Below are 144,179 nucleotides of genomic sequence, written 5' to 3' on the forward strand. Positions count from 1 at the left end.
GTAATGCCCAAAAAGTAATGCTAAGATATTTTTCCATATAATGAGCATGGAAGACAATTAGGTTTCATGTAAGGAGAGAAATTATAATGGATACAAGACAAAATCAACAGTAATGATACAGCAAAACATAAAATCACATTTATTTGTGCGAAGGGATCAATTATTTAACCTAAAATAAACTGTATTCTCAGACTTTCATAGGAAGCATCATTCTATTTTATTGGTACCATTAGCAGCACAGGAAAAAAACAAACAAACAAAAAAATCACATCCCACTGAAATAAACAGGAGATAAACAGATGGGGGCCACATAGGTGATGTGATCCCAGGATGGCCAGCAGTGAGAAGGAGGCAATTGCCAATGTGGCTCCCACCTACAAGAAGGGTTATAAGGAGGATCTGAGGAACTACAGGCCTGTGGGCCTGACCTCAGTGCCAGGGAAGTTTATGGAACAGATCGTCTTGAGTGAGATCATATGGCATGTGTCGGACAGCAGGGGGATCAGGCTCAGCCAGCACGGCTTTATGAAAGGCAGGTCCTGCTTGACCAACCTCACCTCCTTATGTGTCTGGATGACCAGACTGATGGTTGAGGGAAAGGCTATTGATACAATTTATCCAGACTTTAGCAAAGCATTTGATGCTGTCTCCCACTGTATTCTCCTAGAGAAGCTGGCGGTCTGTGGCCTTGGCAAGTGCAGTCTTTGTTGTACAAAAGACTGGCTAAAGGGCAGAGCACAGGGAGCAAAGTCATTCTCTAAAACTGATAAAGAGATACTTTCATCAGTGTTATCATGTTTTAATATACTTTGGTATATTCATTGATCAGTAAGCTAAGAGAGGGCTGAGGTCTACTTGGTTGCTTTACCTCTCTTACAAGAAAATGTCTCTCTGCCTACTGTGGCCTTTACACAGTTTCATAAACAGGAATTTTAAGACCCATTGCCTCTCAGAAAGCTTAGAAATACCTTTACTGATACAGACAGATGTTCAATAGTGCATTCACTTCTTCAGGGAACGTTGTCAATTTTCATTACCACAGTGTTGAAAGACAACTCTCAACAGGTTTTTCCATTTCTGTCTAGAAACTTTCACATGGTAAACAATTATGAAAAATGTAAAAAGCAGAAGAACATAATAGAAGCAGCCAACAGAGAAAACACTTTGCTAAGTAGTTTGGCTTTGGGATCTTCTGAGCACAATGTCCAGGATCATTGGAAAACATTGTGAACCCTATGATTACTACTACTATTTCCAGGGACAGAAGTTTACCGTCCAATATAATTAGAAGAATAGGCATACATTGCTATAATATACTTCTAATACTTCTATGGTAATCCAAAAGGAAAGCTATCATCTTGAGAACCTGGCCTATGAATAAATAAATAAATTAATAAATGCTGCTTAGTTGTTGGAAACACAAATTGGACATTTCAGGGTTTTTTTCAGGCATCTGGTTTTGCTTCAAAAATTATGAAATCTGCAGGTGAAATCTTTAAAATGTAGGAATCTGCATTTTTCTAGATATGAGGAAATAGCAAGTCTGCCTGTTTCTGCAAATGGTGTTATTTTAAGACAGTGTGTCTCTGTTGCTACAGGAACACCAGAGAAAACAGAATGGGAACCTTTTCACTGCAGCATGACTTCTAAAAGAATGAAGCACATTGTTTCTATGACCAGAATGAACAGGAAGAACTTTCTTCTGGTGCTTCTCTTACTTTTCATCGTGGTTGACATTTATGAGATTTATTGTAAATCCTGGACTGCCTTTGCAATGAGTGGCAGAAGATTAGACTTTACTGTTTTGTATCATGTAGACCTAAAATGATGAAAATGCATGAGAAACTGGAATGACGTAGCAGTAGTTTGAAAGCTTAGAGAGTGTTCCAGGGAATTCTTTCAAACAAAACACATGCTCTTTGTATGTATTTCAGAAATTCTTTATATGGTGAAATAAATTGTGTATCTTTTTTCTTATTTTGCTGTTTTGCAATTTCTAATGCTGGAGTGGGAATAGGATGCAATCTGTGGTTGACGTTTCCAGCATGTTTACTGATACAGCTGGATGTTCCCAGCATGTTTAATGGCACAGCTGTTCCCAAGAGTCCATTTGTCCAGGATTCCAAATAAGTTTTTGCCAGGCAGCCAGTTTAGAGTCAGTGCCATCACTTTAACAGCTTGCCCTGAATGAAAGTGGGAGAAAAAATTGGCTGCAGGATGGTGTGTCACATGTTAAAACTGTCACATGGTAAAGATAAAATACACAGTCTGTAATTCTGTTCTTGTTTTAAAATAGCCATAGACATATAAATTGCTTAGTGTCTGATAAGGGCATGTCAGACTACTTATTTCACTCATTAACTGAGTTACAATAATTATTACATCCTTCCTAAATATATATTAAATTTAATCTGGATCTAATTAATTCATTTTGATTGTAACTACACAAAGTGGCAACATTTGGTCAGGATATAGGAAGCTGGAGCTTATTTTGGGATTGTCAGTGTTTGAGGATACATTTATCAGAGACTATCAACAGTAAGGAACTGTTACCATAAGATACCTGTCAGAACTTGTCTCTAGTCTGTTAAACCTCATTTAGGCATGCATAGAACTTGCATTTCATTTTTGGTATGCAGGACTGAGTTACTAACAGCCTCTGACTTAGGCAGTTTTTCTAAAGAAGGCGAAGAAAAAGTTTTGCCACCAGCCTACCCTTTGTATTTGGAAGACAACAGAGGCAGATGTGTTTCCAGGGATTTTTTTAATCTGACCATTTGTGCCAGTTTTCTATTTGCCTGGTGTCACTAGAGCAACTAAAAGCAGTTGGATGGATTACCAGGATCTGAAGCCTCTGAGTAACGAATCCTTCTTGCTCTATGAGAGCCAATTTCCTTGGACAGTTTCCTCCGCTATTATTTCTTTCTTTTCAGTTTGTTTCAAGAGTGCCAAAGTTATGATCTCAATATAATATAAACCCTTCAGACAACAGTTTCAGGATTATGAAGAGTAGCTGAATGACTAGCAGTGGAGCCAAGTGTCTTGTCTGATGCTAAATCAACATTTCAAGAATATTTTTCCCCCCTGATGTTATGATTCAAGCATTTCACATATGGCAGAATCTCCTTAAATCCTCCCTTCTGTTTAGTCAGCCTTCATACAGACCACTACTCCTACACTATCAATCAGACAGGAAAGAATTTTTTTTAAATCTACTGTCTTGGTTCCCTTCATGGTGATTCTATAGCTTCTTTCCAGTGCTGCAGTTGTCACTTAAATAAAGGAACTCGTTCTTTACAGTAACATAAATAAGCAACAGGTTTGTTGGCTTTAGCTGAAGTTCTCAATCTTGTAAGTTGGTGGAAAGAAAACCACAATCAAGTTACAGCACTCTAATAAAGGTACATCAGGGTCTTCACAGAGATCAGGACACACAGACATTCAGTAAAAGGACAAACAGGAAAAATTATCCATATGCTACACCTTTTGCTGTGGAGGATTTGGAAGTGCATGAACTCATTGTGAAAGCCACGCTGGAAGGACGCTATTTAGAAATTATAAGCAAAAGACAGAGCCTGTTGTCTATCACAGGAGCTAGCAAATTGAATGAAAGAACAATATATGACAGAGACTAGGTCAATATGTGACAGTGACCAGGTCATCCCAAAAATAAAACCTCCCATTTATTTCCATGGAAACTACAGATACAAAGAGCACAATAACCAGCAAATAGATAGAGGGAATTCTCAACTACAGAACACCATTTTTCAACACAGTGACCATCATTAGGCATGCACTTCTGCCAGCAATTAACAAGAGCTGCGTTCATAACATTCTGTGCCGGTGAAGGTGACGCATTGCTCACATCCACTGTTTGGTCTCCATCAGCTTTCAGAAAGTGTCAATAAATGCCAATGGGTGCCATATTTTCTTCATGAAGGAATTCAGTGACACACCTTTGCCTTATATGCAATTCCACGCCAAACACCATTTTGTCTACCAACATCTGCCTCTGACAATGCTGGCCAACATAATAAAAAAGATGGAACTACCAAAAAACAGGTGAAAAAATTTACATCAAGATATACTTGCTCTACATAGAGACAAATGATCAAATTACATTCTTGACACTGAGCAGGCATGCATATGCATATGAGTAGCTGAATGTATCAAAGCTACATGCTTTGATGTAACATTAATAGAAAATACTTTCAGATGTGTTTAAGGTAAAGATAATTGAATAGAAATCACAATATGCTTGATGTGTGCTGAAGAAACAACTTTCTATTTTAGAAAACCTTCACATTACTCCCCATCTCCAAGGCTTTTCTTCATGTATTACAAACTAGGATCATTCTTTGGTGAAATACATGATGTAAAGTCATGATCCATATATTTTCTGTAATTCTTATATGTAAGTCTTACTAGGGGGAGACTGCCAAGTTCTTCAGTTGAGCTCCTTTGTCACTGCTGGATGGGAAGGGACAGAAATATGCGGGGAAAGGACACCCGTGTGCCTCCTTAATTTCTACAGCTACTAACAGAATCCTTGAATACAGCACCTCTAAGGAGGTTCCTCCATTTTTTCATTAGAAGGGTAGAATAAAAATTCAAATGGTAGACAAATAATGCATTAGATTACCTGTCTTACGGAGGTAGTGATAGGTTTTAAAAGAGATCTATATGTGACTTGATTCTCAGATCTCCCGGAATCCCACTGAAAAATCCAAAAGTTTGGAAATCTTAGTCCACGTGTCATGTCAGAATCTGAAAGGCAGCTTCAATATACAGACCCACAAAAATGAGATTTTCAGGCTTGTACAACAGCTGCCTGTTGGCCTACCCACATGCTGCAGTCTGGTGAAAGCAGCTACCAAACTGGGGAGCTCATGAGTCAGCTGGCCCAGGGAGCTGGGCACCCAGAAATGTCTCTGGCCTGGATTAAGACATATGGTGGTCATAATCTGTGCGTCTCTCTCCATTTTATTTAGTGACAAACATCTCTGAACCTAACAAAAGTTAAATTGATTTCATTTGATAGCTGTTGGAGTCCCAGACAGTACATGTTGTCCATCTGCTGTTCTTTATATCAGTCATGTTTTTTTTCTTTTTCATCCTAGTTTGTCTACCCCCACACTGGATCTTTTTCCAAAACGTACTTTGTCTTTAGAATCTGTCGCCTGTTATATCACACCATTTGTGTGTTGGTGTTCAGTTTTATTTCTGTTTTCTTAACACTTCAGCAAAAGCAAAATACTGTATCATTTTACTAGATACTTTTCCTCCTACAATAGTGTTCTGGTAACTTATAGATCAGCAAAAAAGCAACCCCCAGGACATTTTATGGAGCTGATCTCCAGCTGATGCAGTGTGACTTAGCTCTGTGTACTTCAGTGAAGAAATATCAATTTACATCAAGTAAGGGTCTGGCCTTGCTGTAGCTATTCCATCTTTGAAATACTGTAGCAAGAACCAGAGTGCTCACAGCCAAATCTGCAGCACCAAAATCCATGGGAGACTGCAACTGTGCTGAAGAAAGTCTGAAAGGATTTCCTGATGTGGGGCTTTCCATGCTACATTCTGCAAGTGGGGCTGATACAAAGCTGAAAAAAGATGAGTCAATTACATCTGTTTTAGTTTTAGCATGAGCCCAGTATGGCTGATATCAACAACTGACTCTAAAAGCTCTGTTAGTTCATAATAGAAGTGCTGTGTAATGACTCTAGGCCTTTTATGCTACACAATAGAATGGATATTATTCTAAGATTTAATGTCTGTATTTCCCTTACCTAACATAATGCTTGAATCTCACAGGCCATGTTGACAAGGGAGATGTACACTTTTCATGTCCGCTGAAATATCAACAACCAAGACGTGTATTACCCTCCTTTACTTCTTTGACTTTTCAAATTAGCTAGCAATCTGAAAGCCTGATATGCTCTACTGTTGTACTGGTGTGCTGCTCAGTGAGTGCAGCAGTGGTGACTGTCCTTTGAGTATTACAATTAATAGGCCTACCAGTTCATTGATTCATTAATTCAAAACGAGCACATTCTTTCATTCTGTTTCTTTTTTTTTTTTTTTTTTTTTTCTTTTTGGTTGCACATGGTTCATTTCAGACATATTCCCCCCTGTTTTCAGCAATGTAAGCAAATTAACACCAGAGAGATTCAGAATCTATGAAAATGCATCCTCTGAGCATCTGTTAAGTAGACTTTTGTTATGCCATATAAATGAGGATCAGACCTAGGTCAGGTCAAGCACTGTGAAGGACATGCTAAACATATCAATTTGCAGCAATCACTAATCTCTGTTGTCTACAATTTTAAGACACAATAAAATAACATATTCGTTGACCCAAGATGCAGAATTATTGATAGAATTAACATCTATAATGGCAAAAGGAGTCTGTCTCTGGATTTTTATGTTTTTTAAATTTATTTCTCTCATTTGAAAATCCGTAGAGATTTTGCTATTTGTAATTTTTGACAGAATAGAACTGTGTTAGCAACATTTGGAAAATACAGCAGGAGTATTCTAAGCACATCCATTTGAAGACACAAGCCTGGAAATCTTTCAAAAAAACAGAAGTTCCTGTTTATCTACATTAGCCTTTGCTTTCTTGTCTCAGCAGGGATGAAGGGGATCAGAATAGATTAGTATGGTTAGATAGACTGACCAATCAACCAACCAACCAAACTATCTCTGGTCCCCTTCTGTTTAACAGTTGGCAGTCTGTTGTTTTCAGAAGTCTACTTCATGTACAGCAGTGAGCTGATACACACAATGTGTTACAAAGACAATGCCCGTAACATCAGAGGAGAATGCAGAAATCTTGGCTTCACTGGCAGTATTACTCTCACAGCATATCCAGACAACCATTTTTAACCGTTACTTCTACTATGGAGTCAAATGGCAATGATAAATATGAACCAACTAAATTTGTTACTTCATTTCAGGAATAACTGTCTGATCGTTTTGTGCCACAGACAACCATCCCCTGGGATCCTGGGCAACAGAAACAAATATGTTTTTTCTTCCTTCTAATGTTGGGGGGAATTTCCAATAAGGGGCAAAAATGAAGGGCTGTAACAATGTGCATTGCAAGTAAAAAACAGGTAACAGAGTTGAGTCTTTCAAAGACCGGTCTTCAATCTGATTTCATTTACTGCTTCATTAGTGTTCTAAGATAAAAGACAATGGTAACTGAATGCCTTGATGACAAGTGGAAAAAAAAATAAAAAATAAAAAAAAATAAATCTAAACAGTATCCTAAGTGTAAGGTAGAATACCAGATAGAAGTTGCATAATCTTATGAAATCAATTAATGAAAGAACAGTAAGTGACAAAAATCTTCTATTGTAACTTCAGATTTAACTACAGGGAAGCACATGGTGTGAGAGAATTATGGCTGTGTAGGCAGTCACAAGCCAAGTGAGAAAGGGAAAGAATGTCATCTGTCAGTAGTAAGGCCCTCTGTAGAAAGAACTCCCAAAGCTTCATGCTGTGCATAACCTGGATGGCCAGTGTTGTGCAAGACTACTTCGGTGAACAAACAGAAGAGAAAACGTGACACGAAATGGAGTTTTTTGTAAATCTACAATGGAGAATGTACAGACCTATTATGCATAAACACATAAAAGATGCAAAAATAGATACTTAAGGCTAGTACAGGAACAAAGAATTAGGTATTCTCAGAACTTCATAAAACAGTGGGAATATTACGATACATGAACTTAGTTCAGTATTGTGGCCTTTAAAGTTACTGAGAACATTCAGGATTACAACCATTAACTACAGTTGCCTGCTTGAAAAATTAAGACATTCCAACTTAACTGTTGCGAAAATAGTTCTATTAATTAAAATCTATGTATTTATCAATATATGTATTCTACCCACAAGTAAAAGTTTGAAAACTATGTAAAATAAGTTTGAATTTAAAATACAGAAAGTCATTTATTCCCCCTTACGTTGAGGAAGAATTATATTTTAATCAGTACTCCAGATTTCCCAACATTAATATAGCTTTCCTGTGTTTTTTGAAATAAACAGTCTAGAGAATCGTAGATGGCTCACAATTCAAATAGATAGCAGGGCACTGTATAGTGAAACAGGAAAACAGAAGTGAGCTTTATTTAACTGAAATCAATGGACACATCCAGAAATAAGTATATTTATTGATGTCTTTACTCAGACATCCTTAGTGACACAAACTTTGGGTTAGAACCTAAGACTGCAATTGGATTCAGTGTTTATATGAAAGTACTGCCTTAGACTCAACTGTTTGTTAAGGACAGCCTCATTATAGAAAGGATGTTTTTTGTAATTAGTTATTTCATTTTATTTTTCAAAAGAAATTTTATAAATGTTATTTGGGCAATAGCACTTAATGATACATCTTGGTTCCATTTTACTTGAATTACAAAACCACAGGGGCCAGTTTTTCATTTCAGAACTGAAGTAAGTTCCTTCTGAATTACTCAATTCAGCTTTTTGCAAGGCATTATCTTCAATTACCAGAATTGGTTTTTGCTTCAATTACCAGAATTGTTTTTTGACAGGATATTTTTTCTAAGGAGACATACAGCTTTAAATACTTCACCTGACACTGCAGAGTCCAGCCAAATGAACAGCATCTTTACAAAAAGCAAATATCTATTACAATGAAAAGAATATATAGATCTGCAAGTAATTTCCGCAGCTAGAAAAAGAAGCTGTCCGAAGGTGCTGTGACTAATAAGTCACCAAATCAGCACTTCTTTTATGACAGCTTTGGAGAGAGACCCAAATAAATCAGATTTGTCATAAGTCTAAATACCATTTGAAATGTCAGCTGGGATTTTGAACTCAGTGTACCACAGCAATGCGTTTGTAAGCCTTGACTGCACTTCACAAGAAGCTTGTTGTTTTCAGAGATCAAGAAGCCATTTTCCACAGAATAATTTTTTCTGTGTTTTTTTTTTTTTTTCATCATCTTTCTTCTATCTGCTTACATCAGATAAAGATGCTCAGTCTGTTCAATCTGAATGTAATTTCTTCTTAACAAACATGCTGCTGACTATGTTAAAGTTGTTCTGTCAGAAGCTGTTTTAAACAATGTTGACTTTTTTTTTCCATTCTGTTTTCAAAAAGCATGGCTAACAGCACAGGGCACTCAAACTGTACTAACAGGCAGCTCATTTACCTTCGGTGTTTAAAAAATGCCCCTTTGCCTTTTTATTCTTCAAAAGCTATCTGGTTCCAAAATGTAAACAATTATTCATTTAAAGGAAAGGAATAAAGAGATAAGGAATCTCACACCAGCTTCACAATGACATTTTGTTTTTCAACTATGAAAAAACAATTCCTTAATCCAAATGAGAGTAAGTCTCAGTAGAAGAACCATCAGCAGAAATTCAGAGTACAGAAACTCATTGCACTGGATTGGTCCAGAGCACTGCAGCTGTGTGTTACCAGATCTACCTGTACCATTATTCCTCTGTAATCAGTCACACACAAGGCAACCTATAAGTACCATCATCTAATCCCTATCCAATCCACATGCAATCCTTAGATTTGTGGGGAAGATTCACTAAGTTTCAGATAAAGTTCAGGAATTAGTGTTGATTAAGGTGAAAACTACATTGACTGTACATAATTTTCTGTCCATTATATGAAGATGGGATAGGAGGAAGAGCAAAGAAAGTTTTGGCATAGTTTTCTGGTGGGAAGATTCTCCTCATTGTTTGTCCTTATGCTAGATTTAGATTTTCTTTATATCACTTCCTCAGCAGGAAGAAACCACAGTTCAATGCAATCTTAAAGTGGAGCACTAACATAACTGCACTTTATCTCTGTTCTGATGATCAGAAGAGTTTAGAACATTACATTGACCCAAACTAACTTTTTGCTAGCATAGAAAAACTGCAAACTGGAACAGGAACTCAATTTTCAATGTTTCTCTTTTTTCTTTCTTTCTTTCTTTCTTTTTTCTTTTTTTTTTTTTTTAATCCTTTAGAATACTGTTTATAAAGCCTTAGAAACAATCAAGTCTATACAAGAGAGAAGCCCACTACATACAGTAATGAATTCATCTTCACAAAATCCCAGATTATTCCCAAAGAAGCAAAGGTGGGCATCACTGGAATTTAATTAATTAATTAATTAATTTTATTTATTTATTTATTTATTTATTTCCCATGAAAAAAATTAATGCTGCACAGGAATAACTGTTGCAACTTACTAGCCATCCACTTGAGTAATCATTTTTAAATTACATTCTCAGATACAGTTTCATAATAATACAAACTTAGGGATTATTTTTTTAAATGACAGCTTTACCTTTAGCAGAAAAATAAAGCAAAGAGAATTCTCACCCCCTTTTCTCTGTCTATAATTATTGGTGGAGTTTATTCTCTGATACTCTTTAAATAAAAAGGTATTATTCATTAACCAGTTTGATATATATTTTTACAGAAGAAATTATTCCTTGTCCAAGCAGTCTCTGTTCTGGACTAGAACTCCACTGTGTACTGTGCAAACACGGTGTAAGGACAATGTGAGATCCATGTGGTGGAAAAGGGACACAGCAGGGCAGACATACTGTCAAAAGGCTCTGCACTGTTGAACCAGAGCCCATATAATTACAGGACACATAATGGGTAATTCAAGATTATTTAAATCTATCTGAATCTGCAGCCATTTAATAGAAAAGAGTAAGAATTCCTGCAGGAAGAAAGGAAGCATATAATAGTAGGAACTGAAAAGAATCATTTATAAAGCACAGTCTTCCTCACAGTGTTTTGTTTCATGTTCCTCTTATCTATTAGTAAATATTCTCTTTTTATCAGTTATATCTATATTATATCTATATTATATATTATTATTATTATTATAGATATATCTAACAGAATACAACAGATTGTACATGTACAGGTACATGCCAAGAATAAAATACCCACATTTCATTGCTAACAGTGCAACATTCAACAATGAAAGAGAGACCAAATCATCACTTACAGACCTGAAAATGCAGAAGTTCTTTGGAAGTTATGACTAAATTTTAGGAAGATAATTCTCATCTCTTAACTGCAGCTTTGTGGGGGCAAAGGGTCTTGCAGCTTCAATACTCATATGATGATAAATCATAGAATCATAGAATCATAGAATTACCCAGGTTGGAAAAGACCTTGAAGATCATCAAGTCCAACCGCAGCCTAACCAGCACCCTACCTCTAAAAAACCTCTGCTAAGTCATATCCCTGAGTACCACATCCAAATGGCTCTTAAACACATCCAGGGATTGCAATTCAACCACCTCCCTGGGGAGCCTATTCCAGTACCTAACCACCCTTTCTGTAAAGAAGTTCTTTCTAATATCCAACCTAAACTTGCCCTGGCGCAACTTGAGGCCATTTCCCCTCATCCTGTCACTTGTCACTAGTGAGAAGAGACCTGCCCCACTCTCACTATAAGAACCTTTCAGGTACTAGAAGAGAGCGATAAGGTCTCCCCTCAGCCTCCTTTTCCCCAGACTAAACAGCCCCAGCTTCCTTAGCCTCTCCTCGTAGGGCTGATTCTCCAAGCCCTTCACGAGCCTCGTTGCCCTTCTCTGGACCTGCTCCAGTACCTCCATATCTTTCTTGTGCTGAGGTGCCCAAAACTGGACACAGTACTCGAGGTGAGGCCTCACCAATGCCGAGTATAGGGGCAGGATGACTTCTTTAGTCCTGCTCACCACACCATTCTTGATACAAACCAGGATGCCACTGGCCCTCTTGGCCACCGGGGCACACTGCCAGCTCATGTTCAGCCGTGCATCAATCAGTACCCCCAGGTCCATTTCCTTCATGTTTTCTTCAAAGCCTCTAGGAATCTAGGCTTGGTTTTCAAAAGATCAACTAAGTAACTATGGCCTTATTTTCCCATGCCAGGATTAGCCCACTAACTACTGAGGCTTAACTTTTAGTGGAAATAGGAGAACTGAAGAAATTGAAGCAGATTAGGCCAAGATTAGCTTTCATCATAAATCAAGTTCTTCTTATCATTCATTTGGAACTAGCATAGCTCTAATGATATCTAGGGGGGTACATCTAACTTATGTTTGGGTAAAGGCCAGAGTTAAGTCAGTGGAATCTTAGGAACATCTTTCACAGACTTGGTATCAGGCTTTAGGAATAAAAGCATCTTTTTTATATATATAAATAACATCATATATTGATTTTACTTTTTTTAATAGTGAATCAGTAGGACAGGAAAAACATTTTTTTTTTTTTCATTGATTCTTTGGTGTTAACTAGTTAACAGCTTGATTTTATTACAGCATTTCTATTGAGAGTATAAATCACCTGGATTCATGAGCAATATTTCAAAGGCTGTTTTTCATCCTGGAATATCAGGTTACTCTTTATTTCCACTAAGTTGCATTCTCCTCAATCTATACAAATTTTATTTCCCCTTCTCTTTAATTTCAAAAAGGGTTTCTTAAAAAACAAAAAAGGACACAATTATGTTACACTTTGAACCTTAACTATCTCTGAAAATGTCCTAAGAACCTGAGTAGGAATTCACTTATGCAGATATACTCCACTGTTTTCTAAAAACGATGAAAATGTTGAGGTTTCCTGAGAAACATCATAACCTTTCCTGTATCCACAAAAGCAGCATTTCATAGCAACGAGACAAAATGCTCTCTGCTCCATATTCAAACACAGACAGTTATTCTTTTAAGATAGCTAACTGAATGGTATGAAAGCTTACTCAGTACTCTTTGACAATAAGTACATTCTCTCATAAGGTTTTTTAAAGCTTTACAAGAGAACATAGTAAACAATCACTGTGAAGTATCTTTTGCATCATTAAGTCCCCTTCTCAGCAGCTGCTGGGGAAACAAGTAAGATATTAAAACCATAACAATACTTTTTCAGTGCCATTTTAATTATGCTTTTGCATCTATCTTCTGTTGGAAAGTTGACAGAATATCACTGCTCTTCCCCTCCCCTAAACCCAGTGAGCAGCCAGTTCATGTCCACCTGAACTTGTGTTACCTGATGAGATTATGAAGAGCCAGAATAGCTTTCATTTAGTTTTCAGCCTCTCTACTAAATGTCCTACAACATTCACATACTTTCAGCTCTTTCCGAGAAAACACAGCGCTCTTAGTCAGATTCAGTAATACACTATTTATTTATTTGGAAGCTTTACTCTTTCATCTCACAACTATCAGGTGGGGTTTTTTTATTCTTTCAGTTCCTTTTCTCACTGACACAGAATTTTTTGCCATACTCTTATTTTCATGTTTTTCCTTCTCCTGTATATTGAAAAGATTTATCTCAACCATCTCTTTCCATTTATGTCTGTGTACCGTTTGCTAGGATTGAAACAGATATATCTGCTTCTAATTCCTAAGATATATTTTCCAATCTGCTACTTGAGTAGAAACTACTGTGTTACATGACTGTCCAAGTGTGCTTAACATTTCATTGATAAATCTTCGTGTATATGTGTGTGTGTGTATATAAAACTCCTGGTATCAAGAAAAGAAATCGTTGTTAAATACATAAGTGCAAGTGCAGACATGGAGAATGCAAGGAACAGATGCAAAGGGGGATGAAATGGAGCTACTGACTGAGCAGTGAAGGAGCTGGAGGCTGTGCTGCACATTAGATCTTATATAACGTCAGATAAAAATCAAGAAAACTCTTGAGTTATGAACCTATAATTCCACCTTACCAGGGTTCTGTTGGCATATAAAACATTGTGATAGTTTTTGTCCCCTGACCCTGTAGTGAGATTACAGATCCATAATTCAGAGTTACCTGTTGTTTCCCATTATCAGAACTTCAGAAATAAAATTGTCGGCTAATGTTGATTTTAGTTAACTTGTATTTTGGAAAAAAAGTTTTCATTTCACTCATTAATATGGGCAGTAACATGGTCTTCATATGATTATTCTCATTCAATGTAAAATATACTGCTCATAGGAAAAGATAGACAAAATAGATCTATATGGAAAGGATGGGGAGTATGCCGTATTGCTTCAGTGTCTTTATTATTTAGGGATATAACATTAAACTGCAGATTCTCCTGTAACTTAAGCAGAATCTTGATCTATTCATTATTAGAAGTACAGAAAGACAAAATTAATGTTTTCTTGCTTTGAAACAATACATGAAGGACACCAAAATAGCATAAGGAACAGTACTGAATAAGCACTTTGGAACACTGTAGCATACAAATAGCACAACCAGAGACAGTGCATGAACATTTTTTCCAACAGTTGAGCCTCATACTACAGCTAAGCTTTTGTACCACAGCTATGCTTTGATATATAGACATGTAAAAGTATGTAAATAACATACAACTGCAATGGGCTAAAGAGAAATGTAGTATAAGTACAAAAAAGTGTATGGTAAAATGTGGAAGCAGTGAAGTCTGCAAAGTAAGACTAAGATATAGAAAAAGCAGAAAAGATTTGTGGAGGAGACAGAACACAACTTGCTTCTTTTGTCATTCGAGGAGAGAGTGAGGAGCACAGAATTCCAAAAATCATCAAGTGATAACAGTGAAAAACAAGGTCAGCCATGTCAGCTTCCGCTTCTGTCATCTGAGAGGACTGGAGCCTCACTCCACAGCCCCAGCAACTGAGAACTGTGAGGACCACTGCCTCCAGCACTAATGACACTGCACCCACTCAGTGCAGCTCTATGCCACAGCTAATGTGGGATATGATCGTTAAGGACCATCTGTTTGAATACGTAGTGATAGTGATTGATAACGAGTCAGAGCAAACCATTAGCATAAAGTGTATCACTAATGAATGTCAGCCCAGCACACTGGTGCTCTGAAGTTTGAAATACATCTGCATTATCTGTCTTCTGCACGTTCTCCCTGCAGCCATCTCCAGTTCTCTGGTACTGAGATAGATGCACAGAAGCAGTCACAGTGCCCTTCTGACAGTCTTAGATGAATTACTGTGTCCAAACTTTTACACCAGAAGTCTCCCACCACTCACTCATTCTGAGGTTTCATGTCTTTACATTACTTTACTGTGAGAGAGACACATACACATCAGCCAGCTATCGTCAGTTTCTGTTACATTTCTCACACTCATCTTCGGGATGTCACTCAAAAACACTCACTATTTTCATTCATTTGTTTTGTGCTTAGTTTAGTTAAATATACAAATTGATATCTTTTATATCTTCCAATAGCACACTAGTAGAAAAGTGTTGAAGTCAACTGGTGTAGGAGGGAATGTATTAGTAGTTAACTGCAATAACAATTTTCATGGTTGTTGTTTGTTTTTTTTTGACAGTCTCTCGCTCAATGGTAACATCATAGTGAAAAAGTGAAGGAGCAGACTCTCCAGTAAAGCCTGGTTCCAGAGATATCTAAACATATATGCCAAATTCCTAAGGCATTACCAGTGTACATCTACTAAAAACGTTAATCCACAGTTTAAAATCCTCCCTCTTGCCCATTAGATCATAAGAAAAACACATTACAAATAGAGATGATATCTTCCCAGAGCACTATAAAAACTGTTTATAAGAATTTATAGACAGAGCTAGCGAATAAAAAAATAAAAACAAAATCCAAACCCAGATACGTAGTTTATTGAAAGGATGTTACCTGAAGCTTTAAACGGTATTATGACAGTCGTGTAAAAGGATTGATGCAAAATCACCACTTTCAGAAACTTTCCAAGGGGGTCTGTTTTCCTGCACAGTCCCAGTGAGGTTCAGGAGCTTACTTTGCTTATTAATATAACTACCAACAATTCTTTTTTTCTAAGTATGTGTAGTTGCATGGCTGAAGCAAAGAAGTTTCAGCAGGGTTGTTTCTTTATTGCTGTTGCTTGTTTGTTCATTTTTTAAACCAGTTCCCTCACGTACTGATCTTATTATTGAGTGGATGGAGAGTTCACTTCAAAGAGCATCAGCAGATTGGTAATTATGTGTGAACAAAAACAATCACAGAAACAAACCATACAAGGTACTCCAGTGTTTCTCAACTGACAAAGATGGCAGAGGATTTATTTGCTGATTTTCTGTTTGTAATCGCCAACAGAAAACCACCCTGTGTTGAAGGGCAGTGTTTAATTTTTATCTGAGTATTTACCCTTGAAGGAGAGCCAGCCCTTTGTGGAAACTTATGACTAATCTCTGAAGACAAAATTGTAGTCTTCAAAGACATGTAGTAGTGGAAAAGAAACAGTTCAGACAACTTTTTGTATTTTATAAGGGTGTCTCTCAGAAAGCCTTTCTGAAGGGGAAGGTGAAGTGACAAGAATGTATTAAGGGCCAAGCTCCAGCAGTCTTCTTGCCTTCTAAGGCTTTCTTAGAATTGCAACAGGCTTTTTTACTTTTCAAAAACAAACATTTATGTGACATGTGCGAAGCTCAGGTTAGCTTACTGTGTGTTTTTCCAGCAGCTTTACTAGAAAGTATTCTCATGTGTGAAAAGAAAAAACCATGATTTAAGGAGATTAACAGGTTTAAAGAGCTTATTAAATACACAAAATGAGTATTCACTAGATGTGAATTTACTCTCATGTGAAAACCACACGTAAATGAGGAACTTTATTTTTTTTATTTATTTTTTAATTCTGCATTCACATAATTTATAAGTCATAATTTATGATGATTGCTTAAGGCAGCTCTTAACGTAATCCTGATGAAGGCAAAATTCCCATTGATTTCACTGGATTTGTTTGAGCAAAGCCATTAATACATAAATTTTGTGGTAGAACATATGAGACAATAGGTAAAACAGTGGCAATACATCTTCTGGAAAAGTCATATAGCATAAAATTTGTATGCACCTAGTAGGAAATAAAAAAAAGTATTAAGCATTTGATAATATATATTGCACACAGGCTGTAAAGCTGAAATACTTGGTCGATCTATATTTTTAATTCTATGTGTGAGTTGTTTATCACCCCATTGTTTTAAAATCCTTGTAAATTCCTTCTGCATGCCTATTTTTTCTCTATGTGAAATTAGCTACTATGTAAACTAATTAGCAGTTTACATATCTGTTCTGTCATATAATTCACAAGACTTTTTTCTTACCTATTGTATAAATTCCCTTCATGTTTTTGGTTCAGTCAATCAGAACATATACCAGTGCCTTCACAGGACTTAAACAAGTATCTATCACTTTGATGAATTTGAAGTAGATTATGATTCCTGATGGTATTATCTAATATTTTTTTTCAATTTCAGTGCTCTCAGTAACTTTAAATGCATAGGAGAATATACTTGAAATCAGCTACTACTTCTCAATTAAGCATAAGCTTAAGAATCTTGTTCAATTAAATTATATATACCTTAAGCAATACTGACATGCCTACAATTTCACTAGCAGAAGCTTTGTGATTTTCTGGTTATAATTTTTTAATTTTTAGGGCTCTTAGCTGATAGAGACAAAATTGCTGAGTTAGCAAAAATTGAAGCACTGATTATACTGCCTTTTTTCCTGTATATTTTTCACATTCATTATGCTTTACTTGAATAAACTGTGCAGTTAACATTGCACTCTGATTATTTCCATGAGTTGGCGTCAACAGTAATATGGCTTCTTTTCACCTTGTATCAGCTATCTGCTCACTGGTGACAAAAGCAGGGAAGGAAAGACTAAAATTAAGAAAGTGAACCAGTTTCACTTGAAGCAAGGAAGGCTGCCAATTTAAGTAAGTAATGAGAAGGGGCATCTGATTTGAGATGGCACTTCTAAGGAAGATGATGCAAAATTGTTTATCCCTGAACTAAGATGGTCAGAAATCGGTGATAAACAGGAAGTGAAAAACAGTGACACTTAAGAACCAGGCCAAGTATCAATGCAGAGGTAAGCACACACCTTACAAATGCCAGAAAGCTAAATATAAAATGCATTAAAAATAAAATGCTAAAAATAAACTGTGATTACTTCATTAATCCCTATGCACTCATGGCAAATGCTACACATACATACATTGTAGGGGAAACTGAGCAGAGGTAAAAATTTTATAGGTCAAACTGAGCAGAGGTAAAGATCTTGGAGCTCAATGACTGCCCAACGAAACATCTACCCTTCTTTTAGTACATCTTGAACAAACCTCCATTTGAGAATGTATGAAGTGGAATTTTTTGGTGCACAATAACTGGAAGATGTCAAACAAAACTCCAGTCCTGAAATAGGATTTATGGGAAGTGTGGAAGAACATAAGGAGAGCAGACCTGTAAGGCTGCCAAGCAGATGCGGCAAATATGTGGAGGGTATATTATATAAATCCATAAAACTGCCCCGCTCTTACTTTTTCCCTGGCAACTGTTCATGGTTACTATTAGAGACTGTTTATTGGGATTAACTGGCCATTGGCTTGTACCAGTGCAGCTGTTCCTATGTAGAAAAAAATTACTAGGCTGCATGGGTGTGGCAACATCGTGCAGCCAATGCTGCCATGGAGTTCCTGCCCTCTTCCTACAGGAAGGAAGAGCAGGGCTGGAAAAGAGCAGAAAGAAAAAGGATTTGTTTGGACAGAGCAATAAAATGATGCCCCTCATTGAGGTTATATGACAAAACTCCTCATTAATCCTTGTGTATTCTTCATTAGACAAACAAAAATTCCTTTAGTTCTAATGAGTAGGAGCAGCTTTTGAAAACAATTTTTTATTTATAAATTGCTGTTAATAATGTTTGTTGGTTTTTAACATAGCAACCAGTTCTTCCATAATAGATGTTGTTCTTTCACAAGTCAAAATAGTTACTGTCCCTACACTGAACAGAGGAAACATAATCAAATCTTTTCCCTCATGCAAATACAAAGAAATGTCAGAGAAATTAGAAAATAATAAACATTTTAAACAGTGATAAGGTATTTTTTTCTCAAAGGTATTTTAATTAATCATCAACTGCATTTATGCTATGTTCACTGCATTGAAAACTAAGTATCCCAAACATTTATTTTTATTTTTATTTTTTTCAGTATGTGAAATTCACTTCAACTGTGATTTATGGTATACCCTTACAGTTCAGCATCTCTCTACTAACCCTCTTCCATCAGAGGGGCTGATTAATTCCGTGTCCAAATGAGTGCAAAATATTATTTATTATCAGTATTATAATTCTAGCAAGTTTAAATTGGTAAACACTTTGATTTTAACCAAAAATCCATAAATATCTTCTTGCCTTCTTTTTTACATTTTGTTTTCTGTATCACCAGACTGAAGTTGTAACAGCAGACTGGGCTTATACACTTGGCTGCTTCCTTTCTCCCCAAGCTCAGCAGCAGCTGATTTACTCAGTTGTTTAAACAGACTGGCAGGCTCAGCTACCGCTGGTGTTCAGCAGTCAGCCTCACCTGTTCAACCTTTTGCTGCCAAATTCAGAGATTTTTTTCTCATCTTCTTTTTAAGTAACACAATGGTGGAATATTGAGCTTGTATGTAGCACCACATTAAGCAACTACATATATGCTGGAGAACAGGAGCTGCATTGCTGACAAACTAGACAAATTAATGTTGAAAACAAAGACTTTAGTTCAACCAGGATCACTTAAAGATATCACTGGGCAGGAATTCTCATCTGACGGGGACAAGCAGTGAGGCAGCAGTATAGTGACACACAAGTTGAAGAGAAATGGCAGGCTATGGCATGAGACATGCACCACAGCTGGCTGCATGAATGTAAACAGTTGCAAGAATCTTCAAATAATGCATAGTAGCAAATAGAACTAGCAAAGACTTCATTTAAACACTGTGTCTTGTCTTTGAATGAGTACAAGAGATATGTAAGTGAACTAAAGAAGGTCTAGAGAAAAGTAAACAAAGTATGCAAAGAACTGGAGAATGTGAACCTGAAAGGAAGAGCTCAGTGTACTGGCGTTTAGTCCAGATAAGTTCAGGAGAAAGTCTGTGAAGGAATAGTGCAAGGGAAAAAGAAAAAAAACGGAAAAGATTTCCTTTGATATTTGTGTCAGAATGAGGTGCGAAGATAACTTAATTTGCAGAAAGAAGGTACAAGTACATCTTCAAGAAAGCTTTCTACTGAAAAAGACAGTCAACCAATACAGTACCTGATTTCAGAAAGATTCAAAACCTCCATAGTCTTGTATTTTAAATAAACTGTTGGGTAAACACCTTCCAGGTGTGAGCTTGATCTTCTGATTATCAATGATAATCAGCCTTAAACTGCATATTCCATTTTGCAAGAGTCATCAGTTGCTTGCATTAGCCAGAATTACAGTCTCTCTGCATAGCTCAGGTAGTGGGACAAGTGCTTAGATAAACCTCTATATGCTTACGTATTTACATCATCTTATCTCCTTAGCTGTTTCACATTGCTGGGGGGGCATCCCACTGACATGGAAAGAGCTCTGAGCAGAGAAGTCAAATGACAATGAAACTACAGTTTAGTGTATGCTATAGGAAAGAAGAAGAAAAGTAACAATGGCATAGAGAAGTAAAAGCAAAGCTGGATTGTTGACATCCACAGTGCAGGGGCACTCATTTGAAAGATATCATTCAGAAGAATTACTTACCTCTAAATGGATTCATTGAATATATTGCTCCCTGAACCATGATTATGCACAGTGCAAATATATCCCATTTGACTTCTCCTAAATCACTAATGCATAAGAGTAGGAAAGCAAACCACATTTTCTAAATGTCAGAAAAGTTTAATAAAGCCTGAAGAAGGATATGAAAGTGTCTCTCTTTTACTTGGAGCCATAATTTGTAGTTATCAATGATGATATTCATTACTGAAACAGTGCAGTGATTGAAGTACCTAAGTCAAACTGTGCGCATTAAGTACAAAAAATAAATGCAATCATAATTCCATAGGCAGTCTCACTATGCTAGGCCCTTAATAAATGTAAATTATCAGCTGAGGATCTGGTCCAGCCTTGCTGGATTTTTCTCACATTTTAAAAGAAAATGCCATTAGTCATACATTAGAGATACCAAAGCTTCTTTTTTTAATTAAGCACAGCATGACTTTTACATTTTTATGGCACTGCCTGAAAGGATCAACCTAGTCAAAGATTCCAGACCTCTCATAGAGGACCTAAAGATGGAAAGAGTCATTACGAGTACAAGATTGGTACTAACCATGATGCCAGTGACTACAGACATTCACAAAAAGAAATTGAACCCTGTCTGTTGCACGAACGAAAAGTAAAAGAGATGCTTGGCAAATATAAACGCTAATGAAAAGCTTACATCTAAATAATGCCTGATGAGTTCACAAATTCAAAATCTTTCTCATAATCTTGTAGTAACTATCATTTAGTAACTTGTTTGGCACCAAGCTACATAGAAGTCAAAACCTGTTCTCCCTATTCCAGAGAGCTCAAGGTTAAGTAATGTCCAGTTCTGATGTCTGGCCACCTGATATACTCTAAATAATCACGTGGTGAAGCAGTAGTCTACTTGCACTATGAAGCTGCATATTTCCTACTTCACTGACCTGTTTATTTATCCAGACTGAGAGTTCCTGCAAATGTAACTTGTCAGAAGAGTAACCAGGCTCACAGTCCCATCAATCAATCAACTGAAATGGAGAGTGATGCTTACTCTGAAGTTTGGCATAGAAGATTTTGTGAAGAAGCTGTAGGTCCCTGAAATACTTAGGGATGCAAATAAATTCATTGTGATGTTGCTATGAATAAGTTAAAGGGACACTGTCAAGGTTGTTTGGCTAAGAAAAATTGTCAGGCACAAAACTTAAAATAAATAAAACCCACACATGACTTACAGTGCAACCCAATTAAAACAAACCTGATCCAGCTATTGTTTGGTGCCTGCTACCCCTTTTTTGTTTGTTAGCTTGTTTTTCTTTCTTTTTTTTCTTTTTACTGGTTGCTTTCCTGTAATTAATATTGTGGGTTTTTTTCTTTTTCATTTATATTTTGGTTTGTTTTTAAATCTATGCCCTTGAGAGAAGTTGGCTTTCCAAATTAATATATTACTGCAATCAGGAAGTCAAGTTATATGCGAGGAATTTTTCATTAGGGCATTTTTTTTGTATATTTAATAGTTAAATAGTAGATGCTTGTTGGAAACTATTAAAAAAAAAAAAAAAAAAAAAAAAGCAGAGTTCAATCAGTAGATGTACTGGGTATAAACTGATTCAATCTGTGAGCTTAAGATCTGCTAATCATTCTCTTAAAGCTGTTTTACTTCTGCACTGAATCAAGGGGTTAAAATTTATGCAACATTTCAGTACTGAGAGGCATAATAAATTAAAGAGGACATTTTTAACCTTTCACAGATACCAAAAATAGTGTAGAAAACTATCTCAGTGAGTGTATGTATTTTTCTAGCAAAAGGCAAATATGGGTGTCATGGTTTTGCAAACGTGTTTTTGTTTACATATGCAGAAATAGATCTTGCTTTTTAAGAAAGTGCAAGAGTAATATTAAGCAGCAGAAACTAAAATGTTATATCTGTATTTATTTTGACAAAGCTACAACAGACCTATTCCATTTTTTTTTTGTGTTGTTGTTGTTCTTTTCAGAGAAGAAGTAATCCATGAAATGTACACCAATCTCTTCTCTTTTTCTGGCATTTTTAAAATAATTTTTTTTCATCACAAGCAAAACTTATGAAAAATCAGTTGCCTCCCCTTTAATACATACTGCTTTGTTTTTTTATTTGGCTGGATTTATTTTGATTTTGCCCACTGGGGCTTTCAATCTTAAGTTAGTATTCTGTGTTAACATTTTCATCATCACTATGTGAAAATGTTTGGGTTTTTCCCTCTCTCTCTCTCTCTCTTTTTTTTTTTTTAAATACTTACTACAAAATATTTTTTATTCTATTATCTAAAAATGCAACAGCAACATACAGTATTTAGAAAATGTGTATAACCCATGTTTACCCCATGATCACATCTCACATTGAATTTACTAGCCATTATCTGTCTTGGTATACTTTAAATGTCCAGAACGGCTGGCACAGTTTAGTGGAAATTCCTCATTGTTGAAGCAAGGTAGCTTGTTCATAGATTGAAATATGCATGAATGATCCTACATCTAATACTTAAAACCTACTCGTTCTACAAGTATTAATGGTCCTACCCTCAGAAACACTTTAGAAAAATAATTCCCCAAACGTTATATTAGTTCAGCAACAAATGTCATGCAGGTTGCTCTGAAAATATTGCCTACAATTTATTTTCATGAAAACTACCACAGATACAAAGAGCACAATAACACCATTGATAGAGCAAATTCTCAGATAGAAGATACTGTTTTTCAACATAATGTTCAGTGTTTTTCACGACTATGCACACTATGCATTTTTACCAACAATTAATAAGAACCTCCATGCCATGTCTGTAAATAACTGTGCCAGCAGATGTGACCCACTGTTGTTGCTACTGTGTTTACACCAGTGAATGTCAGTGGGTGCCATATTTTCTACATGGAGGAACCCAGTGGCACACCTTTTCTTCATATACATTTCCATGCCAAACATCACACTAACAGTTTGTCCCCCTGTGGTCATCTCTTGCATGGCAATCAAATATAACAGGATATTGTCAGGAAGGTTTGGGCTCATATGCCTCTGATGTCATAGGCCAACATAATATAATAGAAGTCATTACTTTTGGAGCAGTCCTCATAAAAAGATGGAGAAAGGGAAAGAAGTGTATAATTGAAACATGGAGCAATGTTTAACTTCTCAAAGTAGTTAGGAAAGATTAGACGGCAGGGAGGGGGGAGAGGGGAGGAGAGAAAGCATCAGAAAACAAAACAGGAACTGTCCAAAGGCTTCAACAGGAAAGAAAACAATGAACAAATATATTCATAATCAAGAGAGCCAGGTCACTGGAGTACAGACTGAATTTTTTGCACTACAACAAAAAGTAATATTTAAACTCTACACACTGTACTTCAACCTGTGTTGGCCTCAGAGGCATGTCCTTCCTCTAACAGTACTGAAAGTGGGCAGTGTACCTGGGGCGACTGCAGAGATGTGCTCTTTACTGATCCCATGCCCAGAGTCTTGGAGAAGGAAAGTTTTGACAAGAATGAAGATGACTTACACATTCTACTCCAACAGTCTCAGTATGTTGTATAAGAAGAGTAAGGGTAGGTGGTAGCTGCAACTTGGAAGACACATATGCATTTCATTTCATATTCTGAAAAATGTCATACTGCACCTGTGTGGAGCATAATCACCCAGTTCTGAGGAGTAGATCCAAGTCAGAATTAAACTTAAGAAACTTAACTTCCCATAGCTTCTACTAAAAATCAGTATAGAATGGCAAAATATGGAGACAGAAAAAGAAATAAAAGCAGGCATACAACTGTTTGTTTCAGCAGCTCAAACTTGTGAGTTTAATATCTGTTTGTGGTTTTTTTCTTGCAGAAGTTAGCAGTTTTAGGGTCCTGCTAGTGGTAAATTAATCTGGCTGAAAAGTGGAGAGATGAATTTTTATTTACAGAACTCCAATGCTTCTCACAAGACCTAGTCAAGAAATTCAGAATGGATGCACACACAGCCAGTTCCCATTTCTACCCATTCCCAAAACAGAGAAAAAGATACTGATCTACTGATCTGAAGTATTCTACTGGAATATCTTCCAAATATTGAACATTTGCAAAACAATTAACCATATCTATTTAGCTCTTTTGTGCGTGTGCGTGGTGTTTTTTTTTTTGTTTGTTTGAGTGTTTTATTTTTAATAAAAATGACTTAAAAAGGTGTCAGCCTGATTTCAACCAAGACCCATCCCCCTTTTTCTTTCATTTTTTGCAGTAAAATAATTTCAGAGCAGGTTTTCCTTCTTTTCCCCTTAATTTTCACTTTCACCACTAAAAAGTAAAAATGAAAAAGAAAAAAAAAAGAAGAAAAAAAAAAGAAGAAAAAAAAAAAAAGAAGAAGAAGAAATCAAAAAGACCTAGACCTAGTTCTTCACTTAAATAAGTAATCACTATTTTCTTAGCCTGTGTGTTCTTCATCCTCTTCTCAGTTTATTTCCTCCACATCAACATTATATAAAAAGATAACTTCATGCTTTTCTTCAGTATTTTTTGGAAAAGCAATCAACTTTAAAAGTTCACTTGTCTTCTTTGGTGAGATTTTTCTGTTTAGCAGCTAGGACTTTAAAAATAGTTATGACAAGTTACCTCTGAAACACTTTAGGTGGTGATTTTTTTTCCAAAATATACCAGCAACCTTGTAACACATCCTTGTTGAGGTTTAGGGGAGGGGACAGGGTATGCTTGTCAAAGGAGGTTTGTTTGGTTTGCTTTTTCTGTGGTTTTCTTGGCAGACAGCTTGGAGCATTTCAAAGCAGTCTGCAAAATTCTTACTCAGAATAAAACAGATCATTAAACTCTGGCTCCCACTGTGTTCACATTTAAGTATGCGTATGACTTCACTCACGTGAGTAATCTTCTTGACCTTTGGGCCCAGGGATCAAAAGAAGTGTATTCAGGTTTGCCTGTCTCTGGGACGGATAATATACATTAATACTTTGGTTCTGAATTAAAAATCTACTGCAAAGCTTTTGATAAACATACTCCTGTTTTTATATGGAAAAATTAATAGAGTTCTGTTTTGTCAAGATTTTCTTCTGATTTAGCATCAGATCTGAGAAGCCTGAAATCCTTCCAAGTGAGAACACTTTTTTGACAGCCCATTAATTTATCCCTGCTCTCTGCATCACTTTGCTTGCCTTTTTGCTCGCTTCTGAATCACCGTGAAAAATAAATTTTAGTTATGCGGGAAGATTTTCAGGGCCATCGTACTAGAAGAATGATTACAAAAGTGGTAAGAGGAGTAGTTGCATTGTTGGGCTTACAGTAAAGTTAAATTCACTTATCAATTCCCAGTCTATCATCTTTCATTAGTCAGTTCAGTGCAGGATCTGAACACCGCATGGGCCACTTGTCACAGGGACCAAAAGTGAGATAAGAAATGATGTAAAACTGTTTCCCTTGACAGTACAGACACAGATGGAGACTTCATTCTGACCATATTGTCTGCTTTAGTGCCATCCCTAAAGCTATTAACTATCATAATGATGGGGCTCAAGTTATTTATTTCTTCACAATTTCCTGATGTTTTTGCAGCATTACTGAGCATACTGAGTCCTACTAGAAGCCTTTGTGTTTGTCCTTGAAGGCGTATGCCACATGCAAAATGCTTGATCTAAGGTATTCACTTATCAGCAGAAATACAAACATGAGATAAAATACGAGTTTTCTGCTGTGACTGATCTAACACAGAACAGAAGCGTATTCTGCTTATTTGCCAAATATCTTGCTTTCTTGTACTGGGGCTTGAGGATTTTCTAACCTTTTTGACATTCTTGTGATGATTAAAAACAGCATATAACAGCTACTATTACCAAAATTTGTTACAATCTGATTCACTTCAGCTGCCTTTGTGAAAATTTTCATACTTCCCAACTTCTAGGAAAAAATAGAAAACCAAAGTTTTCCAAATCACAATTTAATTAAAAAATGAATATGTAGTAATGTAGACCAACAAAATTAAGAAATATCCCTTCCATGTTTTTCCTTTCAACACTTTCTCAGCCAGCACAGAGTTCCCTAATTGTAAAGTTGCAACAAGCAGTTCCACAATTCTGGAAAAAAATGATATTTATCATTTGAGACTACAGTGAATCAAGAAACATAGAGGGGAGTGAGCCAGGAATGGGTCACAAATACAGTCATAGTATCAAAGAGAACTCTAGAGAGTAGTTCAACATGCCTGCTAAAGCAGATTCCCTGCAGTAGGAAGCTTGTGTGGGTCTTGAATGAAGGAGGCTACACAGCCTCTTTGTGCAGCAGCTCCAGTGCTCCATTACTCTCACAGTAAATAGTTCTTCCCTGTGTCTGTATGGAACTCCCTGTGTTCCAGACTACCCCACACAAGAAGTTAGAGTTGTTTAGAGAGGTTGAAAAGTCTGAACATTAGCAGAAATGCTATTTCTAAAAAAGATTTTTCAAGTTTGTTCATAAGAACCAGATAATATCTGGGGGGAAAAAAAAAAAAAAAAAAAAAAAAAAGCCAGTAAAAATGGCCTGGTATGGACTGCAGCTCCTCTGGACAATGAGAGATGTTAATACTCTCAGTCATGCAATCCAACTTGGATAACACAATAACCTCTGCATTTTCTTCATATTTTACTCCAAAGACCAGCCAAGCTGAGATGCTGAGATAATAACTGCTGTACACATATTAGCTGAAAGTCACTGCAGTAATTTACAATGCATAAAGTATTGTGAAAGCTAGACAACAACAAAAACAAAAATCTTCATAAAGCACTCTAAATAACTTATTTATGAGAACAACATTATTTCTCCCCCAAGTACCAAGGTTTTTCCTTCTTCAGCAGGTACCCCGATAGTTGGGAAGCAGAGAAAGGAAGACAGGAAGACTCCTGACACTTTTATCGCAGGTGTGGTTATGGCAGGGTTTATAGTTAGCAGGTGTTTCCATACATGCAGAAAATTATGAAAGAGAAGCATCCCAAAATTTTTGTTAGATCCACCCTACTATCTAATTTTATTTACTGTGGAAACTACTTTAAATAATCAGTTCCTTCATGCCTACATATGAACTGGTGAGAATCCCCTTCTGCTGTGTCCTTTCTCCCCATCAAGAGCAGGTATTCATATCCTTGCTATTCATACAGCTCCTTGTAAATACAGCATAGCAATTCAATTTTAATTTAATTGGAATGGCAGCATCAATGCTTAGAGCTACTGCTCTGCAGAAATTAATACCGAGATGTTTGGTCCCAGTAATCATAGTGGTGTTTACAATTTGCTGCAAAATAATTCTTCTAATGGGATCTTAACTAGAACAAGGTTCATGGTGAACAAATGTGAGAATTTGCTGTTCTAAGAGTCACTTGTAGGTGATAAAACTGGTTGCTGGATAAAGCGCCATGTAATTTAACAGGATAATTTGCCAAAGTTGTTAATAGTTCTATTAATAAATAAATAAATAAATAAAAGTAGAGACATTTAAATATCAAAGACCTAATCAAAAGACCTCAGTCAATAAGATACTTCATCATTTAAATTTCAAATTGCAGATACATTGTGTAGTAACAGGACATATTTGTGACAGGCCAACTAACAGTGTGCGTATGTGCAAGTATGCCTATGAGCATCTGTACAGTTGTACATGCATATGTACATACACACTGTATCTCTTCCCCCTCTCCAAATGAGCCCTAGGATAGAGGCAATGCAGGATGTAAAAACAAATTAAAATAACTACCCCAAAATGCCAAATACTAGATGAAGTACTAGATCAGATCATCCAACCTGATCTTAAACAACTCCAGGGATGGGACATACACAGCCTCTCTGGGAAGCCTCTTCCAGCACCTCACCACTCAGTAAAAACCTTCTCCCTAACATCTAGTCTAAACCTCCTGTCCTTTAGTTTAAAACCATTCCCCCTTCTCACTATCTATCCTTGTAAAAAGTTGATTCCCCTCATATTTATAAACTCCCGTTACTGGAAGGCCATAATGAGGTCTCCCTTCAGCCTTCTCTTTTCCAGCCTGAACAAGCCCAGTTCCTTCACAGGAGATGTGCTCCGGACCTTGGATCATCACTGTGGACCCCCTCTGGACCCTCTCTAAAAGCTTTACATCTTTCCTGGGTTGGGGAACCCAGACTTGGACACACTACTCCAGGTAGGGCCTCCCGAGGGCAGGACAGAGGGGAACAGTGACCTCCCTTGCCCTGTTGGCCACCCCCCTTCTGATTAAAGCCATGATATCATTGGCTTCCGGGGCTGCGAGCGCACACTGTTGTCTTATGTTAAGTTTTTCATCAACCAGAATCCCTAAGTCCTTCTCAGCAGGGCTACTCTGAAGGAATTCTTCAGCTATCTTCTATTCCTACATATTTGAAAAAATCTGTGAAATTTTATCAGTAATCATATCTCTCAGACATACCAAATAAAGAATATAATCCTCTCTTTGTATTTATTTTATGACCATATTTATCATTTTGAACTCTGGCATCTACAGTCATTTTAGGGTTTGAAACTGTGCTAAAATAAAGGCTCTCAACTTCACTAGTCCTCAAACGGCCACACATGCCAACATTAAATACAAAAATGAGATGCATTATCTACTTCAACCTGCTTCATGCAAAGAATAATACAATAATCAGTTCAAATCACAATAATTACAATCGCAAATATGCATTTCTTTAAGAGGATAGTTTGGCAAATTGAAGTCCCACTGATTTATGTAGGGACAGTGTATTTCATATACTCTGTGGAGCATCTCTGTGAATCAGACTCTAGTTCATCTGTGCTACTTTTCATATACTTTCATCTAGTTCAGGAAGAGTTCAAGCAAGTTCCTTTCAAAACCAATAAAGACCATACATTTCCAGTCTATATAACATACCTAAAAAAACATGCTTATTGGCTAGCCTCAGACATTGTGCCTGTGTTAAATCCCAGCCAGAAGCCTACTAGTAATGTGATACTTCATTTGCATAGTTGCTGAAATGGCCACTTCAACATTATCTTTTACATTACATTACACTTTTACATTATCTTTCATTGGAGTAAACTGAGTGACAGACCGATTTGCTGGAGAAGAGTAGCATTTGATTTCATGTAACATGGAAGTCCTCCAGTGCCAGAGTCTGGCACTGACAGCAACACAGAATGCGTTTAGTGCTTGGACTTCTTTTCTCCCTATCCTTAGAGTATAAAGCAAAATACAACTTTTTGCCTGATAAGAGAAACTGTGATCTTGTAGCACAGAGGCTATGGAAGGTTCATACATTTCCTGTCACTAGTTTTACCCCTCAGCAGTGAGGTATGGAATAGACTTTTCTAAAGATTAGAATATAAGTGGGTGTACACCTGTATGGCCAAGTCTATTATTGACAGCTTTCATTTCTGCTCCACCGGTGCATAAAAATGTGTGGCTTGAAAACAGCAGTGCAATTTAGCTGACAGGCAACAGCTATATGCCTTTTCAAAGTAGAGGTTTAGAAAGGAAATCCGTGCTGAATGAAAAGCTCCTACCTTCTCAATCTCTGTTCAATTAAATGACTGCTTTCACTGCAAATTTTATTTCAAAATTTCTGTCAACCGTACAATGATTTCTATGCATTTTTACAACCTTGTATGTGCATGTGCCCCTGGTGCTACATGAAGGATCATTTTCCATTTCACTGCTAGAAAGAAGACAAAAATTTTCAAACACATACTGAACTCCGAGCATGGCAATCTTTTCTTATGTCCAGGCCATTTTGTGCTTGCCTCCTTGCCTCTGCCCTTCCCCTCAGAGCTGTGTCTTTTTTCACTGATTTCTATCCTCTCAAGAAGATATCAGGAAGAAGGAATCACCCAGCCTTCACTTACATTTACTCTTTTCCTAGCTTTATTCTTATCTCACCTTTGTAGGCATTGCAAAGTAGGTTTCCTCACATCTCATCAGTCTTCACCATGCCATTTGAACCCCTTCTACCTGAAAAACCAGCATTAATATTCCTGGCAGATTTCAGACAATTGCTAGCACTTCTTAAAAGGATCATAGTTTAGGGGCTGGCATAGCCATGTCAGCTGCAGGCACACATACCTCTCATCTGTTATCTCATTTCTTTGTTGTAATCACTAATTTTTGGGTAAATATGGCATTCATATCTTATTAAACACATGCAACTGGTACTTGTGCATTCTAGTCCATACATCCATTAGAATTTATTGAAACTAAGTATTCTGGCTTGAGTAACTACCCAGAAATGCATAGCTCTGAAATCTGTGTGCATATAAACCAATTGTGTTAGGAAAAACTATATAACAAATAAGGGCAAATTTCTTTTCAATGATATTCTAGCAACTAGGTAGTTAGTGTAAAAATGCACTCTAACAACTTTTAAAGTGCTGCATGGAAAAATTCATATATTGTTTAGACATTCTATAAGCAACAAATTTTTATTTCTTTGAGTAGCACAGTTAAAATTTGCACTGGAAGCTGAGCATTTCAAAATGTTTCAGATTCTTCCAACCTTCAGAGTTTTTCTGGTCCTTATTTTTGAAAAGCTGAAATCTACATTCAGTAGCCACTGAGCTGAAACTACAAAAAAAATAATTTGTAATGAACATCTTCTTTATTTTCAGTACTTGGAGAAAAAAAAGTTAATGTAAAAAAAATGGAAGCTGTCCACACAACTTTTAGCTGTGTCACTGAAAGAAATAAAAATGTGCTGCTTACTTTAAAGGTCATCTAATCCAGCCCTCCTGCAATGAACAGGGACATTCACAGCTAGATAAGTTTGCCCAGCACCTGATCCACCTTCATCCTGAATGTCTCCAAGGGACAGGGTATCAAACACATCTCTGGGCAACTTGCTCCTATGTATTACCGCTCTCACTGTGAAAGACATTTTCCTTATATCCTTAATAAATCTACCCTCTTTAAGCTTGAAGCCATTTCCCCTTGCTCTATAGCAACAGACCCTACTAAAGAGTTTGTCCCCTTCTTTCCTGTTGCTCCTTTTTAGATCCTGAAAGACTGCTATCAGGACATCTTGGAGCATTCTCTTCTCTAGGCTGTACAGCCCAATTTCTTTCAGCCTGTCCTCATAGAAGAGGTGTTCCACCCCTTGAGTCATTTTTGTGGCCCTACAGGTCACTCCTGTACTGAGGACTCAGGAGAGAAGGGTGTGTGAGGTAATGTGCCAATGGTCTTATTGAAGTCTAGATAGATTAAATCAGTGGATCTTCCCTTGTTCATTGATGCATTGGCACCATCATAAAAGGCCACTAAGTTTGTCAAAAAGAATTTTCCCTTCATGAAGCCATGCTGGTTCTCCCAGATCAACCTCCCTGACTTCCAAGAGCCCTGCAGAGCTTCCAGGAGGATCTGCTCCATGATCTTTTCTGGCAGAGAGGCAAGACTGATAGATAGGTAGTTTCCAGGGTAATCCTTTTTACTCTTCTTAAAAATGGATGTGATATTGCCTTTTTTTCCAGCCACCAAGGACTTCATCTGATTGCAATAACTTCAGAAATCTTTGCGTGACTTGGCTATTGCATCACCTTATTTCCTGGGGACTCTGGGATGCATCTCACCAGGACCCACAGACCTGTGGATGTTCAGATTCCTCAGGTGGTCACGAGCCTGATCTTTGCTTACAGTGGGAGGGACATTGCTTCCCCAGTACCCTCCTATTAAACCAAACATTTGAGGGTTGTGTAGCAAGCAGTTATCAGAGAAGACTAAGGCAAGAATTCATTAAGATGTAGAGCTTACCTTCCTCTTTCTCCTCAGTAATGGGCACTGATTAAAATCCCACTAAGAGATGGGGTTTTGGTTAAATCCGTTACTTAAAATCCCATTCAGGCCAACTTCTAGACTGTTTCCTAGATACAGTTTGTCCAATCTACTAAAAAACAGAGCTTGATCTTTCTGTTTTCTCACATATTATTGTTAAAACTGTTAAATGTAGAGAATTGTTCCAAAAATATAGATTATGTTACTCAAAAGGAAATAAAACAGATAGGAAATGTGCTGTTTTATCACAGAGGTATGCTATTTTCCTGGTACAATCTAAGGCAACAAGGAGAAGATACACCCATTTGGGGAAATCATTCAGAAAAGCTGTTCCCAAAGCAGAAAGGCAGACATCTCTACCGAGACACAAAATTAGCTATCTGTGTTGACCTGTTCAACTTACACAAAGTGAAAGGAGACATTATTTTATATCCTTGTTGTAGTTCTTAAGTTGTAGAGAAAGTATGCTTGTTACTGGCCTTGTCTTCTGGAGGAAAAGACGAACAAAAAAAAAAAAAAAAAGATTTTATAATGAGTGATTCTGAAACCAACAAAAAAAAGAAACCTGGCAAATTTTTCTGTTTCCACATAGAGCCTTGGGAGTTTCGCTTTTCAGTTTCCAAACAGAAATCCAAATTGTGTTTTTTACACTTCTTCTTCTATTATTGTCCTGACTTCACTGATGTGAATAGTACCACTGAATTAAGTGTTCTCAGTGCAACACAGGGGAAATGCAAAATATAACTGCTGGAATATGTTACTACTCACTTGTGTTTACATATTTCTTAAAAGAAAGATTTGTGTCTTTGTGTCTTAAAAAAAAAAAGAAGAAAGATGCATGATTCCCAGAAGAATTTTGAAGCATGCCTAATAAGCTGATTTAGTAGCAAACATCTTTGAAAAAATTGTCATTTAAATGCTCTAAAACAGTTTTTGCTCTCAAAGACTATTAGTATCTGGGGACTCTTTATCATGTTTCTGCCTCCAGATGTAGCTCATCCCAATTGCTGAAAATGAGAATCACTAAATGTGCATAAATCAGTGCTTCCACTTAAATGAACTTTGTGAATTAAATTACTGGACTGATTCCAATAAAATTAAATTAAATAAAATAAAGCCAAAACCCAATAACAACAAATACTCTACCTTTTTTTTTAAATATTTTTCAAGGGTTTGTGAACCTCAGTAAGTGTAAATGGAATAAGTTAGATGCTGCCACACAGAATATGTGAAGAGCAAACCCTCCCTGTTTTTTGACACTTGAATAATTTCATATCCACTCTGCTTTCCTGCTTACCCACAGACACCACCTGCATGGCTTCACTTGCGTATCCACACACTCACAAAGTGGTAGAGTGGACAATCACATTTTCTTTGAAGATATCTTCCCATCAAGTTAGCATATGGTGACAACATGCTGTGTGACAACTGGGAGAGTGGTTACTGGGATAAACTCAAGCTTGCAGCTTTGAGAATAGCGAAGTAAAAAGTTCTTAAGGAAGTGATACCCCTGTCTTTCAGAAGACAGTTGGTATGCTGCTCTTGCCTGAGGAGACAATACACTGTAAATAGATGAACGTGAAATAAGGAGCGGGAAAACAAGAGTGAAGGGGAAGAAAATAAAAATCTTTATTTCTCTTGATTGTAGGTTATGCAGGAAAATGAAATGATTGTTCTGTCAGCACCACTTTAAGAAAGGGCATATCAAGTCTAAGACTGCCTCATGAGACTGAATGTGTACAAGTCTAGGGGCTGAATGGCAAACATCCCAAGGTTCTGAAGGAGCTGGTTGAGGTGGCTGCTGAGCCACTCTCCATCATATTTGAAAGGTCATGGCTGTCAGGTCAGGTCCCAGCTGACTGGAGGAAGGGTTGTGTCACTCCCATTTCTAAGAAAGTTCTTCCTGAGGAACTACAGGCTGGTGAGTCTCATCTCTGTACCCGGGAAGATCATGGAATAGATCCTCCTGGACGACATTCTTGATAACACGAGAAATGAGCTTGTGATCCAAGACAGCCAGCATGCTTCACCAGGGGAAGGTCATGCCTAACCAATCTGGTGGGCTTCTATAATGGAGTGACAGCAATGGTAGACAAAGGGAAGGCAAACAATGTCACTGACCTGGATTTGAGCAAGGCCTTTGAGCTGGTCCCCCACCACATCCTTATCTCCAAATTGAGGGACGTAGATTTGATGGGTGGACCACCTGATGGATAAGGAATTGATTGAAAGGCCAGAGGGTGGTGATTAATGGTTCTATGTCCAGGTGGAGGATGTAACGAGTGGTGTCCCTCAGGGGACTGTCTTGGGACCTGTGCTCTTAATCATCATCTTTTTCAGTGACATCAATGATGGAATTGAGTGCACCCTCAGCAAGTTTGCTGATGACACCAAGCTGAGTGGAAGGAAGGGATGACATTCAGAAGGACCTCAGCAGACTTGAAAGGTGGGCCTGGGTGAACATAATGAGGTTCAACAGAGCAAGTGCAAGGTTTCATTCTTGGACCGGAGAAATCCCAGGCATATATACAGACTAGAAGGAGCAGTCCTTGAGAGTAGCCCAGGTTATTCTGTGACTCTGTGATTCGGAAATGTTCTGCCCTTGATCAGAGTACTAAGCTCTGCTATGTCTTTTTCTCCTCATATACATATTGTCTTGAAGATTGGAAAATCTGTGACACTGGACAAGGAAAAATGACCGGGGTAACCTTCATATTAAAAAAAAAAAAAAGGGGGGGGGGGGGGGGGGGGGAGTGAGGGGTGAAAAGAACAAAACTTTCCCCGTCTTACAAACTTTGTTATTTGCTTCCTCTCCTCCTCCTGTCAGTTCCCTTCCCTTCACCTTCTTCTTTCTTTCATTGCAATTCCTGTCTTTGTGGTTTTCCTTTAGTCCTACCTCTAATGCCCTTCTGATGAGTCTTTATTTCCTTGTTATTTCATCTTTTAAATAAATATAATTTATAAAAAACCAACATTGCTTAGCTGGGGAATCAGATGATAATGGGCCATTCTGGATAAAGCACAGAAGATATCTTACAAGCAGGCTCGTTGACATGCACAGTTCTATTTCTCAGGAATCCTTCAGTGCTATGCAGCCAAACCAAATATAATATGCTGATAATAACATAACTACTCTCTCCACTCCTGTTGGTGACATCAGAGGAGGACATTCTTGGAAAGTATAATATTGTCATCTTTCAGAGGTAATGATATTTCATTTTTAGTTTTTTTTAAGAAATGCTCTATTTGCCTCTTATAATAGTTTGTGACTCAAAAAGCACAAGGTAGTAGCATAAATTAAATCATGTTTTGAGAATACATTCCTTCCTACTTACATATTCTCCTAAACCTATTTTTCTTCTTGCAACAAAGTATGGAGTTAAAAGCATTATTTTAGCATCTCAGTCTTCAAAATACTGAAGTAGCATGAGACAGCTAGCTAACACTCTCCAGAAAAGGAAGAATCTACACTGAAAATTAACTGCATGCTTTAATGTACAGAACAAGCCAGTTCCACTCCCTAAAACAAATGTCAGTAAACGCAATTGAATCAAATTGCATGTATCTCCAAGACAGACAGTAAATGTAATTCTATTATATGTAACCTCCTATATAATTCTATTATACATAGCTTCACTTTAGAAAGAATATTACATACAGCAGGTAGAAGAAATGGATGGGAACAAAAGATCTGAATTTGGCCTCTGAATAGTTAAGAAGTGTTGTTTTCATTTCAGAGAGTTATAACATTTCATTTGTCTTTGTTTTTAAAACATCTCTTTGATATGATGGGAACAGTGAAAATCTAATGTCAGTTGTTGGAAGCCCTCTTTCTTTTCATTCATACACAACACTGGCTTAGTATTGACTTTTCTTCTGCCTCCACAAATCCCCTGACTATTTGTATTTAAGGCTATTGTTTAATAAATGCAAATACATACATCAGTGGCAAGTATGCCCATGAGCTCCAGAACAGCTCCAATGCTTCATATGAATCTTCCATAATTTTGGCAGGTGACCTTTCTTTATGTGTGAGCAAAGGACACAAATTCCAAGTGGCACAGAGGTGTTTTTACTGCTGCAGTCTGCAGCACAGTTCAAAGAGCACAATGAAAAAAAAAAAAAAGCAAAAAACAAAACCAATTATTAACAATTTTTCAGCACAAGGTATTTAATATATGCTTAACTTTCTACCTAAGAAGAAAGGTCTTCAGTTAAGTATCTAGTACCAGATATATAGAGAGCAAATTGTTTAATCATTAGAACAGATGCTTCTGAAAACCAAACCAGGAATGCACTGTTAGCCTTCTCATTAGCATAAAATGATAGCTCTGATTGGCTAATCACTTAATTAGGAAAAGATCCTTAATACTGAACTGTTTTGGAATAGTTTCTATAACTGCAGCATTTTCTTAGACAGATCCTGCTAAGAATTTAGACTACTTGTTGTGCAACTTCTATTTTGTTTTCAAAAATCTGGAAATATATTACACAGTGTAATGGTTTTCTTCTTATTTTAGAAACATACTAAATGAGAAGAATAAATAAAAGATTGATTTTTTGCTCAGTTTTTCGCTGATTTCCTTAAATTATCTAATGTTCTTCCCCCACACAATCAGAGCACGTATACAAACTTAAGTTTCAGTGTCAGCTCCTTTGCTGCCCTTAAAGTCATAAGCTAACACTTCTCTTGAATCACACAAAGAAGTGAAGTTCTTCTGTGCAAAGTAAAAGACCCTACATTGCGACATACAAAAATTAAGTCATTATCTACATTCTTTACAGGGGTTGCCCTGAGAGTGATATGAAAGGTGGAGCTGAGTACTCTAGTTAGAAATAATAGATATGATATGTTATTCTGAAAAGGTATTAATAAGATATAAGGAAATTCTTTCAAAGGCCAGCCCAACACTTCTCCAAAAGTATCCCATGGGGTCTGTTGCTTTCCCTCTCTGATGAGCCCGATTAACTGACTTACTCAGTGGCATCACAAAGTAACTAGCTTAAAACAGCATTTCAAGAGCTTTTTAAAAGCAAGAATTAAGTGAGTCTGTCTCGTTTAATTTCATTTAACGTAAGTGAGCCTCTGAACTGCATTCCTTTGCTCTAACACTGAGCTTGAAGCCATGCTGGCTGATTAATGCTGAGCTGTTTGAAGTATACTCCTTTCTTATCTAGCACTGTGCAGGCCTCACTACAGCCTGGGGAGACCCGCTGGTAAGTCAGAGCTTGGGGAGATTTTTGTCTGCTCTTCACAGAGGGGGATGGAGACCAGATAAGCCTCATGCTATAAAAAAGAAAACAAAATGAAAACCTGTTGCCAATCCAGAAAAGCTTGTTTATAGGGAAAACAAAGGGAACACATCGCAAAACACTGACTTGCTCTGTTTGCCTACTTAACTTTGACTTTTCTTGTGTTGATGCACTGATGAATGTTCTCAAATATAAAAATAACTAGATACCATTGCAAAAAACTTTATATTTCTCTGAAGATGTTGCTTCTTAATTCTAATTTTGCTTCTAACATGATGTGAATTTACTCAAAAATTATTAACAAGAAGCCAGAAAAGATTTAGTCAATCTCTGAAAGGGTACCAATTAAGACTTGTCATCCCACCCTTGAGCCAGTTACCTTCGCACTGTGTACACAGTGAACTTCACACTTTTTCTCAAATAATTTGAAATCTACCGATATTACAGATCTCAAATCTGCTAAAAAAAAAAAAAAACAAAAAAAAAAAACAGGAAACAACTTAAAAAAGTACACATTGGTACATTCATGATTTTTTCTGACACCACTCAATTAAGGAGGAATAAGAAAACTGCTCATGTTGGTAGTATATTTTGGAGTTCTATTGTATTACTTTCTTCTTTGCCAAAAAGTCATGTAAATATCTGAGTTTGAGAACACTAATGACATTTCATTTTAGTAAGATGTTCAAATCTGATTGGTGTTGAAGCCAAAGACATGAAAAGAATACATAAACAGATGATAGTTTTCTGACTTACTATGACAGTTTCCTGCAGTCACAAACTGAGAACAACTCCCTAATCAACAACATCCTTAGGGATCAAGAGATGAAAATAAGAAAACTGAAGGTGTTTCCTAGGGGTTTTCAGTTGAACTTAAAGGCTGAGATTAGGTGAAAGAGGTCAAAAACAACATATTCTAAGAGTTGGCTGAAGTGTATTTGTCACTGTTGTCATGGAATGGAATGGATTGTAAAGCATTAATGGACACAAGAGGAAAAAGAAACAGACTCTAACATAAGAAACTAAGGAAAACAATGTCTTCTTTTTCAACTACACCTCATTAAGAAAGTTTGCACCTGACAAATACTTATGACAGACAAAAGAAATGAACTTCCAGATTTTCTTATAGTCAGCCTCAACTGTATCTCAGGAAAGCCAAATATTATTTTGCTGATTGGATGAATATGACCTCAATTGTCTTGTAGCCAGAATGTTCTAAGAGTATAGAAGATAATGGTTTGGTGAAAAAGAGACTGTTGTTTAAGAAATGAGCTGCTAGAGCTAGAAAATGATTTAGGGGAAAAGGATGCAGAGTCTATGAACAGCTTGGGCCCAGTATGCAGAGCAAATTCTGGGCTCATATTTTGTACACTAGAACTTTTATTTTCCTCTCTTCTCTCTTCCTCTTCTTAGTAATTCATCTGGGTTTATACAAAATGTCACTCATTACAAACTGCATGACTTTACTGCAGAACACCTTCTAACTACCAGGTTTGAGAATTAGGCACATTGGAGGAAAAGTCTGATTAAACACCCAGTTATATTGAGAGGATTGAATATGTCAATTTGGAAAATGCACACCTTCACAGTAGGTTGTAGCTAATTACATACAGTGAGTATTTAAATATAGAAATGATCTGACTCCATAAAGCATGTAAAATTATCAGAAAACATTTTGAGATGTAAACAGCCTATTTAGCATCAGTAATATAATTACTTAATGTAAATTCAGGAGTGTATCTAAAAGACCTTATGAAAATTGACATTGAAGATCTATAGCCGTTTTTCTGTCTATTTTTCTCTTTTCCTATTAGTCTGATCTGCATTAAGTAATGTCTAGGTCACCGTCTATGTCTCTTTGAAAGGCATCCCACCCCTCTGGTGTGTCAGTCTCACTCCACAGCTTGGTGCCACTCTTGCTGAGGGTGCACTTGACCCCACAGTCTCTGTCATTGATGAAGATATTAAAGAGTATCAGTCCCAGCACTGACCTCTGGGGGACACCATTTGTCACTGATCTCCATCCAGACATGGAGCCATTGAACACCACCTGGTGGATTTGATCCTGCAGCTAGTTCTTCGTCTGTTGAGCAGTCCATCCATTAAATCCACATCTTTCCAATTTGGAGAGAAAGGCCTTACTGAAGTCCATATGGTGTGATATTGCTGCTTCTGCTCCTCACATTCTCCTATTTTTCTCTTGACAATACAACATATACTGCATTTTCTTGTACATTACAGCTTGACTGTAAACACTGAAATTTATTAGGCTATGATTATGCGTGAAAATTATTTTTTAACCAAGAAGGATATTGTCTGAAATGGATTTGCTGTCTTTGAATCAAGCAGACATACTTCTTTACTGCACTTTTAAGGGGAACATAAAGGAATGAATTGCACCCCATCATTATTCACTGTCAGCCTTCCAAAGTGAAATTGGTCAGGATAAACAAGAATATAGCTCTATTTTTAATACACACATATATATATTAGTAACACAAATTCTTCAATGGTATCTTACTAGGATTTATATTTTTAATAATTCTTAAAAGACCCAAGAAAGTTTAGCTGATAACTAGGAACTCTCTGCAAGACCAGTGTGTGGAACCAGTTTTCACGCACATGCAATTTTGTTCTCTCAATATGCTATTCTATGGCTGGCAAAAATTACTAGGTATCTTTTAAAAAAAAAAGAAGAAGAAGAAGAAGAAAAAAAAGAAGAAGATGAGAGATCTTGTTACTCTTAAAAAGCCTAGCTTTTAGGGCTGTTGAGTGATCTTCCAGATATAATTTCAACAGTATAAATGACAATGGCAATCTGTACATGAAATCTAATCCAACAGCTCATTATCTTTGATTGACCTTTGTTGAAGACCATTTTTTAAATATCAGATTTCTTTTGGAGTCTTACAGGAAAATGATCATTTTTTGAAAGGTTTTGAGCTCAGTAATATTATTAATTGAGTGTTAATCCGCTGTATATTAAAAGAAATATCATAAATATGCAATATTAATTATGCAACAAGCATAAGAAAGTATAGCTTGCATTTGAAGGTTTTTTTCAGCCTCAGGTGTAAACTGTTCTTTTGTTAAAGCAAGGAAGGGAAGATTTGGAGAGAGATGAAGTATCTTTTATTAGACTAATAGGCCTGGAGAATAACAATTTAAAAAAAAATATGAAGTAGCACTAGGAACCAATAATTAGGTTTGTTTTATGAAAAATACTCAGCAGAAGCTTTTTATACCATAAGGTCTTCCTTACATTTTACTTTGGATATTATATTTGCATACAAAAATGACATGCTTTTATATTGTTAAAGATGATGCACTGCTTTGTTTGTGCAGTGATTAAAGCATTAGAAATATTTTCCATACCTATTATAAACCTGGTATAAACCTAGCTTTGTATAAATAACAACTGATATGCTGGTGGCTAACTATCATATTTTCTGTTTTATGGCTGTTTCAGATGCTGGAACCTATGTTCCCCATAACACATTTAGACTTCATGTATCCAGCCTGCACAGGTCAAGTGGGCAATTGCCTGAACAATGAGAAATGCTTAAAGAACAGAGGATCAAGTAACATGTCATCTCCTGGCATGCTAAAGAATTCTTAAGATTCCTTAAGCCACCCTTTCATATTCTCCAGCACCTTCCAAAACACATGTATTCCTTTAAATACTTAAAAGTTTAAAAAACAACAACTATTCTTGAGACAAATCTGTCTAAAACCTGATGTCCTACAAACAGTGTGACAGTGTACCAGTTTCCTCCTTTGAGCGGGCCATTATGCCCAAGGCCTTACTTAGAACAGATATGGATAACTCTGCCTTGCTAAATACTACTGGTATGATTCAATCATTTTACCCCATAAATACTGACCAGCCCAGGAATCCCTTGAGCTATAATCCTCATAAGATGAATGCATGTGACCTCCCTAGTTCTTCCTAAATATTCTGAAGCTTGAGTGACTATAGTCTCAGGGTGGGTTATTTGGAATGATTATCACAGGTAACTTACTGAGATGTCCACATCTTAAGAGAAGATACAGCACTGAAGAAACCTCCAGAGTGGAATGCGCTGAATATGCAAGGAGCCTGTTCCATAATAGTTCCCTAAGCAACATAAAGCTTGTAGATCTTAAATATTAGGAAAACCAGGGGAGCACAGTATGCTTACTCTAAAAGACTCAGCACAGAGAGTGGAACGGACTATAAACACCACAGCCAGATTCTGTAATAATGTCTCAGGGATGAGAACTTGACTGTACTATGGAACTGATAAACTTCATAGTTCTCGCTTTCACTTTTTCTGTTGCATCAGTTTCAACAAAGGTAGGTATGGTTAGAGTAACTCAAACTCTAACTGTACCTAGTATAAAAATGCCTTAAGAGAGAAGGAATTTGGAGAAGATACCACTGCAAAGTCAGGAGGATATTGTTAACTTCTGGGCCCAGTTAGCAGACTGAGCCTCCCTTTTCCCCCAGTGGACACCTACTGGATACAATTTACACTCTACTGTATGTAGTACTGAGTGTTTGTGGCAGGAAACTTAGAAATCTCTTTTTAATTACTCCATAATGTAATGTGCTTATTGTGGGCTGTAATAGTCATACTCTTGGTACTGACAAGTGCTCTGCAGCCAGTATATTTGTCACAGGCAATCCAAAAGAATCTTTTGCTTCAGTGAGGAGCACTATTTACTAAGCTAGCCATGAGTGTTTTCATTGGGCACAATCAGTCTCCTTCAGGGGAGCTGTGTGAGCTCATTCAAATATTATGGTAATTACAGCACCAAAATGGATGTTTATCCTTTAACGCAACAGAGAGGGAAACTGGGCAGTATTGTGAAGTCCTCTGGTCAGAACTCTCGGATGGGAACCGGGCTGTCATGTAGATCTGTTTCTGTATTTCATCAAATTACATTTCTTGCAGGCTACAAAAGACTGAAGATCTGTTTCAGCTGAGAGTCTTCAAGAGAGGCAGATTGCAAAAGCATGTAAGCCTGAGTGCCACACAGAAGTGGTACAGCTCTTTATGGCTGGTAACAAAGAGACTCCTCAATATCCACAGTGAGGATTCTAAAAGCAAATCTAACAAATTTATAAACATGTTACGGTGTTTCCAGATATCATTTGTGAGGAAGGTGGTTTGTCATATTTATTTTATACAAAATTTAGGGCAGTTTTCACTTCAAAATTAGGGATTTCCTCTTAACAGGCTGCAGCCCTTCCATGATCCTCCATGTTGAAGACACTCTGACATTTAAAACATTGCTATCTATATTGTGTGACATGGACTGTGTATGGAGAAGTCTCCTATTTCCCTTCTACCTGCACCAGCAGTTTTTTTCCCTGTGACTCTACAAGACTCTATGCTTTAAACTGAATTAGATTAAGGCAAAGAACAGGTCTTCTACTAAGACAGTACCTTTTCTATTTTTTCTGTTAGATCAGACTAAGAAATTTTTCACTCTTTTAACTAAAAAGGTATTCCCTGTGATTGTTTGATCTACAAATATAATCTCTCTTGCCTCTGGTTATGCATTGGCTTTTAGGGGGAAAAAAACAACACAAAAACAAACAAACAAACAAAAAACCTTGTGTTCAGAAACTGAGGGACTTGAAGAAAAGTATGATACAGCTAATCACTATGGAGAATGAAATTGCTATTGCAATACTCTGGAACATTCATTTAAAATCTTAATTACTGCTGATTATTGGCTTGTTGAAAATTTCAAAAGACAGCAAGGTCCGATTAAATTCATTCTCTGCATTTGTGCCTTCTGCTTCCATATGCCAGTCATTAGTTCCATTTCACTTCTAGTCAGGATGGGGCAATGCAAAATAATCTATGTCATCGTATGATGAGCTCAAAAATGACAGCTCTCTTCAATGAGGAACGATCAAAATTGCAATCACGAAGAAGGGAGTGAGGGGAGGGACTCTTAAAGCCAATGGATTTCTCAGAACTTTGGCATGGTGCCCACTGATAGCAAAACAGGCACCAATAAGCACAAGAAACAGCTGACAACAATAGCTAAACCAGACTTAGGCTCCCCAGGAATCAGTCACTGAAAGACATGGCGACTTACAGGAGCCTCTGGTGGGAATTTTTAGACAAAGGATCCAAACAGCTTGCAATGTTCTCATTATCTGCAAAACAAAGTGTGTTAATAACTATGCCAAAATGCTCCCTGCTTATGAAGTCTGTATGCTGCAGACCTCTCTTCTTTTCATCACTGAAAGTTGGAAAAACATTATCTTTAACAGGCAAGAAAGCTGGGTTGGGCACAGGGGTGGTTTAATATATAGAGCACATCAGCCAAACTACTTTACGTTCTTTATTTCTCATTAGGAATTTCTTCTATAAACCCACCACCCTATCCTTATTATCATATATGGAACATTCGTTGAACTGCTTATTTCACTAAAGTGAAAAATAAATAATGTTCATGATTTTTTAATGAAAAATAAATAATGTTCATGATTTGTTATTATGGAGTTTAGATATCAATAATTTCTTGTTACTAAGAGAAATGTTATAACAGAAATAGGGCAAGTGAAAATAAATAAGTATGACCTGTATGTGTACTCCCCAAATAATCTCAGTGGGAGAAGTGATTAACAGTGAAGAAAATTAGGAGTAATTAAAACATAAGCCTCAATTACTTTTAGGCTTGATCCAAAGATCATATCTGCCATGGTAGATCTTGTTGATTTTTGCTGATGTAAATAGTTCATATTCTAGGTAGGGATTTTAACATTTTTGCTTCAATGAGAAATTAGTTCTCCAAAAATAATGTACAAAAATGTTCTGTTCTGTGTTATCGCTATTGAAAGTATCATCACCAGTGAGTAGGGGATATATTACAATAAGCACAATAACCAAATGTGAGTTACGAATTTAGTTTTAAAAATAATTCTGTGTTCCTTAACTAGTCCATGTGATAGGAAAAATAGATGAAAACAGGGCACTTTCTTCCTGTTCTCTTACATGTAAAAATGACGAGCTGGATATGAGCTCCCTAAAACCATTAAAAGTTGAAGGTTGTGCCATTTATCAGTGGAAAGGCAATTTCACTAACATATGGAATCATGTCTAATGATCTGACATATGGCTTAACATCAAAATAATTTGAGCATATTAATGTAGTATTTCTTTTCCTTGCAGACTAGCATAATCACTAATAATGCCCAAATGATACCACCCTCCCTTACCCATCAGACGAAAAAAAAGCTGGAAAAAAGATATTTTTTCTAGTACTTTTCTAAAAATGGAAATTTCTAAAACTGTAAATGTTTGGCATATTTCTCCTTTTGTCTCTTCCTTTGAAGGGATACAAGGTTCAGGAGATGCTGTAGAGCTGAGAAGAAATAAATACCATGTAATGCTGCATACCTTGCTAACTATCCTGGTACTCACAGACATTGAACGTGTGCTTGCTGGGTTAAGGCAAGAAGTGAATGTTTCAAACGATGTTCGGTGTATTTTACACAGCTCAAAAAAACACAGGTTCTCTTAATATTTTGTCAGCATGTAACATCTGTCCCAAAGCACTCTGAACAGGAATCTTTATAAGAATAGTAGTGGATAAATCCTCAGCACTGGGTAGTCTGTAAAGAGTAAAGATTAAAACAGAAGAGAGGAGGAGAGTGTTGAACAGAAAGAGAGCATATCATGAAGGTAGGGTGAAAACAAGGAAACCGAGTGGAAAAGGATGACCATAATCATGGAACTGGACCTCCCACGAACTGCTCCGACTTTGAGAGCATGGTACTTCAGAGTTGTAGCTAGACTCATGTACAGCTCACTCAATACAAGAACAGCAGCAGTTTGTTTCTTTATATCTGTGTTGTTGTCTAGGAAATATAATGTCTTAGCATCTCTGGAGTTTCTTAGCTGTAGGTAGCTTCTGTAGGCTCATTTTTTCACACACTGAATATCCTTTGTAACTATTCCTGATAAGAGAATGGAAAGAAAGTGCCCTCAAATAGGTCAATATGTTGAGGAATTGTCCTAATGGGATTTAATTGTTGCTACATACAAATACAAAGCAAAATAGATAAATCAATAAATAAATAATCATAAGGCTTCTTTGACTTGTAGAGCGTCTCTTTTCTCTTAAGTCACAGGGCAGAGACTTTTTATTTAGGCACAAAAACACATCTTGAGAGCTGGAGCCTATAGAGGGAGAGAGAGTACTAAAAAGTGAACTAAATAAACAGCAGTATCTTGACTTGGGCTCAAGGTTATGCAGTATCTGCACATTGCCAACTATCTGTATATCAAAAACTCTTTGTTTTAAAGACATGCATTCAGAATTTTGAAAAAGATATCACAGTCTGGCTGAAAGGTAGCCTCAGTTGATAATAGTGTAGTCAAAATTTCTTGATAACAAGGAAGCTATGAATCCATGAAATGTGTGTTATTTGTGTACATGTATATGTAATACACATACCTTTTTATTTTAAATAAATGGTACAAACTGAAAAATCATTATATCCTTTTCATTCTCAGCTAAAAACCTAAACTTTTAAGAAATACACCCACACAGAGTCAGAACACCAAGGAATTTTTATGTGCAGTTCATTTTCTGGACATTTCTATTATGGGAGTTTAAAGTAATTTAGTAGTAAATTTCATGCTGAAAAAGCTTTCTGAATATAGAGAAGCCACCTGATGTCATTGCAAGGTCACTCTCAATAATATTTGAAGGAACCTGGTGACTGGGAAAGTTGCATGAGGACTCAAGGAAAACAAATGTCACTATCTTCTCAAAGAGCAAGAAGGACCCAGGGAAATACCATCTGGACCAATTCAACTTGATCCCTGGGAAGGTGATGGAACCAATGTTTTCCATTTTGGAAACCACTGCCAGAAACATGAAGAAGTTCATCAGGGGAAGTCAGATTAAATTTCCAAGGGAAAATCATATTTAAGCAATATGACAACATTCTATGATGAAATGTTTGCTTTGGAAGGTGACGGGAAAACAATGGGTATTGTTCTTTACTTCAAGAAAGCTTTCAATACTGTTTCCCATAAGATCCTCCCAGATAAGGTGTTGAAATATGGGCTGGATGAGCAAACAGCTAGTTGAACAGCTGAGCCCAGAGGGTGGTGAACAGTGGTACAAGTTATAGTTGGAGGTCAGTAACTAGCATCTGTACCACAGAGATCAACACTGGCTCCAGTTATGTTTAAAATTTTCTTTAATGATCTAGATAATGGGGCATAGTGCATTCTCTGCAAGTTTCCTCATCATAAAAAATGGGAAGGAATGGCTGCTATATCAGAGGGTCAATGCTGCCATCCAGATGGACTTCAGCATCCTGAAGAAAGGTACTGACAGGAACCTCATGAAGTTCAGCAAGGAGAAGTGGGAAGTCCTGCCACTGAGGAGGATCAGCCATTTGTACAAGTAGGTGCTGGAAAGCAGTTTTGGAGAAAAGAACCTGGGGGTTCTGGTGGACACTGAATTGAACATATGCCAACAGTGTGTCCTTGCAGCAAAGAAGGTTAGATTTTTTACTGGGCAGGTGACTAAGCACTGGACCAGGCAGCCTAAGAATCTGTGGAATTTCCCACTTCGGACATCTTCACAAACTGGACATGGTCCTTGGAAGTCAGTTCCAGATGACTGCTTGATTGGTGAAGTTGGGCCAAATTTTCCCCAACCTTGTGAAAATTAGATAGCTGTATGAAAGTGTCAGTAAAAGAAACCATGGCAAGTAGTAATTCTTTCCCAACAGGACAAAGACGTAATATCAAACAGTTTTTCTTTTTCTTTTTTTTTTTTTTTTTTTTTTTTTTCACAAAAATATTCTTCATGTATAAACCAAAAATCACTATAACCCAGGGTAAATATGTCTTAAAATGAGTAGTGATGTTTCACACTTAACCTGGTAATAATAATTTAAATACAACCAGATACTCAAGGCAATGTATGGGGCAGGATGTCTTTAAAACATTCTGTATCAAAAGAAGGAAAACATTAGGCATCAAAAAGAACAATACGAGTTTAAAGCACATGGCCGTATAGGACACTGTGATGTCATGTCATTTTAGAAATGCACAGAATCCAATTTTTCACTTACCAGACATGATTTAACTTTGGATAATTCTATTCTAGATTTCAATATATTTTACACTATGGAATATTTTTATTATTTTCACACTGTGAGAGGTAGGTAGTGTTTTTGCAGTAGAAATTTCCATTATTTCTGTATGCAGCTTGGGATAAGTTGTTTTTCACAGACAGCTGCTGAACAGAGTAAAGTTGAGACTGAGACATTCCGAACTGGGTAGAATTGGCACAGGCACCAGGTAAGGTAATTATGTAGGGCAAGGGAGAGTCTGGTACAGAACAGAATGAGTATGGTAACTTTTGAAAATATTGTCCTCCTGTCACCATAAAAAGTACAGAACATACCCAAAAACAATGGGTTGGTAACAGATACTGTATGGAAATGTAATGTTACAACAGCATTGGGATGAGCCCGAGATGCTCATCCAGTGAGTGCAATTAGAGGCATTACCTGAGTTGTACCCAGGGTACATAATGGAATGGATTTCACTGATTAGGTGCACAATTTCCCCTTTGTCAGTAAAGGGTGTCTGCCCATTATTGCAGTAATGAATAAACTGCTCTTCACAGAGATCTTTGCCTGATTAGAAATTTTTTATCTTGAGCATGTTTCTCACATCGCTTAGTTCTTAATAGTATTTGCATTTAATTAGACTAAACTTTCTTAATCACAAAATATAACTTTCCTAGAAGGGGCATTTTGAAAATGCTCCTAAATTCATTTTCCTTGGTCAAAACCATAGTCATACTCTTCAGTGCAGCTGTGCAACCCCTAATAAACAGGTTTAACCTTATCAAAAATATAATTCCAGTGCAGAATGCCTACACGCTACTGGAACACAAATTGACAGGACAAACCAAAAATTACAGATCTTTGTTGTTCAGAGCTATTATCAAAATTTGATTCATTATTATATAAAGATCTGTTCTTGCTCAGTCTCCATCCTGTTAAGACTGTGAAATGTCATCCTAGAAACAATTATTAATGAGACAACAGCCTAGCAATCAAATAAGTGATATTTTGCTTCTAACAGAAATTCATCTTTTATCTTTCCTCACTGGGGAAAGCCCAAAGTGTCTTTTATTTTGTACATTCTTATAACAATGTAATCTTAGTTTCAATTAGTTCCATTAATATCTGAATTGTTTGCAGAGCTAATGCTCCTGAAGTTGAGAATCAGAAATCCAGAGATGCTCATGGGAAAGTGATTGTTTCACGTGATATGATCTGCTCATACTTCCACATGTGCTTAATTTTACACACAGAAGGATAACCCTATTAACAAACATACATCAACAGACCAATCAACATATGATCACATGTAGAAGCATTTTAAGTGTAATTAATCGGCTTTTGGCAATTTTAAATGGCATTAAATGGTACTATCTGCCTAAAAACAAACAAACAAACAAAAAAACAAAAAACAAACAAACAAAAAAACTGTCAGATTCATATTTAAATCCACTTGGTCTTTTACTTGGCAATAGAAAACTACAAAAAGATTATTATGCTGAAACTTGCCTATCTTAAAAGAAAAGTAAAAAATAAAATTAAAAAAAAATCACTATCGACAATGATAGGGTATAAAACGCTCAAAAGGAAAGCATTGAGAAACATCATCATATTAACCACTAATTTCAAGTGCTGATCAAGAAATAACATAATTTAATTTGTCTCTTAGTGATAAAATGCCTCATTAGAGGTCACATCAACATCATACTTGATACTGTATAAAATATGTGTACAAGCTAATAGATAGTGCCTGTACTGAGGAATTTACAGTCTTATCAAGAAATGTAAAGAATGGGAGTGAATCAGAGTGAAAATTTATTTGCTCTTTCTCACACACTTCACCTCTGAACAGTTTCCTGATTCCAGATCACTGTTCCATAGAGATGAAAGCACAAAGTTAGTTATTGTAAGATAATTCTCCTTTTGACTGCTGATTAACTTAGATAAACAATTTGTGGAAATGGATGAATGAAAAGCCTAGAGCAACTGTAATGGGAATCACTGCTTTCTGCAATCTCACTAAAATGGTAACTAAGAGCTTAACATTCATTTGATTGCTGAAGTAAGAATCGTCTTTTGTTTTTTCCCTGCAATGCATATCAAGAGAGCAATATTACTTTTCTTATGCTTCGTAAGTATGTACTGTAAGCAGTTTGCATGAGATCAATCTGTTTTGTGGTATCAATGATTTATAAAAGGTCCCTAAAGAAAACACTGTGGCAAATAGTTGACCATTTTGCCTTTGCAAAATAATAATAATAATAAAATAATAATAATAAATAAATAATAAAATTAGTAATTAGAGTTGCAGTAGAAATCATTAACTGAACCAGGCACTTTTTCTGCATGAACAGGACATCACACATTGAAATATCCCGAAATATTTGAGAAACACATTCCATTTACTCATCATTTCTAGGTCAGAATGGAGACTAATACATCTCATTGCCTATGCTGCACACCAGTGAAATGACTAGTCACTTTATTCTGCTGTCATTGCCAGCGTACAAGAGATAGGCTTGGGGCAAATTCTAACCCCTGTCAGAAATTACTAGCTACTCTGGAGATTACTCCAGATGATGGAAAGATAATCTTATGTCACCCTGCATCTGCATATCCATCTGCACAGCCTCTCAAGATCAGACACATTACTGACAAATGTCACAATAATTCTTTTTTCCTTACCCTTTATCGCATTTTCACGCCTGATGAACTGCCTATGACTGGTAGGAAGATTATTTCTATATAAGCAACCAGGCATAGCTGACTTATTTCATGGGCATTTGTAATTTTTCATCAGAACCACCAGAATGTCCATTAATCTTAGAAACATAAAAACAGCTATTTTTGAATATGTCATTGAGAAATACAGATTACCAATGGAATCAACAATCAGAGGCTACTTTAATCATTAATAAAAGTCAACATTAATATAAAAGGCCAACAAATTTTCTAGCATTATCATTTGTTTAGCCATCACTGGATGGCTAAGCAGCCATCTCAGTCAACTGGAACTGACATTAATCTGAAGAAGAAGACTGCTATTGAAATGTGCATTTATAAGAACATTTTACAAATCCTTTCGGGATTCTTCAGTGAGAAAAAATATAGTATACAATTCAGAATCAATATTCTCTACATTTATCCACATAGTAAACACTGCTAAATATTGTTTGGTCTCTTAAGTCAATTTTATACATATTAAATCACTTTAACATTAATAAATGAGTTCTAAGTGTCCTGAATATTTGGCTGCGAATTATTAACACATATTAAAAAATTCTTACATTTGTGTGTCCATTATTAACTACTGCTGATATTTTCATTGCAACTAGATGCATTTTTATTCATTCTGTAGACCTCAACCTACATGCATTCATCTAATAAGCTAAGTTTCAAAACTCTCATTGTGTTCCCCAAAATAAAAAGCATACTATTTTGTGGTATATTAAGTATACTGACTTAACTGTGTCAGATTTTATCCACCACCACGTAAAATTAGCTTTCCAGTGGAGATCGTTATATCATCATCTGTATGAATAATATAATCCTTTGTCACACTGTAAGTTTTTGGGAGATATCATACCTAAAATGAACCACAGAAATGGTTTCTAGTCAGATAAATCAAGGCACTAGAGACCATACAGTCTACTTGCCTGAGCTGAGCAAACTGAGCAGATTCAATAGTTCCTAACCAAAGAAGAAAAAACAATCTGTGTGATAATAAGAATAATCTATAATAAATATCAGTCATAGATGGCTTTTTCTTCCCTTGATTCCCTGACAAAAAATTAAAAAAAAAAAAAAAAATCCCAGGAGGTTATGTTTGAAGTCATGCAAAATCAGTAACAGTAACATAGTATCACAAAATGTAGAATTATTATTATTGTGGAGACAGATTGACCTTTAGAATATTTGGTGGCAAGGAACGTGCTTTAAAATGATAAAGGTAGAGCTTACCAAAATAGATTTCAACACCTTCTGAATAAAAGGCATGAGACTAGCTGTAATACAAACAGATACACACATTTTTGTGTGTTTATCAGTGGCGCACGGTGGAAGAACTGCCTCTTGCAACACCGGAGGCCCGGGTTTGAATCCCCCCTGTGGCGCAAGTGGTAGAAGTGCCACGCTGCTATACAGAGGGCTCGAATCCCAGGAGTTGGACTCGATGATCTCTAAGGTCCCTTCCAACTCGCACGATACTATGATGATACTATGATTTTTCCATCTCATATTTAATTATCCTAAATAAAAGGTAAACTTTTAATTCCATTTGATGTATCAAAACAAACAATATCCTTTAAAATCTTGATTAAATTAATGCAGGAATACATAAGCAGAAATCTGCAGAGACCTTTTCAAGATATGTCTGAGATCTCAGCTGCTCTATTTCAATGGCTGATGAATCAGATGACCAATAGGTATTTCCATTATAATGTAAGGGAGGAGATAAAATATCCTATTATGAAGTTCAACAGCAGTTCTCCTCAAGGCATAAAGCACTAAGGAAAGTAAAATTTTTAAAAATCAGAGGCTACAAAAGATACTTTCATGGCAACCTCATACTCCAGCACCTGAATGTCTTATGATCTACACTTAGAATGCCTTTATAAGAGAGAAAAATTGTATGAATCCTATTGAATTTAGATCACCTAAAAGTAAACACAAATCCTTTCACCATGTGCTTACCTTTTACTTGCTGGCTTTAAGCTAAGTGGCAAAGCAGTGGGAAGTTGTAACAGTATTATTCGCAACAGAATAACAGAATCAAATTATTACTATAAATCCTCTTTTCCACCTTTTTTTTTTATCCTATTAAATACTGATATTTGTTATCTAGTAGTCCATCTTGTGGGAATAACGTATGCCAATAAACAATCAGAAAAAAACAAACAAACAAACAAACAAAAAAAACTCTCACAAAAGGTCCTGACATGGCTCACAATCTACAATCTAATACTGAATTTTAAATTTGTCATTTGCTTTTTCCTATTAAACATACATACATATATTTTGTCCTTAAGATGGCATAAAACAAAACTTGTTTGCTGAGTTATAATAAAGTATGTGGTTAAAAAATTTGAAGGCAGCAACAATATGTAGTACCTTTGGTGATCTACTGTAACAACTCACCATAGCAATGAAAGATAATTTCAAAGGTGCTCTTAATTAAATTTCATCCTGAAAAGAAAGGCAGGATGCATTTCTATGGCTGAAATTTTGACATGGGAGCACTGTAGCAGCAGCTTAGATTACAACAATCAATTTCACAAGAAAAGCACTGCATTCTCATCACCTACAGAAAACAGATGTTTAGATAAGAATTTAGATACTACATTTCAAGTTAGAAGTTTAAATGAAAGGTAATGTTGTACCAGCGATTTTGAATGTTACACCCCCTTATTCTGTTTGTTTCAGAGATTGATTAACACCAGTGGTTTATATACATACACTGTGATCTTTTTCTTCTGACAGCTAATAACTGGCAGAGCTGTACTATGCACTGGTTTACAATGTTTATAAAGTCAAATTAAAGCGAACAAAATGGCAGAACAAACTTCCTACAACTGAGAAACTAATGAAGAAACATCTGTTCAGAGGAATGCTTCCTACAAGCAGAGGAATCATTCAACTCTTCAAACCTTCTGCTCACCATTGACCAAATTCTCCTTACACGGCCAACCTGACTCCATTTGCATAGAATCAAAAATTGCTATAAAACATAAATAGCTTTCACAAAGGTCCCAAAGAAATGGCTTGTGTAAAACAACTAGATTCAGTAACTGAATGGATCTGGTATAAATGACCAGAAAGCTGTACTGAAAACAATAGAATTTTAAGTTACAAGGAAAATGGCTCTTTTGTAACTGTAAAAACAGTTTCTTCTGGGGCTTTGTTTAATAATTCTTCACTTAGACTCCGAACAGTAGTCTCCCTTGTATGAAGACTGAAATTTTACGGTTTTTTTTCTTTTTTTTCCTCTTTTTTTTTTTTTTTCTTCTTTCCTCTCTCTCTTGTTTTTTGTTTGTTTGCTTGTTTGCTTGTTTCTCTCTTTTTCTTTGGGAATGCCAAATTCCCAGATCTAGAAAGTCAATCCTAAGTCAACCAAGACATTCTACCATGATGCTTTCCACTTGATAAATGTAAAAATGCATATCTCTCTAGTCATTGGGAAAAAAAAAAAAAAAAAAAAAAAAAAAAAAAAAAAAAAAAAAAAAAAGTTTGATACATGCAACAGTTTTCAAAATGCATCTATTAAGATATATATTAAGTTGACAGTAATGTTATGACTCAGCTAGTATCTAACTAATGTTCATTACTAAAGACATTCAAAATGTATGCTATGTAATATAGTTGAAATAATGCAAGACTGACATTCTGGAGCTTAAAATTCTGAAAGATTTTTGGTTTGTTTGTTTGTTTTCTTCCCTTTTTTTATCAGGCAGACTTAAATACCTCAATAACGTATGGTTGTTGGAATCCTAATTAAATACAATAAAACATAAACTGTAGCTCTGACATTTAACAAAATTTCATAGCCCTAGGGACCTAGACCTTATCAAGCATTAGAAATATGAATGAATTTGCAATTCCAGCAATGCTTTAACTGAGCTCAAGGTTAAAAATAAGATTTTGAGGGCAGACAACTGAAAAATACCAGAAGGTTAAATAAAATACTAACAGGTAGAAGCACAACAGAAATCTGTTTGAAAAGCTGAATAATATAGAACTTTATTATCATACAAAGAATGTGCTAATAAAAATGAATTACAGTGTCAAATATTAGGATGAAAAATAGACATGTAAACTGGATGTTTAAAAGTGTGGGAAATAGATGTAGGAACAAAACAGTGATAAGTACTTTTGTTTTCTCCTATTCATGTTTCTAGCAACCAAAGTTCTTGGAATAATGTATTCTAACCACTTTGGGATAGTAAAATGATATTTTAAAAAATTGAAATTAAGAATATTGGACTTGCAATATAAAGACAATTTTTACCACCTCACAGTGAACTAAAAGCAGTAGACAAGAATCCCTTACCATACCCTGAGATGAGGTAAATCAAACTTCGATAAGGATTTTTGTAGGTTATTTTTTTTTTCCATCAAAATTATGACATAGGAAATTGAGGCTGAAAAATTTCTTCTTACGTATTTTATGGATGACGTAAACACTTCAAAGTGCATCCAAGAAGTTATTACCTCAAAAGCATCTTTGAATAGAACAAAGGCATTCAAATGGCTACCATCTCCCGGAAAATTCAGAAAAAATTCAAACATGTGCTGCTGAGAAGGACTTAAGAATTCTGGTTGATAACATCAGACAACAGTGTGCGCTTGCAGCCCCGGAAGCCAATGATATCATGGCTTCAGTCAGAAGAGGGTAGGCCAGCAGGGCAAGGGAGGTGACTGTCCCCCTCTGTCCTGCCCTCGGGAGACCCCACCTCATGATGTTTACCCAGAAGTTTTCAAATGTTTTTTTCTCAATGTGTTTGAAGAGAACCAATTTCCTCAAACAACTTAGAGAAAAAAAAAACATAAGAGAAAAAAATTAAAATAATTTATTGTTTATAATAGAGAGAGAACTATGTGGAACACAAGCTATCTATTTTTAAATCTTCCCAAGGCTAGAATAAATAACAATAACTGGAAGACAAAAGACAAATCATGACACACAGAGATGCCCATCTGATCTGAACTCCTTTTCTGAAAATTGTTAGGACTGATTCTGTAAGAAATCCAACAGAAAATATCTGAAAGGCTTTTGTGATAGACATCAATACAGTCACCACAAATGACTTCAATAATGAGAAGTGAGAGATTTTTCTTTGAGTATTATTCATCTTCCTTAATGGAACACTTTTGCACAATACATTTATCACACTATTATATTTAAGGACCAGAGAAAAAAATGAATAAAAGTACCTTATTCTACCAAAAGTTTTCCTTCTTTATATTCCAGGAGTTCACTGTGATTACATTATTAGCCTATTTCAGTTGGTGACAGCTTAAAGAGCAGAGCACTATTCTGACCCGTAGACAATTTAAAAAAACAACAAATCATTTAAGTGTTAGTGGGGCAGTTCCATATAGGAAACAGAGATAAAGAATTTCCATCTGCAAAACAGTGGGTAAAAATGAAAGATACTTGGGGAATATTATTTGTTATGTTTACAGTTTTCTTCCTTTACCCAAAGTAACTGACATAGATTCAAGTTTCAAAACACATTTGCTTATTATAAATAAAGGATTTCTGTATGTCAAGCCATAAAGAATTGTCCAGGACTCTGAACTGGTATATCTGAAAAGCACAGCAGCACACACACACCTACTTCTTTGGGTCTGTAAACAACGTAGTTGTATCCCACTCCAGTTAGCCCACAGTTTCTTTGTAGACAGTCTCAGTTACTAAACTTAGGAGCCTAACACTTATAGATTAGTTTACTTCACTATGAAAGCTTCTGCCTAGTTGATGAATTCTGTGTTTAAGAAGGGAGAATTAACATGTCCACTATTACACATGAGGAACCAAACGTAAAAATGTCAGAATATCCAATGAAATTTATGTTTCCCTTACAAAGAACTGGACTGCTTAAAACCACAATGAAAACCTTTTCCTAGCAATGAAATTGTAAAATTAAAAATGAAATAAAATAAATTTTAAGAATGCCTATTACTTCCCAACAACTTGATTTCACCACACAGATGATTAGCTCACCAGATTTAGAATTCCACTTGGCATTACAGGAGTGGTATATTTGTCATAGAGTTATCTAGATCAATCTATGTCCATGACAGAAAGGCAGTAGGCCCATGGGCCCCCTGATCCCCCAGAAATGGGATGGGAAAAGGGGAAGGGGTAGGGAGATGGGAGCTGGGATCAAGGAAACAAACATAGCAGCAGCAACAGTCTAAGGAGGAAAATTTACTTTACTATGATATCAGAACGCAAGATAACAAACTATAATATATCTAATTGAAATTGAGGCTAACAAATCAAGTAAAATAAGAGAGAGAGAAAATTTTCCAGAGACTGAGAAGCCTACTTTGAAATTGAAGGTGCACGGCTTGGAAGCAGACCCACACCTGCTTCCAGGCAGTGAGAGAGAGCATCACTTCCGTAATGTATTTTCCTCCCTGACCATGAGGTCCTCTGGGACATGTAGTTCTTCTCTGTGCTCCACGTGATGTTATGATATGGAATATCAATAGCAAAAATTACAAAACCATGTGACAATGTTAAATGACAGACTGTTCCTTCAAAGTACTGAAAATCTAATATTTATCTTCAAGAAATAAAAAATAGCTGTTAGGTTTTAGAGAGCTTCCATTTGAGTCACTTACTATTTACTTAAAAGATCAATACCACAAACCAGTGGGATCTAATAAAGCTGAAAGAAGTTCAGACAAGCCCGTTAAGAAATGAAATTAAATACCCCAAAATAGCAGGTACAATATGGTAAGTGTTTAGGAAAAAGCAGAACCATGTGAATTTATGTACGTTCTTACAGCCTTTTCATTCTTTCTACATCCAAAAAGCACTCCTACTGGTAAGAGGAACTTTCTGTGTTCTTAATTACTAAAGGCACTACATAAAAGCAAAACTTGCATGATCTAGACTTATATTATTTATTTACATTAGTTTACCTAACGTATTTGAAAAACAAGGCAAAATTCCAAGAATCCCTTAATTTTGAGCAATCCAGAATCATTATTCAAGGAATCTTTAAGAGCTTGCTTTTCCACTTGTATACCACGTTGCAAAACTAATGAGAGAAACACGCACAAAGTTAGTGCTTGTGCAAGCTGAACCAAAGGAAGTTCATAGATAGTGTGATCTGCCACAACTTCTGCTTTTCACAGCAGAGAAATCAGAACATGAATGATTATAGTTATATTCACGCATCAACAGTTGACTTATTTCATATTACATTGTTTGAAAACAGTGTCTTCTAGTCCCAGGCTTGATATTGCCATTAAAATAGAAGCACTAATGAAAAATGTACTATAAATCTTCTACATTTCCCTGTAGAAATTCTGAAGTAGGCTCAAGAGAAATACCACTTCAGTCCAGTTAGAACTGTGCTGCGCTGAATATATGTATATAGAAATTACAAGACCTTGCAAAGCAACTAGTTTCTGTACAGGTTAGGTAACTCACTGCTTATTTCAAGTGACTGTACTAAAGTATCGAGCAGAAACACCCTTGGAAAAGAGTATTAACTGCAGTTATATGCATAAAAAAGAATGCAAAAATACCATTTTACATAGAATTAGTTATATCAGCTTACAAAAGAAGACAGTTCATCTATCAAAGATAACATGCAGCATCAGGAATGTAGATGATCAGTTGTACCAAAGTCAAATTTTAACTTGGGTTGCAATATAGATTTCTGGGGTGTATCGAATTCTGACATGAGTGCTAAAATCACAAATGCAGAACAGAAGCATTTCTTTCTGCCCAAGCTGGGCCTGAATTCTGCTTAGAAGCATTAGTTTTATAGCACAGGAGATTTATTTCAATCTTACCTACCTGTTCTTAAAAATAAAAGCAAAAGAAATCCATGCTTGTTTTCCTAATATTTTCCCTTGCAGCTGAAAAGAAATGATGCTCACTTTGAGTCTTTTAGGTGCCCATAAAATATGAGAGCATTTCCCATATTTTGGAACTAATTATGATTTAATTTTCAGTTTAATTGAGTAGAGCATCTTGCATGAACCACTGACAGTAAACCACATGAAAAATTATGTGATTCATCTCTTAACTTTCAAGGTCAAAACTCTGAGTCAGAACTGAACAATGCTGGTATTTCTAAGGTGCATTGGAGAAGCTATATTATACAGTGGCAAAAATCACTTTTTAAGATAAGTTAAGGCACAAGTAGCTCTCTGTGCAAGGTCTGAGCTATGTGGAAGCCTTTATTCTTGCTGGGTAATAGGATATTGATGCCAAAATTGCCACTGGATGGATGAATGAGTGGGTAGGAGCAAGCTGGAAGCTGGAAGCAAGCTCCATTTCTCTGAGATGTACTGCCATGTTGGACTCTCAGAGGCAAATTATGTTACTTCATCCTCCAAAAACTAAGATGGCTCTTACGAAAGACTTATTTTGGTAACATTTCACAGCTGGAAAACAATGACATGTTTTGTATCTATGGAATCTTAGATACCTAAACACTTCTTGATCCTTCTACAAGCTTAGTCAAATTTCAGCCAAGTGAACACTGGAAACTGACAGCCATACAGCACCTTCCTCTTCTCTCAGATGTTCACTATCTAATTAACTGTGATGATTTCTGAATGTCTCATAGAGTATAGTGGGAGATGAAAGGAACACTTACCTAACTTCTCTCTCTTCAGCCACAAAAGAAACCTAGAATCACTCACTGAATTTTGGTAATAGTTCTTAGTTTGCTTGGATAGTGCAGATTTCTGGTCTGAGTTATTAAAAGACAATTTTATTTCTAAATACTCCACTGTGTAGGCCAAGCAATGCAGAGACTAATTTCCTTTCTTCTTCTAGAGTCTTTCAGGATTTACAGAACCCAGATAACATTCAGATTTTGTGAACACAAAAAATAAATCCCAGGCTTTTTCTGTCTCCTATTTGTAACAGCCTTAAAGATAAACAATGCATGTGGAAAATACAAGAATTTAATTCTAAGCCTCACAGAATTACTGCTCTCATACTTTCTTCTTCTATCCTGCTTTCTCACTCACTTTCTCTTGTTGGAAATGACCGCGGGAGACGTGCCTCATATATCATGGTCAGCAGGTCTCAGTTTATTAGGTGTAACAGCATCTTGTTTATACAGTCAGTAATAAGCTCATACATATTGCAAAAGTAAAGCTCAAGATTGGTGGGTTATACATTACTTCATTTGACCTTTATAGTTAGTCTTATGGTTACTTTTCTTCATAGCTATGCCTACACATTGCTACACATCTTGTTTTTCCCTTTAGACCGTCCTTGTTTCTCGCTACATATTTTGTCCTTAGCTACATATCCGGTCTTTCACATCCTGATATCTCCTCATTGTTGCCACTAGCCACATACCTTCTCTTACAATTTAACTAATGGAATCTCATCATGTCCTTTCTCACAAAGCCACTCTGCACAAACACTCTCCACACTTACACAGACCCTCTCCACATTCTCTTTAAAGCTTTTTTTGTTGTTGTTGTTGCTGTTGTTTTTTATAAACACAGCAGTAGGAAAGAAGACTTGCGGTGATAAAAAGACACTGCTGTTGAAACTATTATTAAAACACCACAAGAAACACTGAACCAACTGTGGCATCTGAGTGGATCTGTCTCTGTTCACATAAAGGCTAAATTGTTACAAAAAGGCATAACAAATCAGCAAAACCAAGACAGGGATATCTTAGTTCTTGGTGGGCTGGATTATGTTTGTTTAGAATGAGGGAGAGAAAAAAAAAAATCATAGAAAATAATTTTAATTAACAAAGCTTGTTGCATTCAGATCTGAACAAATAAAGCAGAAAATAAATCTAAATTAAATGTGTCTTTTGGAATAAGTTCACTTTTCATTAGATAACAATATCATCTATAAATTTTCAGACTAGAACTGAAGATAGTATGGAAATACAAAATCACAGATTTGGTAATATCAATATAATACAACACAACAATATCAACAATACTATATCATCAGGTTTGGACTTCTCAGTAGGGTAGGGTGCTTCCTCAATGTGAGTTCTATTTCACAATGAACAACCCTATAACGTTAAAAACACTAAATTAAGTAAAGCAAGTGCAGATCCTTTGTTATTTTGCCATCCAAGAAGAATATTTGATGTCTGAAATTGTTTCTCCCTACTCTTCCTACTGATTCTGGGTTCAGTGTCCCAAGGGTCTTGCTTAAAATCTCCTACTTCATTCTTTCACAATAGATTGTTACATGCAAATTGGAATGTTAAAAAGAATAATAACAAAGGGACAACAGGACTTCAATGCATTTGAATCAACGCTTCTTAAAATTGTATAAAAAAAAAAAAAAAAAAAAAAAAAAAAAAAAAAAAAGAACAGGTATTACAGAAAAACAAAAACAACAAACAACAAACCAATATCTTGAAGAGAAAAACTTCAAGTGCTTTGAGGCTAATGACAACATCAGCAATGGAAGGTTTAAAAGACAGAGGAGTACTCTATTTAAAAGAAAGTGAAAGCTTGGAAATACAGTCTGAAAGAAGGCTAGATGACAATTTAAAAAAGAAGCTTGCTAGAGTTAATTTTAAAAGATTCTATAAATATTCGTTGGTATCATGAAATTGTTAATAACAAACGTAATGCATCTGCTCTTTGTGCAGTTACCTAGACTACATCTCTTGACACTACTGTTCAATAATAACCTCCATCTGCTCTGCTGTGTCTGTCATTTCTTTTGCTATAACATATTGTGACAGAGGCTTCATTTACCTAAACTTATCTTGGCAACTTGTACTTCATTAAAGAGAATCCTGCAAGCATCAGTTAAAGCTTTCTTATCTGGCCATGCATAGCTAAGCTTCATAAATCATTCTTTCACTTTCCATTTTGCAGCTTCTGGAAAGGTAATGTTATTGAATTCAGATCACTGGAATAGAGCAGTACTAAAATGTTTATTGACCGGCTTTTAGGCACTGAGATCTGCTTTGAATGCAGACAGTAATATTAGCTAAAGCTTTTGAATTTAAAAGGGATGTCACTAATATGCTTTATACATCACTATAAATACTGTTTGATGGCAGGCCACTTTAGCAAGCTGCTACTAATCTAGCAGAAACAAAATATTATTAGCATATATTTCCTCCTTCCTTGTCATCTTTTTTTTAAGTCAAAGCATCTGCAAATAAAATATTATATATTCATAGACCCAAGACCTCAATCACAGCTCAGTAGCACAGACTGTATCTGACAAAAGAGGAGACAGTGTGCAAAGGGACTTTAAACAAACCATCAGATGAGTCTGGCATTACACCAGGACAGTGCTTGATGCAAGTTACAACAGCTGTGAAAGTGCCAGCCCCTGGTGCAGTTGTTTCTGATCTGTAATGCAAGAGAATTAGGTGGGATTTCTGCCTCTGCTCAGACTCCTATGTAAGAGTCATATAGCAACCAGCAGTATTTATACTGCGGCCAATATTACCTCTTGATAGGGATCATTTTTTATTAGAATGAAAATAACGATGAGCCCATTTGCAGATGGACAGAGCTATTCATACACAGAAGAGACTCATGCTGTGATGGCTGATGAGCCAAATTACAAGAGCCAAACTATCTAATAGAGTAGGAGGAAAGGAAGAGGAAACAATTTATTTGCTAGACAAAATAGCCTTCATCAGCACAGAATGGCATAAATTCAGATCAAATTCAACTGATTGTTTTGAATGGATAGTTTCTATATGAAATCATACCTAAACTGTTCATTTTGGCAGTGTCAAAATATATTGGCTTAACAGTCAAAACTAAACATATGTAATAATTTACAACCATCTGGTAGCCTCAGAGATAAGTAGGATACTGGTGACCTTTATTCAGAACTCCGATCCACAGCAACAATTTGAACCAACACTTCACACCTGTGCACAAACCACTGGACTCCAGGAAGCCTGAGGATAGGATTCTCCTGGATCAACGTACTCTAATTTATCAAAACTAAGCATTTTGTAGCCAAGAGAGACGAGAAAGAACATTAAGGTAATTAAAAATACATACTTATATGTTTAAAATAAATAAATAAATAAATAAATTGTTTTAAGTCAATGTGAAGCAACTTTGACATAATTTTCCAACTTCACCAAATATAGTAAATCTTGATTATTCATGTAGAACTGCAAACAACCCCTAGACAAGGAAAGTTGGTGAGATAGTTCTGAAAAAGGTATAATCAGTTTTCAGACACCGTACAAACAACACGCAGCTTCCTAGTACATAATTTCCCACTTTTATGAAGCTTTGTAAAGTAAGTCCAGTACCTAAAAGAAACTCTATTTAAATGTTCTAAACTCTAAAATTTGGTTGGCTTTCATTCCCGTAACAGCTTAGCAGATTCTGTTGCCTGTGGATGAAGAACTGCCACTTTGGTATTCACATTAAATATATATACACACAAAAGTTATCATGTGTCTGTGCATATACATTTGATTATGAACGGCTGAAATTCTTTCTATAGGAAAGCCACAAAAAGCTCACTTCAACTGGATGCTTTCCATTCAGAGCCAATTTCTGAACCCAAGCATACCCATGGTTGACTACTACCTAGACTGAAGGGGTTTATAAAAAGTTTTCCAACATTTAAAGAATGTAAGATTCCTTGCAACTGAGAAATCTATTATCAGATTAGATAGCAATTTTATCATCAAATGAAGCTTTGTTTAAATGAATTATAATACAAACAATTCCATTTTAACGTAAGGTGTATTTTGCTTCTAAAGGGCTTACTCTGCATCTACTGCAGTTAGGTCCAGTCTGCAAGGTAGGCAAAATGAAGCTATTATTTTTTATTATCAAGCAAATAATTTTCCTTTGGGGATTTAAAAACTTTTTTTTTTTTTTTTTTTTTTTTAGCTGCTTAATTATGATCCTTACAGTGATAAAGGGGAAAACAAACAAACAAAAAAACCCTGTGCATTTACTGCCTTACAGGAGGGAAAAACAAGAATGTTAGAATAAAAATGCAAATCTTTAATGATAATCCAAGGAACAAAGAGGCAACAGACAATTGTATTCAGCAAATAAAAATATACTTTTCTCAAATTCAGACCTTTTATATCATTAAAGTAATGTTACCTCATTTCATTAGTAGATTCCAAGCTTTTCATAAACTGCAGTAAACATTCAAATAAGGAGAATGCTAAAATTCCCAGTTGATTTTGGGAGACTGTCCTGTCTTCCATGAACTTGACAGAAGAAAACAGAATACAACATATTCACTCACAGTGAGGCAGTAATAATGTCAATTAATGCTTATTAATTACAAGTTTAGAAATGCTAAATTTAGTAGTTTAGTATTAGTGAGTTAGAAAGGTATCTTGCCTCTTTGAGTATGAATTCAGAATGCTAGCAGCACACTGGGTTTGAAGTAAAAACTGATTAAATGTGAATAATTCTCTACAAGACTAAAGAGAGTGAAATCTACTGAATATTACAGGGACCTATCTAAACATGGGGATAATGATCAGACACACTAGATCTTGCCTACGAATGAAAAATTCTAGTCTCTGTGTAGCTGAAATGCTGCTCAATTTACACACTTTCCTTATTCCTCCAGACTGCAAGCAGTCCCCTATCAAAACATGCCTTCTCTCACACTTTGTCTGGACAACTAGGGCACAATATTTTTGAAAATGAGGAAAGAAGTTATAAGTTAATGAGCAGAGATGGACTCACTTGGAACATTTACTCCTACAGCTCAATATACAAAGAATTCAAATCATTACACGAAGCTCATGGGAACTACTTTATTTTCAGCTCCTGCAAACCAAATAATAGGATTCAATATAGAAGTCTTTCCATACAGTGATAACTGTTGAAGCTTATATAACATTTGCAAAACACTTTTTGATCTCTGAGTAAGAAGATTACAGAAAGGCAAAATATTGTTGTCTTTCACTATAGAAGAGTTAATATTGCGCTGTTGTACTGTTTTAAAAGAACTAACCTAAAACTTGATCATTTTTTATAATTATACCAGTCTAAAAATGCCTGGTACATAAATAGTTCCCTAATAGGAAACAAACAAATATGCTGAAATTAATACTTAACTCAGTTGCTAAGCAGTTCAGAGCCACACAAACATTTTTTGTTTTAAAGCAGTTAATAGAGTAACTTTAAAGATGCTGATAGTTTTAAAATTTTCAAGTGTATATATTGCAAGCAAATTGATCATTTTCCCTGTTATAAAAGTTGCCCCATTTCTCAGTTCCAACTGCTTATAGCGTTGCCAAATTAAACTACAATATTTAATATAAAAATCTGTTCTGAATTTTTGTTTCATTTATTTTAAATCTTCAGCCAGAATATTCAAGACATTTTTTAAGAGAATGCAACCATTTTTTCACATTCAGCATTTTATTGACCTTTTGTTTTATGGGTGAATATATTAAAATAGGAGTCATTAATTTTGGAGATGACCTCATACAAGCAAAAGACATCTCTAAAAGACTAATGAAAAGCTCTTGAAAGCATCAAGTACCTTCATGGAAGGAGGACTAAGTAAAACAAAAGCTAGAAAGACATTATCAGACAGGCAAGCCATTGCATTTAACAGGGATTCCTATATTGTTAATGGCATTTGTATTTCTGACAGCAGTGACTGCCTTTTGAATGGTAAAAGTCCTGCGCCACTATAAAATCTTTCTAAGCTATTACTGAGTTTTATAAAGAAACTAATTATCCATAATGTGGCTCTTCATTCATTTGTTGGCCACAAGCAGTTAGTTACATTGTTTTTACTACAAAGAACATGATTTAATCAAGATTTGCAGCCAGATCACTGTGCAGCACATGAACAGACTGATTGAAAAGAAATAGGAAAAAAGAACTCTGCTACTTCACTGTCCAGTTCCCATCCCACAGAATAGTAGAAGTTGCTACCTGCTAAAATTCTGTTCAAGGAGACCCAAACTGTGAGCTATTATAGCAAGCACCTCAGGGAATTAGAGAGAAATTATGGGATATAGGTCTGGCAAGAAGGAATATAACATTGTTTTGTGATAGGTGGTAGTCTTGTACATAATTAAGCAAGCATCCACTGTCTTGAAAGGAGTATGATAGATTTCACATCAGATCAATCTGGTTGATTGGTTAAAAATGCAGCAAAGAAGACTGCTCTGCTCTCTTGTTGCTCTTTGATGACCATGAACCAGAAGCTCTTTTGCACTTAAAAAAATTTCCCCAAAAGTATTCAGTCTCAATTAAAAAAAAAAAAAAAAAAAAAAAAAAAAAAAAAGGCTCCAACCAAACAAGATTACTAGCTTCTTCCTAAAACCAAGTAATGCTTTTAAATGCAGGTAATGTATCTGCTGTTTGGGGAATAAGTATCGTATAGATAAACTTCAAGGCTGAAGAACTCCACATACCTCTACAATACCGTCCATTTCCAGGGAGACAAGAAGAATCTTTTCTACTGTTAGTTAATCACTTTACAGACTTCAATGCACTAGTGAGAAGGGGGAGTTAAGATCTTATTTGTACTAATTTCATGAAGTAGCACCCACTTTCAGTCATAGCAAGAAGATATAGATAAACATCAATATTATTTACCAAAAAACAAACAACAAAAAAACCCACCACTCTGTTTCAGTAGAGTATTTCTATAATAACTGAATTTACCATGAGTAAAGTCTTCTTTGCTGACCTTTGATTTTTTCTTTATTATACCACTTCTTCCCCCTCTTGATGTTTTATCACCTGCTTTAAATGTATGTGCCTTTTACACTTATGTAGAAGATACCAGCTTCTCCTGATGCAGTCTTTACTGACACCTCAACACATTGTGCTTCATGTCTTTGTAAAAATCTCCAGTACAGTAAAATGAACAAAAAAGTCTTTATGAAAAGCATCACTGATGCAATCCCATGTGGTTGGGCAAATGGCAATTGCATGAAATTAATACGTTCATTGAAGTTGTTCATACTTGAGAGCTACCTTCACTCTGTGGAAAAGGGTTAAAAGCATTTAATGACCTGGGTTAATAATAGTCAAGTTACTGAGTCAATCAGCTGATGAATTGAGAAAATCATTAATGCTGGATAGAGCGCTTGACCTGCTCTCTCAAAGGCAAAAACTAAAAATGTCTTCCCTTTAAAACACCAAGCAACATTGAGAGCTTGAATATTTGATTGACACATGCGGTGAGACAGTATGTTAAGTAAGATATTGGCTATTCTCCAATGTGCAAAAAAATATATATATATATATTTTCTCAGAATACCAGTAGCCTAAGCCAGAATTTTTAGGAAATGTCATTAATTTATTCTCAAGAAAATTTAGCAACCTGCCTCCAATAGCACTATTATTTCTTAATCCCATCGCTGTATGGTAAATTTTTATCAGCCTTTATACTTCAATACATATTTTTAAGTGAGAAATCTAAATTATCTAAACTGATGTCACAAAAAAACAGTTAAGGGAAAATTCCATTGACAAACAATTGCAGATAGAGTTTTGCACCAAGCACATGTTTGCACTTAAACAGAGGTTGTATTGTGAGAAGGAGAGAAAAGAAGAGACTAGAAAATGCAAGTGTGACCTATGGTATGTTATGAAGGAGGAGGGTTTTGCTGTGTGGATAGCTTCAGCATGAAGCCATGTCTTGAAAAAGCAGCAGGATGATTGCTCTGGCTAGAAACTAAGTGCTGCTATTTCGCTAGAACTCAAGGCAGTTACCTCTCAAATTTACTTATAAACTACCCACAGTTTAAGCTTTTTGAATATTCCCATTAAGAAAGTATAAATTTGTTTCCCCAAAAAGACTATATCTTCCTCAGGAAAGGTTTCCATCTATTAAAAAAAAAAAAAAAAAAAGGCAGCTCATTATGGTGCTCAAAGCTTCATCATATGGTGAAAAACTGACATACTAAATAGGCATGTGTAAAAAGGCTTGTGTAAAAAAGAACGTCTCACTCTGTGCCAAAACATGAAATACACTAAATGATATGCTTTCTAGATTTAATCTAGGAAAACTCTTGAACAGAAGCAGAAATTTAAACTCAACACCATGAATGGTGCAAATGTTAAAGAACCTCGGTGTTCACTTAAACATATTCTAGTGACTTCATGAGTTTGGAACCTTGATCTAGTATTAAGTACAAATCTCTAGGGCTAAATTTTCATGGTTCTTATTTTGCATCTGATGTCTCCTAACTTTGTGGTTTTAGCCTACCTATTTACACAAGCCTCACTTCTGTGTACATTAAGAAAAAAGTTTTCAGCTAAACCACCAGAAATGTATTACCTGAAACTGTTTACATGCTTTGAAGATGAAAGAAATGCAGATTTGCTTAACGTTGCTGAATGTAGTTATTACTGAATCTAATCTAAATGGTACACTTGAGACAGAAAGCCAAATATTCTCTATTTATAAACTAAAGTTAGACATGACTTGATTTAGTCTATCATTTAACTTTCTATTCTATGTATGTCTTATATCTTATATCTTCAGTCACTGGAGTACTGGACAGCAACAACAGCAAAAAAGAGTTGTTGCTTCATCCATAACCACCACTGATATTATGGTGAGAGTCCAAAAATAGAAAAGTCCCATGACTGAAAACAGCAAGTGCTAATGTTCTGAACAACAGAAATATTGTGCACCTTTAAGGAATACAGGTGTTATCTATTTCCTAATTTCATATTTATTTTTCTTATATTTTTGCTCCCCAAGGACAGCTTTTAATTCTTATATTTTGCTCTGCATGCTGAATTTTGTTCTGTTAAATTGCTGAGAACACCAAGCGCAAAACAGCAGCAAATATCAACAATGAGATAGTTACTGGTAGGTAGCATTTGAAATGCAATAATTACATAAATCTACCTTTCATTCAACCTGCAATTGCAGGGTAGAATGGAGGACAGGTGGGTATTTCGAGCTCTGTTAAGCACTAACATTTTTAAGTGTCTCTCTGGATATGGAGTTCGATTGATGGCTGATGTGTCATCACTTGCTTAGAAATCTTGTAAAATAATGCAAACAAAACAGCCAATCTTCTACAAAGCTTCGTCTTTGTATTTTTCTTTATCTATTAACACAGAGTTGTTTCTAATTAAACTACAAGTACAGGGAAATTAAAAAAAAAAAAAAAAAAAAGACAAAGCAAAACAAATTGAAGGCAGCAGTGATCTAGATGACTGGATAAACAACAACCTTGCAAGAAAAGATGCAAAACACAGCAAAGAGAAGCTAAAGAATGCATGTGTTATTGCTAGAAAAGATATAATTATCAAACCACAAGCAGTCCTTATCTTGCATTAAGTCATCTGTAATTCTAACACTGGTCAGCAAATGGGATTATCTATAATGAAAATAATCTCATCTGGTCTAATAATATCGGGATCATTTTAGCTTGGACTTGCCCAATTTTTACAGTATATTCAGGAAGAGCTTAGAGCAAAATTATAAAACTTCACTAACTGAGGGGCCTTGCTTATTTGACAATGTTGTGCATTGTTACTTATGCACTGACCTTGAAATCTAGGACATGATCTTTAATTATTCCAGCAGATTCCACACCAAAGAGCAAGAAAATCCTCTATAGAAAGTAACTCTTGGAATAATCCCTAACATGAGGGACATAAAGGATCATAATATGCTTAATAAAGAATATAAATACAATAATTAAATTTTGGTCATGAAGCTTAATAACCTCAATTCCAAAAACAAGCAAGATTTTTCCAGAGAAGAAATCTTAACAGAGCTTGTCAAGTGTTATTTAAAACCACTGCTCAGCTTCCTGCTCATTGCAATACAAATCACCCAATTTATAGTGATTTGTAAGTGCAGTTTATTCAAGCAAGGACCAAGCATGAAGTGGGGAATGGCACACACAAGTACAATGTTAAAAATTCTGATCTGTTTTGTGGCAGTAGTGAGCAGTGCCTGGTGCACTCACACAGTGCCTACAGGTATTGTTTAACACATGCAGTGGAATAAAAAGTGAGGGGAGTCCAATATGAATGATCTTTCCTATGTTTGAATCAAATTAAGCAATATAGGCAAGAGCAACTTTAAGCTCCAGTACTGTCTGAAACAACTGCAAGCTAAGAAAGAGGGTCTGAAAAACTGTACAAGACCTTTTCTTGCTCATAACAACTAGAACTTGGGACAGACAATGGATATTCTCAACTTATCCACACACCAGCTGGAGAGCTTTCTCCCTACAGTTCTCCTGGCAAAAACACTCAAGTGATAGCTCCTTATCTATTTCAGGCCAGATGGCCCAGCCTGAAGTAGGTTAAGAAAAACTATGAATTCTTCATAGGCAGACTACAGGAATGGCAACCTCTATAGAGAGAGGGGATAAACTTAGGAACATTTTCCAGCCACCAGTTATTTGCAAAGGCAATCATAAATTCATAGCCTCAGTCAACTAAGGAGATTAAATTTGCCTCTTGCTGTTTATATCCTTTTCCACATAAAGTTCCAACCATACTTGAAACAATTAATTACAGAAACATCATAAGGCAATCCTCCAAGTTGCAAATTCAATTCAGACAGTACAGATGCACACAAAAAGACTGCTGACTATATAGAATGAGCCTCCACCTCTGGGAACAGTGACAACTTGTGACTGTATACAGAGTGGAAGTTGGCATCTTCTCAAACAGTGTTCAAGTTAGCAGCATCACCACTTTCTTACTCCCTCAGTCAGGATCATCATCAGCCCAAATTATTTAACAAACAATATTGTTAGTAAAGGAGTACTGAAAACAGAGATTCTAATAATAGTATCTTGGAGGTCTCAGATGCTAGAGAATGCACAGCATGTTCTCAGTAGGTCAGTGTAACCATATGGACAGGCTTATTGGGGAAGTGCTTCATCTCTGCTTTTGTCCTCAAAAACATCAGGGATTAATATGTGATGCTTCCATATGCTCACCATAATTGAAGAACTCAGTCTTCTAAAGAAATGAGTAGCAAATTAGGTAACCTCTTGAATTTAATCCTCAAGCTGAGCTGTTTTAGTTAACCTGTAGTTCTAAGTAAGATTCTCCTTCCATCCTTTTGTTTGTTTTCAGTACTTCATTAATCTTGTTCAGCAACGTGCTATTTGCTGTTAAAATTTGCTGATCTCTACAGAGTGCTTAAGCATTCTGTGATAGCAAGTACTACTAATACCCATGAAAAGATAACAAAACATGCATTGAAAAACATGTCTTCCAGTTTAGATTGAAGTAAAAGGACTTGATGCTGAAACAAGCACAACAGGATTTAACAATAACCCTAACCAGAGGGAAAGAAAACAACAGCAAGCAACAGAAAACTAAAATAATTCCACAATAGAAAAACAGGAAACGCCTTTCTAGTATATTCAAATAAAACAGGTTCAGAATGGTGCACAATGGAAAAAAAAAGAATAAATCAGAAGCGGTCAGACCACTGTAATGGAAGGTGTTCGGATAGAACTGTATATCTTTCTCTATTTTGAATGCCAGTGAAGCACATGATTGAATTTCAGCAGTTAACTTCATTACTGGAAAAAAACAGAATGATTGGTGAGTTACAGCTTATCCTCAGTCCAGTTCACTGCTGAAGTATTAAGGAAAGACATCTGCAACTGAAATGGAAACATTTAGAATATAGAAGAGTTTTAAAAGTCTTGTACTATGTGATAGAGAAATAAAAGACATATAAGCCCAACACAAAGATATACAAAATAGTTTAAGAACTGAATAAAAATTAGATATTACTATTTACCACAATTTATAGCACAAAACCAAACCACTGATGTTGAACACAAGCAATTATCGAAGGAGATAAATATTTCTACACAGTACATAATTAACCTGTGACAGTTTTCCTGAAGGTATTATTAAGAAGAAAAGTTTAGCAAGGTTCAAAAAGGATTTAGATATTTATATGCATAATGAGGATATCTATTATTATTAGATGAGATTAAAACAAACAAACAAACAAACAAGAGATTTCAACCCTGATTCTTCAGTAAATAAGTCAACTTCTCTCCGGTAGGCATTAGAAATAATCTTTCCCAATAGGAGAAGTGCTCCAGAACTAGGCATTATGGTGCTTCCTTCACTTACACTTCAAGAAACTGATGCTGAGCGCTCAGATTGCTAAAAAAAATATTTACTTTGTCTATATCTACCTTGCAAGTACAAAATTAGGTATTATTCCACAATTCAATTCATTATGTGTGATAATGAGCTCATAGAATTTGAAAATTAGAATAAATTTTGATCATCATTTCCTTTTATTATCTAGATGTAAGTCACTGTAGAATGAGAGCTCTGACTTTACAGAAAATCTGTTTGTGCGCAACTTTCCTTAAAACTGTCGCTTTTCAAACTACATCCTAGTCTCCAGTCCAGTGCTTCTGTGAAACACAGATAATTTCATGTGCTGTGAACTTTCCAGTCAAGAGGATGTAATTGAAATACTGCTTTCCTGTATCTTACTGCTCACTAAAATGTGACAACAGTTCCCATGACATCTGTAGTGGGTAAGGCGACATCCTTTCAGTAGCACCATTAAAATTTAGCAATCTTTTATAGCTTTACTAGGATCCCCAGTAGCCTGCTCTCCTTCCTTGCAATACACGAATGTACTCTTGTGTTACATAATTTTCCCACCCATGCCAAATCTTAATAAATACAGAGTCTTCCAGGTTGTTCTCAAAGTCAATAATCTCTTGCCTACAACTAATCCAGATTGTGAGAATAGCTTCAAAACTCAATCCAGATTCTCAAAAACTGCCTGAATATGGGACACTTAGATGTTCTATTCAGTAACTTAGTTAGCCAAAACTTTTGTACTCAACCTCAATATATACTGCGCACATGAAAGGAGCAACATGTGGAACTAGGTAGTTCACATCCTAAATCCTGAAACAAATGATGAGAAAGGGTTTATACATGAAAATAGGCAGCACTCCCAATTTGAAGGACTGTTTCTGAACTATGTTCTTTGACCAGTTAGTGTAAGACACAAGCCCAGTTCTCAGTGCAAGGACCAAATTTACCTGTGTAGATTAGTAAAATAGATTAAAAGTACTAACTTAAATATTAAGCTGACAAAAAAATAAGATTCTCTCAGTCTGAACTAATGCATTGTATAAGCTGCTTTGTTGTTCAAACAGGGAATACAAAAGCCTAATCTTAACTCTTTCCTCTTATTCTAGCTCAGAGAGCCAATGATGAGCATTCTTTCAGGAGATACATGTGTTTCAAAACCCTACTGCAAGTAGAACCGGATTTCCTCACAGTCAAGGCAAATGCTGCTAAGACTACCTGTGTTAAATAAAAGCCATTATCCCTACCTGCCTCTTTCTGGCAACACTTTTTTATAGCATAGAAAACATCATTCAGCCACACATTTGTCTTATTTGCAGCACACCCATGAGACTAGATTCCTCAGAAAACACCAGCAGTAGAAGGATTTAACCATAGAGATGGAATCTTTCAGCACAGATGAGACACTACGAAGTTGCCCAGAGCTGAAAATATTTACCAAGTCCAAGACAAACAAAAAGAAATTCCAGATGCTCAGAGAGCTTAACAAGAAGCAATGTACTTAATGGGCTAGGTGAAGGATTGAGAAGCACATTTTCCAACTTGCTTGACTAATTCCCAATTATATTTTCTAGATATAAATAAACAGATACTTAGCAATAAATAGCAGAGTGAGAACTGCACTTTCAGAGGTCATGCCACACCACTACTAAAAGACAACATCTTTTGTCTGCTACTTTTATAGAAAAGTCAAAGCTTAAACATCACTGAATTTGAATATAAATACACAAAATACCCAACTGGATTCTCTAAGAACACGTGTTTGTTTTTTTACCATATGTCAGAGATTTCTAATTTGAATTAGAAGGAATCTGGCATGCATACAAAATGTGAAATACCATATTTTTATAGATGACATTGTAAATCAATGTAAATAACTGTGCTGAAAATGACTTGCATTTTTCAAGTGTATAGAGAGAACTACTTGACTATAGATATCCATAAATGATATAAAAAACTTAAATGGCAGATTGTGTACATGACCATGTTGTCTGAATTTCACTTACGCTATGCTCAAGCTATTTTAACATCAGGCAAGTTTTTTTATTGTTTCTGTTATTAGTTGTTCTTTGTTTTTTGATTGTTTTCTTTTTCCCTGAAGAAAATAGCAATATAACAGCAAAGGAAACATCTTCATTTATAGCTCAAGGTCATCCCTAGAGACTGCTCATTCTAAATAAGTCTGTGTATAGTTAGGTGGAAGTACCCTAATTACAGGTGCCAACTCAATGAAACTAATTGGTGCAGACCATCAGCTCAGAGGAAGGTAGTGGTTTTAAATAAATAAATTATTGATTTTACTTTTACCTTAATTAAAGAATCTAAGATTTCTCGCATCATCTCTAATCCCATTAGATTAACATCTGATTAGACAAGAATTATTTTTTGTTTGGTCAAACTTGAATAACCACATGTGACTTTCAGTAACTTCCTATGGATTTGTCTATATTTCACTGTGAGCATAAAAGACATTTTCCTATATCAGCAGTTAGGTGGTTCCATTAACCTGAGGTTGTAAAATATACATAGCATATACAGTACTCAATACAGTCAGATGGGCTACACTGATGGGCTTTTGTAGCAGATGTCTTTTTTATTCCTCTGAAATCATGTAGCTGCTGCTATAGCTAAAATCCGTAATAAAAAATGTAGCATACATCCTAGAGAGATTATCTGCTAACCACTACAGCTCAAAAAGCCTGGGATGCTGGATGCTCAGAGTCCCTACCTGAATCTAGATTCAAAATTTACAGCAAGCTTCCATATTTATAATTGATGACAATATTAATTACAGACATACAGGAACACACACTATCTTAATATCCCTTTGAGGTGTTAAATATGGATATATAGCCACAGGTTGTTGCTTGAGCAAGTATCCCTAACATACTCTTTTTAATGCAGGGGGCATAAAATTCTCATTAACAATAATTGGAGTTAGAAGCAGGAATCCCAGGAAAGATGTGTTGTCTCATTAGATATTAACTAGAAATACTGTAAAATATTCTGTTTATGCATTGTTAGAATTCTGAAATCTTTTTCATCTTTCAAATTAATGCCTCTATGAATAAATCATTCAGAGGCAAATGAAAGCTCCTGCAGTTCCAGAAACCATGAGTATACTTGTAGCTCCCCTAAGGATACAGCCTTCCCACTATACCATAGAGTTATAAGAAAACAGTTTTACAGAACCTGTATTTTGTACTGCACAGGTAATTAATCTCCACCACATCATAGAGACCAGAAACTTCCAGTTATGTCATCTCTCCTTGAATTTCCCACCATACTGGAGCTCAGAAATTGCTGTTGGAGTGCTGCTTCATGACAAGAATATTTCAATTCGTTTTGCCTACACAGTGAACCACATCATTTCTTCATTGAAAAGAACCTGGACAAGAAGATAGAATTCTCTTTAGGAATCAAGTAAAGAAGTCAGAATAACTGCAGTCTTCTGTCAGACACCCATTACTCCGAACAGACATCCACAAGTGGCTTGCAGCTCCGTCAGAAAACTGATTCTGTTCAGATAGAGACCTTTGAGTCTCAGAAAGTGTATTTTGTTATGCTGCATATGTCAGGATGAAACTTTCATTAGCAGCTCAAGTCCATCTCTTAAAGTCAGTCAAAACATTTCCACAGACTGCAGTGGAAGAAATTATTGTCAGATGGTTACAAATAGAAAAGACGATCCTTTCAACTGCCACTCCCAAATGAGAGATGACACATGATCATTTGTTAAAAAAAAGCAAATGCCTCCTTAAATTTATGTGGGTTTTGTTTGTTTGTTTTTGTGAACAGGTCATTTACTGGTAAATAAAATTATGAGGTATTTTTCAGTAATTGATTTCCTAGAGCATATCCACATGTGGATATAAAATAAGCCCAAGCAAACAAACAAAAAAAGTGTAGTTGAACAGCTTAGACAAAACACCATACCAGTTCTCACTCAAGCTAAACTAATGTCCCTTCCTACTGCAACTGATAATTCAGAGAAAATATTCCTTACCCCTTACAGAATAAAAATAATAATAATGTTTACAGGATGTAAAGCATTTCAAAAGAGAATAACTGTCAGTCTCTTACAGAAAGTAGCAGTTGGTGGCAAATTTTTTTTTTCAAATTAAAAAAAGAAAAAGAAAGGAAAAGGATCAAGCTAGACAACACTTTCCTGTTATTGCCATTTCATTGCTCGATTGGTCAAAACTGACAGCATGATTTATCATCTTCACTTCATCTGTTAGGGTTAAACCTTTCCAAAACACCACAGAACTGTAAAGGACACTACTCTTAACCTCCTTCTTCTTCCATTTATTCGCTGATAATTCAGTATTTGTGGAGGTGCTTCACCTCCGTGCTGCTGCATTACACCAAATCCTTTCTCAGTGTTCTTACTATTCTGTAGAACAATCAAACCTTTATTACAAACCCTAAGATCCTAACACTTAATTCCTGAAGAATACTAGATAAAAAGAAACTCTATTCATGTGTATGGTAAAAACAATCATACACAGAAGTATAAAAATCACACTCAAGAACAAGAAAGGTATAACAGGTTCATGGGGCTTCGATTCATAGCAATGATAAATCTCCCACTAGACCATTACATTTCAGTACTTAGATTTTAGTGTCACTGAACAGTCCTGCAGCATTTAAGAACAGAAAACATGTTTGAAGAACATACTTCAGTCCACTATTCCTTCACACCTCCAATAGCTTCTTGGTTCAGCCGCACAGACTATCAAGTGATTATGAATGCTGTTTCATGCTTTCAGAATCTCTTAACTTCAAGCAGGCATGAAAAGTATACAGAGCTTATAGAAGCCGACTTTGTAAACCGAGTCCTATAAAAATAAGCACTTTCTGAATATTATGATTTGACTCTCTTCACCAAGTTAGGTATTAATTGTCTTTATTTTGACATGTTTTTGTGTAGAGAGCACCAACATCACTCCTATAATGCTAACAATTTCTCAGACAAGGTGTATAGTTACACATTGTTAAGGAATTTCCCAGAAATAGAGTATTGGCATTTCTTAGCTCAAAGGCAGTGGTAGCTTATATAATCAACCAGGTGCAATAAAATCAAGCAGAGCCATTTGGCACTCATAGTGTGCTTGCTTTGCCTACCTTAAAGAGACATCTTCCAGTTTAGAACTGCCTGATGGGTTCTATAGTTTTATTAGTCCAGTACTCATCACCCTACTTTCAGATTAGCACAACCGAGTGAGCACTTTGGACTGTATCTGCATTTTTTCATGCAGAAGAACAAAAGGAAAATAAACAAAAAAACAAAAGGATACAAACCTTTGTAAGACTTCACAGTCCAGACATCCTAACACAACTAACTGTAGGGTCACTACCATGACATTGCAGACCATGCATAAGTGATGTATCACAATGTTTTGACTAGCTTATCATGCTTTATTCAGAGATTCTTTCACACAACTAAACCACATCCATGAACAGGAATGCATGTTCATACTTGTAAATAAGTGTTATACTGCTTGGAATGACAAGTATTTTCATATGAAAAGTTTGGTTGCTATTCACCAGTATTTACATACTGAAAGTCTTAAGTGCAGCATTCTGTGTCCTCTCAGAACCCCGTTTTGCGTTCTTAATATCAGTGTCACATTTTCTATTGCAGGTGGAAATCATGCCCCAGCTAAATATATTTTACAGTGTTACACTGAATGCATCCAAGAGCTGTAATCAACTCCATATTATTTTCCTGCATAAAATAGCCAAAATAAAACACGGAAAGTTTTTCAAACACAATGTTTTGAATTGTATGGTTTTATCAATTCTATGCATCTATGAACGTTTTAAGCCCATTAACTAGTCAAGAAAAATTCTTCTAGAAATGCCATTTTTATTCGCTTTTTTTACTTTCATAATTCCCCTGTTCTTCTAAACTAAGGCTTTTGGAAAAAGCAGTCTTGCTATGAGATTTACACAGAACCTAATCAGAACACATCAGGAGTTTGGCAGTGGATTCTAGGAAATAACCTAACTATGGCAGCACTCTGGTGCACACCTGCTAACCAGAACTTACACACACTCATATATATGTAAAAAACTTGTCTTTTACTCTTGTTTACCCACAGTAAATAGTTGCTAAATAGAGCAACTTCTACTCTGTGCTGTTAGGCAGAGGAAAGTGAGAAAAAGCATTGCATGCTCCTTATTTTGTGTAAATATGTAATAACATTTAATGACATAATAACATAAGGTAATAACCTTTTTTTTGTCACTTCATGAGCTCCTATTAATTCATAACTACTTCTAAATTCTGTATATCTGCTGAAGATATTCCTGTAAGGGGCTAGTCATAGCCATTCTCTCTAGGAAGTAACACGAGACACTCATTAGCTTTTCAGGTCTGTGTACCTTGCTCTCTTGAGGACTTTTCACACTTACTGCTCTGTGGTTTTTATAACATTCATTTGCTGTTCAACATTCTTGTATGCTTCTGATCAAAAGCACAGATTTCCATTCCCTGATTGCATATGGATTCTACTGAATTCACTTTAGTTATTTAACCCTCAGATCTACAATATCAGTCCTATTGACAACACCTGAAATACAAAATATTGCAGATCTGAAAGAACTTATATAATTCCCAAGTCTCAGTGGCAGCACAAAGCTATAGTATTCCAAGTTGCAAGTAAGGCTATTACAACACAGGAAATTCAAACTGATATATTTTTTTCCTCATCAAACGTTGTAGCAAGAGATGTTTATTCATTTGAGATACTGAAACCTCTCTTAGTGAAAAGACAGCACATCTTAGTCTTAGAAACACAGGATGTTACACACACACAACCCATCACTTCCAAACTGAGCTGGTTTTACTTTCTTACCTTCTGGTGATCATGAAGGTCTGGTCCTAGTCCAAAACAAGTATGTTCAAATGTGGTTTTTCTTAAAAATATTTTTGAAGATGTATCAGTATCTTTAAACTTTTTAACATTCCATCCTAAATGTTATTTAAAATTCGGAGGTTTTACATATTTAGTTATAAAAGGTGAATAAAAAAAACCAAAAAATGAAAAGGTAAGGGGAATATTCAAAAATTATAAAAGTGAGATTGGATTTCTGAAAGGCAAGTAGTAAATTTCATGGCATTTTTGTTTGTTTTTCCAGAAGTGCACTGATCTGCTCTTTGGATAGAGAGATAAAAAACAGGCTTTCCAGAACACTTCTATTTGTCCATTTTTAAAGTGCATCTCATCAAGTCATCTTAATATCATTTCATTGCATGACTGCTCATCCCAGGTCCCAGCTTGGGTTGAGACTACACACAACTCATCTGCTCATAGAGGCTAATCAAAAGTTTGAAATACCATCTCACAACAAATCTGCTTTCAATTTCATAACTTCATACTTGCAACTTAGAGGAGTTAATTAGATTACAACTTTATGCAAATGCACACAGACTTTGACTTTGGATGTATCCAGAACACAATATTGAAGGTTTGCATGCTTCTGTGAAAATCTGCTTTCTTGTGACTCCAATGTTATGACACTTTTTCAGATGCCAAACTGTATGGAAAATTTTACTGTTAGCATATACTTCTTAGGGAAGCAAAGCCTTCTCATACCCTTAAGACACTACCAGTGCTTAGTGTTTGCATATTTTACTAAGGGCTAGACAATGTCACCATGATGCAGTCTAGAACAGCATGCTTCTGCGCTGAGCATTCCACAAGAGTGACTGCAAATTAGTCAGAGGCAATTCTATCCTGCCTCCCTGTAGTTGTAGAGTAAAAGTAATTAGCTGTTGGCCTAGACCAGCAGCAAATCATTAACCCTCCTGCCCCTAAACATTCGCTCAGCTGTGCTAGCCACTGAATTGCAAAGAATATAAATATATTTAAGTCCATCTTCAACTTCCTTTTCTCCAGAGAATCATCATATGGCTACTTTCATTGACTCCTGAATAAGCAATCCAGGAAGTCTTCTTAAGAGGACTGAAAAGGATTTGGATTTGAGCACATGTGATATCCAAAACATAATGTGACCCTGGGTGACTGCAAAAACTTTCCAGTGCTCCTGAAAGGGCAAAGCTGCTTACACCCATGTCATGGTTCCTATACATCATTATACTATGATAAGTCTCCAGGTAAAAATGAGGTTAATAAAGCTTGAGCAAGATCTGAAGCTGTGTTTTATAATCACTGTCTCATATTATCTTTATTATGTATCACCCAACTCTATCAGCTTTTTGATTCTACCTAATAAACACAATGCCATTTAACACAGACAACATGAAGCCTAACTTTGAGGAATATTTAATTGAAGTATTTCTTTTGATATTCAATATTGATATTGAGCAATTTTTTTCTTCACGGCTATCAACTGAGCAGCAAAGTAGGACAAACACATCCATCTAACTCAATGGGCCAAACATAAAAATATAAGCCTCTCACAAATGCTTGTAAGAAATCATGTTTTACCATTTGAAAGATGGAGTCATTGCATTGGCATTAGAGCCTATGCATTAGATCAGACAGCAAATGAGATATTGATAGAACTATTTTGAACACTCAATAAGCTTTCTAATGATTGATAGCTTTGAGCTGACTCTGGTAATATCCATGTCTGTACTTGGAAACTAAAGATTGAAACTATAATGCAATATTCTCTTTGTGGAATTCATAAACATAACTCAAATTTAAACAGTGGCTCCAGTAGTAGAATTTGCATGGAGCTCTTTCTTCATAATAGAAGACAAGAATGACAACAATTTTCACTTGTTCCAATATTTCCATCTAAACAAAATGATACAAAAATATTTCCATATAAATCTAAACAAATAAGTGCATCAGAAGATTAGATCAGGGAGGGGGAAGACATGAGAGACGCTGAGCAAAAGAATAATCTCAGGAACCGAAACTTCTCCATGTCCATTGTGCTTAAAACATTCTGCAGATTAATCAGATGATGCCAATAAAAATTGAAACAGAGTAAATTACTGGACACTTACTCTGAGTATAGAACCAAGGTTTTCCCCTATATAATTTTCTGTACAATATTAAAAAAAATAAAGTGGCCAATTTCCACATCCCATCCATTAGTCCATTAGCAGACAAAAAAAAAAATACGGCCATGACTTATAAGAAATAAATTCGATAATTATTGTTGTGGTCCTAAAGTTGCTGGATTTTCATAAACCATGCATTCCATACCTTCCCACCATAAACTTCATTCATTCATAACAAAAAAAAGAATATTCCCTACACTTGTAATTTTTTCTTTTATTTTTATTTATTTATTTATTTATTTAATTTCTTTTAGCAGAAGAAACAAAGAAGAATTTTTATTTCCCTAACCTTTATCAGATAATGATTTAAAGACATTACCATTTATCTTAATTTAAATTTCAGGTTCCAGGATGATGAAAGTACTCTGAGAAAGCTTCAGTGTGCATTTGGTGTGAGTTACAGCCACACACATAAATGGTTATCAAACAAGTTGCCCTTCAATTTCTTCCAAAACTGGGTATAGGAGAGTAGTGGAAGTTGCAGACCAGAAATCTTATCATTTGTAAACATTTGTTTTCCCTTGCAGTCTTATTGAAGCACTATTCACAGGGATGAATATATTTCACTTGAAATATGTTTGCAATCCAAATATTAGTAAAATAAGGCATAAAATACATTAAGGTTCCGTACATTAGAGAGGAAGTTCATAAGAATTACTTGATCAAGTTAACTATTAAAATCTCAAATGTAATGACTACAAATACTAATGCAAACTTGAACTGCCGTTAAGATCAGTGATGCTTCTGTACCCTCAGGCATAGCCCCCTTCTGCCCTCTCTTCAACTGACATGTATTCATTTCAGTCCTTCCTACATACCACAGTCAATAAATAAAAGTATTTGTATAGTTAGGGATTCTCTTTGGAATCTCTGACTGTCAGCAGAGGTAGCTCTTCTTTCACTTACCATTATTCCAGTGTGAGTCTATGGTCATCCATAACACTGCTCTTGATTTATGCAGTCATATGAGATTAGGATCCATACCTAAAATGAATACAATTCAGCACATGTTGATTTACTGACATAACCTACTCAACCACTCAACCAAAATTTCCTTCACAGTTGGCATTCTGTCCCAAGGAAGTGGTACCCTTTTCCACTGCAGTGCTTGAATCAGGTGTTTAGTATCCATTTTATAACTACCTACTTGCTCTCCCTTTCGTCTTTCTATAAAAACTATGTCTGAACTATGGTGTTAGGACTTATGCTGTGGTGTTTGATTGTTTTTATTATAGTAACTGCTTGATCTAATAAAAAAAATAATGATCAAGTTTACAATGCAGTCTACTAAGAAATCATGACCTGAGAAATGAAAGAAAAGTAACAAATATACTTTCATCTTTATTCCAACACCTGCATACCACAGCAGAATTAACTGAGGACTGAAAAGGTTCTCAAAATACGTAAATAAATTAATAGGAACAAGGAGAATCAAACAAAAACAAAAACAAACAAACAAACAAACACAAACAAAAAGAAGTTTGTGGTTGCCCAATGCCATATCTTCACTGCAAAGCTCTTCTGCCTGAGTAAAATTTAGTTAAGAGCTATGTATGAAAAGCTGCTAATTGATGTGGCTGTGCACTTTGTCTGCACTAGAAGCATAACTGGCTCTAGATAGAATTCACTAGTTCATTTGAGGTCTCATTCTACTACTAGAGATCAGTACAAGCTATTTTGCTTCTATTTTAGCTTTGGGAGGAATTAAGTAAGTTTGGCTAATTTGCAGACATTACAGAAGTGGTGTGTCCATCCACAACAGGCAAGACCATCTGGCTGCCCTGCATGTATGTGACCACAACGGAAGGTGCACATCTGCCACAAGACATGTCATGTCTTCATTTCAGCTTAATCAGGTATTATATATAGAAAGAGAAGAGAATTAAAATTACAAGTCTGCTTATTTTTACAATAGATGCTGCCTTTAACAAACTTACAACTTCTATTAGCGAGTTTCACAAATTTGTGAAATCTTATATAGAATGTCTCAAAAATAAATACTTGAAACTCACCGACAGAAGTTGTAACTTATTAGGTACTACGCTGATTCAAGGAAGAGGAAGGTCAGGTCGTTACTAAATAGGTAAAGCTACTACCAACCTAGCATGTCTCCTCAATGCAAAACGTCAGCGAGGCTCAAAGTATATGAAGTGGAAGTACCTTTACTTATTCTTATCCTTCACAACAGTTACCATGATGGACCTTTGATGTCACTTGCTAGGAAATTCTTGTTTTAGAGCAAAATGAAGTTTATTTTCACCCTAGCTACTTGAGAGTTGTACAAGAATATGAAACTTCTGCTCAATCGAGTTAAATGGCATAGTAGATTAATACATGTGATGAATATATTGAAACATGATTTAGAGTCGATACAGTGCGATGCACTATAATCTAATTACCTGACATTCAAACAGACAAAATTCTGGAAATGCAGGAAGTGTCACTACATAATCTTAGCTTCAAATCTAATCAGCTTGTATCATCAAGTACAGGTATGGCAGCATCAGAGGGCAAGCACGTTGTGCAGGAGAAGCCTCAGCTCTGCATGTTCTGGAACGCAGCTATGCCATGGATCACCTGCCCCCTCCCAGTTCTCACAAAGACCTTACACTTCTCTGCTCCACCACAAATTTGAAACCAGCCCAGTTTGGCCTTTCCTTCTCTACCTCTCTCTCCCTTCTTTCTTTATGTTGCTTGCCTTGAGCACAAACAGCAAGGAGATGGGTGAGATTTTTTTCTTTCCGCTCCTCCCATTACCGCTCACAGAGGGCACTCGGCCAGTACACCGGCAGTCTCTCCTGGAGAAAATCAGCTTGTATTCAGTCAGCAAACCACACAGACATCGTTCAGCCCGGGAATGTCCATTAAATCTCCTTCCCTGAGACCACCCAGGGGCTGCACTGCTTGCTTTTCACAGATCTTTGTGCCTGGAGCAGACAAGGTCTTGGGGAGGCTGAGGCTTGGTTGAGGGCCCGTTGTCATGGCAACGCCGCCATACGTGCAATCCTCAGGTGGCGTCAGGTGTCGGGGCACGGCAGCCTCGTGCCACCTCCTGGAGGCGCTGACTGACTTCCCGCTTTGCACGGCGGCTCCACAGAGCTCAGCGAGCCTCGCTGGTCTCAGCAAACCAAGGGCACAGAGGCCGCATCATCTCAGGGCCAGTCCAGGCCTGGAGCACACTGGCAGCCCCTGAACACACGTAATGGAGAGGCAACGTGCTACCCTCAGCACGCGGCTCAGCAGGAGCAGGGTTCTGAGTACAAGAAGGTCTTGGTGAGCAGACAGTGTGCCCTCTGTGCCCTCCAGTGCAACCGGTGGCACTTCGTTTTTCACAGTTCCATAGAGGTGCTGCAAACCACACAGGTGTTACTCTGCTTTTTGTCTCTTTTGTTCTTCAAGCAGTGGGAAGGTCCTTCAAAGGCACTCAGTCTCCTTCAATTAGTTTCAAAGCTGTTTTTTCTGTGATTGTTCTACTCTCAAGAGAAAACTTTAAAATGACTTCTACCTGGGCTTTGAGTGCTGGCAAGGATTGCAGAAGAAATGGAGTAAGCTTTATGATACTCAAGAATTACACCTGCATTCAACAAAACCTCTTCATGCAATCCTATCTGAAATATCTTCATAGCCTGTATCATGTATTTTGCACAACAAACTGAAATACCACAGAGAAGCAATTTCAAATGTTAATGTAAGACTTCAACTGTTGGAAACATTAACTGAGGATGAATCTAAAATCACATCTATTTTATGTGAACTGTCACATGAGAATTCTTAAATCAGCTCAGTTCATTTCAGTCCCATCAATTTGTTACACTATCCAAAATACAGTCACAATCTTCTTCAGCATGAAGGAGAAATATCAGTAAACTGATGCATGAGACTTTTTTTCCCATCATTTTGGAACAGCTGAAGAGAAATGAATGACATATCTGCTCAGGATCTGTGGAAGGAAGTGGAAGACATCCTTGCTGCCTGCCAGCTCCTTTGTGCAAGAAAAGAGACACAAGCAAAACTCAAAAAGTAGGTAACAATTATCTATGTTTAAGGGATCTGATTTTCAGTATTGCTGAATGTTCTTTGGATAATCTGATTATCATTGTGCTGATCCAAGAAGTTTTGATTTTGACACCCCATTTTAGACTCAGGCATTCTAAAACATGAGGCATAGAGGTGGAAAAAACAAAGATTCAGGGAAATAAGAAAACATTTGTAACGGTAGAAGGAAGCATCAGATCTGCTCATATAACACACTGAATAACGCCAAGGTATTTTAGAGGAGGCAGTATCATCTTCTGCAAATGCTGCTGAAGGGTACACTGCCAAATTTTTATTTATTTTACAGTGACATTCTGAAAAGATTTCCTTAGGTAGTCCAGACTAGTGATTATTTGGACTAAAATGAATGCCTGTATTGCTTCTTCAACACTTGTGGTCTTTTGCACTCTATACTAGTTCTGAGTCTCACCTGACCCTGTAGTTGTTGTTTTTTTCCCCTTAACCTCACTATAAAGGACAATTATATTTAGGAAGTAAAAACTGAAAAGGGGATACTAGTTCTTTTCACTGTTTGGCATTTCCTTCCATTCTATTCCAGGCTGCAGGGTTTTCATGTAACCTAATCTTCAGACTCACTAAATTTTCAGAATTGTATAAGAATGCTTTGATAAGTCTTCCCTTGTAGTTAACGGAAGTCTATTTGAAATGGAGTCATTTTTTTTAGCCTTCTCTGACTTGTTGGTTGTATACCTGACTTTGCTAAACATTATTTTCTGAAGAAAACAAGTAATAGCAGTGTATCTGATCTCAGAATGCTGTCAAGGCAAAATGTCTCCACAGTGGCTATTTTGCATCTACTATATTTTATGAAAAAAAAAAAAAAAAATAAAGAGTGTATGAGGAAAGTTTTATCTGATTCCACCTAAATTTTGAGAAAAATAATGACCCATAAAGCACACAGAAGTGATCAACAAATCTGTTTTCAGGCTTTCTGATCTCTCAACAACCTGTTTTCTGGTTTTTAGCCCTGGGTAAAATGTTTCCATACGTAGTGATAAGTTGGAGATGTAAGAATTCATACAGAATTTGTACCTCTATTAAAGGTTTAAAGTGTCTGAACAGGCATTTTGAACATTACTTTTTTTTTTTTTTTTTTTTTTTTTTTTCCCTATAGACTACAATAGAGTTACAAATAGAGCCAAGATTTAAGGAGCCGAAAAGCAAACTGCTCTTATGTTTATCAATTTGAAACAGGTTTCAAATCAGTAAAATGCTAGGGATCTGGGGGTAATTTACCTAAGATATCATCAGCACTTGGAAGAATCAGTACATATTCTTCTACTAAATTATTTGCAATACCAGACAAAGTATTATTAGGAATCTCAATAAACATATATAGGAAAAGGTACATATAAATATGTGTGTGTATATGTGTATATGTATATATATAAATATGTGTGTATATGTGTATATGTATATATATAAATATGTGTGTATATGTGTATATGTATATATATGTGTACGTGTATATGTTTGTGTGTATATGTGTGTATATATATATATATATATATATATATATATACATATATAGGAAGAGACTATCACCAGTTTGGTGATAGAATCTATAGAATCTCTAACTACAAAACACCTCTTCTCAAGAACTGGTCTTCATATAGAAGAGATTATCTTTTCAGAACCTAGCTCATAAATGAGCACAGGGAGGAATAGAAACCTAGGTCAACCCCTTTCTGTCAATTGCAATTCTGGTAAATTGTGTACATCTGTGTTTCCTGGTCAAGCCACCCCCTTGAAGAGGTGCTCAATCATCACTTCAGGCCATGACATAACAGTTCCCATACAGACATATTGAACAGAATGGATATTTTTGTAATTGCCAACAAGTTGATTTTATGTTATTATTTCTATGGCTTTATTAGTTCATCCTTAAGGAGAATACTGTCTACTTATTCTAATTCATTTTATCTTTACTGTGCCACACATTTTCAGAGCTTTATAGAATAAAACTTGTACCAAGGATCCTAACAAGTCACTAGGTATCCTTAGCTGCCCATAAATTCAGTAAAAGTAGTAGAAGTTCCCCAGAGCACTTACCAACTTAAAAAGCTTGTGAACTCAGGCATTGCTGTCATTTACATCTGGAGTCTACTGCAGATGATATAAAGATGTAAAATTGGAGGCCTGCCATATGTTTAATTTTAAATAATGTTCCCATGCAAATGTGCGGTTCTTTCACACAGAGCCTGTACCACTAATAGTGATTGTGTAATGACAGCCTTGCAATCAGCTGCTTCAATGTTACCTGTCACATGTATGGTTTCCTGGGCTGCTTCTTAAGATAATCTTGATGATATTACTCAAAAACACCCATTTGGCTTTTGGATTCTGGTTATAGATTTTTGTTTTTCTACATGTAATGCTCGTTTCACTCTAATATGTAAGTGTTTCTTCAAAGTAGATCTATAATAAGGTAGTTTGGATTGTGTGCCTTAGCACTGTCTGCACACTATTAGTGTTGGACTCCCAAGGGCAGTATATGCAGTGAACCACAGTAAAGAGGTTGATGTTCTGTAGAAGGGCTGATATGACAAATTACTGACCTGTTTTGGAGACTAAGTAACAAAGCCTTTGCCAAGGCCTGTACGTAACATTTTTATTCAGTATAATTCCTTAGTTTTAAGTATGGCATTTGCCCTGTTGAGAGTTCACTGTGGCATCTGAACAAGAAAACTATAGCAAAATATAGTTACTGACATGAATAGTTATGTCTCTCCCAAGAAAACAAAACAAAACAAAACACATTGCTCTGTGATTCATAGGATTCATAGTAGTGAGTAGTGCTGGATTAAGCTGCCCAGGGAGGTGATAGAGTCACCATCCCTTGAGGAGTTCAAGTAGAGTTTTGGTGTTGTACAGTGTTGTACTGAGAAATATGGTTTAGTGGGAAATACTGGTGATGGATTGTTGGATCTTAGAGGTCTTTTCCTGTCTTGGTAATTCTACAATAAGCAGAACAGTCTTTAATGCCAGTATTCTAGTTTGTGGGAAAATTAAATTCTTGTAAAATTTTGGGGACAGCTTCAGTTAATATATGCATTCAGTTGGTCTCTTATAAATAGATCTTCTCAGAAGCACTCTCAGTTTCAAGACATAATAGTTTCTCTCAATAAGTGGGACCAATATTGTTTTCTCTGATCTTGCTATTGGTATAAATACAACATATAACTTTATTTTGTTTAGTATCTCATTGATAGCAAAAGTGAATTACTTCTCATTTACCTCTCCCCAGATTGTTGTCATTTGTCATTGCAGATATTAATAATTTATGGTTCATCAAGTAGATTGCGAGGCTACTCAGCAGAATCAGCATCCACAATATGTTATATTTTGCTGTTACTTTTGCTGGTATGTTTTAACTGTTTCACTTATGCCTTCAAGATTTTAGATAAGTGCATTTATATGGGGCAAAAATGGCTCTGTGACAATATGCATTTACATGTGTTCCACAGTAATGTATGATTTTCAGTAGGAAACACAGAAGCTGTTGTTGTATACTTAAAAGTATGATGATTATGCTTAATTCGTCATTTTATTTTTGGAACATTCAGCAAATTGAGCTTCACTGTCCTACTGATGTGGCCAACAGAGAATTTGCACTGATGGTCTTTCCTCATTAGCATCAGCACAGTCTGTTCTACCTTTCATCTTTCCTGTAGCTGTTGCTTTGTTGTTTTTTGTTTGTCTGTTTGTTTTCTGCAAGGACTCTTAAGCATTTAAATGAGTACAACTTGCTGTTGTCCTCTCTCTGCAGTGGGATTGTCACTTCTGTCCCTGCTGCTGTCTCACATGTGTACATTTCCCAAGGAAAAAATGAATTCTGTGAAGTATCTTGCATAATTGTCTGTGCCTTTGTGATGTGTATAATGATGTGTAACATTGCTCTGGAAAGGCTAAAGCAGTGATCAAAAGTTGAATCTTTGTTGCATGTCTGCTTCATGTTTTATCAAGACAGTTGGCAAATGGGGGTCGCACTCACTTCCGCAATGATATTCATCATTCTATAAACAAGTCCTCTCTGAGTGGCTTCTGCAGTGCTTATCTCCTACCAGGTGCCAGGAAATAATCATAGAATCATAGAACCACAAGGTTGGAAAGGACCTACAAGTCCTCTAGTCATCTAGTCCAACAACCTCCCATTACCATTGCTACCACAAAAAAATTTTTCTTAGCCTACAGCACCCTGTATTCCCAGGCAGTCTCCCATCCAAGTACTAACCAGGCCTGATCCTGCCTGGCTTCATGAGATTAGACAAGATCTGGCATTACTAGGGTAGGATGGCCATAGGAAGTTGAGGCTTTGTGCACAGATACCAGTGTTGTGTAGTGCAAATATATCAGCGCCAACATGGAAGTAGCTTAAGAGTGCTGGGTAGATGTTGTGGCGATAATAGAATTCATACTAAAAATGTCATATACAAAGTAGTGCTTTAACTTGACCTGTACTTTCACTCTCAAACTTACTGCCTCAAATAAAGTTAGTTATTAGTGTTGTGGGACTTTTGTTTCACAAAAATGGGAACGTTATTTGAATAAATTTGGAAGTATGGATCTCTGCATGTGTTACTCTGTAGACCTTTGTAATGATGAGAGCAGGCTTAAAATGGAAGTCAAGATCCACTGCCAAAAAGCTGATATTCAGCATCTCTTGTGTTTTGTATATAAATGAATTATTTTCACGCACCAAGAGAAAAAAGTATTGAGCTATAAACAGTCATTCTTTAACATCAGCATGGCTGGCTTTTAGTTTACTGATTGTTTCCAGTTTTGCTAGACCTTGAAGTCCCAACAGTTTTTCACAAGTCTTTTTTAAGTTATTATTATATTTATTTATATTAGCTCATAACTCATCTTAAACAAACAAAACACAAACAAAAAACAACACAAAAAACTCACCTACAGTTGAATATGGTTAATCAACCAAGTGTGAAAAGTGTTTATGAATAGAAATCTCTCTGCTTATCATTATTTATTTTTAATAATCGAGCAATCAAGATTGTCTTGTTCTTATTTTGAAATGTCTTGCATAGTATGAAAAACTCTTCCATAATGAGATCTTTGGAATTCTGCTGTTCTCCTGGGATTTGATAATCAGTTGATGTCACTGTCCAATGCCTTAAGTCTCCAGACCACAGTTTATCCTGCTTATGAGTACATCAAGACAAATCCTGTTAACAGCCCTGTTTGGAGCAGAGCCTTATTATTTATTCTGCAACATAATTAAGGAGTATTGCAACATCTTCAAAGGGACTGTCCACAGTGCTAGACACTGCAGTATTATCTCATATGAAAAAGTTTAAAGGACCTACATTAAAAACAATTTATTAACTATTTTTATATGTAAATTGTTATTAGAACAATCACGGAATTTACTGAGACATTGATCAGAAGCATTTGTGCTTATAGTGACATAGCTGACTTCAGAGAGCAGCAAAATGAGTATGTCAATCAAAAATTCAAAAATAGTATTACTTTGATTAAATCTGATATGCTCTCTACGTGTTTTGTTAAAGTTCATGGCACCTATTTCTATAGGAATAAATTGATCAAGACAATGAATGGCATTAAGAGTCTCTGATCATTCCACTCAAGTATTTGAACTGATATGATAGAATTTATTTCTATTATTATTATTATTATTATTAATTTTTATGTCAGGAAATATCATGATAAAAACTCTAGTAAATGTCTTTAATGGTTTAGCCTTCCACTGATTTGCCTGATCTATAGGAAAATAACCAGAAGGTCCCCTTGCACTCTTCTAGAAACAAACTGTGTTCAGAGACACTAGAAGTTTACACTGAAATGTTAATAAAACCAGGGCTTTGTTTTGATTTCCTATCCAGTCAGTTGTAGTAAATTTCAAACTCTGTATCTCAGGGGACTTCTTTTCTGAATATTATATCAATTTTGCATAAAACTTTCCCTATTTTTCCCCCATTAAATTCCTTTTCCTAGTCAAATTGAAATGATTGCAACTGTTTGTAACAGCATTATCATGTGTTTCTTTTGATCACATCTTGAAGTTCAATATTACGTTATCCCTGTTGTTGTGGCAAGAAGATACAGTGCTTTTCTAATACTTCAAAGTCCTTAATTGTCTAGATTAAAATAATATCATTTGTGTAGCATGTTTTTTCCATAACACTAGCCAATGTAACATTGTCAAAGAAAAATCTGAAGGAGTCTCATTTTAATTCATGTATTTTCATTTAACTATAATATTGCAGACAAATTATTATGCAGGTGATAAAATAATTGGATGTGGATATTTAGTACATATATATGCATTCATAATGGATCCTTTATCTTCCCATCTGAAAACAAAGTACTAACTGGGGAAAAGGAAGTTTACAGAATTCCATGTCTTCAGGAATTACCTACAGTATTTGTATTACTCTTTCGACATAATTGTCAGCTATTGGATGGTTATTATACGGGACAGAAGAATTACTTTTTGTCCATTTAAGTACTGGAAAAATCTTGTGACAATTGTGAGGGTTTTGGTGAGCTCCTTGACATTAATATCTTAAAGACATTCATGTGTAATTAATGCTACCAGTTCTTTGCAGCTTTTTGTGGTACTTGTGCCATGTAAATAAGGTCCAAACTGTTCTAAGGTCCTAACTAATAGCAGTAGTTCTCACACAGAGCCTCAAGGCTCCTGCTTAACTTTTGTTCCTTTCAGTGTTAGCCTCTTCTAAGAAAAGGTATTATACAGTGCCTGTTCAGTTTGAGGCTTTTCCAAAAGTGAATTGATATTTGTGATGTGTGGAGTCAAGTTCATCGTATAGATTTTCCACAATGTTTTAGAATCCAAATCATTTTAAATACAGAAAAACATAACACAAATACTCTACACTCAGAGATAGTGTTAAGGATGACAAGATGACTATATCTGGACTTGATGCAATTCAACCAAAGTGGGCGTCAGAGCAGCTGAAAGCCAACTAAAGTCTGTTTCACCAAAGTACAAGAGAGCTGAGAGGTTCTGGTAGTGCAGAACATTTTGTATTTATCTGCTACAGAAAACAGGCTTCTATGTCCTTTTGTTCTTTAAGCCAGCCTTTTCCATCTGTCATGATCTACATCAAACAGGGTTCAAATTTCTTTTGCTTGCATGAGGAAGAATGGAAAAAGGACCCTTAGAAGGAACCTGAAATGAAGTTTCCTGTACAAGATAATATATATATATATATATATATATATATTTTTTTTTTTTCCATCAGAATTTTGCAATGAATGTGGTACCTGCATTTAGGATATGATAAAAATTCTGTAGTCCTGCAGTGTCTAAAGTTGACAATTTTCACAGACTAGCACAAATATTTGCCAGAGCACATGCTTGAAATTGATCAAGTAAAAAGACAGTGCTGTCACAGGGGAAAAAGAAATTAAAGATTTTCATTGAGCTGATAATTCAGGTGACTTTCTTTAGCATGTGGAAGTACTGTATTAGATCAAAGTAACAGATTGCCTGGATAAATTAAAAAATAAAAATATTGCAGTGAGAGAGACTGAGAATAATCAGCATGTAGAAGAAGGCTATATCTGCCATAAATAAATAAATTTAAAATATGCTAGAAACCAATCAATTATACTCTTTATTTTTCTTTTGCAAAGGGTCATTACTATCTCTAGAATCTGAACACTGTAATTAATCTTGAAGATTACTTTCATATGAGGTATTTGAATCTTGCTGATGAACTTTTAAACATCTATGCTGCACTCAAGTGGATATTTTAACTGTAGCATGGGCAAGGATAAGTAGGTGTATCATAATTTTTATTAGCTGTTTTATCCATTATTTGTCTATCCCTATAATTTTGTTTCTTTTTACTCTGTTCCTTTAACCGATTAGTTGTGTTCTGAATATGTATTTTCTCTTAGAAACTGTCCATTCTTATATAAATTTATTTTACCAGTGTTTGAATTTCTTGCATGCCTTCTTTCTCCTCTATAAAGGGACACACAAAATACTGTTGATGATAGCATATCATTGATGTAATAACACATTATAAGTTATTTTCTGTCCCAGTCTGTGTTTACCTTGAATTTGGTGCTACTGAAAATGAAGTATGTGTTTTTAGTCATGTTCCAAATGAATTCATTCTTTCCTCAATTACAGGAGGTTTTCAACTACTAATTATCTATTCAGTATACATAATGCTTTGTCACAGAATGAGAAGAGTCAGTGTGTTCTTTCTTTCCTTTTGACATTCTCAGTCTTGTTTAGACTTGAGCAACCTAAATATTCAGCTATTTGCAAATGCTACCAGTTACATTCTGTTATTAGTTAGTAATTGCAGTCTGCTGTGACATCTTCAGTCTAGTCATCAAGTTTTCAAAACAGACAGATTAATACTTTCTCAGATTATTGCACTTTTATATTTTGAGCAAGAAACATCTCCAAAGAAGATGCAAATGCTCTAATGGTAAGGGTCATTTATTAGTGCTTGAAAAGAGTATATTAGTTTTGACTGAAGATAGCTTTTTGAAGCTCTACTTATATAGCGTTTTTTAGGGGGAGAGAAAGGAGGAATATGATCAGTCTCTGGGATTTATCAGAAACTGTAAACAAGAACTTTTTTTACTGACTTTCCAGGACAAGACACTGTAGATTGTATATATGTTTAAAATGATGCTTGAAAAGTACTGAACTGACTTAAATAATAATAATAGTAATTCAAGCTGATAGTTTTCTTACCCATCTTCTTCCTGTTTTGTCTTAGTCCTGAGAGAATGTGAAGATCTGCTATAGTGGTTTGGAAAGAAGTGTAGCTTGTATTCTTACCTCTCTAAACCTTGCAGCTCTGATGTCTTTGTTGGATTTAATCTTGTAGATTGGTCTCTACACTGAAAAAGCAGAGAGGGTATATACGGGGAACCTGCTCTGAGAAATGGAGGTTGTAACAATGCAGAAGGCATTTAACAAATTGAAACACACATTTTTTTATGAATGGTTTTGGGTCATGACTTCTGATGACACTCTGATATATTTGGGGCATACCTATTTTGTATCCACAGTCAAGTCTACAGTGAGTGTTACGTCTATCTTACAACATGTTCCAGGATGCAAAATTACTGTAATCTGTTAGAGAATGGGTGATAGCAGTTCAGCTGGCAAATGGAGAAACTGGAATGGCTAGCTCTGACCTTAGATATTGTGTGAAATTTAGTTTTTGACTGTAATCTTAATTTGGTAATAGGTCTTATGGTGCATGTAAAATGTATTGACGAACTTAGCAGTAGTGAATTCAATCATGGTTAGGACAGTTGTACATCAACCAAAATTTTTACAGTTTGCCCTTTGATTAATGTACAGAAACCAGTTGTAGTGATTTGAAAAATTTTCAGTTACGCATTACAATAGCTAACAGTCTTCTTGCATCTGTACTCTAGTTAATTTTCAAAGCAAAGTCATTGGCAAGGTACTACTAAACGTCTAATTTAGCTATGCAGCTTGCTGTGAAAGCCTAAGCTGAAGATTGTGTTTGTATGTAATTTCTTAACTGCTGCTCTGAGCTATAGGCTTTTTCTATCAAGGTAAAGTGCATTAAACTGGCTCATAATTCTTCTGTCTTCTTTGTGTTGCTTGAGAGGCTCTAAAGAACTATAATTAGTTTGCCAAACAAATAAAGAACAACCATGACCTTGCACCATGCACTATCAAGAATTCACTACTGAAAACGCTCTGTGTGTAAGTATCTCCTCACCTGTTACATAGCCACAGAAGCTTCAGGGTCCTTGAAATGACATTGTCTGCTGAATAAAGGAGAAAAAAAAAGATAGCAATGGATATTTTACTTTTCTTAGAAGAGAGCACTTACCTAATCTTAAATTGCATATGATAGCAAATGAATTTTGCTGGTAGAAATGAATTTTGATTCACAGGTTCTATATATGTCTCCATGCTCCTAATTTAAAATTATGAAAGTGAAGGTAAGATATCATGTAACATATCATATAGCATGGGATTATTTTACATGAAAATGTTATGTGTCAGTTTGCAACTGGGCATTGAGGTTGTAGTTGTGTTTGGCTGAAAAGGAAGCAGAACTACCAAGCTTTGTGTTTGACCACATTTTCTAGAAATGTACATTGGAAAGTTGTTGGTAAAAACAATTCAATGAAATCATGGTTATTTTGGATTTATTTCTTTATTTAGGAAATCATAATCACACTACTAAAAACACTGTCAGAAGAGTAAATAACAGTCTGTGGCTTCCTCCATATGACACAAAAGAAGGAAAAGGTCAAAGGATCTATGTGTAATCTGTATGTCTAGACCCGTCTTCCTGTATGTCTTCTATTATCCAGTTCCCAGGGCTGTTGGGAACTGGGGACATATTACAGTTTCCACTGTGTTAGCCATTGAGGGCTTATTCTCCAGCCAAAAGCTCTTATTCACTTCTGTCGCGTGTGATGGACTCATCACAGAGTGGCCACAAGTTAGTTGGCTAAATCCTCTGTGCGTCACTATGAAATTCTCATATTTTAGGGAAATGCAGTTGCACTGTGCTGCCAAAGAAATGGCTGGTAAATTCGGTAGACTATTAATCATCCTTTCCTAGAGCTGAGATTAGTGATTTTCTTTCTCTTTCTCCTTTGTCTGCAATTTAAAATTGATAATAAACCAAGTGGTGTGGTTTTTTTCTTTTCATTTTTATGTTGCTCTAATAGTGGTGATTATATGTTCACTGAACTCCATATGGCATAAACTGACCTGAATCTTTTCATAAAGACTGATAAGAAAAGTCAGTATCACAAAGGAGAAAAAATAAATTTAAATGATTGAGATGCCATCTGTTTAGAGGCTGACCTCAGTTTCAGTATCACCATTTTCCCCTATATTTTTTCACCTTTTAGACTGCTTCTAGAACAGCAATTTCTAAAACTCTTTCTTTCTTCCTTCCTTTCTTCCTTCCTTTCTTCCTTTCTTCCTTTCTTCCTTCCTTCCTTTCTTTCTTTCTTTCTTTCTTTCTTTCTTTCTTTCTTTCTTTCTTTCTTTCTTTCTTTCTTTCTTTCTTTCTTTCTTTCTTTCTTTCTTTCTTTCTTTCTTTCTTTCTTTCTTTCTCTATTGTCCTTCAGACATGCTGGTTTTAAAAAAGTGGTTACTTGAAAATATGTCTAATTAGCAATCAGTTTCATTAGTTGTGCACCAAGGAAGATGCACACATTCCCTCACTAGTAAATAGCAGCGGCTTTCTGACACGAGAAAGTAAAATGGTCAGGACTGAATTATTGTTGAAGTGAAGCATTTTGTTTCTTTTGCAAAGCTTCATGCCTACATGTTAGCCCACAATGATTTTCTCTGATGTTAAGCAGTGAATGAAGAGTGAAGTTCAACTTTTTGTATTTGCTATATAACTTGTGTAGCTGTGATGGACAGTTAAAGAAATGAAGATCAAGGAAAATGGCAAATTTGTGATTTGCCTTTTTTTCTGTGTAACAAAGTTCTTAACAATAAGCCTAGAACCTACTGTGTTTCTTCCTTGGAATCATTTTTTCTTAGCAATTGTATAAGCGCACAATGTACTGAGTACCTTCTGCTTGCCAGTGTATCGATGGCTGGTATGAAGACCTAGAGACTCAGTAAGTTCTCAGATCATCACTTATTTCAGAGTACTGTCAGTATTTTTGAAGCATTAGTCATGGAAATGACTGACCAGACACTGAGGATATATCGTTATCACATATTCTAGTGTTTCTAATGTCCTAAAGACAAGGTAACATTACCTAATGGTCTCTAAAACATGCTGGTGTTGTCTAGGAACAGAGTTTACACTGGAACAAGGACAGTGCATTACCTGAAGGGTATACAAAAAGAGCTCAGACTATACAGAAATGAACTCTTCGTTATCTACGGATTCAAGGGAACACAAATATACCCAAAGAAAATAAAAGCCAGAGCACCAGGATTGGGAAATTCTCATTGATTATCAATTAGATAAGAAATAATATTATTGATGTTTGTCTGCTTTTTCTAGCCATGCATTTTTGAATATTCTTCAGCTTTGTTTTCACATTTATGACATTTTCCTTTTGATAAGCCTAATGAAATATGATGCCACAGCCTTCATCTGTCTGTCAATATTTATATTAAATGCAGAAGTTCTTGGAGGCAATGGCTCATCTTGTTTGGGTGACATCAAACCACAACTTTGCTTGTTGTTACAAGATGCACTCCTTCCTGACTCTTACCACCCATGTGCAAATTCATGCACATATTGTTTTCTTCATGCTGGTCAAATGCAGCGAAGAAGTTGCTCATGGAAGACACTAGCAAAGAATCATGCTAAGGGGTGCTGAAGCCATGTGCAGAACAGCTGCAACACAGCCAGAGCAGCTGGGGTCAGGCTTATCATGAAGCTGTGTGAGGAAACAGAGATGGAACAACTGTGCCAGTTACAGCAGGTGAGATCCATTGATTGTGACTGCCAGCTTCTCTCTGTCAGCAGAGATTAGATGGAAGAAGAAAGTTCTCAGCAGGAGGCTTTGGAGTTTGAGCAACTAGTTTTGGAAAAATGTGTTCTGCCTAGAAACCACAGTGCTTGGTCCTGACTGATAATAATTTCATGGTGTGGAACATAGCAATATTCACTTTCCTCGTCTTTATCTGTCTTCTTATAACTTGAATATTTATGTATTTATATGCACACATTTTCAGATTTTTATCTGTGTATACCTCTGTGACTTTCTTCTCCCTGATAGAATGATACCATGAGTCTTCCAAAAGACAAAATAGAAACAGTCTTTTAAGTTACAGTACCAATTTTTAATATTCCTGATTTGAATCCTTCCATTCTGACATTCCTTTATTAGCCGAGTATGACAGATATAAAAGGAGGAGTAGGGAAAATGTGGGTCCCCTACTAAATGAGTTGAATGCCCTGGTAACATCAACTGAGTCTGCTTGGAGGCCTGTAATAAGCAGTGTTCATATTTGTCTGATTTGTGTAGATATGAGAGGGTGGGTGAATCTTAACAGTTTTACAGGGAAAATTGCAGGAGAATTTCCATCTATTCAGCTGAAAAACATCAATACTAAGCTCTGACTTTTTTTATTTATTTGAAAAGGAATGACTTTTCTTTAGAGATTAATGTGTTGTTGTTTTTACCTATTTGCTCAATCCTATCTCTGTCGTGTTTTGCTTGAAGAAAATGTATACCTTAGATTTCCTAAAAGTTTTAGTAATGTATACTTTTGTCCAATATTTTAACTATATTTTGTGTTTTGTGTTGTTACTCTCCATGTTTTGATAAGGCCTCATTTCCTTTATTCCTTTTTCACAGTGCTAAGTGTCTGTTTTCATGACCTAGATAATATGCATAGCTTTCATAAACAGGAAGTACTTGGCACTGTAATAAGTTTTTCCAAGTGACCAGTTTTCATTCAAAATGTAAAGTAAACATCCTCCGGAATACTACACAGTTTTATATCTCACGCAATGTTTATCCTTTCAAGGGTACCCACAAAATTCAAATTCTTTGTTTGTATGCCTGTGCTCTGAGTGTGAGAAAGAATGAAACCATTAGGCATTGTGTTAATTTGCCATTCCATATTTACTGGTTTTTCATGAAGAAAATTTTAAACAATAGAACTTCTAATTGTAGTTGCCTGGTCAGCACGAATCACAGAATCTCAGAATTGTAGGAGTTGGAAGAGACCTCCAGAAATCATCGAGTCCAACCCCCTTGCCAAAGCAGGTTCCCTACACCAGGTCACACAGGTAGGCATCCAGGCAGGTCTTGAATATCTCCAGAGAAGGAGACTCCACAACCCCCCCTGAGCAGCCTGTTCCAGTGCTCCGTCACCCTCACCATAAAGAAGTTCTTAATCATCACACAGTTTTCAAAATGGATGTTTCCTAAATAAGAAAGACTGAAATTGTTTGAGTAAAGTATTGTGGAATAAGTAGGCCTAGGACATATTTCTCAGTGATACAGAAATAGAAGATGGTATGTTTAATCTGAAGTTATTTGTAATCAGCATTGTAATAATTTTGTTTCTTGAAGGTTATCGACTCATTTCAGAATTATGCTTACTTAACCATATTTCATTCTACATGTTTCTTTATAGTCCTAGGTTGATTAGCCTTTTCTATGGGATAATTAGTCCACCATTTTTGTATCCCCTATTTTAACATCCACTCATTCAAGACGTGGCTGTAGTTCAGGTGACAGAATATCCCCTACTCAACAACATATGCAAGTCCATTTTTGTCATTCTGAAATTGTCATTTACCCCAAATGCTTAATAGAAGCATCCAGCAGAGCTCTCTTCATATATTTACTGCAGAAGGGCACATTAATCTCCTATTTTAGGATTTGTTTGCAGCAGTTTGTATCAATAACATCAGTTTCTGCAGCAAAGATTAGGTATCTCTTCTGGATTATCTGGCATGGCATGAATCATATTTCTTTCAAGGGAACCAGCTTGTTGCAGTTAAGCCTCTTTATCTTTAATGCAACATTCATTAATGCTGAGGTTCTACAGGATCCCATTTTGGGACCCATACTGTTTTGTAATTATGTATTTCCCTGAGGCAGTATCAGATTGGACTCATTGTTTCCAGCATCTCATGCAGATGATCCTCAGATTTGCCTTTTTTTATTCCATCCTAAATGGAATGCTAACGAGACAGAGTAGTTACTAATTGGTCCATCTCTAGGTCTATGCACTCCTCACTCATTGCTTCTATAAATAGATGTTCCATTTTCCCTGTTGCCAAGGCTTGTAGCCTTGGTGATAAAGAAGGGGGAAAAACTGAGTCCCTGAAAAACAGTAAAGATGTCCTAGGCGAAATGTAAGCACTTACAAGAGAGCTGAACTTGTTTTACTGGAGTCTTTATAGCAGAATGGACAGGAATAATATTAATAAAAATAATAGATAGCAATGACTGGTAGGACTCAAAGTGTAATGAAAAAAGTGGGCTAACTGCAGATACTACTTACCATCCTAAGAAACTCTATGGACTGTGAAATATTTTTGCAGCTAGAGGATTTCAGTTTAAAGGACCATTTCTCAGTTCATTGTGTCTAATATGAGGTCTTGACGGCATATGGGCAACAAGTAGAAATGTGTGAGAGAGGTAACAGTGCAACATCACAGGAGTTTTTTGACAGTGTAAGTTAAAGAGATTAGGTCATGACTAGATGGTCATGAGTCAGGAAGGATGCAGACCCATTGGAGAGAGTCCAGTTTTTTTGCAATGAGGTTGCAAAAACATAAAGATAGCTATACTGCATCAAACAGTCCATCTCATTAAGTATCCCTGATACTAATGAGCAGAGATTGTTTAGAAAAGTGGGTGAAAACTAGGTTTAGAACAAAATGCCTCTCAGTGTATTTCTGAACTTGTAGTAAATTGGAGTTTAGGGAATTCCTGAATTCAAAGCTGTGCCACCATCATATTTTTTTTAGTTGCTGTTTTTGTTTAGATGTTGGAGGTGAGTTAATTATTTTCTGGGAGGTAATATTAATAGTACTTATATTTTAATATACCACATCTTCTGCAAAGAGTCCTATGGGAAATCTTCTATTAGTAAGGAGAAAATAAAGCTCTGGAAGACATTGTAAGCTATGATAATCTTTTAGTTTATGTCTCAAAGAAGAGGATGGACAACTACTTGTCTGAAACAATAAAGTATAACATGACTTGTACAAGCAGGTGAATTACTTCACATTTTAATGTTGTCCTGGACTTTTTCTTCTCCAATTCTGAGAAAACCCTCTCCAAAACCCTAAATCATTTATCAACTAAGAGCCTCTGAAATCTGCTTAGTTGTTCTCTCCTCTCTTCCCTCTGCTATATTTTGCAGTGATGCCACAGCAGTTTGGGAAAAGAGCATGTCTTAAATCTTGTCTTATAAACTTAACACCATGGAGACACAGCTCACATGGAGGACACCTTCGCTTGATCAGACACTGCCAAAATTGTATCATTTTGACATTTTGTACATTGCCAATAAGTAAAGCTGTGAAGCAGACAGCAGACACAACTGTTGTGTTGAGAAAAATTTATAGCAGTATTTATGAAGGATGAACTTATTAGCTTGTTAGATAAAAGTCTGTTAGGGAATAGCCAAGAGCCATGGGTTTTTAGAAGCAGATCTTGTCAGAAGTATGTGAAAGAATTAATCAAGTAGCAAGTGGGACAAAGAAATTAGAGACTGGGATGCTTTAGATCTGATTGACTGCAATCTGAGTAAGGCTTTGATAACGTTTCACAGAAGTTGATATACAAATTCAAGGATATTAGAGTCATTCAGAGAAGGGTAAAAGTGAATGAAAAACTGAAAAGAAAAATGCTGCATAAATGAGCCCAAAGTAGCTTAGAGAATAGGAACAAATAAGGCTCCTGGATTCATTCATTTGCCATTTTGAAAATATTCCAGGATTTATTCACATGCTTACTCACACTTAGCATATGCCCATTATTGCAGAGAAATGGCTGGGGACGCAACAGTGTAATATACTTCTACATCTGAGGAAATTTTCTGCTTCCCCATGAGGAACCAATGAAATGAAATTTCTTTCATTTCAAGACACAAATATTAAACAGACAAATACATTTTTAGAAGTGCTTTTTACCTTTATACTAAAGTATGAGCTTTTGAACATAAATATGGTAGGCATAAACTGAAAGCAAGATGAAATTACTCTAGTGCTTTTTCATCTCATTTGTGCCAGTTATATACCAGTGTAACTGCACTGACTTGTGCTACTGCTTTAATTCTCCCTTTTGTAGTTTTTCCCCTTTACACCACCTTAAAATGCACGCTTTCTCAGTAAGAGTTCTGTCTTTCATCTCATCTGCCAATCTTCTTTCAGTTTATAAATGCCAAACTGTGAAGGCAGTATGTGATCTTACGGAAGTGAATTGCCTTATGAAAATCTCTATTTCTGGAAAATCTCCTCTCTCCTTCTTTGGGGAGTAAATCTCAGAGCCAAATGATAGAAGCATCATCTCTACATGGAGGTTTGGGCTAGCATTCAGTCCCGGCCTTAATTTGACCTTCACACAGTCAGTTCATGCTTTGCCTCAGTGCCCTCTGTATAAAAGTGAGAACGATACAGAATTATAGTGTAGACATAATCAGATAATGAGGCATTTAGCATTCTGACATAAGGTTGAAAAAGCGTGCTAATTAACATTGGCTTTATAAACAAACTCAGGTCTTGGAAGAATCACACTGTACACAGTCTTATATTGTTTTAGAAAGGGGGTGTATTTAGAAAGGGTTTGTATTGGTGAATTAATTTGCATTGGGGCATGTTGTAATAGTGCTAGTATGTATAAGACCGATTTACAGTCATCCACAGAAGTAAATACATAATAAGGCATACATAGAGTCTTTTTATCCAACATTTTGTTACTCATTTGAACCCTCTAAAGCGCACAATCACAAACTTTTGCAGGTGCCAACAAAGTATTTCTCTTAGTTCTGGGCAAGGAATGTAGCCTGTCTTCAGTCAGTGACACAGAAACACATGTTAAAATCTTCACTGTTTGTTTGTTTTGTTGTTTTTTTTGTTTGTTTGTTTTTTCTTGTTGTTGTTTTTGTTTTTGTTTTTTAATTGCTAAAAGTTCCCATTCTTCATATTCTCAGTATAACTCCACTACTGACATCAAACATACAGCATAGACTCAAATAGAACATAAACAGTATTACTTTAAATCTAGATCTTCCCTGAGGAAGTGTGGATGCCTCATGAATTTGAAATTGGAACTGGGACTGGCACTGGACTAACTCTTTGTGGAAGAAAACCAAGGCCAGGCAGGCAAAAAGAGTGCGGTGCAGTACTCTTGCACCTTGTACAACCTTAATTCTACATGAAAAGTCTGCAGGTTCCATCCTCTTCAGAACTAAAATAAAAACACTTTGTTTCACTACAATGCCAAATTGCAATGAAACGTCTCCCAGTACAGGCCCACATAAATTTTCATCCAGCATGAATTTCTTCTTTTCCTTTCATTTTGTTTTGTTAGGATCAAGAGGAGCATGACCTTTTTAAATGTCAAAAAAGAGCATAATGATCATTTTGAATTCTGCATCACAACTTGGTTAATGGGATTATTACAAATACAGCAGTCCCATGTCAACTATGGCCAACTATCTTGAATTGGATAGCAGTGTGTATGGAAACCTTTTTGATGCTCTAGGACTGTCCTGACATGTTTGAGCCATTTAATGTTCATTTTCAGTTTTATTTAAGTAAATATATAGAAAAATACAGGTTAGATGAAAATATGCCTTCATTTCTAAGAGGCTTTGATCAAAAAATTGAAATAATTGTTCTACTAATAAGCTAGTAATTTGATTTTACTTATATTTGCTTTTATTCAGTTGTAAGTGTAATATAAGGATTGGAATATAGAACTCCCAAGTTAAGGAAATGGTTAATAATAAGGGTTGGCTTGATAGAGAAATGAGTACTTGTTCTGCTAGATACTTCTATTTAGAGAGCTTGTTCATGCTGAGCCTGTGATCGTTAGGTCAACACTCTATTCCAACAATATGCTAATCAATGCCTTTCCAAACAACAAACTCACAGTTATTTTTCTCCTGTGCAGAAAGTCAAAAAGCCTATAAAGCTTTTATTGACTTTAGGCTCATGGTTTAGAAACAATTTGCTAAGTTCTGAGCAATGTATTGTCTGAATTTAGTACCAAGATGCTGGTGAATGAACAGTTTTCTCCTTTCTGGTAGATGTCACAAGTCAGTGAGAGCTTCCTCATGGACATAAAATATATTTGACCTGTCAAAAAAAAAAAAAAGTCATTAGGCAGCTGGTTCTGTAAATAAGCTGTGAATCTTTTTGAAAAACCATTGTAAAGTAGCAGTAGCTACACATCTCCTACTTGTTCTTCCAAATATGTAACCTGTCTGAAATAAAAATATATCTAGAGAAAAGGGAGATGTTCACTGAAAAAGTTCAATGAAAACTGCTATTTCTTTTTCTTTTTTTATTTTCTCATGGAAAAGGGAAAATACCATTTGTATGAGGTACCAAGCTGAGACCAAGGTGCCTTCACTATGCCCAGGTGACCAAGAAAGCCAATGGCATCCTGTTCTTTGTTAGAAATAGCAGAGCCAGCAGGGCCAAGTGATTGTCCATCTGTTCTCAGTACTGGAGAGACCACATTTCAAAACTCATGTATTCATTTTCAAGCCCCTCACCACAAGAACAGTGATGCTTTTTTCATATATATCATCACCAGCTTTCTTTTTCCTTGTATCCTAATCAATCAGTCATATCATATGAAACCCCTAATGTAATTTCTTTATTAAGGTAAGAATTTAAAACTATTGTACCTCTATCAATGTTTGCCTATGAATCATTATTGTAAAGTTTAATCCTAATAATTTGGCCATAGGAATACCTATTTCCCTTTCTTTGGGAAGGCAAGGGAATTTATGAGAGATGGATCAGTTTTTCAGTGCATGAGGTATTTTTGTAAGCCAGGAGGCTACACAGAATACCCACAGTTGAGGCACAATCAATTATTCAGAGGTTGTTTGGAAGCAGCCTAATGTCTTGGGGAAAAAACCAAACCAAACCAAAACAACAACAACAAAACACATTACATTTTACTTTTTGGTCCTAGTTAGCATTTCAGACAGTTTGGATGGAATCCAATTGCTCCCATGCTTTTTTCTCTGATTTTGCTTGATCTATGCCCATACTGTGCACTCCTTTCAGTACTCAGATGCATACTCTATTTCTGTTCTACAGGTATCAAAATTATTGCCATCACTTTGCACTACTACCCGAATCATTTGCATTACTAAGGGGTATGTAAGTGGTGAGGGGCACCAATGAATAGACATTTTTTATTGTGTGAAGTATGGAATTAAATGCATCTGAGAAGCACTGCCTCATGCAGAGCTGGACCATGTACATTTTACTGAAAGACCTAGCATTTCAGTTTGTGGAGATTTATATAGAAGTTGGACAAGTTGTTAGCAAATCTAAATCTGTCTGGAAAGGGCATGAAATGGATTATATCTAGTCCATGATGCAACCCATGTTGCTAAGCCATTTGGTTAAACAAGATTTAATTAATAACAATCACAGCTTGAAAAAAGCAAAGATATTGAAGAGCTTTAAAAGCCACTTGATCTATCCCAAGGCAGAAGTACACTTGTAATTTAATACTAGTCATAGCGTTAATTAATAATTTTATCTTCATGAATTCTGTAAGAATAGTGGTGGTGTTCTCACTTAGCATATGAGTAAAGATCGGTGAAAATGATGAAAGCTTTTCAAAGTCAGCTATCCAGTCATGCAGTCATCAATAACTGTCATAAGGATTTTCTCCCTTACCTACTTTTGACAAGTAATTCTGAACTAAAATAAAAATATTAAGGTATAACTTGTTGTAGCTTTTCTTTTTAAAATTCATTGTTGAAATCTCTGTTTTATCACTAAAAATATATGCTGTAGTATTGCGTAAATAAATTTACAGATTTAAAAATATTGAATTCCCATGCATAATGAGTTTCTATGCCTTAATATTTGTGACTGTTTTGTCGTAGAAACCTACATGAACTGAAATTACAATGAAGCTTTTCATTTTCTTTCTTCTCCAAGACTTTCTAGAAATAAGGGTGGTGTAAGGTCCCAGAATTTCAAGTGGTAGGTGAGATGCTAATAAACAGCTATATCTGAGCACCTGCTATGTTATCATAGAATCATAGAATCATAGAATCATAGATTGTCCTGGGTTCAGAAGAACCACAATTATCATCCAGTTTCAACCCCCTTGCTATGTGCAGGGTTGCCAGCCACTAGACCAGGCTGCCCAGAGCCACATGTTATGACATTACGCTTAGAAGAATTTGAAGAACTGGATGTCTCTAGAGAGTTGCCAATAAATGTCCATATCTTTTACCTGCAGGTTACTTGCACAAAATCTAGCTCAGATAAGTAAATAAAAGGTTATTCCTGCCTGATGCCTGACTGATACCTTGTCTGATATGAGGTAGTGACCTTATATTAGCTGATGAACAGTTACCTAGTATTGTTTTCAGAACAGGTTGTAGAATTTAATTGAAAAGTCACAAGTAAGAATTAAGTTCTCAATGTTTAATATTAATGTACAGAAAGTATAACAATCATAAGTATGTAAATTAATTTATTAAAAATGTAGTTAATTTCCACACGAACTACTTGATTACAGTTATAGAGAAACTTATATAGACTTGAATCATAAGATTTGGTTTAAGTTACAGACTCTCGCAAGAAGTTTCACAGAGACAGCATACATGTTTGGCATATACTTGCTACTGAGCTCTTTATATTAGCCAAGAAGTCAAAGTATTAAGTGGCCCAGGGAGTAAAAATGTCTGAATGATTTGTCAGAAAGGGCAGAGAAATACTGAGGGGATTCGCATAAAAGTTACTAGTCTATGGCACTTGACATAGTCACATCTTCATCTTCAAGGGCATCAGTTTATCTTCTGTCACAAAGTTAAAAGAAAAAAACACCACCAAAAAAAAAAAAAAAAAAAAACAACTCTGAACTTTTTTTTTTTCCTCCCAAGTATTTATCTGCTAGTTATTACTGTGTGTAATTTAAATGTCACATCTCAAAAACTAATCTTAACTTATAATTAAATAACAGGTGTTATTAATAACTGTTCTGCATTTAAAGGATGCCTATGACTAAAGGCATTTTTTCATCTAATAATGTCAAAGCAAATGCCTATCTTTACAACATGTAAAGATTTCTCAATAGATTCTTTTCTGATATTTAACATTTTTAACTATATGCACTTAAACATGGAAGCATATACCCAGAAGGCTATGACAAGGTATAGGAATTTGACCTATAATGAGCATGGGTAAAGCAGCATTTTTTAAAGAGCAAATAAACAAAACCTTCCTCAAGTTCCCTTAAGATTTCATAAGACAATTAAGCACAGACACTGATTTATTGAATTACTTCTCTGCCATTTATGATAGGAATGCTAGTAATAATTGTGTCTCTTCTTTGTTGCATTCATTCTTCAGAAACAGCCACAATTACAGGACAGATCTTTCTGAGGTTATTGCTCATTAGGTTTTGGCACCAAAATATGCATGGCCATTAGTTTTTTCTTTTTGGCGGTAAAACTAGAATGGATGCAACTGGAAAGGTAGATTTTGTAAATTGATGAGCTTGAATACCCTGTGGATGTTTTGTCACACCTACTACATAAAACACATAAACTGTCCTGTAGAATCTGTTGTTCGTTGTACCAAGGGGCCTCTCTATCATATCTGTTTTTTTTAAGCTGTTTTTCAGAAACTGTATAACTATGTTATGGATTTCCTCTATATCATTATGAAATAATTTTTAATAAAGCAGATCATGTTCATCCATCAGCAGTAATTAGAAAAGCAAAGATTGATCACTACCAATAATAATTAGCCATACTGATAATTAATGGGTGTGATACACCTACCAGAGTTTATAGTAGCTATTATTTTACCAGAGACTAGCACCTCAGCTGTGTTATCTTTCAAGTTACAATTCTGCAAGCCAGTGTTAAGAATAAACCTGAAACAAGGTTCTTTATAAATACTGATTAGTATTTTATTGATCTTGTTTTTGTGATTGTTGTAGTTGTTTCCCCAGAGATAAAGTATAAGTGGAATTTGAAAGAATCACCCATTGGCATTGTAACTCATGTAAAAGACTAAGTTCTAGACATTGCCATTTATTTATACTTCATTTTATTTTTGTTGTTGGAATTTCCAATATTCCCCATTTTCTGCTAATAACAATAAAACCATTTAAAAATTATGGAAATGTCTCTCCTTGAGTTTTCACATTTGACTGGGAAGGACAGAAGCTCTCTTTCTGATGTGCTGAGTGTCTGTGGTTGTATTTTCTTGGATCAGAATTGTACCATATGCCACTTCACATCAACATTTAAATGTCTTCTGCTCACTTAATACTAGAGTGCAGTGTCTCATCTTTGGCACCTACTTTCTCCTTCAAGATATTGGGCCAGAATTCAAGTTCAGGGTCTATATAATTCCATCTGGACACAAAAACTAACTAAGCATGCTTTATTCTTCTGAACGTTGATAACATAAATAACAACAATTTCTCATAGGGAGTAAATTTGCAAATATTTGCAAAACTCACCTCCTCCCTAGTGACATTTTCCATCCTGGGAGTAGCACTAACCAGGCTACACTGCTCGCTAAAAGTAAGCTCTTAAGAAAGGGACTGCTATTTTAATTTATGTACACATTTACAGTCTTTCACCTTGAAAATAAATGTTTGTCTTGGAAAAAAATAGAATACTCTTCCAATTTTATATGCTATCTTAGTCCATACAAGCTTAATGCAAAGTATCTTAAACAATGACCCAGGATATTCTAACCCAGAGATGAAGCACCCTGCTTCCATGTCCATGTAACTGGAACTTGTAAATTTGGATCTGGAGTTACAAGTTTAAGGATTTTACATTCAAGTGGGAAAAACATGTGCTTAGTAGCTTTGAAAAACTGTGAAAATTTGACCCCATTCCTTTAACATATGACATGATTTCATTCCAGGAAGGAAGTACAAGTTGTATGCAGGGAAATAAAAGCAGCCTGTTACAGCCCCCCAAAAACTGCACCATGCTGCAGCCATCACAGATAAGTAAGACTGCTGGCTTAGCAGGGAAATAGAAGCAGTATTGTGCTTTGCCACACTGTAGCTGTTCTGCTGTCTGTTCTGCTGTCTCATTTAGAAGGCAGGATGAGCCCCGAGCATGGCTTGGTATCCTTTGCACCTACAGGATTTGTTAAAAGTATCTTTATGTGGTTTCACAAAGGAAAAGAAGGTAGAATGGCTATTCCTGTATAATGTAGCTTTAATAAGCACCACAGTAAAATCAGTAGAGAAACAGGCAAGGGATGAAATGATATCAGAAGAATGTAAACCAGGACTCTTTTTTTTTTTTATCTCCAGGTTGACTACCCTGGCTCTTCTGTTACTTGTTCTTGCTGACTATTATTCACAGAGAATTAAGTCTAGGGTCTCTCCGCTGGCTTCTGCTCTTCCTGCCTTATCAACACCCACACAAATATTCTTGTCAGAGAGCATACCTCCCTGCTTGGCCCACTACCATATCCCAAGGTGACTGGAGAGAAAGGGGCATTAGGACATAGCTGCTGCTCACTTCTACTGAGAAGCAGAAGATCCTTAGAGACCGCTGAAACCAAAATAAATCCAAGCAGCCTCTGCAGACTGTTGACTGGGGCCCTATATCAGTAAGGAATAGTTTCATGGGGTCCTCCCTTAAAAATCATCCAAATTTTTGCAAATGGCAATAAAAAGCAATAATAGCAGTTGGATTATTTTACATAGTAGAATTTGAATACTACATAAAGAGTTTTCCATGAAAAAGCCTGCAATTTTATTGCCAAAAAAATGGAGTAAAATATGCTGAACTTGAATTATTTTCACAGAAAGTAAAATATAGTAAACAGAAAACTCCACATTCCAGAGAATGAATACCTCATGGCTCTTAAAACTAATACCGGATATTTTAGAAATAAAAAGTGTTAAATCCAAACATAAATAGCTTGGAGCAGAATGTAAGTGAAGTTTAAGTGTCAGGGCTCAAAATCGCAGTCACGAAATTTCCAGATTTACTGTTCCTTATACCTAGAGGTGCTTAAATTCCAGTACCTTGGTCCTTCTTGAAGAAAACTCCTATAGCTCTCATCTTTAAGTTCCTAGAAATGCTTGAGTTTTGACAGGATGCCCAGCTGATACTGACTTGTACCAACACTCAGGAGAAACTAGAAACAGCTTCTTTCCAAACTCCCTGAGAAGCTCAAACCAGGAAGTGTTCTCAAAATATATGTTGCATACTAATGGCAGCAGATCCCCCAAAAATCCAGTTATGACTTGTGTTGCTGTTGTTGAGAACCCTATTTATTTGATTACCAAGTGCTTAGAGAAGTAACAGATGCAAATAAAGTCCATTTCTGCTGCAGTATTTCCTGTGCAATACTTCTTTTCTTTCTCCAAGGTGAAGATGGATCTTTATTCACCTGCCAATAGGTAAACTGAACAAGCACATACATAGTTCTTGTTGAAGTTCTGCTGCAGAACAGTAGTCTTTCTTAGGTCAGGAGGAAAGAGTAACCTTGAAGGTGAATCCATAGCCTAGAACACTTGCCTGGAAAAGGGAAACCCATATCTTAGCCAAAAAACTATCGGCACAGTTTTGTTTTCCAGGGTCTTCCAAGTAAAATAGCATTGTGGTTAAAGCAGTCTTTGTGCAAGTAAGAGTTGCTGGTTTGAATCAACTCTAATAGCAAATTGGAAAAGCCTGTCATATGCTTGATGTTTTAGAAAAATGTGATACCCCCTGTTCCCAGAAAACCACTCTCAGCTTTGGAGCCCTGTCTGTTGGAACGGACACAGGCACATCCCTACACTGGAAACAAAGGGGATGCTGTTCACAGCAGCACATTACTCACAGCAGCATTTTCTGTTGGTTGTCCTCACAGAGATGGTGTAGGATGCATCTGGCCCTGTACTTAGCATGCCAGTTATGCTGGATCCTGTTCTGAAAGCTCCTAGTGTTCTTCTTGGCACCTGACTTGGTCCTGGATTTCAATTGAAGTTTTCATGTTGGTTTCATTAAAAATGTGGTTTACTGCATGTACATTTTTAGAGCTATTGTTGAAAGCATGTTGGAGAGGGATTTCTTAATCTGACAGAGCCAGTAAAATGAACCATCTTAATGTTAGGTGAGATAAAGAGTCAGTCACCAATCATGTGATAAGAAATTGTAGCACATTTCAAGAGGGAAAGGAGGAAGAGTAAAATAATCTTCATGTACCAAATCTTGCTTTGGCAGGGGGGTTGGACTCGATGATCTCTAGAGGTCCCTTCCAACCCCTACAATTCTGTGATTCTGTGATTCACATGTCAAAATTACTCTCAGCATGACGCATAACCTAACCCATGCAAACTACTGTTTGAAGAAGGAGCTCTATTTGTCAGAGTTTGGTGAATTAAGAGCTGAATTCTTGATTTTAAGGAAAACCACTCAAACAATTTGCTGTTGCTTCTCACGCGCTTCTCCCCACTTCAGACCTCAGATTGCATGTTATATAAGTGTTATATAAGATGATACTGAAGAAATATTTAGATTTTACCTGAGGAAAATCCAAAGAAGACTGTATTACTCTTAAGATAACAGGAAGGAGAAAAAAAATTAATGTATGTTGATTGACTTTGGTCATCCCTGATCTGGTTAATGAGAAGTACCTCATATGGAACAAATTGCACAGGCATCAGTTAATAAAGAACACTGAGAAATTTGATAATATGCAAGATGGACCAATCCAAAGTTTATTGGTTCAGAAGTTATAGGAGGTTGAATGTTAGAAACTCTACCAAAAAAAAAAAAAAAAAAAAAAAACCAACAAGGAAAAGGAATTTCACCAAGGCTTAGCTTGATTTTATTTTTCATTTTATCAGCAGATAAGCCTCAGGAATTGAGGTTACTTTTCTTTCCCCAAACTTTATATGAAATTCAACTTGGATGTTTTTTTCTTTCTGCATTTTGACATTTCACATAGTCCTGTGTGCAGTATCAGTTTGGCTAGAAATCATTCTGAAAGACTGCTGCAGCAAGATCTCTTGTAGCAGAGGTTCAAATAGCCCTCTGAATTGGTGGGACAAATACTCTAATTAATTTTGCTTCAACTGATTGTCTTGATCCCCTTGTTTGTTTTTGCCTGAGTTAACTTCTTTTGATACTTTATGCAGTTCATCACTATAGGATTTTAATTAAATTGATATATTAACTGTTTGGTAATTACAGTTGAAGTATCTGTTGTAAATGTCACGCTGCTGTGCTCTCACCCCAGGTCAGCAATGAAAATGAGATGTTATGCTTCTATATATTTACCCAAGGAAATTAAAACATAAAATAATTTATGATTTATCATGATCATTAGAGGCATTTATTAAAATTATTTATTATCATGTGTGATGCAGTGTTTCTCAAATGCAGAATGTTTTGTGTGTAAGTGGAGAATAAGATATAAATATTATGAATTTAACTTCGATGTTAGTGGTAGCCCTTCTCCATGGCCATGTACTTTGTCTTGCCTTCCCTGGTGGAAGCTAGGCAAAAGATGAGAGAATATTCAAAACAGGTAGGAATTTTTAACTACAGTTCATACCTTGTACTCTAAAATGGAATTGCTATTACACATTTACTTCATAGAGCTATTACAGAAAGCAAAGATGAGGATTTGGATAATTTAACTGTAGTGTCATAGATTGTGAGGACTGTGAGGGTGCTTATTCTATATTCTGTAGAGATGAAAATGGGTCTGCTATATAAAGTATATGTTGCCTGATAAAGAAAAAATTGTTAGTCAGTTGAACAAATATTTCTACCTAAATAATGTAAGAATTTTGTGGAAAATACACAGGTAAATGTAAATAATGTAAAAACAAATTACTGAAGAACATAGTCCAGTACAAAACATGTATTCAGTCATCCCTCTGGTACTTCCTAACTGTGGCAAACTTCATCTGATAGGATTAACATTTCAGTGTACAATGTACTCATGTATTTGACATGATTAAAATAGAAATTACTTCCAAATAGGATTTCAGGTTCTGTTTCATGGATTAAATAGACATATCACTGGAACATATAATATAGTGACTCAAGATATGCTAGTTAGCATTATTTTTCATCAAAATCCCCACTGAAACTGAAGCCGTGTTATGCAAGGCATTGCTCATAGCTACAATTCTTAACATGAGAGCTTACATTAAAATGACAAGAAAAGCTGGTATTGTCCCTTTATTGCTATGGAATTCAGACGTTTTAAATGCAGAATTAAATCACTACTTCTAGAAGGCATGTAGGAAGATATGAACTAACAGAACCCAACTGTTGAACAAACTGCTTGGCTACATCTGTGTTTGCTCTGTGGAACAGTATGGCAAACAGTTTGTCTGTGTCCTTTCACATCATGATCAGGTTGTCAGTGCAGCATTGCCATGTGCCTTGCTCTCCTATAGAGAGACCCCTTCACGCTTTAGGAGATCCTTCTGTGCAGATGATTAAAAGACAAAGGCTGCAGGATACACCATGGAGTGCACCTGCCACAAAATGATTATACAGCAAGTAGCATCCTCCCTCCTGTCTTGTTCTGTTAAACACTTAATCTGGCTTCAAAGTCTGTAGTTCTAAGAAGTGTAGTCCCATTGCTTTCTACTGACATGGCTATTTTATGTTACATTCTCTGAGGTTGTTAATGATCTTGTACATGTCAAACAATCAATATAAATAAAAGGTAGAAGCTCAGAATGTAATAACCAGCACTACATCAAAATAATTCAGTACATAAATTGCAAAATCTGGAGGGTTTTTCTAGAGATTACTGTAGTTTCTTGACATTGCTCTGCTGCCAGTATACATATTTCTTATGTTACCAGGTACTGTAGAAAGAGCATTGTGATCTAGTTACTTACATATATTAAGTGGGGCAGCTTTTTCAAAACATCAATTTCTGGCTAAAACTCTGACATATTATGAAAACTGCTTCACTTAATAAAAGTGTGTATATTCTGACTGCGCTGTTCTTCCTGGAGTGCACTTTAAGTGCAGAAAAGACTCTTCATGTCAGATTCAGAACAATGGGAAAATATGTGTAGGTTATGCTTGAAACAGACATTTAAAAGTACCTTTGTATGTAATTATATAATCTTATATATTAAAAAGCTTCAGAAGTTTTTTGAATGGCATTGGTAAAATGCAGTTTAAGACTTCATCCTAGCAAATGTAGAACATTTGAAAGCATCAGTGCAATCCTGGTTTTGTTCTCATTCACTACCACGAGACATGGATTTCTTGTTTTGCCTGTTACTCTGATGCATTGTGTGTCCTTGGACAAGCCACTTAGTTTCCCTGTATCTTCATTTCTTCTTCCATAAAATTAAGAGTCATACTTAGTTACTTTGTGTAGGCTTCATGACAATATTTTTGTAATCTTATGAAACCCTTGGGATTTCTAAGATTTCTAAGGAAGTTTTTAATAATCAATTTTTTTATTTTCTTAATCTATATCTGTATAGAAACTTTTAGGTAACAGCCTGAGCCAGTGATTGAGCATCTGGTAAGGGACATCATGAGAGCAGGTGCAAGCAATTTACCTGTGCAATTGGAAGATGAGGACCCTGGGTCCAGCCCTCCCTAACCTCATTTAAGGGTTGACAGCCTAAAGTGAAGAATCTCTTCTAGTATATTGCCCCTTTTGGGAGTTTTCAGCAAGTCCTTATCCTTAGAAAGGGGTAAGCTATTTCTTCATTATTGCCAAATTGTGACCACTACATTTCTTTGGTGACCTGAAACTGGTTCAACTGTAAAACTACCTCCTATCCTTACAATAGCATAAGCATAACACAGTGTTGCTGATTAAAGAAGAGACACAATGCTTTGGGTAACAGGATTTTAGATTAATCAAATTATTCTTGAATGGAATTTGATATTGTTATTAGCTATTGATTTTCACAGTCAAGTTATTGTAGATTCTAAATGAAAGCACTAGAAGGCTAGAAAACTTGGAGTTAAATTTACCTGTGAAGTATCATCTTGAATGTCTTGACCAAATAGCAGTCATCTGAAAAGATGTTTGGTAGAGTTGTAAAATCATCAGATTATTTTATTGATTAAGGCTGCACAGTAAGACAACTTAGATGTTACAATTTTAGATTACACTTCTGTTTTTGTACAATACAAAATATTTTTCCCAAATTTAATGTATTACTTTAACATAAGGCTTTGAGGGAGGTAAATAGTAAAATCTGGACTGTTAGAACTTGTACTGACTACATATCAGTCTTATGGATCCAAAGCATGTGGAACAACTAAGTTTGAGGAGCTACTATAATAATATCTGTAGGTAGGACAGGAAATCATTCCCTTCCAGAGGTTCTGTATTTTTCTTGATGCGACTAGTTCTAGTGAATAACTAAAGGCCATTTGGTGCTCTGTGTAGACACAGTGGAGAAAAAGGCAGAGAAGTCCTGGGTACAAGCCACCTTCTCAGGATTTAATTTTAAGTCTCAGCTGTTTAAAACAGTTTAATTCTTTGTGGGCTTTTTCTCCTTATAGTGTAGAGATCATAGCCACGATATATTCCTTAAAAGTAGGTCGTTGCCTTCAACTACTCCAAAACTAACCTGGAAAAAAATGTTTATTTCTGTTGGCCTATTCCTTCACAGAACCATAGGAAAATACAGCAGTATCAAGTAGATGAAGATAATGAATGAATATCAATTCAAACATTAGTATTCAGTCAGTTACAAAAAAAAGATAAAAAGGAGAATGTTCAGAAAGGTAGAAAAATCAATCAAAAAACTGATGTGGCTTGGAATCTTCTGCAGAAATGGAAGAAAAACAACAGTCGAATACAAGTTTGAATAGACATGGAAAAGTGTTGCAAAACTGTACAACTGTTCTGGTGCTCTTTAAATACTTTCTGCAGTCAAATCTAAATAAAAACTCCGGGTAACTATATGTCATGTGAGTTCTTTCTAACAGTTTCGTATTCTATGGAAAACAGTAATATATTCATAACCTCTGTATCAATTATTTGGGGTAGAAATTTATCTGAGCATGTAAGTTGATTCATCTGCTGGCCTCTGAGCTGACTTCTTTGGAAGTCAAAGGCTTTGGATCATTTGACTTTTCAGGAAGTGTTGATTTGCATCTTGAGTCTAAAGGGTTGTGATGAATGTTTTGTTTCTCTGAATGTTCACCCAAAGCACAAGTAGAAGCTTTCTGTGAGAAACAAAAAGATTTCCAAAAGAAAGTAGATTTATTTTCCTAAGACTATCTTGGAATGCCTGTGCTGTGACTACTATTTACTCTGCTGACACTTAAGTTGTAACTGTTGTGAGTAAACAGTATGCTGTTGTTGACAGTTTTGACGCATTCATATAAAATGAACCTTAGTTTATGAAAAGTTCTTATTATTCAGATAACCAAATTGGCAGAATTGAGAATGAAATAAATTATGTATCATCACCTGTAAAAGAAAAATTCTTTTCACACATGAAAGATCCATCGGTCACTAACAAGGTTAACTCCTTGTAAGATGCTCTGTTAGGCATGAAGATGTGATCAGTGCATAGCAGGGCTGTGCAAAGAAAAGTTTCACTTGAAAAACTGATTATTTTCATCTTGAAGAGCAAGTAATTTATTTCTGGATATTCCAGCCAATGTTTTATCTTGGAGTCTCTGTTTAGGCTGTATGGTTAGGCCATAAACATCACTGTGGTTATCTAAAACCACTTGGTTTATAGTTGCTGTTGCTGAGTCTAAGAAACTTCTTTTTCATCTCATTTCTCTGGCACGGTGAAGTTTTGCATAGGCTCATTAGTGTGTAATTTGAGCTGTTCAATTCTCTTACTTCTCCTTCTGTCAAATATGTTAACTTCCAAAATGAAAGACTAGTCTGCACAATGCATTTTGCTATCATTCACAATTCTATCATTGCTTCCTTTGCAAATATGGCCACAGCTTGTCTAGTCGAAAGATAGAAACTACTGTATAATGCTGAAAGAATTTGACTAACTATCTTGCTCTGCCAGTTAGTAAGAGGTCTGCATTTTAACTCTGTGTTTGTTACGTAATACTTGGAAAATATTTTCCAATATACGTTTCCTAATTTTTAAGGCTATATGACTATGGAAATTCCAAACTAAGTTTTCTTTCTATACAAATACAAATCTAGATAGAACTAATTGTAAATAAAGGTGTAAATATTCTCTCTCTCTCTTTTTTTGGTTTTTGTTTGTTTGTTTGTTTGTTTTTGTTTGCTTGTTTGCTTTGTTTTTCCTTGTCTTTAGTGAGGAATCAAATATTGAAGCTGTAAAGGACTTGACAAAAGCCATTTGCATTTCCTCTGTTGTTAACTGCAATTACTCTATACTTGTATGATAGAACTCACCTGAGCTGGGAGACCTAAATTGTAAATAAATGGTCAGAGAGATAGTCAAAGTTCAGCTGAGAAGAACTGTACTGCTACTGGCATGATCGTGAATCCACACACTCCCCTATCTCTCTGTGGTAGGGGAGGACCACTGCAGCTGTGGACTCTGTCTGCTGGTCTCAGTGGACCTGCAGTTTCACATCTGTGAGTTATGTGAACAGAGAAGCAGAATACAAGCTTGTTTTAATGAGCAGGCTGTAATTTTAGTGTATGATGGAGTCAAGAAATCGATTTTTTTATTTTTTTATTTTTATTTTTTTTTTCCTAATAATTATTGAAGCTGGGAGGGATCTTATTCCCATGGTGCTTCTGAGGAAGCAAAATTTTGTTTTGGCTTGCCTCTTCAAGTGGAAACATAACTGAATTAAAAAATGACATGCTGAGTTCTAGGAGTGTTTTTTTTTCAATATTTGCCAGAGAAAAGCACTGGGTAGAGGGCAAGTTGTCATTGAGTTTTTGAAGCTTGAGTGCACTTTTCATTCCCTGATGCTGAACAGTAAGAAGTGTAATGCAGTTTACAATAGGAAGTCTATGAATAATGCTAATAAATGGAGTGTTCTCTCTGCTGTTCTCCTTCCCTGACATAATATAGCCACCTGTTCACTGATAGAATATGAATAAAATCTTTTTTTAGGATTGTGATAAGTTAATATAATTACAATGAGAAAGTAATTTCAGAAAGCATCCAGGTTCTTTGTTCACATTTCTCTCTAATTCTGTTTAATAAGTTGTAATGAATATATTGTTATTCATAAAGTTATTTTGGTAACCACCTTCTTTATATTACACTCTTTGGTAGTAATAATGGCTACACTACTATATACTACTAATACACTACTGGTATTGCTTTAACACCAGTGTGAATGTGGATCGAGATGCTGTATGGAGTTGAGCAACAGGTCATTATAATTATTTTTGTACCGATTGAGAAAAAAAAAAAGATTGTTGCTGTGATCAAACATAAACTGAGTTAAAATCTTTGTTTTGTAGACACTGACAGACATTGACCACTGAGTCACATAATGAACATCTAGAGGAGACAAAATGATTGATTGTATTAGCAATCAAGACATTTGAGAAAATGTAAAGAAAGTAAATAGCAACACATATGAACATTAAAATATTACAGAATATAAATAACATTTATATGCTGCTGACTATGAAAAGTACAGTTCATACCGTACTGATTTCAGGAGGACCACCAAAATGATATAGAATCCAGTAATAGTGCTTTTGGCCAGGATTGTTGTCATTCCAGAGCTATATTAACAAATGGTCCAACTGGAGAAATGTAATTCACTTCTACTCTTGATTTTTCTCTGATTATCTTATTAAAAAAGAGAATGAAAAAATCACCAACAACTAGAATTCATAGTTGCTTTTCTTATGCATGTCTTTTCCCTTATTTCATGGAAAACCCCTGTGTTGTTTGTTTTTTTTTTAATTTAGACAAATGATATTTTTCACAAAGAAGAGCAATAATGTATTGCTTCTGTTACTGTAACATAACTTTGCAACAAACTTTTCGTCACAGAGAATGTGCATCTCTTTATTCTTCCTTTTTAAACAAACATGACATTAAGCTTCCTCTACTAACAACTGGGAGTTACCCAGTAGTTAAATTAAATTTCCTAGAACAATGCCTGAATCAGCATAATAAATAGAAATTATATGTTTCAGTTTATGCCTGGAAATGAGAGTTTACAGAGGGAGCTTTTAAGCAGTGCAATTCATCCTGCCATTTTTAGGTTAGGGTTTGCTTACACTCTCTATTTTAAGAACTAGTGGAGATTTGTGCACAGACTATAGGCTTCATTTGGCCATCATGTCAGACATGCTCTGATCAATGAATTGTTTTATTGTTTTCTATAAGCAGATTTTATTTAAAAGGAAGTTTTAAACATCAAATGATCTTCACATCTTCACTTTGGAAGATATCTTCAGGGTTCTGTAAGTCTTCAGCTCTCTCGCTCTTCTTTCATGTTATAAATAACATGCTATACATCGTGCTATATAAGGTTTGTTTTAAATCTTTGTTTTTCTTCAAGATGGGAAGCATGAATGCTCTTTTAGTAGATACTATTGTTGCTTGCCATTGCTTAGAAAGTCAAGTGCCTGTGTGCTGAAGACTGGAACATGCACAGAAGATATGGACACTTGAACAAGAATCATTCCTTTAGCTACCTATTAATCATAGGATGTAGCTGGGAAGTGTTTCTTTCCACCATAGATTAGCAGACTACTAATATACACAGCCACTAGAGAAAAATTGTACAAAATGATAGTGTACAGTCAGTACATTTTTGCTATACTTTATAGAAGGAAAGATGGAAAGATCACATTTCTTACACAAAAATGTGTGTATTAGGAGAGGATGAGTGAAACTAGAAAGGCTTAGAATTTAGGAGCTGTTTGGGAAAAGGTTACACAAGTTCACATAAGCACACAAATATACTGATGCAGCAAAATATGACTGAACATCTTGGTAGGATTTCCTTTGAAAGTATTTGTCACATTATTTTTCTGCCTGTAGGTCCTTCAGAAGACCACTGCATGTGCTAATACTGCAATTAAGATGAAAACTATGTTGGTGAAATACATCAGCATTTCAGAAGATTTCTGTTCAATGTTGTATAAGATAATGTGCTGCTCTGGGTTCTCTATTTATGCATGGCTAATTGCACTTGTGCTTTGGAGTGTCATTTCTTTTTAATTCCCAGATGCACTTTTGTGGATATCTTAAATCAGAGTAAACACTGTTTTTAGCAACATCATTTCTACTTAACTATACAGGTGAAATTTATATAGCTGTCTGGAATGCCTTCAGTCTTTCCATTCCTGTCTGCTTACCGAGAGCTCTCCATATGTTTCCTGTGATTGGATGCCCTGCTTTATCTGTTTGAGGGGTGGCACTTTTCATATAGGTGAAAACTGAAGCAGTCTAGGTCTATTTGAGGCAGATAAAGATCCACATAAATAAACCTAGCTACACATAGAACAGTGCATTATAGACTCTCTCTCTTTAGAGAATCTTATTCCAGAACTTTTAATGACCTGTGGTATTTCCTCTGATTTCTTTCCAAAAGCGATAGTCTGAATGAGTACCATCTCATTAGAAATAAAGTACTGTGATAAATACTATCACTCATAAGTACGAATATTGCAAAATATTATCAGATATACTGATAAGAACCTCAGAAATGCACATCATAAAATATTGCACACAAAGGATCAGAACTGTCCATACCCCAAATGTTGGAGTACTCCAGAAAAGAATTCCAGTCATCAAATGAGATGCTGTTATTTTGCTACCACAACTAATATTACAGCTTCGGTGGAGGTTTTTCAGGGCTTTGCTGGAACTGGCTGTCTACAAGTCTCTAATGGAAAGAAATGATAGACTTCCTAAAGCAACAGTATCATTTCACTAATGTGCAACTAAAAGTATTCAAGTGAAATCTAATAGTTTCTACTTTCCTGCAACATTATTAAAATAATTGCTCCCTCTTCTTGCGAAGTAATATTTTATGTAGCATTTGTCAAAAAGGAAGGTAACCTAAACTGTAATAGAGGAATGTAAATTGCTAAGGCAATACATTAGTAATTCCTGGGTGGTATAACAAGAAGGATTCAATAGCCCAAGAAACTGAACTAAATAGGGCCTGTCTGGTTATAATGGATCCCTTTCTCATTGTCCAGAGGGTTGTGGGACGCAGCTCGTCCTACTTACTTTATTGATTATTTGTTCTGTGCACTTCTTTATCTGTCATGAAAGTAGCAGTGTAACAGCTTTATTGTACACTGTCTTATTTATTTCCACTTTCACACTCTTGCATTTGGTTCATTTGGTTGTATGTATTTATATACATGAATATATGGATAGTGTAGATATAAATATGTATGTACATGAATATATATAAGAATCAAAATAGGATAAAATATTAAAAATGTACAATATGATTAAACATTTAAAAAAAAAAAAAAAAAAAAAAAAAGTACTTCAAAAACACAGTATGTCTGAGCACATTTCCTTTCTTGGTATAAGCTATATTTTGCACTGATGTTTATTGTATGTGTATATATTAACTACCAAAAAGTAATAAAAAAAGTATAGGAAATGGGCATAACATGAGTACTTGGTGTTCCATGCTTCTGTCATCACTGACTTTAATGTCAACAGGTTTTCTTGTATCATTCTTCTGAGGCTTTCTACCTTAAATAAACCTGCTTTGGTTACTATTATAGTAAGAGTAAACCCCCTTCCCGTTACCTCTGTGAATCAAGCCCAACCTTAAGCTGTGGGTTTCTGTTCTTACTGTCAGTCATAGCACTCTTGTTTTTCAGCACACTTCATTGCTGCTGACTCAAAGCGCTGATGTAATCACAAACATGGACTTTTCCTGCTAGATGTGAGCCCATTCAGTGCACATTCTCCATCTGTGTGTGTGGTGGGAGGGAGGGTGCTAGGACTGTATGTTTCTCACCTGGATGTGTTGTAAGATATTACAACCTTTGGGAGCTGCTTTCTGCTTCTTGCGGGGGTGGAGAACTGTAGTCTCCTGTGATTCCTCTACACAGCACCACAGGCAGCAGCTGCCAGCATGAAGATGTGAAGATATAGCACAGCCTGGGTGTACTTCAAAACCAAGGAAGATTACTGCAGTTGAGCTGCTGCATTTCCCCCAGAGACAAAAAGTTTCTTTTGCGAGCTTTAGTGTTCTTCAAACTGTCTGTTGGTAGTGAATACAGTGTGGGGGAGAGTAGTGTGTGAGGGCAGCTTGCCACATCAAAGTGAGGGTGAAGGACAGGGGAATCACTTTAAACCTCTATAATGAGAGGGAATCTTCCTCTTCTTTCTGATAACGTTCACCCATGCACAATAGGATATGTGATTAGAGTCTTGCATTAAGCTGGCAATGCAGCCGGAACTTGGAAACTTGGCAAGTATTTACCCTCATTGAAATCTTGACTTAGTTTTAATGTATGTGAGGCCAAATTCTTCCTTCCCATATTTCCACTGGCTATAGTGGAATTACATCACAGGGAAATTTGTCACAGAAAATCTTGAAATAGTCAACCCTCATGTGCTTAAATTACTAATAACCTTTAGAAAAGTAGTACTGTGTGGAAATAAATAAATCTCCTTTTCAACTTTCAAAGAAAAGTGAGAATGTACAGTGTGGCACTGTTGTACTCAACTGTTCTGCTTCATTTCAGCAGGCAGAATCCCATTGATTGGCTTCAGTGCCTGAGCAGGATCCTTCCTGTTAGTGGTATCAGCAGCCCCACAGAGGCAGTGATGTAAGAAAAAATGTGCCGCATTTTATTCCAATTAATTTCTGTCTGAAATGAGAACTTAATACATAATGGTACATTATAAACCTATATAGTTTCAATTCCAGACTCATTATTATGAAATTTTATAATTGTATACATAACAAAGCATCTATAATCTTGAACTGTCTAAAGCTCAGCTACCTCTGTGCATTCTCACTGAGAATACTATATGACAAGCCAGATGTTTCTGATGATATAATTAAAGCTAGTGGTGTTGATAATTTGGCCTGTCCAGCAAAGTAAATGCTGGGGAATGTGCACCAGAAATAATCTCACTTAACAAGAGTCATTGCTCCCCTGTGTCACTATGCCAGAGTAGCTGCTCTGTAGACAGTTAATTTGGCTTAATATTATTGAGAAATAAACATCCAGTCCCACAATGCCCACTTCATCCAGGTCATGTTTTCAAATAGGAATGGTCTGGGAGATATTGCCCCCCTCACACACACACACACACCCCCCTCTCCTCCTGCTTGGGCACGCTATACAGTCTATCTATTAAAATAAGCATTTATTTTGACTCAGCAAGGAGAAACATGTACTTCACTGGAGCATGTGCCCAAAGTGTTAGCTAGGATTCGGAATCAGGAATAGATCCTGATTTAAGTGGTGGGCCAAGCTAGGTACTGAAAAATCAATAGACAAAGTTCTCTGAAGTTTCTTAGATGAACCACACCATAAGGAAAGTTTCCCAACATTTTTAATTCTATTAGCAATTTGGGCAATTAGCAATTTTTTTAATTTTTTTATTTTTATTTTTTTTCTTTTCTGGAGATCATGTGTCAGCTTGTCAACCAAAAATAATTTCATGCTGTATCTTAAGCAGCAGACGTACTTAATCAATCTTTCAGTTCTGTGTGGGAAAAATAAGAAATCAAGCATCCACCCTTTGTTTATTTCTTTGGCTTTTTGCTTTTGTTGCTGTTCACAAAACCTAGGGGGAGGAGTCTTTCTCAGTATTTTATGTCAGTCTTTGAATGTGGCCTAGAGGCTGGAAAGGGGGGGTCTGCAATGCATGGAGCAAGAGTTCCCAACAACAATAGCAATATTGAATTATTTCTTGTGAACAAGTATTATTTTTACCATTCATTTTTCTATAAAATCCTTGCCATTTTTTCTGTGCCTTTTTTGTTTTGGGTGTGGCATGAATGTCTGTGAGGAGAGGAGATCAAGAGAGAGGTGTGAATCTTTAGGAATAGAATCTTGTTACTGGATCATCCTACACATAATCGACAGAATTGCAACTTTCCTTTTCACCTCACGGCTGTGATTGTGCCTGAATTTATCTTTTCCATTAAGGTTCAGACTGATTTATCCGTCTTTTTTTTTTTTTCTCATTTTTCTGCCTGTGTGCATACTTTGTCTTGTTCTCATATTTGAATGTACACAAATGTGTGTACACAAATCTACACCCTTCTATAGGGAAGGTGCAATTCCCCAGTGCTTAGAGCATGGCCTAAGTCACATACTTGCGCAGTGTTAAAGCCCTGAAGGGTGGTGCCTGAGCTCTTTAGGAAGAGTGACACTGGTAATCTTGCACTGAACTGGACCTGTGGCTTTGTTTCCAATGACGTATAAACTCCATAGAAACCTGCAGCAATATTCTTTTTATGACAGACAGTGCTTTTCAGTCTACTTAAATGATTTTGTGTACAGTCAGTGACAGGTCTCTGGGTACAGAAAAGAGGCAGTATTTTTGATACAAAATTTTCCTTATAATTCTCACAGTGGTTCCCCCCTATGTTTCAGAAACATCAGCAGGTGTTTGCTTTATTTAAGCACACCACCTTGGATGGGTCCTGCAGTAAACCAAAGCTGCTCAGCAGTGGCCTCTTACAAACATATGTGTGCGTGATGCTGAAGGGACAGTTTGTTAGAAATGATAGCCCATTTAAACCTGGCTTGCCGGGGCAACGTGGTGTGTTGCAAGTCTCTGTTTTGGACCCTGGCACAAGGCACTCTTGTGCTATGTTGTTTGCTGCCCTGTTTGATAGTGCTGCTGTCACTGCTGTCCTCTCATTCCTGCAGGTATTTGGCATCTCCAGGGAGCACAATCTTTGTGTGAATGAGGAATATGACACTGCAGGATGCAACTAGGGCATTAATGGGTCAGTGAGTGACAGCTGAGCCTGCTCTCTGAGGTATTGAGATGGCTATTGCTGCCAGGAGCACAAGATCTGTACAGTGAAGTGTGCCAATTTAATTTTGTCACATGTGGCCTGGGTTATACAGATAGGGCTGTTTCTAGCACTCTTTGACAATGCTAGAACTGATTCAGGCCACAGTGCAACATTAAAAGATGCTAATTAGAAAATAATTGTGCTGGTTTGTACAAACTTCACCACTGTAATACATCTTAAAGGCCCCTATAGAACAGGGAAGAAGGTATTTTAATGTGCTTTACATGCAAAATGAGGCACTAGATTTTGTGATTTCTTACAAACCACGGTACAACTGCCATCACCCAGTAAATCAGAAAGCAAAAATAGTTCTTAAGCACCAAATAAAGTACTCTGCTTTATTTGCTAATTAAAATGGGTTTTGGAACTGCTCTTCAAAAATGATTGCTCTAATTAATTCGTTGTTCTTTTGCAGTTTTACCTTCTATACCATTTGAGTACAGTGCAATCCCTTGTGCCTCTCAAAAGCATGACAGCCAACAGGGCATCCTTCCCTTCCTCAGAACAACAGGCCTTATTGCTTGTCATTGTTTAATAAAATATCTATTCTGTACCCTATTCTATATGAGCTACAAGCTCATTCATATACACATTCACAAATCTGTTTGCAATAAAATGAAAGTATAAACAAAAATTTTAATTAACAAGTCATTTTTAATTTATGCAGAATTAAAAAGCAAAAACCAACACAACCAGATGATCACTTTTATAAGGCCAGTGATAGATTTTAGCTTTAATTATTTTTTAAAACTTAATAAAAGATAGTGATTATTGAAATTGCTTTTCCTGTCACAGTGATATAATCTTTAATTTATAGTTGATGGATGTAATTTGAAGTAGTTCCTACAGTTGCTTTTTAAACACAACATGTATTACTGCCATGGCTAAGCAGAGTACCAAGCATCACATATGAAAACGAGTTGAAGTATCGAAAAGGATACTCTCGCTATTTCACAGAGTGCTCGAAAGTTTAAAAACAACTTATGTAGATCAGAGGTAAAAAAAGATATAATTGCAATATTGGTTGTGAATATACTACCTGATCGAAGTAGCCTAACTTTTTCTCTAAGAGAATAATTCTGAAACTGATCCTGCTATCTGTGCATATGGGTATTTTATATACCTTACTCACAGGTTTTGCCCTTATGGCTGTTTGTAAACTTATGTTTTACTGACTTGTTCATTAGGTGAATAAGTTTGTTTCGTTGCTTGAAGAATGAAGTCCACCAAAATCAGTATAAAAATAGGTACATGGTGATATCAAAATCTATTTGAACTAATCTATAAAAACTATTAAAAATATATATGAAAGTATATGAAATATTGTACAGTTTCTTGCACAAAAATGAATGAACTCCTAAATATTATTGTATACAAATAACAACACGATCCCACACATATATGACTAGTGTGAACTCTAAACTTTATTCTGAAGAAAGATGTGAATCTATCTTGTCACATATTATTTGACCAGGTTTAATAAAGTAGCTGAAAACAGGGCTTTAAAAACTTCAGATTTTCATTGCCAGCATATTTGGAACAAACCTTTTCTACAATACTGTAAAAATGACTGTGACTTCAGCTTAACATGTTTTTAAGATTTTAAGATATGAAGAATAAATGTCCTGATATTTAGTTTTTGGTTATGGGGCTTGTAAGCTAGACTAGATCTGCACAGTGTCTTTTGGATTCTGCTTTGTGCAATATCTGGATACAAAGTGTTAGGAACACTACAATAAATATTGGATAAGTGTAATGAAAATCCATTTTTCATAAAAACTTCTCTGCCAACTCAACTCTCCAAGGTATTTGAAGTTGGCCTTTCCATATCTACTTAGCTGATCATTAGAGAATAAAAAAATACCTCACAGTATCAAGCTTCTCTATGGTTAAGAATATTTCAGCACAGCAGTATTTATCAGCAAATTATAAATCTTGGAAAGGAAGTGTCACCTATTTACCTCTCCTTTCTCTTCCACCTGTCATTTCATTAACATCTCAAGATCAACCTACCTCTGTGAAAGTATTCTTCCTTAAAAATGAACCTTTAAGGCAAAATGAGCAGGAGCAATGCACAGCCTGGTTGCTCTGTGCAGGGAGCAATGGATGCCCACCTCTGTCTCTGGCTCAATTGTAGGAACTTCTGGAAAAGGGCCAGAGCTCTCCCTCCTGTCTGCCAGATGCACAATGGCTCTTTCTGCAAACAAGCACACTTATTTAAGTATGGTGTTGTGTCCACTTCCACATATCTCCCACCCCCATCTAACTCATCACCATGAGATTCGTAATCATTGTATCCTGACTCTAAAGTTTTTATCTTTTTTTCCTTATGATTAAGTTAATGAGACACGTTTTCACAGCAATGAACCATGATGAGTGTTCCATTTCTGAAAACTCTACAGGTGCTTAGCCTTCAACCTCATGCTTCACAACGGTGTTGTTTATTGGTGTAATAGTTATTTTCTGTACATCTGGAATAAGAGCTTGTATATGAGTGTGAATATTTGAGTATGCATTTACATGCACAATGCCTTTTCACCCAGCTAGCAGTTTTGGAGCTAAGCATTTGCAAAATATTACAGGAGCAGCAGCAAAATATTTTCCTGTTAAGTCTACATTTCAAAATAGCAAAATGAAAGACCTCATAAAAGTAAGATAAACATTCATGCATGTTCTTTGCTTCCTACTTTCACTGTATTATTTTCATTCTTGAGTACTTGTCATACATTCCTGCCTGTCAAAGTCTTCAGATTTTCTCCCTTAGTTTTTCAACACTTTATTTTAAAATAAACTTTTCAGTGGCACTTCCCAATTCACAAATGAATTAATGCAAGTCTGCTCGGCTTTGGCAGTGTCTTCTGGTACTTCTAGATCTTCTAACAAAAATGTTTGTGGGAAAAGGCAAGATAACTATTTCTAGAAAGTAAAACAAAACTGTCTGTGTATAACTACTTATCAGTCTGAATACTGATGAGAATTTTACCAAGAAATGCCTGAGATAGAGAATGGGAGAGGCTGGTGGTATGAAGAGCTAGCTGAAACAAGCAGATGGCCTAAAGGAAGCTGAGAAAGGCTGTTAGCACATAAAGCAGCAGACTCTTGATGATGAATTGCCATTTTGAGTCACTACATTTCTAGAAGGGTATTGAAAAATGTCCTTCATCATTTTTACCCAATAGTCGAGTTGTTTAAGTGTTTAAGAGTAGAGTAATGTAAGGACGGATTTCAAGGCAAAGGTGCATGCAGCCCTTGGGATCCAGATAGCATATGCATTGGTCTCATTTAGTTAAATACATTGCTTTAATGTTATTTCATAACAACTATTCATTACTGGTAATGAGCATAGATATGATGATGAAGATGTATTTCCAATTTTATACTATACCTGTAATGTATTAGTAATTTAAATGATCCCATGCAAAATATAAAATTACAGCATCATGTACTCTCATTGCAATATGAGTGGATTGCCACTCTAAATTGTTCATCATCAATAAAGACAAAGCATTGGTCTAGCTGTTGTCTTGAATTCAATAGCTTAGCTTTATTGCCCTAGTAGCAGCTGTTTAAGTGTGCCTTCCCCTAGCACTCAGGGATGTGATACACTTTTTCTGTAAGGCAAGTCCATCAAACTTGCCAGGATTACACTTCAGCCCATCACAAGGGATCTACTCAAGTCTAGAATGACATAAGTATATTTAGGGGACATAAATAAGTAATGAAGGTATGAGTACCCGTTAATTTCCCTTAACTTAATTAAAATTCATAAGAAAAAAAAATGACTGTTGTCTGGTGATTTGTAAGCATGCATGGAAATGTTTCTTAATCATTTCTGAGCCTTCCTCTTCCCTAATTTGATGCAGAAGGGCAAGTTATTTCCCCTCCCTTTCAAATTTTTTTTCATCATGTTGTGTGAACTCTTGGTGAACATGTGGCAGACACTCTAGAAAGAAGGAAAAAACAAGTTATCACATACTGTATCCAATGCCCAGGCCTTCCCTGTCATCTACCTGGTAATCTAGTCTACCCCCTTCTTCTCATGCAATTCAGAATCTGACATTTTAAATGAGCTATCTTATTTAGTTATCTTTTCATGAATGTCAAGAATAATTAAACTGAGGAATACACTGCCTAAGTGGAAAAAGATAGAATTTGTGTATCTTCATTAACTGTGTAGTTTCAACTGTGCAACTTTTGATTCTGTGCAATAATGAAAGATATTTATAAGCTTATTCTTATGTATTATTTCATTTCCCAGCTAAACTAATTTATGAGCGGGTTGCTAATTTACACAGGTAATACACTCCCTGGGTGCCTCCCACAAAATATGTTTATGCTTTGTTTTCCAAAATTAAGATTATTAATACTCTGTGTGAATAAAATACGGTCATTATTTTGTATTCATGAGCTTTTCACAAACACTTTATATCACAAGAAAAATAAATATAAATATCTCCACTACACCTACTCTATATACTTTAATATGATATTCTGTTGTTTTGAGTTTTCAGCCTGGAGCTTTGTACCCTGGATGACAATGGTTAGGCTGATGAAGTTGTTAAGCTAATTAATGTATAATATAGTAATAGCTAGGTTTATCTCTGTTCTTCCATACTCCTGCCCTGTGCCAAGAGCTGTTTATAAATAAACTCACTGATGCTCAAAAAAATAATTCTGTGAGCACAAATCATTTAAGAGAGAAAAGATAATTATGCAGTACAAATGTGAAAAATGAACTCCCCACAGATTTTGCTGTGAATTTAAACTTTCACCAAGATAAGTTTACTCATGGAAAACTTAAGGTCTTTATGATCTCTGAGGTCTTTTCCACCATAAATGATTCTGAAGTTATACCTGATGAAAACTCACATAAATAACAGTGTATAAAAACTTCTGTAACACTTTTTCACTACTTTGGATTTACATAGGTAATTGAGATAACATCTCTTAAGTTGAATTCTGACGTCTCTAGTGGTTGCTACAGCATTCTACACATTCATACTCTTCATCACACTGCTTAAGAATATGGTTTGCTTTAAGAAAATGCTTGGGGGAAAAAAAAAAGATAAAAAAAAAGATATTTAAAAATAATTCACTAAGTGCTCTCCTGGATTGTGACATTTGTCATATGCTAATATAAATATTTCAAGCTTTTCTAGACATGTACCTAAGCATAAAACTTTCATTCTGAAATTTAGTAAATAATTTGAAAAAAATACCTTAATCTATTAGTCATTTTAAGGTTTGAAGGGAGGCAAGGTTTGTTACTTTTCATAAACATGTCGTGATTGTATTGTGTAACTTTTCAGAACTACTCTTCACATAAGTTCTCCAAATAATTTTGAAAATTTATTCAGAATACTTCATTGCAACTATCAAGAGATTTTTCATTATAAATATCAACACTCCCAAGTTCATGTTTTCTTACATTCTGGTTTGACTGGATTAGTGGGGGACATTTTTAAATTTAAAAAATAAAAGTCGGGGAGGATGGAGGGGGTGGAGTGGGTCTGAGCTTAAGCACTTTAGTTTCACAATTCCTTAAAAATATGTGGAAATTTTAAAAGAAAGTGCAGATAGTGTAGATGTGTATTTCAGGAAGCTAAACTGTTAAAAAACTATCAAATGTAAGGAGTGAGATTTGGATTTATTTTTTTTTCATCACATTAACAGATTATTTTTTTAAAAATATATATGCCTAAATTGTTGGCATCCTCAGTAAATAGAACTAAAATTCTCTCAGACTTGATTGTAAATGAAGTTTCATTGTTTTAGCAGCCTATTAAAGCCTCATTTTGTTTCAAAGATGGATTTAAGATTAAACTATTTTACAAAAGGCTACATAAAGAAGTCTATATCACATAAGGTATCACAGGTAAGTTTTAAAAAGAGGATTTCAAATATGTTGTTGCTATTCTTCTGGTAACATCTATAAAATAGATTATTTTCCCAACAGTTATGCCTTCTGCACAGAGTTACTTCATTTACAGATTGTTTGATTTCTTTTTAATTCGTCAGACTGTCCCAGATCACAGCAAGCATAAATCTTGGAACAACAGTAGGAAAATTATTGAAATCATCTTTGTATTGATTTTCCCCATTTTTATGCACTTTATAAAGGAGGTATATAAAAGCTCCAGGAAGCAAGAGGTGCCTACATGTAGTACAGTGATCAGAACAGCTTAAATCTCGAGAACTAAGGCAATTCCCTGAGTCTAGGGAATATTTTATTAGAATAATACAACAAATTCCAGCAGTTACCTTTAATGAGTTTCTAAATAAGCTTTAGTATCCTCTTTAATATAATCTAGGTGGATTTGAAAGCCAAATTCATAGCATAATTTGGGTTAGCAGCTACCCATTTCCCCTAAATTAGGAGCAGTTAGGAAATGAGTTATTAATAGACTGCATGGAGTAGAAAAATATCTTTGTTGAACCATTTGCACTTCAAATTTATTTACCATTAACAGTAAATTGTCCCATCAAGCCTTTGCGATTGTTCTTCCCAAACAAAACTGGTAAATGTGTAAGCGACTCTCGTCCTGGTTTTAGATGAAGAATAGACCTAAAGTACTTCAGATACACTTTAAAATATTTCTCTAATTCTTAAGTGAAAACATTTCATATTTCTAGCAGAACCACCCTGGTTTCTAGGGAACAAGGGAATTGTCTTCCTTTGGATGGACACACTTCCTTGGTCTTCACTATTCTTATTTTCTCCACCAAAACACTCCTGTCTTTTTCTGAAGGGTGAATTCAGTGTGTCCTTTTTCAGTTTTATTTCCTAGAAATTTGTGTCATAAGGCTTATGCTGAAAACTGTCACCCCAAACAACATTTTGTTTTTTTTCACTTCCCTTTGATTTTGGTAAAAGCTTAATTTTGTTCTTTCTCATTGGGCTTCTGGTGTCATTACACAAGCATCTGGGCACAGTCCTTGAAACTGGGACAGTATAACCGCTGTCTTCTGTGATAGTTATTTTAGGCTTGTTCCTATTAACATTTCATTGTAATACAATGTTATCAGAAGAAGAGCAAGGACAATCTTATTAATTAAAATGGTATTTCGGACGCCCTTAAGGTTATGACAAGTGGATAAAAGGCAGGAAATGTAATATAAAGTTTGACATGCTTTATGACTAGCTTAGACTTGTGTTGGGTTTAAGCTTGGTGGTAAAACATTCAAGTTAACAATGAGACTGTCTCAATTTTAAGTTCGGAATATCTTCTCATCAGAAAAATTTATTGTGTTCTATGATTAAAAATAGGATTTTGAATCCACAAGGTTTCCCTGAAAAGCTAGAACTCATTTCCCACATATTGCACTTTTAAACATAATGCCTCCTTCATCTCTGTTGATGAGGCAGCAATATTATTTTTCTGTTAAATCTAGAGCAGAAGAAAGCAGAGCAAGATCCTTCCTCTTATCAGGATTTTATTTATTTATTTATTTATTAATTTTGCTTCAATTCTCATTGTTAGTATTAATCTTGTTATTCAAAGGAAAACTGCAAGCCTGATCCTTCGTTTCAATACAGTTGTGTTGTGTTATGGGGGTTAAAGTAGTACATGTTCTGAGAACAATGTAAGAACCAATCCCACCTGCAAATTTTGTAACCACTGCTGTCGGAATTCAGACCAACCATGACTGGCTCCTTAGTGAGAGTGGAAACCCTTTCATGAACAGCAGTCTTAGCTTTTGCTGTAGTATAGACACAGGATATTCTCTTTCATGTTCTTTTTATTTTATGTATTTAAAAATACTTTTGGTACTGTGCTATACTTGCATCCTAAAGAGCCATTCTAAAAAAGAAATATTCGTGTACTGTAATAAATACTTTTACCAATACTGAGTGTATGTTAAAATACTTACTAATATACTTCATGATACCTTTGCTCAGTGCACAAGAAAATTACAGAAATCTGTTCAGTAAGCTACTTCATTAACAGTTCATAGGAAAACATCTGTATACTTTAGGTCTAGGACTCTTCAGAATATCCTTTCTTAATAAGAGCTAGGACCTTTCAGTGCTTGTCAGCTGAGGTCTCTAAGCAGTCTCAATTGCTTGGATTGACCAATACCTAAAAAGTAACTAAATGGCTTCAAGAAAAGGATAGTTGACACTCTTGCAGGGCAATTCTTTTAATAGCGGAGATTACTAGAAGTCTTTCTATGGAGTGTTTTGAAGATAAAACTCCTTGATTAAGAGGGATTTAAAGAGGCTGCATTTCAAGAAAAACAAGGGCTGCACAAATGTATGCGCTCCTGACATAAGGCAGATATATTATTATATCTATGTATAATATATATTATTATTATTATTATATTACGTTTCAGAAGTTAGAGTGGAACTGGTGATTTTTATTCATACTTTCAGGTTGAATTCATATATATGGTTGTTTCCATTTCTAGACATGAAATACTGAAGAGTTTATTGTTTTTAAAAGTAGACATCTGTTTTTAAACTCCAAGAATGATTACTTCTTGGACTGATATTTCATATATCCCTCACATTTCATTATAACACATCAACTTATAACTCCCTGGCAATAGATGAATCTTCATTATAGTGACACTATTATATACCATTTGTATTTTACTAAATGGAAAACTAGAAAAATCCAAATTTACAGTGTTTTGCAAAAATCTGTTAACATGCATACAGATGAGAAAATTCATTTAGACAAGACCAAGTGTGGAGGTTTCTGAAGTGAGCATAACTGTAGGGAATCCACCACGTTGTTTTTGTAATTCCAGCTCTCCCATTTATTTCTTACAATATTCTCCTTCCAACATTAACTGTTAAACTGTGCTCATTCCCCCATTTGAAATAAGTCTATCAAAAATAACCTCTGAAAACGAACTTTAATTTTGTTCAAGTAATCTATGAGGCCACATTCACATTTCTTCTCTCCTACAATGGAAATATTGGAAAAGTATTCTTATCTAGGACAGGCTATACTTTTACCTGAGGATACCTATATAAACCAAACATTTTAATCCAAAGCAGCTGAAAGAAAAAATAAGGAATGCAATGAAAAATCATGACCCTACAAAGCACTGTAAGAGTCATATCATAAAAATAATCTTAGATAGCATTAATAATTTTTGGTCAGTAAGTGGGCATTTTGTAGGTGTGTATAGCACACAGGTATTTCCATTTGAATTCTGGACCTGACCCTGTTTCCATCCCATATTTGAAGCATCGTTTGCAGTAAATTGCAAATACAAAGCACAGCACACACAAAAAAATTAATCCATGGAATGAGGTGGCATTAAATAATAATGGTCAGAAACTTGCTTCACAACAATTGATATTTTATTTTCCACACCTGACTGCTTGGTTAATCACTGGTCCATTACAATCTCCACCTTTTATTTCACTAGAAATACTTGTTAAATCCTGAATGACTGTAATAAATACACACTTTTCAAAAGTATTACTCTTAAAGGAGTGTTGTATATCTATGAACCCAAATTTGTGACATTGCCTTTGAAAGAAAAGTAATGTGAATGAAAGGAAGTGGTTTTTTACCATAACTGTCGCTATCATCCTCCTATGGTGGTGTCTTGGCCCTATGAGTTTAAATCAGTGAGAAAAACAGACTAGAGTAAAACCTAACTCGACCTTCTTTCTGTCTTTAGTTTTGTTTTATGTGTGTAGATGTGCCAGCTAAATCACCTTGAATTTATTTAAATGCTTTACAGATTTCTCAGTCCTAAATACTTTTTTTTTTTTTTTTTTTTTTTTTTTTTTTTTTCATCACAGCAGCTCTAATGTTTGACCTCTGTTAGGCACAATAATATATGCCACGGATCCATAAAATGAGCTCATCAAAACTGTCTGCATGACTAAAATTCTCTTATTAACTTGTACAAGGAAGGCTATTTCTTATTCTTTTACTTTTTTACCACTGTTTGCCTGACTATTTCTCAATGGCTAGCTAAAGTTTTCTCTTTCAGTAACTGGTGAAAAGGAGAAACCTTCTGCTTATATGTTGATATAATACAATAATATATATATATCACCATGCAAAACTTACATTTACTTTTCATAACATCAGAAAGTAAATGCATTTTAGGGGGTAGAAGAACAACAAAGCCTCAGGCAGTGAACAAAGTAAACATCAGGTGAAAGAGAAAAGCCTGGAAGAATTGATTATGCCACTTGGCTGCTCTCCTGAGGAAGATAAAAGAGGCCAGGACATGCTCTGCTACTCCCTGCATGTAGAAATCAGGCCTGGAAACAATACTTTGACATCTCTGCCATGCAGATAACTCCAGCAAGCAAGTCTACTGATATAACTATTTACATTTTGTATTTTTTGTGCCTGCTGATTGACAGCTACAGAACACGTTCTACCAGCTTGATATTTGTGTATTGGCTTCACTGAAAAAGAAAGAATTAGGATAGGAAAGGGATGAAATTGCAAAGATAATCTGATTAAATAAAAAATAAGATTCCTGAGGGCTGGGTATTCTGCCAAGATCATAAAAGAGCCAAAGTATTGGGCCTTTGTGCACACAGCCAAGGACACCAATTACTGTACAAATTTTGACTGTTCAAAGCCTATAAGGAGATGTAGCTGCACAAGAGTAGTACTTGATAAATCCACAGCCTCTCAAAGTATGGGTCACCAATGTGTTGCTACCTGTTGTGCTGTAATACATCCAAGCCTGTGTATGAAAGAGCAGCCTGCTGCTAACATTCCGTTCCCTTTAAATATAATGCTAGTTAAAACTCATGACATTGCTTGGTACTGTGCTGGATCTAGGTGGAGATACTGTTTCGCTGATAAGAAGATCTGTCGTGGTCATTATCTGGGGAAGGAAGAACCTGAACTCTGAGATACAAAATCCACCTTCCGACCTTCTCTCCAAATAAGCCAATTTAACTCAACAGTGAAACATCCAGAGTAATATGACCCAGGTTTTTATGTTCGTTTTTTGGTATGAAAGTTGCTTTCATCTTGCTTCACCTTCTTTTGAGTACAGGACAGAAGAAAGCTGCTTAGAACCATGAGGTGCTGGTGCATTATGATCCCAGTTGGAAAAACTCTCAGATTCTGTAAGCTATCATATAAAATGTTAGTTATTAGAGCTAGCACTGCAAGAGAATAGTGTGGGTAATTTTATATCCTTGAGCAACATAGCATCATCTGATCATAGCAACATACCAGGAAAACCTTGCCTGTGGAAAATGGTCATTCAAGCTATTATAGAGATTTCTCATTAAAAAACAAAACAATAGAAAAGATTGTCAGATTCATCATTTTTACTGTCATACAGAAAGGATATTCAGGTGAGAAAGCCTTTCTGCATTTTTAAGTAAAGGCAAGGCCATGCATGTGAGTTAATCAACTGCACCAAATGGGAGATGCCTGCAGATGCCTCTGTTACAATGAGTAGGCTGTATTTACTCTGCAGCCAAGGGATTTATACAGCCCAACACATCCTGTTGGCTACTCTGGGTGTGCAAGTGTGCAGCAGAGCACAGGCCTACACCTACTGAAGTTAGATGTTATACGTCACTAAATCCTTTATGTACAATGGTCCCCTGACCACAACCACCCACAGGAGATGGCTTGATTTTGTATTAACCTGAATGTTGGCACTTTTATCATTCCAAAAGTAATAATTCCTGAATTAACCATGAAACAGCAGGTTGCACTGTACAAGATGAAGTTAGGCTGTCCAAAGGCAGCATAAGGATCTATGTACAAAGAGTCTAGCTGCTGCAGCTTTAAAATAAAAGCCATTTAAAAATATGCAAGAGCTTGGAGATAAAGGTCAAAACCTTGATGTCTTGAGTTCTCATGGTAGAACAATCTGCCAGTTGTTCTGAGCCTAGACTTTAATTTTTCCAGATATGTAAGCTATTACAGTTGAGTCATCCTACACACATTAGCATCATCCTCTAGAGATGCTGGAAGGCAGGTCTGCAGAGTACTCTTTACAGTCATCACTCTGCCAGTGTCCCATGGAAGCACTGCTCCTCTTCTTTCTGTCATCATGGCCTCCCTTACCTCACATAGGCTCTCCAGATCCTCCTGACTGGAGCAGGAACCTGTGCACAAATCTGTTTTACTGTTTTACAAGGAAACCTTTGTTAGTTCTCAGAAGATGATTTATCTGTTTCAGAGTCCTCTAGTTCACTGCACTGCCACGTGAGAAGAGGATAAGAACAGTATTATATAGTTTCAATATATTTCATGTCACCATTTTTCTTAAGAAAATATTACAGTTCTGCCATTCTGTCTTCACTTGAGAGATACACCTTATTTTTGCAAAAACTGCTTGTTACTTCTATAAGATGTTTGAGTATATACAGAAAATCAGAACTGTGCCAAATTCAATTTCTTGCATTCAAAATGGAGTTTCATTTATGTTAACATAAATCCAGTGCTCTAACAAGAAGCAGAAAAACTGGTAAAGTGGAAGTTATCTTCTGTGCTCAGGTAAGGAAATTACAGGACACAGTAAGTTCTGGCAGAAATCATGAAAAAATTGCAATGAAGAGGGTAAGGTTTATTAGCTAAGCTACCAATTAAAGATGTTAGTGGATGTAGAAGATGTAAAATATGAAATGGTTATTATGTAGGATAATTACTGGGTGCCCAATACGGGGAAAAAAATCAGAAAAAAAGGAAAAAAAAAAAAATCCAAAGGCTGCAACTGTGGTGTTAGGACAGGGAAGTGTATTAGTAATAAAAGTAATGTACTTATATCAAGAGGTAGTTTTCCAAGAGTGAATTTGAATCTGCAGTCATGAACCCAACATGACATCAACTTAAGCTGCCTTGTTACTGCCTTGTATACATACTTATAATATGAAAGCTGACAGCCGAAAGACATAAGAAACAGAATACTTCATGTCTGTGGCTGTGTGTGCTGTAGCATACTTCTCTGCTTAAAATAAGTCTTTGATAGACATTCCTAATGGGAAATACATTCATGTTAAGCTTTTCCTCCAACGATGAACTGTGTTGGGAGCATATGAAAAATAAAGGATGCTGTAGGAAGGTTATTGGTGACATTGCATTGAATTTAATCTATTAGAGCAGAATTATTTTAGCTGGCATTCATCTTACTGAGAGAATTATTTCTTGGCACTCACTACTGTAGCAACTGAACACATAATGAACATTAATAGATTGTTTTCATCATCATAAGCCTTATGTGAGCTGAGTAAGAATTAGCCCCATTTTGCAGGTGGTGAACTAAGCTCAATCCTTCAACATGATGAACGTGTCCTACACAGTGTTGTATGCCCTCAGCTCCCACTGGAATTGCAAAGTGGTGAATACCTTGGTGAAAGCTTTCAGACATCCAAGCATTTTGTTCAAGTGATTTGCTGAAAGTTCTATATGTGTGGCATTTCTTATTCTCAATTACACTAAAACCATATTATATTAACTGGGCAGGAAGCCAGAAAATACAATCTGAATGCAGTAACTCAATGCCTTAACCACAGGATTGTCCTTTCCCCTTAAAATGGACACCAAAATATCCAGGATTTTCATCAAACATAGATGTTGGGCTAATGGAAGCAGCACATTCCCCTGGCACAAAAGAGAATCTGTCTATGACAGCTAGTGGATGGGAGAAGGAAAATGAGTGTGTTGAATGTTGAGAGGGGGGAAGAAACAGAAGAAGGAAGGAGTGACAAGATGGAGAGGATGTGGAGAAAGTCAGTAGCAGAAAATGTGATGAGTGAGAATATGCTTACTAGGTAGAGCATGGAAGAAAGGCCATTGAGAGGGAGAGAGCAAATTCAGCAAATGGTAAAACATGAATAAATGCACTGCACATTTTCAGTAAGCATATTTTCAGAACTTGGTGTGTTATTTCTACAGTGGCACAGGTAAATCTCTGGAAAAAGAAGTTGTGTGTAACTTAGAACACCATAACAGCTAACAATATAGTTTGTTTTCCACCAAATGCTATTTTATATGTTTGTTGTTTGTTGTCTTTTACGAGTCATGTATTATTATGTTACAGTATTTATATTTATTATGGAATTATTAAATGCCAAGATATACTTACATACTTATTTATATTTATCCAGCACTACAACAACAAAATAATTGTACTTTATTGTGTTTTGTTATTGGTTTTTGTTTTTGTTTTTTTTTATTATTATTATTTTAATTAGTGTTGTAATTCATGTAATTCCCCTGTAGGTTCTCTTAGGTGCTGCATAACAGCTTCTAGAAAACTACTTGAAATCCTGAAGGGATTTCAAAGTACTGGGAATTTTATCCCTAAAATGAGAGAATATTAGACAGAGACTGATCTTGCAGCTTTGTGTTCTGCCACCTTCTCCCACTCCTTGTGATGCTCTCCAACTTCGCCAATGCTAATTTCTTCCCGAGAAGTACATCACAAATTGTCCAAGAAGGAACATGTTCTTCTTTCTTTAACCAATTTGTTTCACAGCATCACTTATATATTCCTGTTCCCACCCTGTCAGAGTTATATAATTCTGTAAGAAGGGAAGATTGTGCCTAGACAAAGGCACAATTACATGCGTATTCATGAAAGAAATTCAGGTTTTCTTGAGAAGGATAATGTGTTTTATCAGAAAAAAAAAAAAAAAGAAAAAAGACAAAAAAAAAAAACAAAAAACCCACAATATAAATTGCTAGTCTGAGGCTCACGGGATTTTCTTCAAGTTCTTCAAAATAGTCCTTGAGAAAATGCTACAATTTTGCTAAAGTTATGGAGCCGGATGGGAAAAGGCACTGGTATGATCTGACCCAATTGCTCCTGTTGAATTTCCACAGTTAAAATTATCTCTTGTACCTCCTGTTGAAGATACCACTGGTGCCTAACATTTTCACCTGGTTTTTCACATGCACTGACCACAGCCTTGAGGTACAACACTTTCTCATAAAAGACAGAGCTTTCAGAATGGTCCTCCCAGATTTGATGCATCAGATTTTTCTTTCAATAGAAAGGTCAGCAGGATTTGCCATCCTTTCACAAAAACATTAAAAGTTGCTATTCACCTTGTTCTCACTTGCTTCTCAAAAAGGGAGAACTGGCCCCACTAAAGGGAGAACTGATTGCCTAAATTTCTGTGGGTCGGCCACCAAGAAGTAACAAAGAGCCATCAGCTTAACAGTAGGGGGAGACAAAAGGCATCTGATTGGCAAAGATCAGCCACTGGGCTGAACAGGAGCCGAACTTTCAGTCAGTCTATTAACACTGCAGTCACTCACCAGAACTTTTCCTCTACATTGGTCACTGCCTACTTACTTTCAAACAGAGAAGTCCAGTTTGTCAAAATAACAGCCTTTTCTGCTAAAAAATAAGTGATTGATGTTTTGCATTTCACCTCCAAAAGGCATGGTCACTCCCTGTAAATGTGTTACAAATGTCCCTCCAAAGAGATATTCCTTAGGTAATAGCTGCAAATTCTTCATTTTTTTTCTACAGAAGAAAAACAGTAAAACATCTTTTAAATAATCCCACTTAAGGTTTAAGCTCAGTGCTGTAGAAAGCTGTCACAGTGATTTTGATTTCAGAGTCTGAGAGAAAGGGAAAATGGTGAAAATTGCTCTGACCTTTGTTCCTGGTATAATGGAAGTGGATCATTTTTGTGGTTACTGTATAGAAAGCTTTGATATTTTAGGATGAAACCATAGGTCGTTATTCACTCGTCAGTTTTTGAGAAACCACACACAGCATGAATGTAACTTGGGCTTAAAGAAAAATATCTATGCGCACACACACGTAGAACAGCTCACTTACTACAGAGAATATCCATGTGCAACAAATTGGCAGAATTCAATCTCTTACCCATACATCTTGTACTGTCTGTTCAGATTTATTCCTTCTGTCCTTTGAGTTGTCTGTTATCTTAACACTGGCAGGTATCAGAATACTATGAAAATATTGCTGTGCCTCACTAAAAGGAGAGCGGAAGGGCACACATGTAATGGATATAAGTTTGGAGACACCCAAGACTAAGCTTTGCACAAGCAGTAAGGCTTCATCTAAGTTAGTCTGAGTTGCACAGAGAACTTTTAGAGGCAAATGTGACTTGGATGCTTTTTAAGGTCTGTATTAACCAAGGCAGTGATGCAATGGGAAGAAGAAAAAGCTGTGGAGGAGGGTTTATATGACCAGCTCTAGGAATCAGAAGGGAGACTGGCAAGGCAATCATATTATGCACCTGAAAAATCTATGAGCACATCATTATGAAATAACAGAAAAAGAGAGAGGAAAAAAAAAAAAAAAAAAAAAAAAAAAAAAAAAAGAGAGAGAGCGAGAGAGCAGTAATTCACAGTCTCTAAAAAACGATACCCATTACTTTTAAAACTTACACAGTGATTCAGGGGCAAAAAAACCCAACCAAAAAAACAAACAAACAAAAAACCCACAGCACAAAACCAATGCAAAACAGTATGATTAAGGCCACCCATAGCTTATAGACATGCTTGCATCCACATAGTAATTTTGCAGCTATTATGTTTATTCTTTTAATAAGTGTTTGTTGTATTGCTGATGTCATCACTTTATTGAGCACTTCTCAGCTAAAAATGGCCAGACATACGTGAATCCTTAGAAATCTTAATGAAATCTGTAGTTTCTCCACCACCACAGGTACAACATTGTTTCAGTTGTTTATTATCCAGTGTTAATTGGCATAAGGTCAAATATTCAATCCAATTATGTTATCATTTAATCTTTAAGAGCCTAAGGGCATTACCAGTCATTACTTAATTGGAATTTCCCTTCAAATACATTTAATGAAATGCTAATAATATAAATAGGAGGTACTGGAAACTAATAGCTTGCAAGAAATTTGTGGTATGTCATGTATTGACTATATTTGGCTGCATATATTTTGTTTATGGACTTTTGTTGTTGTTGTCACTTTTACATTTCCAAGGATCAGAATTTACTGTTAAAATATTCTGTAGTTATCCTCCACCCATTTTAAAAATGTGAGTCATGAGCCAACTCTGAAATTCTTAAAACATAAAAAAGAAGTAAAAATGACTACATATTTTCCAAATAGAATATTCCCTGCAGGCCCTATATAAAATAGATAGATTCTCTTGTCTAATCACATTTTATCAAGCATAAGTGTATTGCATACTTACCATATGAAGCACATAGGACATTATGAATGAAGAGGACACACAGAGAAAAAAAGACAGAAACAAAGATAAAGTGTATTTCCCATCTCCCCCATGTCATAGGTTTTGACTTGTTTCCTAATAACATTATGAATTTATCTTGAATTTTATGATCCAGAAGTGTGCCTAGGTGGCCAAGAAGGCCAAAGACGTGTATCAGAAATAGTGTTACCAGCAGGAGCAAGGAACTGATCATCCCTGTGTACTCAGGACTGGTGAGGCCACACCTTGAGTTATGTGTTCATTTTTGGGCCACTCACTATAAGAAAGACACTGAGGCCATGAAGTCTGTTCATAAGGGCAATGAAGCTGATGAGGTGTCTGGAACAAAAGTCTTATGAGGAGCGGGTCCCTGGAGATGTTCAGGAAAAACTTAGATGTTGTACTAAAGAACATGATTTAGTCAGGAAATATTAATGGTAGGTGGATGATTGGGCTGGATGATCTTGGAGGTCTTTTCCAACCTAGGTGATTCTATAATTTTCTCCTACAAACATTTGGGTCTTTCAGTGATATAATTAATATTTCTGAATATAAAGCACTGCACATTATTTGAGTCAATCAAATATATTTGACTTACTATTATTCACAGAGTAATTATGGAGAAGATATCTAACCAAATAAAAGAAATTAATATCAAGCCTTTAAACGGGAGATAAATATTTTCCTTGCATTTTTAATTCTGTACTGGATTTAACTTTGGACAGTAACAAGAGAAAATCCTGAAGCTGATCAGCTTCACAGGGAAGCAACCCAGTGTAAGAACAGAGATCAAAAAACAAAGAACTTGCGAGCTTTGCTATCATTACTGAGGAAGTTTATAAAGTCAGTAGTAAAATATATAAACAAAGGAAGCCACAGCACCTACTGAGACAGTTTGAAGAATTTAAATTAACACTTCATTATTGTTCTATTTTACACTACTTTCCCTAAATATTATGTAAGGAAAACATCTCCAATTATTAAATATTATTATTAAAAAGCCTCATGATGGAAACAGGCTCTGTGTGAACTCATATTCTTAACTTACTGATAAATGTACTATAATGTGTATCTAAAATATCTGCTAGTCATAAGAATAATGTGTGCAAGCATATTCTGTGGCAAAATAGAATCATAAAATCATAGAAACATAGGATAATTAATGTCGGAAAAGACTACTAAGATCCTGTCCAACTGCCAACCCATCATCACTATGCCCAGTAAACCATGTCCCTAGGTGACACAACAGCCCTTTTCTTGAATACCTTCAGGGATGATGACTCCACTGCCACCTTGAGCAGCCAGTTACAGTGCATTACCACTCATTCTGAGAATTGTTTCCTAATTTCCAACCTGAACCTCCCCTGGCACTACTTTAGGCCATCACCTCCTGTCCTATTGCTAGTTGCCTAGGAGAAGAGGCCAAATCCCTCCTCACTACAGCCTCCTTTCAAGTTGTTATAATGAGCAGTAATATTTTATTTAAGCCTCCTCTTGTCCAGACTGAGCCATCGCTGTTCCCTCAGCCACTTGCATTCCAGACCCTTCACCAGCTTCATTGTTTATCTTCAGACATGGTACTAATGCTCCTCACCTGAGCTCCATTATAAGGAGGAACAAACTACAGATACTTAAGGATTCAGTCTCCTAAGGTTACAGCTCATGCCTCATCCTGAAAAAGTTAGCTCTGCACCCCAGCTGAAGACTGACTTGAAATAACTGCCGTTTACTTCATTGTGGTCCTCTAATACTTGAAGGGAGCTCACAAGCAGGAGGGAAAACAACTTTTTACACATTCTGATAGTGTCAGGACAACAGGAAATGGCTTTAAATTAAAAGAGTGATGATTTAGGTTAGATGTCAGGAAGAAGTTTTTTACTCAGAGGGTAGTAAGGTTCAGGAGCAGGTTGCACAGATAGGTTGATGTGCCTTCTCTGGAGGCATTCAAGGCCAGGTTGGAGGGGATCCTGATCTAGTAGTTGGCAAACCTGCCAAGGCAAGAGCATTAGAACTATATGATCTTTAAGGTCCCATCCAAACTAAGCTGATCTATGGTTCTATGTTATGATTCTTGAATTGCACTTCATGATCTTGCAGGTCCTTTTCAGCCTAAACAATCTGAAGTTTCTATAGTTCTGTGGTTCTTCCAAATTTGTATTTATCACCTCACACATTCAACGCACATCAGAACTTCAGTATTACTGTCAGCAGCCAGCACAGACAGCAGTACCACTGAAATGCCAAAGATTTTGGAATACATTTCTGTCACTAGAATAGCTACGTTAAGCTGCACCTTTCCCTGGCTGAGGGCTGCTACATAGCAGGAATTGAGACATTTTACTGTTCCACTTTGTACTTGCAGATAATTCTGTCTAATATCGTATCTGTGAAATTACCGAGTACAATGTGTCGTGAAAGACTGTATGTCTCAGCTTGGCTGAAATCTACTTCTAAGTAATACTAAAAATATATATACATATATATATATAAGTATATATATATAAGTATATATATATATATATGTATATATATATATATATATATATATATATATATATATATATATATATATATATATATATATATATATATATATATATATATATATATATATATGAAGGAAGATAGTGGGAAAGGAAAGGTCTTTTTTCACCTTCTTTCTTCTGCAGCTGTATGAGGATGAAGTAGTCTGCACCGCAGAACAGTTTTGTTGCAGAAGATATCTTAAAAGATAAAAAGAAATAACCTTGTCACCTTCTCTATCTTTTGCTGAAGTTAACGTTATGTCATTATGTTTCTTGTGTTTTACAGTGAGACACTGAGTCAAAATAACATTTCTTTTGTCTTTTTGTTTTTGTTCTCATTGTCAGAGCCTTGAACTCTAGGTATAAAGTGGGCCTTGAATTAAACATCTGCTCTCTCTAAATTTTTGACATTTGCACCCTTACTAGGAATTCAGCATACACTGAATGTAGTCCTGTCCTTGCTAACACCAGTGTAAAGTAGGGA

This window comes from Excalfactoria chinensis, chromosome 4, assembly GCF_039878825.1.
Source record: "Excalfactoria chinensis isolate bCotChi1 chromosome 4, bCotChi1.hap2, whole genome shotgun sequence".
NCBI classification, from domain to species: Eukaryota; Metazoa; Chordata; class Aves; order Galliformes; family Phasianidae; genus Excalfactoria; species Excalfactoria chinensis.